The sequence below is a fragment of the Saimiri boliviensis genome, chromosome 6 (assembly GCF_048565385.1).
Source record: "Saimiri boliviensis isolate mSaiBol1 chromosome 6, mSaiBol1.pri, whole genome shotgun sequence".
In the NCBI taxonomy this organism is placed as follows: domain Eukaryota; kingdom Metazoa; phylum Chordata; class Mammalia; order Primates; family Cebidae; genus Saimiri; species Saimiri boliviensis.
In genome coordinates this window covers 70,948,128-71,092,306 of record NC_133454.1, presented here as the reverse complement: position 1 = coordinate 71,092,306, position 144,179 = coordinate 70,948,128, and the positions used below count along the sequence as shown (strand labels likewise).

Genomic DNA, 144,179 nt, shown 5'->3' with positions numbered 1-144,179 from the left:
GAAGTCATGGCACCTGCTGTCATATACTCCCAGGAACCCAGGGCCAGCGCTCTTGATCTCCATCTGAACTTTGTAAAGCATTTCACCAGGAACTTTAAAGTAGCCAGATGGCTATCAGGAAAGAAAGGTTCCTTAGCCTGTGGGATTTTTTTTTTTTAAATTGAATAATCCATTAACATTGATGAAGTCATAGATGGCTCCATGGTGCCTCCCGTCTGGCTCCCACAGGAGGTTACAATAGAAGTTGGCAAACTTTCCAAAGTACTGCATCAGTGCGTGTGTAACTATTCTCCCATTCAAATTTTCTTCTCCTTGCAGTGGTGGGTTCAGACTATCTTCACTATCAACAATTGTTTATCATGTAGCCACTGGGCTAAGCTAACATGACTAAGAAGACATACTTGTCCTTGAAGGAAGCCAGGACCCATTCATAAATAAAAATAAAAACAATAATAAATAAGAATAGCACTTAGAGAATCATAAAAGTGGGAAGAACTATTTAATGCCTCCATTCTATGTGTTGTATCTTCACTTTCTTGATGGTGTACTCCGAAGCACATAAGTTTTTAATTTTGATAATGTCCAGTTTATTTTTTCTTTCATGTTAACTTTTCTTGTCATATCTATGAAACATATATGTATATATATACACACATGTATATATAGTTTTATACATTGCTTTTTCAATCATTTTATAAAATAAAGGAGAAAAATAAGCTCTTTTATAATTACATAATTACCTTTACTGGTACTCTTTGCTTTTTCATTTGAACTTGAATTATCATATAGGGTCAGTTGCTTTTAGTTTGAAGAATTTTCTTTTTTTTTTTTTTAGTTGCATTTTAGGTTTTGGGGTACATGTGAAGAACATGCAAGATTGTGGCATAGGTACACGAAGAATTTTCTTTAGCATTTTGTATAAGGCAGGGCTGCTAGCCAAAAAATTATCTCATTTTTTGTTCGTCTATGAATGTCTTTACTCCACCTTCATTTCTGAAAGATAGTTTTGCTGCAATATAACCTCCTAGTTTACAGATTTTTTTATTTTAGCTCTTTGCATATATCACCCACTTTTTTCTAATATCTATTATTTCCTTTCTTTTTTTGTCTTTCCTTTTTTGAGACAGGGTCTCACTCTGTCACCCAGACTGGAGTGCACTGGTGCGATCACAGCTCACAGTAGCCTCAACATCCCAAGCTTAAGTGATCATCTCACCTCAGGCTCTGGAGTAGTTTGGACTGCAGGTTGTACCACACACCTAGCTAATTTTTTTATTTTTCATAGAGACTAGGTCTCACTATGTTTCCCAGGGTGGTCTCGAACTCCTGGGTTCAGGTGACCCTACTGCCAAACCTTCCCCAAAGTGCTGGGATTACAAGTGTGAGCCACCATGCCTGGCCTATTATTTCTCATAAGGAGTCATCTGTTGCTCTTACGGAAGTTCTCTTGTATGTGATAAGTTATTTGCTCTTGCCACTTTCAAAATTAATCTTTGTCTTTCAGCATTTTTGCTATGATGTATGAGTGTGCACCTCTTTGTTTTTATCCTACTTGGAATTCATTGAGCTATGTGGATATGAATATAAATATTTTTCATTTAATTAGGGAAGTTTTCAGCTATTATTTCTTAAAAACATTTTTCTGCTCCTTTCTCTCTTTCTTCTCCTTTTTTTATTTTTAGTTTTGAGATGGAGTCTTGCTCTGTCACCCAGGTGGGAGTGCAGTAGCATGATCTCCAGTCACTGCAACCTCTGCCTCCCGGGTTTACTTAATTCTCCTGCCTCAGCCTCCTGAGTAGCTAGAACTACAGGCATGCACCACCATGCCTGGCTAATTTTTGTATTTTTAGTAGAGACAGGGTTTCACCATGTTGGCTAAGCTGGCCTCGAACTCTGGACCTCAAGTGATCTGCCTGCCTTGGCCTCCCAAAGTGCTGTGATTACAGGTGTGAGCCACCACACCTGGCCATCTCTTCTCCTTTTAAAACTACTATCACTTAATGCACTTAATGGTGATCCACATTCCCTGAGGCTGTTCATCTTATTTATTCTTCTTTCTCTCTGTTCTTCAGATTGCATATTGTTCTATCTTCAAGTTTGCTGATTCTTTCTTCTGCCAGTTTAGACCTACTATTGAGTGCTGGGATTACAGGTGTGAGCCACTATGCGTGGTCTGTTATTTCTTATTAGGAGTCATCTGTTGATCTTACTGAGGTTCTCTTATATGTGATAAGTCGTTTGCTCTTGCCACTTTCAAAATTAATCTTTACTGCTTTAGTCAGGAATAGACCACGGTGACCTTCTGACGCAGCATGACTCAAGCAGGTTTGGAGTGCAGGTGCACAACACAACATGTAATGTAGCCATGCCACGTGAGGTGCTTTAGGTAATCACTCACATGTGCTCATGCTTGACCCAGAGCCACTATTGTCTGTAAAAGGTATAACTACCCCACTAATGCTGTACATATGGCTTATGCCCATGGCTCACACCAAGGCTGGTGCCCAAGTGAATTTTTTATTTTAGTTATTGTATTTTTCAACTCTATAACTTCCATTTTGTTATTTTTTCTATCTCTTTATTGACATTTTTCATTCAATGAAACATTATCATTATATCTTTATTTACTTAACCATGTTTATTTTTCTTTGAGATCTTTGAACACTGAATGTATGAATATAATGGTTGCTTTGAAGTCTTTAATAAATCTTTTTTTTTTTTTTTTTTTTTTTTTGGAGATGGAGTTTCGCTCTTGTTACCCAGGCTGGAGTGCAATGGCGCGATCTCGGCTCACTGCAACCTCCGCCTCCTGGGTTCAGGCAATTCTCCTGCCTCAGCCTCCTGAGTAGCTGGGATTACAGGCACGCGCCACCATGTCCAGCTAATTTTTTTTGTATTTTTAGTAGAGACGGGGTTTCACCATGTTGACCAGGTTGGTCTCAATCTCTTGACCTTGTGATCCACCCGCCTCGGCCTCCCAAAGTGCTGGGATTACAGGCTTGAGCAATAAATCTAACATCACAGCCCTCTCACAGGTAGTTCTTGTTGCCTACTTTTATTCCCTGCACGCTGATCACACTTTTCGGTTTCTCTGCATGTCTCGTAATTTTTTGTTGAAAACTAGATGCTTTCAGTCACATACTACTGTAGGCACCGATTCCCTTCTCCCTCTGTGGGGACCCGTTTTGTTGTTGTTATCTGCTTAGTGATTTGGCCAGGCTATTTTAGTGAAGGCTAATTTCCCCACAGTGTAAAACCTCTAGTGCCTTCCTCAAAGGATACAGCCTTGGGTATGTACCCAGTTACCCTTGAGTAACAGGGATTTTAGCAAGACTCTGTCTCTTTTCCTGACCTGTTAAACTGTCTGCCTTATTTGGTATTGCACCCACCTTTTAGGCTCTATCTGTTGCTGGCTGATTGCTCATTTATGCCCTGAAGCATAAATGGTGCAACAGCCTGATTTAATTAAATATAAGTCTCTGCAGTAGTAGATTTTGAAGCTAGTCTTTGAAGATTGTTCAGACCCCAGGAAGGCTCTTTTTGCTCTATCCCTGGCTCTCTCAGATAAAACAGCAGGCCTTTGGCTTAGTTTGTTGTTATCAAGAATTACCAGCCTCCTCTTAATTGCTTATCCCCCAAATTTTTGTTTTTAAGAGCACCCTAGACTTGAACTTCCCACATTTTGTTTCAAGTAAAGCCAGTCCCTTTGGGAAGAGCTTCAGAGATTTCTGTTCTTATAGACTGCCTCTCCTCTGGGGCAAACTGTCTGAGCCATGGCTTGAGATGCTGGGTGGAGGTGGTAGCCTCTGGTCTTCTAGGCTTGCTGCTTCCTGAATGGAATCTCTCCAGGGTGGAATGAGGGTAATCAGAGTCTCAATATTCTCAGCCTGCTGCATCTAGGGAGGGGCCTCTTTTTATGAGTGAGGACTGAGTGGAAGAAGAAAGCCCCTGACCTCTTGGCTACACTTGCCAGGTATTTAGATTCTGCAACTCAGAGCTGGAAATGATGAAAAATGCTGGTGGCCTGTTCCTAATGTTAATATACTAGATCCCTTTACTTGGAGCTGAGGGAAGAGGGAGCCTTATTTTCCTGGCCACACCTTCTGGATGGAGCTTCCATGACTCTGAGTTGAAGACAGGGCAGGGAGCAAAAAGAAATAGAGGGGGTTATGGTTCAAGTGCCACAAATTCTTGTTATTATTACTGAGATTTAGTAGATTTTCTTGAGTAAGAATTTCTTCATTTGTTGTATGTCTTAGGACAACTCACAGAGACTTTATTTTCTTTTCCTTTTTTTCACTGTTTTAAATCTAAAATTATAGTGAAAATAGAGATGGGGTCTCACTATGTTGCCCAGGCTGGTCTCAAACTCCTGGGCTCAAGTGAACCTCCAACTTCAGCCTCCCAAAGTTCTGGGATTACAGGCATGAGCCACCACACCTGGCTGATTCATGGAGACTTAAATGATTGCTTAATAATTTTTACCAGTTAAGGTTGTTTCACTGAGGAATGGGTCTGTGAGGGCTTCTTACTCCACTATTCCAGAAGTGGAACCTCTCATTGAACATACAAAATATACTTTCCACCCTTTTATACTCTCTTCTTTTTTCTTTTTTTTTTTTTGAGACGGAGTTTCGCTCTTGTTACCCAGGCTGGAGTGCAATGGCGCGATCTCGGCTCACCGCAACCTCCGCCTCCTGGGTTCAGGCAATTCTCCTGCCTCAGCCTCCTGAGTAGCTGGGATTACAGGCACGCGCCACCATGCCCAGCTAATTTTTTGTATTTTTTTTTAGTAGAGACGGGGTTTCACCATGTTGACCAGGATGGTCTCGATCTCTTGACCTCGTGATCCACCCGCCTCGGCCTCCCAAAGTGCTGGGATTACAGGCTTGAGCCACCGCGCCCAGCCTACTCTCTTCTTTTTTCTAGGAAGCTGAGATATATGGGCTACATCAATAAGGCTCCATGCCTTCAGGCTTCCAGTTGCCAGTAAATGCCCCAGTAGGAGACTGGAGGAAGGAAGGAGGATGAGATCAGTGTTTATTTCCTTGGCTCCCTTCAATTGTGCAGCCTTCTGTGAATGACTCTCTCCTTCTCATTTCCAATTGCCATTCCCTTCCCTGTCTCTCTGGCTAGAAGTAGTTACTTCACTATCCCTTGTGACTCCACTACTGATTGCTTATACCTTTATGTAAGGGAAATGGCTGCGCTTTAGTCAGGAACAGGTCAAGGTGGCCTTTGGGACAGTGTGACTTAAGCAGGTTTGGAGTTCAGGTGGACAACTCTGCACATTATGTAGCCACACCATGTGAGGTGCTTTAGGTAACCACTCACGTGTGCTCATGCTTGACTCAGAGCCACCATTGTCTGTAAAAGGTATAACTACCCAGCTGATGCTGTACATATGCCTTGTGTCCATGGCTTGTGCCCACAGCTCCCACCAAGGCTGGTGCCCAAGCTCACTAGTGCCCAGAGAGAGAGAAAAAGCCATGTCAAAACTCCCTACAATTCCTCGAGTGTTCTTTCAGCTGCCTGCCACTCATCCACTGACTCCCCTCAAACCTCAGTTAGAACGACAATTGGCGTCATGAACATGATCCCAGAGTGAGTGAGCCTTTGGTCCCTGCTGATTCCAGGTTGGCCATGTGTTTGCAACATGGATTGTGGTACCCTGTGGCAGCTGTGCTGCTCAGATGGGCTCCAGTGGAAACCTGGGCAGCAGAAGATGGGTCCCCCTCCACCCATAAGCAGGGAGAAGGCACTCAAGCAGCTAGAAGCACAGAGCACTGAGAAAGAGTGAGTCTTTGCTGGCAGACTTGGATGGGTGTTTTTGACTGCACTATGAGAGGTACACACCCAGTCCCTGAGGTATGCGGCAGAGGTAAGGGCCCTCCAGGTGCGGGTAGGCTTGGTTACACAGCTCAGAAGAAGAGTTAGAAGCTGCTGTGAATGGGAACCTTCAGGCACAGGTGGAGTGCCCAGAGGCCCAGCTACAGAGCTTGGAAAATGAATTAGAGGCTGCTGTGAATGCAGGCCTGGGTCCATCATCTTGGCCAGAGACCTCCACTTGGTGTGGGTTTGCACCGTGAAGAAGGGGAAGATGCCCTACGCGCAGGGCCCGGCGCCTTCAATGGGAGAAAAGGGGGGCCCAATGAGTGACATGCTCACAGATGGGGATAGATTTGATTTTGGCTGGAGTTGACTGAGAGAAAATTGATAAGCAGCACAATAAAGTGCTATTAACTTTGTGGAGACAGTTGTCTCAGAGCAGCAATTCCAGAAAATGTCCAAGGGGGAGAAGGACATTGCTGCGTAACCTGGTCCTGCCTGGACACTTCAGCTCAAAGACCACATGCTGCAGCCGGATAGGGTGTAAAGCCTTTTCTGTTTGATGAAGGACCTGGCAAAGTGCCTGGCTTGGGGGAACAGTGAACCACCAGAGGCCACATATGAAATTATCAATTCACTGGTCCCCCACCAATGTACAGCAAGTGCTGGTGCTGACAAACACCAGCGTAGATATATTCTGGGAGTGGATGTTTTATACAGCTTGGCAGCTGTGCCATCAATCATGGATTAGATGGACTGCTTGATGATGGAACTGGGACAGTACCACTATGTGGTGGGCTTGGCTAATGCATTATTTTCCAGAAAGCCAGGAACAGTTTACCTTCATGGGAAGGTGACAGCAGACTTTCACAGTGCTGCCACAGGGCTATTTGCAGAGCTTCACCATATATCATGGTCTTGTTAATGATATTATGCTAACCTCTGATTCTCTTGCCAATTTAGAAATGGTAATCCTCCCCTTGCCGAAAATTAAGATGATGAGGCTGAGACAGCCTTTCTGTCAGCCAAGCAGGCTATTCAGCAGGGACAGGCCCTACGGGTAATTAACCAGGGGCACCCATTTAAACTTGATGTGCGTGTGACCACAGATAATTTTGGCTGGAACTTATAGCAGCACATGGAGAGCTTGAGAATGCCAGCAGGCTTTTCATCCCAACTATGGAAAGGAGCTGAGATCCAGTATTCATTGACAGAGAAGTATTCAGTAATGCATATACTGCCCTTCAGCCTCATGAAAGCATGGCAGGGCAGGCTACAGTTGTACATTCCTGATAATGGGACTTTCTCCCTGGACAGGGAAAGCAGTTAGTAACTGCATATGCTGCCCTTCAGACTCATGAGAGCATGGCAGGGTGGGCTACAGTCGTCGTGAGAACAACTTACCCAAGAATGGAATGGGTGCATTCATGGATAACGATCCCCTGGACTGGGATGGTGCAGACCTCCACTTTGGCAAAGTTGGGCACCTAGTTAGAGCGGTGGAGTGCCCTGAGTACAAGTCCCTTAGCAGCAGAGTTGCAAGACGTCTTGGGAGCTGTAGTCCTAATGCGAGATAAGACCATGGGGCCTAAGACACCCTTAGACTGTGGACTTTCACCATGTAAGGAAGGGCATCCCCCGTTCCCAGTGAGGCATGGTACACAGATCGGTCTAGCCGAGGTGCTACGGCTGCCCAGACTGCTGTTGCGGTCCAACCTAGTACTGAAACCATGTGGTTTGAAACTGGGTGTGGACAGAGTAGTCAATGAACTGAACTTAGAGCAGTATGGATGGTGATCACCAAGGAGGTGACAACTATGGTAATTTGTACTGATAGCTGGGTGGTCTATTGAGGCTTAACCTTGCGGTTAACTACCTGGAAAATACAGAAGGGGCAGTCAGCCACTGACCCATGTGAAGCTAAGCCATGTGGAAAGACCTCTGGGACATGAGTTATCAGAAAGAGGTAGCTACTCAGGAGGCTGAGGCAGGAGAATTGCCTGAACCAAGGAGGCGGAGGTTGCGGTGAGCCGAGATTGTGCCATTGCACTCCAGCCTGGGTAACAAGAGCAAAACTCCGTCTCAAAAAAAAAAAAAAAAAAAAAAAAGGAAGAGGTAAGTATTTATCATGTGTCAAGTCATACACCTTTGGCCACCCTGGCAATGATGAGACAGATGTCTTGGCCAAAGTCTAATGGTTAGAGTTAGCACTGGCATGAGATGTGGCTTGTGGCTACACTGGAAACTGGTGTTAAACTAATGCAACAGGTCAGTAAGCATTGGGATCTGTTCCTGCCCAGGTAAGATATTTGGGAGGCTTGTCAGAAATGCCCAGCATGTACTCAGGCACACCCTAAACAGAGATGGCTACTCAGTGTTACACAACAAGTAATGATACGGAGACTGCCCTTAACCAGGTAGCAAGTAGACAAGGTCAGGCCCCAGTGGATTTTGTGCCCCCTGGGAGTTTATGGGTCTGTGGAGAACAGAGTAGCCTTACCTACCTGTGGACTGGACTGAATATTGTACCTAGGGGTGGTCTTATGTACCTGCCACTGTTTTCCCCAGATGCCCACTCTGCATAACTGAGACGCACTACACCCTCAGTTTTTGCCAGTGCAATGAGCCCCCGATGGTTCTACCCCTTGGCAATGACTATTTCTGGAGCAGGTGCCATAAATATAGAAGAACAAGTTACTGCTCTTGCAGAGCACAGCGCTCGGGCTTTGAATTACACTCGAGTGGCCCTCTCCTGTTAACAGATGAGGTTGATAGATCAGAAAGTTGGTGTTGCAAACTGAATGGCCTTAGACATAATAACTGCTGCCCAAGGAGACACCTGTGCTCTTTTAGGAACACAATGTGGTACCTTTATCCCTGACAATTGGCAGAACATAGCAGCAGCCCTGCAAGGGGTCTCACAGGAGATTTAAGGTGATCAAGAGCCTTACTGATGACCCCCTGCAGTGGGGGCATCCCTGGGCTCAGGCATATGCTGGGCCCTAGTATTCATAAGTAGCATAAGCTGGCATCCTAGTAGTGAGCTATTGCTCTCTGTATTGTTGTTGTGGGTTATGGATTCAGGACTCTACTCTGTGGGCACATCTTCCTGCCTGGAGGATGCTCTTGGCCTAGGGGGTAGACTGAAAGGGAAATGGCTGTGCTTCAGTTAGGAATAGGCTGAGGTGGCCTTCTGGCACAGTATGACTCAGCAGGTTTGGAGCACAGGGGTAACCATGCTATGTGAGGTACATTAGGTAACCAGGTGCACTCGTATTGTCTGTAAAAGGTATAATTACCCAGCTGACACTGTACATATGTCTTGTGCTCACAGCTTGTGCCCAGGCTCACTCATGCCCAGAGAGAAAAAGCCATGTTGAAATGCCCTATGATTCCTCAAGTGTTCTTTCGGCTGCCCACCACCTGTCCACCAACTCCCCTCAGACCTCGGTTAGAACATGACACTTTAAAATCATCCCTTTGTGAAAAACAAAGCAAAACAAACAAACCAACCAATAAAAAACCTCCTTGAATTATCCTAATTGTGCTATTTTCTGATGTGAGCCTGATTGGTACACTACCCATTTCTTTTCCAAGCACTCTAATTATTAGATATTCTTCAGAAATCTATATTCATGTATGAAATAAGATGGACATAGGTTCTAATGCCAGTTCTGCAAGCTAATTACTGGGGAAAGTTGTTTAGCCTCTTTGAGCTTCAATTTCCTTACCTGTACTACGGATGTCTGATGGGTATTGTGAGGATGAAGCGAGATGATGTATATAAAATGACTGGCATGTTATCTGTGGTAGACACGAACATGCTGCACTGTATCCCTCTTCAAGGAGGACTAGCTGCCCCAATTGATGGGGGTGTTGCCAGACAAATTCTAGCTGTCATCTCCTTTAAGATTTGCCCCAGCTATGTAGAGAGCTGCCTTACCCTAGTCCTTGCCCCTCTTGGAGAAGCCCATGTGAGGTGACTGAGCATGGGTATAAAGGTTTGGCCATTTTGACCCACCATGGGAAACACTGATGGGTTATGTATGCTCCAGAGGTCCCCATGGATTGGTTGAAGCTTTGTCAGACATATATAGCTCTCGCTCTGTTCAGTGTTTCTTCATTCTAAGGAATTGGTGCTAGGAATGGCCCATAAATACAGGTGGTAAGGTAGGATTTTAAACCTGGATCACTCACCACCTTGTTGGTCATAAGGACCACATCACTGGTGATAGAAGGAGCGATAACACCTGGCACAAGGTGGAGGTCTGATTGTTAAAATTTTTACCAGTGGCTAGATGCAATGGCTCTTGTCTGTAATACCAGCACTTTGGGAGGCCTAGGTAGATAGTTCACCTGAGGTCATGAATTCGAGACCAGCCTGGCCAACATGGTGAAATCCCTTCTCTACTAAAAATGCAAAAATTAACTGGGCATGGTGGTGGTGCATGCCTGTAATTCCAACTATTCAGGGGGCTGAGGCAGGAGAATCTCTTAAACCAGGGAGGTGGAAGTTGCCGTGAGCTGATATCACACCACTGCACTCCAGCCTGGGCGGCAGGGCGAGACTCCGTCTCAAAAGAAAAAAAAAAAACCAAAAACCTCTTACCAGAGATGAATTAGGGTTGTACAGACATGGAGGGGAATTCACTAGCTGGTGTGATGTATTCAGCATTTGGGTGGTATAGGAGAAACAGTAACTATTTCTATTATGGAAATTGAGTGACTATTGCTAAATTCATGGATATCTTAGAAAAAGACAATGAAAAGCTGCAGGCATTTAACAGGCAATGAAAGCCAAATGTGAAAGCTTACAAAGAGGCTTTCATTTCTTAGAGCAAGAAGGCAGAAAAAGCTGAAGACCCTAGCTAGGAATTAATACAACAGTCAAGCTCTAGAGAAAACTAAATCCCATGGTAGGTCCAATACGCTAAGGTTAGTAGAACTCTGACACTTAGGATGGGGACATGTGGATATATTTTGAACTCTCAGACTCCTCTAAATCCTCTGAGTATTCAGAAGTAGTGCCCTTCTCCTGTTGAGAGCTAGCACCCCCACCTCCCTTGCTAGCTCGAAGGCAATGCAGATAACTCAGACCCTCAAGATAAAATGTGCCTCCCTGATGTTGTGACAAACCCCTATCAATTCCAGTGGGGATGGCACCAGGTTCAAGAGGCTGAAAAAGAGACCTAGAGCCAGCAAATTAGACATGGGGTTTTATTGGGGGCTTACATGCAGGGGAGAGTCCAGTGGTGGCCGGCTGGACAAGAGAACCTCTGGGACAGTGGTGGTGGGCTGGGCAGAAGAATTGCAACTGCTTGCAAAAGGCCTGAAGTTTCTATGCATGTTCACTTAGTACCCTCCCACTAACAACCTCCACCTGGAAACCTTCATTTAACCCAAAACCCAAGGCTTTGATCCCCTGTACGACCAATGTTCCCCAGGTTGTGCCAGAGGCTCAAATGTTCCTCACTGACAAGAAAGGAGTCTGGTTTGGCCACTTCCCAATTCCCTAGCTCAGAACACACATTCAGGTGTGTTTGCCATACAGGGTCATTCTCAGTGTATGCTTAAGTTATTGCTATCAGGTGTGTTTGCCATACACCTCAGGATCTGCCCCATCTCTGTTCCTAACCACAAGGACTATAACTGGAGTTAAGTCATGGGCTGGGCCACAGTGACTTACGCTTGTAATCCCAGAGCTTTGGGAGGCAGAGGCAGGCAGATTGCTTGAGACCAGGGGTTTGAGACCAGCCTGGGCAACATAATGAGATCTTCAGCTCTGAAAAAAAAAAAATTTTTTTAATTAAAAAAAAAAGAAAAACAGTCTCTGCAAAAAAGAAAAAAAAATTTTTTTTTTTTTTTTAATTACCTGAGCATGGTGATGTGCCCCTGTAACCCTAACTACTTGAGAGGCTGAGGAAGGATCTCTTGAGCCCAGGAGTTTGAGGCTGGAGTGAGCTATTATCGTATCACTGCACTCCAGCATGGGTGACAGAAAAAGATCTGATCTCTTTAAAAACAAACAAAAAATCCAGAAATTTATTCTCACACAGTTCCCTTGGTCAGAAATCTGAAATAATTTTTACTCAGCCAGAATTGAGGTGTCAGGGCAAGGTCACAGGTAATGCATGTGATTACATTTAGAGCCCACCTAGGATAATCTCCCCACTGCAAGATCCTTAACTTAATTATACCTGCAAAGACACAGTTTCCATGTAAAATAACATTTACAGGTTTTAGAGGTTAGGATCTAACATCTTTAGGGGCTACTTGTCAACCTACTACAGGGGCAAATCTGGGTTTTCCTTCTCTCTTGTCCCAACAAGGAAGAGTGGTCTTTGGAAAGTATAAGGAGACAGAGACTTTGTTTGCATAGCAGTGACACAATGAAGAAGTTGTGTTTTGGGTAGTAGTTTATTTATTTATTTATTTATTTATTTATTTATTTATTTTTGAGACAGAGTTTTGTTCTTTCACCCAGGCTGGAGTGAAGTGGCATGATCTCAGCTCACTGCAACCTCTGCCTCCCGTGTTCAAGTGATTCTAGTGCCTCAGCCTCCCGAGTAGCTGTAATTACAGGGGTGCACCACCATGCCTGGCTAATTTTTGTATTTTTAGTAGAGACGAGTTTCTCCATGTTGGCCAGGCTGGTCTTGACCAACATGTAGTTAGAGCCCCCAGCTACACTTCTCTTGAGAAGCAAAGCTTCTCCTCTGCCTTCCCTGTTGGGGTCCCAGTGCTCTCAGTGCAATTCTTTTGAGGACGGATCTCTTTTAGGAAGATCCTAGGTTAGCTCCCTTCTTCCAGGTAAACCTCAGTTCTTAGGAAAAACCTGATTTTGCCCCATGGCCAGTGGGAGAAGAGTTTGCTCTCAGCCCGACTACTCTCTCCTTGTCCTACAAATTCCATTCAGTCTCTCATCTTTAAATTCCTCAAGGATATGTCAAACTCCATATCTTATGATCCCCAAACTGCAGGGTAACATTTGAGGCTCTCTGAGTGGTTTTCTTGAATCCCCCAGTTTCCTTTGGCTTAAGGAAGGAGGAGAATATGGCTCCCCTTCCCTGTGCACCAACTGTCACCCAGATATTAACAGAAAGAACAGGGATTCAGGAACCCTGAGCTCTAGTCTGGGTTCTGATACCAACTTGCTGTGTGTCCTTGGGAAACTTCCTTTTCCATTTCAGGCCTTGCTTTCCTGGATCACTTAAATGAAGATGCAAGACAGGATCCACTCATTTATTAAGTAAATGTTTATCGAGTCCCTATTATGTGTCAGGAACTGTCTGGGTGTGAGGAATCATCAGGAAACAAACTAGCTGACTTCCCAGGCCCTACCAGCCTTTATAACCTCTGATGCTTCTCCCCTACCTAGTTCCCACTCACCCCACAACAATGAGTGGTCAAGTTCTGGCTGCTAACATGATTAGTTTTCCACCTCAGCAGTGTATAGCCTCCTCTTGCAGGGATATTTATTTATTTATTTCTGACAGGGTTTTGCTCTGTCAGGTACAGCAATCAGGGCTCACTGCAACCTGGACCTTCTGGGCTCAACTGATCCTCCTGCCTCAGCCTCCCAAAGTGCTGGGATTATAGGTGTGAGCCACCATTCCCAGCCCACAGGCACCTTTGATGGGACTGGGAATAAGCTTCCTTTGAAGGCAGCATTGCTGTTTTGGTTACTGCCCATCAACCTGGTCTGTCTGGCCTGGAAGTACTGCCTGGCCAACGACAACGGAAAGGTTTATTTGCAGAGACCAGGAAGTCCCCATGACCCCTCGCCATCTACCTCTGGGACAGGAAGCCCCAGGAGGAAAAAACAAAAGATGAAATACTGGCTGACTTCCCAGCTTCCAAGTGCTCAGCCACACTCTGGACTGAAGGATCCCTTCTGCCCAGTAGACAGGGACCTCTCTTAGCAGCTCCTTCCTTGTCATTGAGCCCCAGGGCCTCAGTTCCTGTCCTAAAGATCCAGAAGGACATAGGTGACGTAAAAGAGGTGAAAGAAAAGAAGATTGAGTCTCTGGGAAAGGATGCATGATGTCTATCCTAAGCTAAGCCTCCATGTCTGGGAAGTGGGGGGAGGCTGAATGCACAGAGTGGGAAAAATATTCTCAGTGGTTAAGGGAGCAAGTGACTCACCTGCTCTGACCTTCATCCATCCATTCCTATGGCTAGAATGACTTCAGAGAGGAGGTGGGCTGGAAAAGATTTTCAAGTCTCGATTTTTGTTTTTGAGTTATTTGGGACCCCTTACTTATGATGCCCCTTCTATCTATTATGCTTCTCCCAACAGCTTAGTTAATCTGCCTGGAAGAAACAGCCATCAAAAAGCACACAGCATGCGGAGTAGAAAATGAAAAAGCAGGAGGTGCCTCTACTCTTCCAGCAGCTTTTCCACTGGGTTCTGTGACTGAGGAGTTGCTTCCTCCAGTCCACAGAGTAGCTTGAATGCATTTTCAAAATTCAACTTAAAAAAAACTGAAGTATGGCTAAAGAGAGATAGAAGATTAAAAAAAAAAAAAAACAACTGAAGTGGCCAGGCATGGTGGCTCATGCCTGTAATCCCAACACTTTCAGAGGCCGAGGCAAGTAGATCACCTGAGGTCAGGAATTTGAGACCAGCCTGGCCAACATGGTGAAGCCCTGTCTCTACCAAAAATACAAAAATTAGCCGGGTGTGGTGATGGGCGCCTGTAATCCCAGCTACTCAGGAGGCTGAGGCAGGAGAATAACTTGAATCCCAGGAGGTAAACCCTCTGGGATATTGGTTGTAATATTCTCTCCATCCCTGGATATTACAAAAAATGTCACAGAGCTGTGTACACCTGCTGCAATATTGGGAGTAATGTCATCTTTCTCCACCCTTTGATATTACTAACAATATCACAGGGGGTGTACACCCTTTGTGATATTCAGGGTAATATTATTTCATCCCCCCTAAATATTATGAACAATATCACAGAGGGGTGTACACTCCCTGCGATATTGGATGTAGTATCCTCATCTCTTCTCCTGGATGTTACGCACAATATCACAGGAGGGCATACCCACATGGTGCTTCCACCCACCTTTGTTCACAAAATTGTGGTTTACCAAATCAGTGTAAATTATAGATGACTTCTAAGAAATACGTTTCTTAAATCTAGAAAACAAAACAAGTAAAGGGCCGGGCACCGGGTGCAGGGCTCACACTTGTAGTCCCAGTACTCTGGGAGTCCCAGGCATGGGGATGGAGGCGGATCGGGGAGGGGAAGAAGAGGCTGGGATCACCTGAAATCAGAAGTTTGTGACCAACCTGACCAACGTGGTGAAAGCCCATCTCTACTAAAAATACAAAAATTAGCTGGGTGTAGTGGCGTGTGCCTGCAGTCCCAGCTACTCAGGAGGTTGAGGCAGGAGAATGCAGGGAGCCGAGACTGCACCACCGCACCCAATCCTGGGCAACAGAGTGAGACTGTCTCAAAATAATAATAATAATAAATCAAAAATGTTTTAAATGCAAGTCATAAAAACATTATCTTAATAGATTTTTTGTTTTGCTTGTTCTTGCTTATCAGTTTTTTGAACCCTTAGGCTTCCTTATTAGAGTTCTAGAAATTGGTTTTTAGTTCATTGATTTTTATTTTTATTTTTGAGACTGCATCTCACTCTGTCACCCAGGCTGGAGAGTGGTGGCACGATTTTGGCTCACTGCAATATCCACCTCCCAGATTCAAGTTATTGTCATGACTCAGCTTCCTAAGTAGCTGGGATTACAGACATGAACCACCACACATGGCTAATTTTTCTATGTTTAGTAGACACGGGTTTTACTGTGTCAGCCAGGCTGGTCTCGAACTCTTGACCACAAGTGATTCGCTTGCCTTGGCCTCCCAAAGTGCTGGGATTACAGGCGTCAGACACTGCACCCAGCCCATTGATTTTTGAAAAAAATATTTATTTGTAATGTATTGAGGGGGTATAAGTGCAAGTTTCTCACATGCCTGTGTCACATAGTGGTGAAGCCTGGGTAGTTCATTGATGTGAGTTATCAGAAACCTGTGTTCAAGAGGGCTGCTTAGAGTTTTTTCCATAAAAGGCAAATTTGGGAGCAGGGCTCGGTGGCTCATGGCTGTAATCCCAGCACTTTGGGAGGCTGAGGCTGGTGGATCATGAGGTCAGGAGCTCAAGACCAGCCTGGCCAGCATGGTGAAACCCCGTCTACACTGCCACCAATTAGCTGGGCGTGGTGGCAGGCCCCTGTAGTCCCAGCTACTTTGGAGGCTGAGGCAGAAGAATCGCTTGAACCCAGGAGGCAGAGGTTGCAGTAGAGTAGCTGTCCAGCCTAGGTGACAGAGTCTCGCTCTGTCTCAAAAAAAAAAAGAGAAAGAAAATTTGGACTATTGCTGATTACAAATATTTTTAGAGTAGAATTCAAAATGGTAACGGTGGATGATGGAAACAGAAGTTATAATGAAAATTGATGAAAGTTCCCAATTCACAAGAAAATTTAATTTCTTATTTTTATGTGCAGCATTTTAAGACAGTAACTGGAATCATGACTGACAGCATCACATCAGGACCACCAGCCCATTTTTTGTTTTTGATATGGAGACTCACTCTATTGCCCAGGCTGGAGTGCAGTGGAGTGATCTTGGCTCACCAGAACCTCCTCTTCCTGGGTTCAAACAATTCTCCTGCTTCAGCCTCCTGAGTAGCTGAGATTACGGCATGCACCACCTTCCCTGGCTAATTTTTGTATTTTTAGTAGAGACAGGGTTTCAGCATGTTGGCCAGGCTTGTCTCGAACTCCTGACCTCGTGATCCGCCCACCTCAACTTCCCAAAGTGCTGAGATTACAGGCATGAACCACTTCACCTGGCCTGAACATCAGACTTATAAATTTTATAAAATCTTCAGAATGCATTAATAACTTTTTTTTTTTTTTGAGATGGAGTCTCACTCTGTCACCAGGCTGGAGTACAGTGGCACCATCTCCACTCACTGCAACCTCCGCCTCCCTGATTCAAGCAATTCTCCTGCCTCAGCCTTCCAAGTAGCTGGGACTACAGGCATGTGTCAGCACATCTGGCTAATTTTTGTATTTTTAGTAGAGACGTGGTTTCACCATATTGGTCAGGTGGGTCTTGAGCTTCTTGGCCTCAGTTAATCCACTGCCTCAGTCTCCCAAAGTGCTGGGATTATAGGCATGAGTGACCATGCCAAGCCATTAATAACATGTTTATACACATATAACTTTAGCAAATATTTAGCATAACAATCAAAATTACAAATCATAACATTAAAATTGTATAAATGTATATAATTTTTGAAACATGTATATCAACAATATACCCATAAATATAACTGAGATGAGATCTACTGTCACCTCGTCTGACAATGCCCTCCCACACAGTATCACCACATTTGACAATGTCCGCCCATACAACCTGCCAAATAAATCTAATCATTTAATATCTCTACAAGATCAGAGGCACATTTTTTAGACTCCCTGAGGGACCCAGCTGAAAAATCCCAAAGTTAATTTTAAACCAAAAATACTTGATTTAGGATTTTGATGCTGGTGAAACCCATCAAAGATATCAAGTTTGAAAACACTTTATCAGAAGAGACTCACAGGTCACTTTTAAAAGAATATTCAGATAAAACATTGAATGATTGTGGTCACAAGTTCGATTTACTTTCTTCCTGTCTTTGAATATTTTTTCCAGTGGCAAATATTTGCTTCTGTTGTATTGTAGTTAAAAGGAATGCTGGGAAACAAAGACAAGCATTCATTAGAATAAGTGATCCAGTCACAATCGATTTGCTGTTTGAACTTTGTTTTTTTTTTTTTTTTTTTTTTTTACAAAGTCATACTTTTGAAAAACATCCAGCTGTAAATTGAAATAGTCTCCAAAATCTGATTTTTTTCCTCCTAGTTCTAAGGTGACCAGCTTTCCTAGAGAGTGAACCACACCACAAGACTAAAGATGATAAATACATTTGCATGTATGTGTTATTTTAACATAAAACATGTAAAAGAGTCATTTCCTTGAAATTCTATATTAGTTTGCATAATTTACTTTGCAGCATCATGAATACTCTTATTTTAAAAAGTAGGAATAGTTAGTGTCAATTACTACTTATTAGTACAAATAATTAAGCACATACTTGAAGGAAATAACAATTTTTAAAATAAGGTTTTATTTTAAATTAGTTTTAGATTCATACAGAAATGGGGAAGAAAATGCAGATTTCCCATGTAGACCCAACCGAGTTTCCCCTCTTATTAACATATCAACATATAACAGATTTATTATTAACATCTTTTTTTTTTTTTTTTTTTTTTTGAGATGGTGTCTTGCTTGCCCAGGCTGGAATGCAATGGTGTGATCTTAGCTCGCTGCAACCTCTGCCTCCCAGGTTCAAGTGACTCTCCTGCCTCAGCCTCCTGAGCAGCTGGGATTACAGGCATCTGCCATCATGCCCAGCTTATTTTTGTATTTTTAGTAGAGAGGGGGTTTCACCATTTTGGCTACACTGGTCTCAAACTCCTGACGTCAGGTGATCCACCCGCCTGTCTCCCAAAGTGCTGGGATTACAGGCATGTGCCACCATGCCCGGCATACCCAGTTTTAATTGGGTTTTCAGTTTTAGTGGGGTTTTTTTTGGAGATGGAGTCTCGCTCTGTTGCCCAGGCTGGAGTGCAGTGGCACAATTTTGGCTCACTACAATCTCTGCCTCTTTGGTTCAAGCAATTCTCCCACCTCAGCCTCCCGAGTAGCTAGGATTATAGTTGTGTGCCACCACACCTGGCTAATTTTTTGTATTTTAGTAGAGACGGGATTTCGCCATGTTGCCCAGGCTGGTTTTGAACTCCTGACCTCGTGATCTGCCTGCCTTGGCCTCCCAAAGTGCTGGGACTACAGATGTGAGCCACTGTGCCCCACCAGTTTAAAATTTTTAGTGTTCCTCTGAAGAGTTATTTGTGTATTTTCAATATAAAATCACATATGTATTTTGTAAATATCTTCTCACAGTTTGTCTTGTCTTTTTGTTCTTTAGGATTTTTCACAGTAGAAAATTGAGTTTTATAAAGTCTGTGTTATGAATATTTTCATGAATTGGCGTTTGATGTTGTGTGTTAAAACTCAACACCAAACCCAATGTCACATAGATTTTCTTTTTGATTTTTTATAGTTTTGCGTTTTCATTTGTAGTCTCTGGACTATTTTGAGTAGGTTTCTGTGTTTTAATTTGTGTGTACATTCATTTCATTCTACATGGCTTCCAAATAATTCTTCCTTTACCATTATTGGGAAGGACATGGTTATAATGGGCTTCGTTTCCGTTTGAATTTCCAAAATTATGACATTGAATAAACTGAATATTGAATTTTGTAAGTATTTCAGGACAACTAGGAGGAGGCGCGTGTCCGCCGAGAAACTGTGAGCAACAGCGTCTGTGCTGAGCCCTGGCGCCACCAGAGGGCGCACGTACCCACTCCTGACCGACTTCCCTCTGAGGTGCCAGAACCAGCAAGGAGCTTTATCTTCCTCAGGGCATCATGAAGGTCGTGTCAACTTGGTGTCGTTTATCGGTGAGTAAAAATCTTCCTGTCCATCACCCTGAGTGCAGAGGAGAGAGTCTTTAAAGAGTACTCAGCAGAGGAAGAAATTTTTCTAGAAAAATGAAACCCTCAAATCTCACTGTTTTGACTACACACTACACCCTGATACTGTCAATGTCCAAGACACAGTGGCTGTTACTGTATATTCTCACAGTGGCCTCTAATATAGTAATCACACCGTGTCCTAACACCAATATAGTATCCATACCAAGCCCTTACACTAATATATCCACACGGTAGCCTCTAATACTAATAAATATAATAATATCTGCTAAGTGGACTCTGTTGACATTGAGACAAAGGGTTTCACAACTTTGGCTGAACTATAGCCTCTGTAATAGATTTTGATGAGGTATCTGCTTTCCTGGCATGGTATTGATATGGTTGTTTTAAAAAGTAATTTACTTTCCAATAATGTCATACTTCTAGGAAACTTCCAATAGCAGTACAAAGTATAACCTGTTTCTTCTCTTAGATTCCGCAGCAGTTATTGCTGTACCGGATTTACAATGTCCCAAAAAATACTTCAGTATATTTTACCCAAAGTACAGACACTCTCCCAGGTAACAACTGCATAACCCCTAGATAAGGAAATCAGCATGGTTTCTACATGATAATTCAGTCTACAAACTCATTTCACTTTTTCCTCCTGCCCCACCTGGGAGTATAATGTGTTTTTTCATTCTGATCCAGTTTTCTTTCCCTGGAACTGTTCCCCAGACTTTCCTGCATATTTGTCAGCTTGACACATTTAAAGATCGGACAACCTTTTGTTTGAATACCTGTCTTCAGTTCGAGACCAGGCTGGCTAACATGGTGGAACCCCATCTCTACTAAAAATACAAAAATTAGCCAGACGTGGTGGCACGTGCCTGTAATCCTAGCTACTTGGGAGGCTGAGGCATGAAAATCACTCTAACCAGGGAGACAGAGGTTGCAGTAAGCCAAGATTACGCCACTGCACTCCAGCCTGGGTGACAGAGTAAGAACTCACACACACACAAAAAGTGGATCTGGGATCTCTGGGCCTCCAGAATTATGAAAAATAAATATTTATTGTTTAAGCCACCCAGTCTATGGTATTTTCTTACAGCAGCCCAAGCAGACTAAGACATAGGTGAAGAACTAAGACATAAATGTAAGTCCCTTGGCTCCACAGCTGAAGGCATATTGCATGGGATAACACACTGTGTCATCATGAGATAACACATCTGTTGTCATGTTTTCTCTTGCTGCTTTTACAATCCTATTGACTGTGCATGGCCGGGCCCACGCCTGTAATCCCAGCACTTTGGGAGGCCGAGGTGAATGGATCACCTGAGGTCAGGAGTTCAAGATCAGCCTGGCCAACATGATGAAACCCTGTCTATACTCAAATTCAAAAATCAGCCAGGTGTGGTGGTGCACACCTGTAATCCCAGCTACTCGGGAGCTGAGGCACAACAATTGCTTGAATCTGAGAGGTAGATGTTGCAGTGAGCCAAGATCACACCACTGCACTCCATTTTGGGCAAAAAGAGCGAGACTCCATCTCAAAAAAAAAAAAAAAATCCTTTATTAATCTTTGACTTTCAGGCGTTTAGTTATTAAATGCCCTGATGTAGTCTCCATCCTAGGCCACCTAGGCTATTGATAGCTCGTGCTCCTTTTCCTCATTATCAAGCAGGATGCCTTCCTGCAAGCAACAGAAACAGATTCCGGCCAACTGAAGCAGAAAATGAGTTATTGAAAGGTTATTAGGTAGCTCACAGAATCTCCTGGAGGGCCAGAGAACAAGGCTGGGATCTTTCACTGCAATAGCAGCTCTGAAATTCGCTATATAGAACTGGTTCTATGAATACATGCCAGCTGCTGCTCTGGGGAAGTGTTACCACCACAGGCACAATCCAGATGGCAAAGGCCAGGCCCTGGGCTCTGTGCTGGTCATGGCTCACACTGATTCTGCATGGCTTGCTCCTTTGCCTCACTAGCTTCCAGTTCAAACTCTATCTAAGGCAGGTGGTCTGATTTGCAGCACTTAGGCCGTATGCCATGCCTTGATTGCAGGGGGCTCTGGAGAATTGAGTCTGGCATTTTCAGTTTCTATGATAGGAAACTGGCTTGGTTTTTAATCCACTAGCTTGGTTATTAATCAACTAGCACTAATGCATTAGTGCTAGTTGATTGTGCTGGTCGATTAATACTGGCACACTAGTTAAAGTATGTGCTAAGAAGAATTCAGGTAGTCGTTTACTTAGAATTTCAGCTTTGGGTGTTGACGGTGAAGCAGGAATGCTTTTTCCCTGAGTTGTACTGGGGAGGGATTCTCCATTTCTAGTTTACAAGACCAGGGTATTAAATTATACTACAACCATCTCATCCTGTGATGAGAAATTCTGGATGGCTCACGCCTGTAGTCAGCTACTCAGGAAGCTGAGGCAAGGGAATCATTTGAGCCTGGGAGGTTGAGGCTGCCATGAGCTATAATCGTGCCACTGCACTCCAGTCTGAGAGACAGAGTAAAACTCCATCTCTAAAAATAAAGTAAAAAAAAATAAAACTATTTTAAAAGATGAGGAATTCACCAAACTTGAAGAAGAGGTCAGCCCAAAATGATAACACTAATGGTTATCCCATCTTTTCTTCACTGTCTCTGTACCTCCAGGCCATCCACCTCTGAATTCCAATTTTTGTTTGTTTGTTTAAAACTAGGACAATACTGCTTTCATTTTATTTCTTTTAAAAAGCTACAACCTAGTGACTGTATTGGTCATCGCATGATTGTTGTTGCAGTGTGCTACTTACAATGAATGACAGCAAGCAAGCTAGGGATTCTGTCTGCCACTTCCAGCCTTTCCTCTTTTTACTTCAATAGAGGTCAGTGATAAATCAACCTTATGTACAATTTCTTACAACTCTTTGTATATTTTGTAGAGGTGGGATTTTGCTATGTTGCCCAGGCTAGTCTTAAACTCCTGAGCTCAAATGATTCACCCACCTTGGCCTCCCAGAGTGCTGGGATTGCAGGCATGAACCACTGCTTCCAGCCTTTGCATTTTATCTGGGTTATGTATGTAAGTATAGATGTCGGATTTTTACATTTTTGTCTGTTGCTTGGTTGATTGGTTTTCTTGTTTTGGTTGCCCAACATCTGAATCCAACTCCTTCCTTATATTAGGAGAACTCTCGACCATCTGAGCCGTGGAGAGAAGCAGATCTTGTCTCCTATTATGGAAGTGAAACAGTCCAGATATTTGCTTTCCAGCACGCCCTCAGCAGCTAGGGCATGCACATATGATATAGGCTCAATCAATTAGGTATATCCTCTTAGAACTTTGATTAAGAAACAAGTGCCACAAAGAAGCAGCAACAGTGTTCATTTTGGCAGAGGTGGAGGCGGTGGCAGTAACATCTAGGTGTAGGGCAGCAGTGCCAGCAGAGCAATGAGTGGCCTCTGGGTCCAGGGTTCAGGGCAGGAATAGAGGTGGCAGTGGTGTCTTTACTGAATTGGTTCCATAGCAAATTTGGGCTAAGGTAGTAGCTGTCTTGGCCCCTTTAGTTTCTGTCATTTTTTAAACAGCTTTATTGAAATATTAAGTTGGTTTGCCGGGCGCGGTAGCTCAAGCCTGTAATCCCAGCACTTTGAGAGGCCGAGGCGAGTGGATCACGAGGTCAAGAGCTCGAAACCATCCTGGTCAACATGGTGAAACCCCGTCTCTACTAAAAATACAAAACATTAGCTGGGTATGGTGGCGCGTGCCTGTAATCCCAGCTACTCAGGAGGCTGAGGCAGGAGAATTGCCTGAACCCAGGAGGCGGAGGTTGCAGTGAGCTGAGATCGCGCCATTGCACTCCAGCCTTGATAATAAGAGCGAAACTCCGTCTCAAAAAAAAAAAAAAAAAAAAAAAAAAAAGAAAGAAATATTAAGTTGGTGCAAAAATAATTGCAGTTTTTACGATTAAATGCCTTACAATTTGCCCTTTTAAAGTGTATAATTCCATAATTTTTAGTATATTTACAAATATTTAAGACTATAACCATACCCAGTTTTAGAAATTTTTATCATCTCAAAAAAAAAAAAAAAATCCATACCCTTTAACTATCGCATCCTACCCAGACCCCACACCCACCCCTCCCCCAGCCCTGAACAACCACTGATCTCCTTTCTGTCTATAAATTTCCCTATTCTGGACTTTCACATGAATGGAATAATATAGCCTGTAGTCATTTGTGACTGTCTTATTCTACTTAACGTAATGTTTTCAAGGTCCATCTATGTTGTAGCTTGTATCAGTACTTCATTCCTTTTTATGGCTGAATCATATTCCACTGTGTACTATAGTTTGTTTATTCATTCATCTGTTGACAGACATTTGGGTTGTTTCTATGTCTTGACTATTACAAACAATGCGGCTATAAACATTCATATACAAGGTTCTGTGTGGGCATATTTAACCCTCCTTATACATCGATGTAGACAATGAAATCCAGAGAAGGAAAGTGACTTGTGTAAGGTCACATAGCTAATTTTTGTAATTTTTTGTGGCAACAACTGTTTCATTTTCTGCCCATTTGTTGACCCTAATTCTTCAGGCTTTCTGGTGACTCCATGAGTTATAGAAAATTATCTTAACAAATTTGTTTCTTATTCAAATAAGACAATATTGACTTCTGTTCTTTTTTTTTTTTTTTTTTTGAGACGGAGTTTCGCTCTTGTTACCCAGGCTGGAGTGCAATGGCGCGATCTCGGCTCACCGCAACCTCCGCCTCCTGGGTTCAGGCAATTCTCCTGCCTCAGCCTCCTGAGTAGCTGGGATTACAGGCACGTGCCACCATGCCCAGCTAATTTTTTGTATTTTTAGTAGAGACGGGGTTTCACCATGTTGACCAGGATGGTCTTGATCTCTTGACCTCGTGATCCACCTGCCTCGGCCTCCCAAAGTGCTGAGATTACAAGCTTGAGCCACCGCGCCCGGCCGACTTCTGTTCTTTATAACCATGAGGCCTTTACTGCTTTCTTTGGGGCCAAGTTCTTAGTACCAGGACAAAAGCATTAGCTATAATTGGCTAATGTGACACACTTCCCAGTTAACCTTCAGTGTTGAATTTAACCTTCCTTATACATTGATGCAGAGAATGAGATCGAGAGAAGAAAAGTGACTTGCTTAAGGTCACACAGCCAGTCAGTGATACAGCTAAGACTAGAATCTAGAACTCCTTATGCCAACTTAATGTTCTTCCCTCTACACTAGGCTTCCCATCATCAATTCAACAACTGTTTGTTAAGCTCTGTGGCCATAGGATATATGGAAGAAGCAGGGGAGACAGAGTCCAAAGACATGATTTATGCTCCTGGCTTTGCCACTTCCTACCTTTGTGGCCTTGGACAATTTATTCTGTGTCTCTAGGTCTGACCTATCTCATTAAAAAACCAGGAGTTGGAGATGGGAGGCTAGAGGGGAGAGGGGTTGGATTTGAGGGGACAATCTCAAATGCCTACAACCTCTGGAGGGTGTTACTTTTTCACTTATTCAATTATATTTTATTCACTTATAATTTATTCCCTTCTTTTTTTTTTTAAGATGGGGTTTCACCATGTTGGTCAGGCTGGTCTTGAATTCCCGACCTCAGGTAATCTGCCCGCCTTGGCCTCCAAAGTGCTTGGATTACAGGCGTGAGCCACCACGCCCAGCCCCCTTCTTTTTTTGAGATGGGGTCTCACTTTATTGCCCATGCTGCAATTCTCGTGCCTCAGCCTCCCAAGTAACTGTGCATGTGCTACCACGCCGAGTTAATTTTTGTATTTTTAGTAGAGGCAGGGTTTCGCTATGTTGACCAAGCTGGTCTCAAACTCCTGGCCTCAAGTGATTCACTCACCTCAGCCTCCCAAAGTGCTGGGATTACAGGCATGAGCCACCACACCCAGCCTTATTTTCTTACTTTTCTTAAAGACATGATCAATAAATATTTCACACATTTAAAAAAAGGTTTAGGCCGGGTATAGTGGTTCACACCAGTAATCTCAGCACTTTGGGAAGCCGAGGTGGGTGGATCACTTGAGCCCAGGAGTTCAAGACCAGCCTGGGCAACATAGGGAGACCCCTGTCTCTACAAAAAATATGAACCTTAGCTGGTATGGTGGCACATGCCTGTAGTCCCAGCTACTCAGGAGGCTCAGGTGGGAAGATAGCTTGAACCCGGAAGGTAGAGGTTGCAGTGAGCTGTGATGGTGCCACTGCATTCCAGCCTGGGTGGCAGAGTGAGACTTTGTCTCAAAAAAAAAAAAAAAAAGTGTTTTAAGAAAAATAATAGTACAACCACCTTGATCAATGGCAGAAGAACTTGGCCTAAGTGTTGGGAGAACACAGGAATGATATGGACCATGATAGAGCACAAGACATTTGGATTTTTTTAAAGCCTGAAATATGATTTTGCTAGGAAATCTCTTATTCTTTAAATGCAGGCAATTAATTCAATTAAAGTTTGTCACACAGAGCATTTTCTAATTGTTTATTGAAGTCCTATCTTTGTTTTTGTTCTTCACGGAGGAAGAAACTCCAGTAGCTCCTGACGGCGTTGGGAAAAGAAGAGGTTACTCTGCCATCTGCTGCTTACTGACGGTATGTACCCGCCAGTCCTTCAGTAGGATTCAGGTGCCATCTTTACAAAGGCTCTGCTCTGAAAGGCCTTGTTGGGAACATCTCCAATAGCTCATTTGATGGTTGGGGTGTCAGGGACATGGAGGCCTCACATCCCAGCAACTGGAAACCATGAAGCTGGCTCCAAGGTAAAGCCCACAGGCAGAATCTGTCCTCTGGTAGGCATCAGGCATGTGCTGCCGCAGAGCTGAAAGTGTGGCTGGAGAAGGATGAGAGAAGAGGAAAGAGGACCGCAGTGGGAGTTGAGTCACCAAGAAAGTTGGAAGCCATTGCAGAGCTCCAGGAACAGGGGCAAGGGCTGAGATTTTTTGTTGTTGTTGTTATTAAAAAAGGAGAGGCCAGGAGTGGTGGCTCACGCCTATAATCCCAGCACTTTGGGAGGCCAAGTCAGGCAAATCACCTGAGGTCAAAAGTTCAAGACCAGCTTGGCTAACATGGTAAAACACCATCTCTACTAAAAATACAAAAAATTAGCCAGGTGTGGTGACACATGCCTCTAGTCCCAGCTTCTTGGGAGGTTGAGGCAGGAGACTTGCTTGAACCCGGATGGAAGAGGTTGCAGTTAGCTGAAATCACACCATTGTATTCCAGCCTGGGCAACAAAAGCAAAACTCCGTATCAAAAAAGAAGAAAAGAAAAAGGAGAGAAACTGGCGGATTTGAGAAAGGGTAAAAGAAAATCTGACTTGATAAGACATTGGATTCAGAGAATGAAGGGCTGGAACTGCAGGTGCCTGCCAGTGAATTGTGCTTTGTGTACCGACTGATCTTCGTAGAACTTCAGTTTGATTATTCATTAATTTCCCGCCTATTTTGGCTTCCTACTGAAATCAGGACATAAGAAATTTGTCACCAGGTGGACAACAAATGTTCCTCCCCAACCCCTGCCAGTCACCCCACTAGTCTATTAGGAATCCTATACTTGGTAGGAATTAAGACGTCTGAGTGTGAGTCCCAAGTTCAGTCATTTTCTGGCTGTGCGACCTTGGAGAAAGTGACCAAACACTGACGAGTTTAGTTTTCTCATGTGAACAATGGGGCAGTGGTAACAACGGCTCCCTTTAGGCTGAGCCAAGCTTCATACAAGCTAATGTCAGACATGTATCGTCTTATTAAATTTTTGCAGCCCCAGGAAATAGGCACTATCATTACGCCCATTGTTCAAATGAGGACACTGAAACTCGGAGAAATGGAGTGGCTTGCCAAAGGTCATATAGCTAGAAAGTGGCAGAGCTGTCATTCCAACTCAGCCTTCTTAGCGCCAAAGCTTTATTGCTCTGGATCTCTGTCTCAGTGAGCTTTTGCTATAAAATGACCCACCCTGAAACACAGTGGCTTAAAACAACGATCATTTTGTTTAGTTCACAAATCTACAGTACAATTCTGGTCTTGGCTGAATTCAGCTGATCTATGCTGGGTTCCCACATGTTTGTGGACAGCTGGTGAGTTGGCTCAATCACATATTTGGTGATTGGCAGTTGGTTGGAGCACCTTGACGTTCTTCCATATAGCCTCTTATCCTCCAGCAGGCTAGTTTAGGCTGATTGACTTGGGGGGCTCAAGATTCTCAGTTTAATAAGAGAAGACAAGCCTCCATGCTCAAGCATGTTTCAAGTCACAGCAAATCACAAAGCCAAACCAGAGTCATTGGCAAGGGCACTTTCAAAAGGTGTGGGTAGAAGGAAGGGGATCATTTGTGATCATTTTTACAGTCTGCCATAACTGCTAAGCTATAAGCCCTATTTCACAGGGTTGATCACATGAGATAAAAAATGTGAATCAGCTTTGTGAACTTCTATAAAACACTGCCCAGAGAAGCGGCATTGTTTAATTATTAGCACTGTATTCCAGTAGTATGTCAAACGCAACACGTCTGGTAATTATCTCCATTTTCCAGATGAGGAAACTGAAGCCAGAGCTTAGGGAGCTTGCAGATGATCACACAGCCAGAATCTGAACAGAGATCTGTGTGTGTATTGCTCTTCAGCAACTTGCTTCTTTATTGCATTGCTCTATAATCCGTTTTCCTGAGTAGGTCTTGTTTCTCCAACTATAATTCCTTAAGGACTTATAATAGGACTTTTAATTCTTTTGTGGCACATGGTAGGCACTCATTAAAGACTTTTCAAATGACTGAATCACTCATTCATTTATGTATTCCCTTTTTAAGCAAACATTTATTGAACACCAATTACTACATAGGTCCTGGACACTGAGAATACAGAAATAAATAACACAATATTCCTTTTCTTAAGAAACTCACCTAGTTAAAAAAAAATCAACTTGACACTGTAATCTAGCATGATAGAACCTGACGGTTATGAGAACAAAGAGAAGGAGCTCTAAACTAGCCTGGAAGAGAAGACACCTGCCTTCTTTATGGCTGAGGACACTGAGGAGGGTACATCTGAAGAGAGCACAGCATATGCAAAGACTTGTGGGAAATAACATGGTGTGTGCCTGGACTTACCAGCAGTCTGTGTTGCTGGAGCATAGGTAAGAAGCAGCAAGGGGTGAGAAGTGAGACTGAAGGGATAAGAAGCTCAAACTTGATCTCTTTCTTTGGAACAGGGTCTTGCTCTGTCACTCAGGCTGGAGTTCAGTGGTGTGGTCACGGCTCACAGAAGCCTCAAATTCCTGGGCTTAAGCCAACCTCCCACCTCAGCCTCCCCTGTAGCTGGGACCACAGGTGCATGCTACCATGCCTGACTCATTTCTTTATTTTTTTTTTGTAGAGTTGGGGCATGACTATGTTGCCCAGGCTAGTTTCAAACTCCTGGGCTCCAATGATCCTGCCACCTCAGTCTTTCAAACTGTTAGGATTACAGGTATCAGCCACAGCACCCAGCCTCAAACTTGATCTCAAACTGAGATGTGCCACTAGGTAATAAAAACACATTCACACCAAGACTCATATGCAAATGTTTTAGTACCAAAACTCGAACTTACCCAACATCTATTGTCTGATGAATAAATGAACAAAATATGGTACACTGATACAATAAAATACTACTCAGCAATAAAAGGTAATCAGAGCCAGGCACAGTGGCTCACACCTGTAATCCTAATACTTTGGGAGGCCAAAGCAGGTGGATCACCTGAGGTCAGGAGTTCCAGACCAGCTTGACCAACATGGCAATACCCTGTCTCTGTTAAAAATACAAAAACTTCGCCAGGCATGGTGGCAGGCCCCTGTAATCCCAACTACTCAGGAGGCTGAAGCAGGAGAATTGCCTGAATCTAGAGGGCGGAGGTTGCAGTGAACTGAGATTGTGCCACTTCACTCCACCCTGGGCTAAAATTAGCTGGGTGTGGTGGCACATGCCTATAATCCCAGTTACTTGAAAGGCTGCAGCAGGAGAATCACTTGAGCCCAGGAGGCAGAAGTTGATAGTAAGCCTAGATCATACCACTGTACTCCAGCCTGGGTGACAGAGTGAGACACCGTTTAAAACAAACAAAACAAAACAAAACAAATTCAAATTTATTTTCTCACAGTTCTGAAGGCTAGAAATCAAGGTGTTGTCAGAGTTGATGTCTTCCGAAGCCTTTCTTTTTGGCTTGCAGCTGGCCATCTTCTCTCCATGTCTTCACATGGTCTTGCCTCTGCACATTTACGAGTCCTCATCTCTTCTTATAAGGACACCTGTTGTTAGATTAAGACCCACTCGAATGCCCTATTTTTAACTTAAGTACCATTTTAAAGACTGTCTCCAAATACAGTCATATTCTGGGGTACTGAAGGTTAGGACTTTGACATATGAATTTGAGAGGGACAAAATTCAGCTCAAAACAAGTCATACACAAAAACTACATGTTATATGGTTCTATCTGCATGAAGTTTCTGTTTTTATTTTTTAATTTTGTTGTTGTTATTGTTGCAGGGTCTTGCTTGGTTGCCCTGGCTAGAATGCAGTGGCACAATCACAGCTCACTGCAGCCTCGACCTCCCAGGTTCAAGTGATCCTCCCACCTCAGCCTCCTGAGTATAACAGACCACAGGTATGTACTACCATGCCCAGCTAATTTATTTTTTTCTGTAGAGATGGGGTCTTGCCATGCTGTCCAGGCTGGTCACAAACTCCTGAGTTCAGGCTACCCTCCTGCCTCAGCCTCCCAGAAGTGCTGGGATTACAGGCATGAGCCTGGCTTAATTTTTAAAAAATTTTTGTAGAGAGAGGGTCTGTGTTACCCAGACTGATCTTGAACTCCTGGAGTCTAAGACCAGTCTGGGAAACATAGCTATCCTTCCACTTTGACCTCCCAAAGCACTGGGATTACAGGTATGAGCCACCATGCCCAGCGAGTTGCATGAAATTTTTAGAGCAGACGAAAATATAGAGACAGCAGGTCAGTGGTTGCTTGGGGCTAAGGGGTGAGAGTAAGGATTGACTACATAAGTGGGGAATGAGGCACAAGGAAACTTTGGGGATGATGGAAGTGTTCTAAGATTGGATTTGGGTGATGGGTACACAAGTATAAATTTACTAAAATGCACCTGACTATATATTTAAAATGGGTAAATTTTATGTTGTATAAATTGTTTATCAATAAAGTTATTAAAATAAAGCAGTAGGGGGGCCATGGAAGGAGTTTCACCTGGGGTGGGGCGTGATAAAGGTCAGTTTAGCATTTAGAACCATCTTTTTTTTTTTTCTTTTTTTTTGAGATGGAGTCTTGCTTTGTCGCCCAGCCTGGAGTGTAGTGGCGCAATCTTGGCTCACTGCAATGTCTGACTCCCAGGTTCAAGCAGTTCTCCTGCCTCCGCCTCCCAAGTAGCTGGGATTACAGGCATGCACCACCATGCCAGGCTAATTTTTATATTTTTAGTAGAGATGGAGTTCCGCCATGGTGGTCAGGCTAGTCTTGAACTCTGACCTCAAGTGATCCCCCCACCTTGGCCTCCCAAAGTGCTAGAATTACAGGCATGAGCCACCATGCCCAGCCCAGAACCATCTACCTAGTGATGAGTGCAGAAGACAGATTGAAAGAAGTGGAACTGGGACCAGCGGGGAGGCTGAGAGAGGGCCAGTCCTGTCCTCAGCGAGAGGCAGTAAGGATGGGGGCAGACTTGGCACCTGCACTTAGACAGGTGATCTGTGGGAAATGTGGTTTCTAGGGACCTCTACAGACCAGCTTCCTGGAGGAGGAAATGCCTCGTGAAAGTGACCAGCGGGCAGGGTGTGGTGGCTTATGTTTGTAATCCTAACACTTTGGGAGGCGGAGGCGGTTGGATCACCTGAGGTCAGGAGTTTGAGACCAGCCTGGCCAACATGGCAAAACCCTGTCTCTACTAAAAATACAAAAAATTAGCCAGGCGTGGTGGCGCCTGTAATCTCAGATATTCAAGAGGCTGAAGCAGGAGAATTGTTTGAACCTAGGGGGCAGAGGTTGCAGTGGGCCGAGATCACGCCACTTCACTCCAGCCTGGGCTAAAGAGCAAGATTCCATCTTAAAAAAAAAAAAAAAAAAAAGAAAGAAAGAAAGAAAAAGAAAGTGCCCAGCAGATGGATGGTCACTTTGTCTTCCTTAATGTGCTTCTCAAAGGCCGAGATGTATTGACAGAGGCAGAGGATATTTCTGGGTATGAATTAGCTCTGAGAACAATGAGGGGTGGGGGCAGTTCATCAGAAACCCAACCTTCCAGGATGAAAAAATGAAGGCATCCCTCACTGCCCTGGTATCCTACACTTCCAGCCCCTTCTGGCCGTGTCTGTGCCAGGCTTCAGCTGGAGCAGGGACCAGTGATGAATTAGACATAAGCCTGGTCTTCAGGAGCTCACAGCAAACTCAGTGAGAGAGATATGTAAGGTATGGATGCCTCTTTAATTCTTTTAGCAACTGGTGCCAAAGTATCCTGAGAAGAAATTAGGATAATCTATGATAAACTGCCCTATGGCCACCTGGTACTTGGGTAGAGAAAGGGTGGGATTGGGTTGTATGAGACACACATATACACACATACGCACACATGCACACACACGTGCACCTGCACACACATGGACGTGCACACACATGGACATGCACACACACACTCACACGTGCACACACATGTACAAACACATGTGCACGCACACATACTTGTATGCACATGTTCCTAACAAGGGGAAGGGGGAAGACTAAAATACCTTGGGCTGAGAAGCTGGCTGAAACAAGGGAATTTTGGAGAGGAGAGACCTCAAGTGGGAAATCTTAGGTGTAAATTATGTGACCTGGGTGGTGTACCCCTTCCCCCTACACTCCTCACATCTTTAGTATACTACCCAGATCCCCAAATGCCTGATGGGAGTGGATATTTTGTGAAAGTGAGAAGCTGAAACAGAATCTCGCCCAGCCAGATGAGAAGCAGCAGCACTGTCTGGACTGTGTATAATCAGCAGAAGGCTGTGAGACAAATGCCAGGAAGGTTGCTCTAAAGCTTCCAGATACAAAGGAATGGAGTGGAGTCAAGGACAATATTTCAGGCTGCAGCAGAAGCAGCAAGCGAAGGCATGTGGCTGTGAGAGCATGTGCTGTAGGATGATGCTGGTGCTACTGCAGTTTGACATTGCTGAAGAGGGAGACGGAAGAAGGCCCAGATCCTGAAGAACCTTGAACACTCCTGTCTTCTCTACTAAGAAATTGAGACTTGCCAGGCACGGTGACTCACACCTGTAATTCCAGCACTTTGGGAGGCTGAAGTAAGTAGATCATTTGAGGTCAGGAGTTTGAGACCAGTCTGACCGACATGATGAAACCCTGTCTCTACTAAAAATACAAAAAAATTAGCTGGGTGTGGTGGTGCATGCCTATAGTTCCAGCTACTTGGGAGGCCGAGGGAGGAGAATTGCTTGAGCCTGGGAGGTAGAGGTTGCAGTGAGCTGAGATAGTGCCACTTTAGTCCAGCCTGGGTGACAGAGATTCTGACTCAAAAAAAAAAAAAAAAAAAAAAAAAAAAAGAAATTGAGAAGATCCTAAAATCAACAGGGAACCACCAAAGGGTTTTAAGCAGGGAGTAATCATCAGTTCTGTGTTTCAGAAACATCATCCTGGCTGGGAGTTGTGGCTCATGCCTGTAATCCCAGCATTTTGGGAGGCCAAGGCAAGGGAACACAAGGTCAAGAGATTGGGACCATCCTGGCCAATATGGTGAAACCCCATCTCTACTAAAAATGCAAAAATTAGCTGGGCGTGGTGGTGTACACCAGCAGGCAAGGTGCAGTGGCTCATGCCTGTAATCCTAACACTTTGGGAGGCCGAGGCGGGTGGATCACCTGAGGCCAGGAGTTTGAGACCAGCCTGGCCAACATGGCAAAACCCTGTCTCTACTAAAAATACAAAAAATTAGACCCATTTACTCGGAAGACTGAGGCAGGAGAATCAGTTGAACCCAGGAGGCGAAGGTTGCAGTGAGCCAAGATCGTGCCACTGCACTCCAGCCTGGTGACAGAGCAAGACTCTGTGTCAAAAAATAATATAAAATAAAATAAAAAGAAAAAAAGAAACATCATCCTAGAACTGGTGTAAAAAGATGAACCGGGGCCGTAGAGGGCAGATGGGAGGAGAGATGAGGCTAGAAAAGATGAGGACGAGCAGGCATTTCCTTTATTAGCAGAAAAAAAAACTTAAAAGAAAAGACTAATGTAGGAGGGCCTGAAATAGAGCAGGTACGAGGAGAGCAGAGGAGTGGTGGAGGCATCATACAGCAAGGGGAAATGAGGGGAGTTAGCTGGGGAAGCCCACTATCTGATTCTGTCTTTGGAAGAAAATACTGAAAGGTAAGATACTTCAAATTAGTCAACCCCCAACATATGAAGTGTTTACCAAAGTACTGTGTGTCAAGGTTGTATGTACAGGAATGTGTGAAGCCTCCCTCTGGGATCTCCAGCAACAGTGCTCTTTGCAGCTCTCAAGCCTGTTTAGGACCTGGGCTCATCACTTCTCTGCCCTCATTTCTGATCACTGGACCTTTGAAGGGAGCTGGATTTCCCCGTTAGCTTATCTACAATGATCATTTGATAACAGACAATAGGCATTGCAGTGGTGCAAGGAAAAGTAGACGCCTTCCACAAACAATATTCTGTAGCTCAATGAAAGGGACTATAGAGCAGAACAATATTTAATTCAATTTCGGCCAGGCGTAGTGGCTCATGCCTGTAATCCAAGCATTTTGGAGGCCAAGGCGGGCAGATCACCTGAGGTTGAGAGTTCAAGACCAGCCTGACCAACATGGTGAAACCCCGTCTTAAAAAAAAAGAAAAAGAAAAAAATTAAATTCCATCCACCCATCCATCTTTTCATTCAGGCATTCAGTTTCCAGTCAATAAATATTTGCTAAGGACCTGTCCATTCTAGTTTTAGCCAAGCAGGGTGCTGGGAACCAGGGATGAAAAGGCCTTTGAAGAATTCCCATTCCATATCCCCTCCTGCAGATTTCAGCCTTCAATTCCTCCGGTCAGGCATTCCTGCCTGACAACACTCTAGATGGAGCAGACCCTACATGACCATCCTCAACCCCTTCCACCTCTCCATTTCCACGTAGTTAATTGGCCAGTTGTCTTCGCCTTATATCTTCAGTTCTCACTCTTTACTCCTTAAATTACTGAACTCTGGGTTCCTGTCACTGCTCTAGCTGATGAAGACCAAATTCAATGCATTCCGTGTGTGTGTGTGTGTTTGTGTGTGTGTGTGTGTGTGTGTGTGTGTGTGTGAGAGAGAGAGAGAGAGAGAGAGAGAGAGAGAGAAAGAGAGAGATGGGAGTCTTACTTTGTTGCCCAGGCCGGAGTGCAGTGGTATGCTCTTGGCTCACTGCAACCTCTGCCTCCTGGATTCAAGCAATTCTCCTTCCTCAATCTCCTGAGCAGCTGAAATTATAGGTGCCCACCACCACACCCAGCTAATATTTGTATTTTTTAGGAGAGATGGGATTTCACCATGTTGGCTAGGCTGATCTTGAACTCCTGACCTCAGGTGATCTACCTGCCTTGCCTTCCCAAAGTGCTGGGATTACAGGCATGAGCCACCACGCCCAGCTCAATGCAATCCTTTTAATCCCTACCATTTTGGTAAGCATTTGACACGGTTAATAACTCCCTCCTTCAGACTCATGTCTTGTTTCCACACTGAGCTCTCCCAGTGCCCTTTCTCCCTCTCAGTTCCCCTTTTAGGCTTCTTCTCCCGTGCATGTCCTTTAACTGCTAGTGTTCCCTAGTGTTCTGCCTTCAGCTCTGTCCCTGGGTGATCTAGTCTCCACCCTAACGTAGCCTCAGTTGTTACCTATAAGTTGTGGATCCCAAATCTAAGCCTGAATCTAAGCACAGACATATCCCATAGCCTATTGGACATCTCCAATTGGGTGTACCTTGCTCATTTCCTCACTTATAACTTGGTCTTTTAACTGTCTGTTAACTTATCTATCTCCAACCCGGGCCATATGTCTCTTGTATACTATTGTATTTCATATAGTGAACTTTAAGCAGAAACTCAATGAACAATTGAACTCAGTGAAAAATTGAGGAATGAATGAATGAGAACTTATCCAAGAGGAACCTGTCCACGGGCTGCTTAGTATCCTGAGAAGAAATTGTGATAGATTATCTCAGATTTTAAAAAACAAGAGAACTGAAATAAGTTGAGCAAATCAGACTGAGCCATTTAGGAATTACAAAATGGGGAACTGTTGAGAAAATCTGTAGTTAGTGATGGGCCAAAAGCTGGACATGGTGGTTAAGATGCGCCATGGCAACTATGGCTGTGTTTACATGAAAATGATGAGGAAACAGAAACTGTGGCTAAGCAGAGAAGATCACAGAGCAGTTATACAGAAAGAAGCAATGCTGTCAAGAGACAATGAGGCAAAGAGAGCAGCTCACTCCATCAAGACTGTGTCTGGAACAGCCCTTGCCCTACTTTACCTGACATGAAAGCTGAGCCCACACAGCAGCTCCTCAGGAAGTCTCCCTGGCCAGCAGTGTTTGGGGCAGAAAGCAATGTTCTCTGAAAAAAGGATCATAAGCTTCTTTCTAGCCCTGAATACCAATCCCACCTGACACACATTGTAAGAATTCAGAGGCCAGGCACAGTGGCCCACTCCTGTAATCCTAGCACTTTGGGAGGCCAAGGTGGGTGGATCATAAAGTCAGGAGTTCAAGACCAGCCTGGACAGCATGGAGTAACCCCGTCTCTACTAAAAATACAAAAATTACTGGGCATGGTGGCGTGTGCTTGTATTCCTAGCTACTTGGGAGGCCGAGGCAGGAGAATCACTTGAATCTAGGAGATGGAGTTTGCAGTGAGCCGAGATCATGCCACAGCACTCCAGCCTGGGTGACAGAGCGAGACTCTGTCTCAAAAAAAAAGAAAAAAAAGAAAAAAGAAAAGAAATGATGTGCTTACAACAAAACTTTCCATAGCCAGTTTCCCATTATGTTCAATTTTAACATCTCTACTCCAAGCACCCTCCCAGCCCCCAAGGGAAGGGAGAAAGGAAAAAATATATACAAAGCATATGCAAGGTGGGGATGTGAGGTCCTCCTGCTTTTTTTCTGAATGTCTGAGGCAGCAAAGGTAGAAGGGTGAACCTCTGGTGAGCGAGCTGAGGAATAAACAGGCTGGGATGTGAGTGTGGCTGGGGGTATGATGTGATATAGGTGTGAAACAGGAAAACCAGTATCACAGTGTCCTCTTGGCTCACCCACTTCATTTTGGTAACTGAGGGATTTTACATTGATTTTTTTGTATGTGTGTATCTTGCAGTCTATGCAAGATAGTTCTCATAAAACTTTATGAGGACTTTAAAAAATGCTTTTATTTTTGAGATAGGGTCTTGCTTTGTCACCCAAGCTGGAGTGCAGTGACAAGATCATCTCTCACTGCAGCCTTGACTTCCTGGACTCCAGTGATCCTACTGCCTCAGCCTCCCAAGTAGCTAGGACTACAGGCACAAACTGCCACACCTAGCTATTTTTTCTTTTTCTTTTTTTGTAGAGATGGGGTTGCCCTGTATGCCTAGACTGGTCTCAAACTCCTGGACCCAAGCAATCCTCCCACCTCAGCCTCCCAAAGTGTTGGGATTATAGGCATGAGCCACTGTGCCTGGCCTAAACTCTTTTGGAAAAAGAAGAAATACAGGGTTGTGATGGATTGTTAAAAGCTGTACTAAAGACAGCACTCTGACCAGGTGTAGTGGTTTACGCCTATAATCCCAGAACTTTAGGAAGCTGAGGTGGGCAGATCACTTGAGGTCAGAAGTTTGAGATAAGCCTGGCCAACATGGTGAAACCCTGTCTCTACCAAAAACACAAAAATCATCCAGGTGTGGTGGCATACAACTATAGTTCCAGCTACTCAGGAGGTTAAGTCATGAGGATCGCTTGAACCTGGGAGGTGGAGGTTGCAGTGACCCGAGATTGTACCACTGTCTTTTTTTTTTTTTTTTTTTTTTTTTTTTGAGACGGAGTTTCGCTCTTGTTACCCAGGCTGGAGTGCAATGGCGCGATCTCGGCTCACCGCAACCTCCGCCTCCTGGGTTCAGGCAGGTCTCCTGCCTCAGCCTCCTAAGTAGCTGGGATTACAGGCACGCGCCACCACGCCCAGCTAGTTTTTTGTATTTTTAGTAGAGACGGGGTTTCACCATGTTGACCAGGATGGTCTCGATCTCTCGACCTCGTGATCCACCCGCCTCGGCCTCCCAAAGTGCTGGGATTACAGGCTTGAGCCACGGCGCCCGGCCGAGACTCTGTCTTAAAAACAAAACAAAACAAACAAAACAACAACAACAACAAAAAACAGTGCTCTGATTTCGTTTCTTATATATTTTGTCTAATGCGAAAGGAAGGATTACATGGTGTACATTCCTGGATACCCAAGTCCCAAGTTTTTCCCTGATTTCCTCTGATCTTTGGGCTAGGTGAACTGCCTCCTCTGGTCTCTCATGGCACCCTGTGATTCCCTCACACTGTATTGCTGTTTACCCTATACAGACTGTAAACCCCCAGAGATGAAGACCATGCTGTGTCCCCATTAATCATGTAGAGCCTGGAATACAAGAGGCCTTTAGCAATGTTTGTTGAATGAATGAGTGATGTAATTATTAAATACATTTGTGTCAACAAGAAATATGTTCATGCCAATTACTTCTTCTTACGTTTTGTTTTGTTTTGTGTTTGATACAGGGACTCACTCTGTTGCCCAGGCTGGAGTACAGTGGCAGGATCTGGGCTCACTGCAATCTCCACCTCCCAGGTTCAAGTGATCCTCCCACCTCAGCCTCCCAAGTAGTTGGGATTACAGGCATGAGCCACCACACCTGGCTAATGTTTGTATTTTTTAGTAGAGACAGGGTTTTGCCATGTTGGCCAGGCTGGTCTCAAACTCCTGGCCTCAAGTGATCAACCTGCCTTGGCTTCCCAAAGTGCTGGGATTACAGGCATGAGCCACCAAGCCTGGCCTTAAGATTACTTCTTAATTTTACATTCTTTAGTTGACCTTTCACCCTGCTTGGAATGTTACCTCAGATAAATCTGTGGTTACCCTGAAGGCTTGGGCAATAAGAGCAAAACTCTGCCTAAAAAAAAAAAAAAAAAAAAAAATATATATATATATATATATATATATATACACACACACACACGCTTTTTTTTAATATTTTGGTTTTTATATATTTTTAATATATATTTTATATATATTTAGTTTGTTTGAGACAGATCTCAAGTCAATAAACATTTCTTAAGAAGCTATTAGATGCTGGTGGTGGAGGTGCTGTCATTATTATTATTATATTAGGATGGGGCTAGTTCTTTTTTTTTTTTTTTGGTATGTTGTGGGGGACAGAGTTTGCTCTTGTTGCCCAGACTGGAGTGCAATGGCATGATCTTGGCTCACTGCAACTTCTGCCTCCCAGGTTCAAGTGATTCTCCTGACTCAGCCTTCCAAGTAGCTGGGATTACAGGTACCCACCACCATGCCCAGCCAATTTTTGTATTTTTAGTAAAGATGGGGTTTCACCATGTTGGTCAGGCTGGTCTCGAACTCCTGACCTCAGGTGATCCAGCCATCTTGGCACCCCAAAGTGCTGGGATTATAGGTGTGAGCCACAGCCCTGGCCATGGATGAGGCTAGTTCTAAAGTCTTGAAGTCCTACTTAGAGGCCTACTTAAAGTCCTGCTTATTTGTTTAAGTAAATCTTGTCTTAGAACTTATATAGAATTGTTTTCTATTCACTCTTTCCACTAACAACATAAAATTGTTCTCAAATTTGGGCCCTTTTTGGGTGAAGGGATAATTGAAGCTGACAAGATTGGTTGAGGATTAAAGGAGCCACTCTAGGTGAGGTGCTCAAAACACAGTATGTGCTCAATAAATGATAGTTATTATCGTCCAAGCAATATACACAATCTGAAAGACTTTCTTCATCTAGAATTTATGGAAGTAAAAGTACAGAGGAATCCTCTTTTCTGGTTTACTTTTGACCCTAAAGTGAAACCTTCAGGCAATATCTAAATAAAATACTAATCTCTGGGACACACTACTAGGCATCTTCATGGCATTTGCTACCTGTAGTTCCCTTCTTAATCTAATCAAAGGTTTATACTCCCCACTACCTTCCCTTACCTCCAACACCTGACCCCAAAACTTTCAAGATTAACTTTTGTTTGCCTGGATTCTGTGTTGTCGTATCATGTGATACTTAACATATCCCATTTGTTACTTGGTTTCTACTGAAAGCAATTCTCACTTGACTGATGTGTCCAGGAATCCCAAAATTCTGCAATAAGATATGTTAGAGTTCACTGTACTTATTATTGGTTTCATACGTACAGTTGTAAACTAATAAGATGGCAAAACACAGTGTTTAAGTCATGGATGGTGCAGCCATCCATGATTATAACCCATTATGCCTGGATTATAATTCTAGCTCTGTTGCTTTGTGTGACCTTAAGCGAGTTATTTAATGTCTCTGTGACAGAGTTTACTTTTCTGAATAAAGGGAATAATAACAGGCTTTACTTTCTAGGGTTGTTATGCAGTTAGATGGGTTAATATTTGTAAAGCACTTGGAATGGAGCCTGTAAAATATGGAGTGCTTAGTTACCTCCAAGGCACATAACATGTTACTTTAAACCTTCTCAATCATTCGAGGTAGATAAATTATTTACAGTGATGGGCAAGAGCTGGTACTTGCTTATGAGAGCTGAGTGTTAAATTATCAGAAGGTTTGCAAGTCAGTTGAACAGCCATTACTAAAAGTTAAATTATATAAATGTACAATCAAATTATATTAAAAACAAAGGCAACAAATTTTCAAATTTCGTCACTTCCTAAGTATTTTACTACTATTTATGCTCTTTTTTTGTTTGTTTGTTTGCTTTTTTAGAGAGACAGATCTCACTATGTTTTCCAAGCTGGTCTTGAACACCTGGGATCAATGAATGTTCCTGTCTTTGCTTCCCAAAGTATTGGGATTACAGATGTGAGCCACTGTGCCTGGCCTATCTATTCTCTTGAGGTTATTTATGTTTATTATGCCTGTATGGTGGAAATAATGGGGTGATACTGTGCATCTCTTCCTAACTCTGCATTCTATGGCATCAATATAAGTAGCTTGAATTCTGCTATGTGGAGTATTTATACCACGGAAATGCAACCACTACAAATCAGGGCTTTTTTATTTAGCAAGTTTGTTATTTCACATTTATCTGTGCATCACTGTATATTATTATCTCTTCTTTTAAGATGATCAAAGAGATTAAATGATTTGCCTAAAACCACACAGCTAGTAACTGGGAAAGCTGGGATTCAGGCCCAGATTTTTGTTTGCTTGCTTGCTTTCTACTATAAGGACACATGCACACGAATGTTCATTGCAACAGTTTACAATAGCAAAGACCTGGAACCAACCCAAATACCCATTGATGATAGACTGGACAGGGAAAATGTGGCACATATACACCATGGAATATTACACAGCCATCAAAAACGATGAGTTCGTGTCCTTTGTAGGAACATGGATGAACCTGGAAATCATCGTTCTCAGCAAACTGACACAAGAGCAGAAAATTAAACACCACATGGTCTCACTCATAGGCGGGTGTTGAACAATGAGAACACAAGGACACAGGGAGGGGAGCACTACACACTGGGGTCCGTTGGGGGGAAATGGGGGAGGGACGGGAGGGGTGGGGAGGTGGGGAGAGATAGCATGGGGAGAAAATGCCAGATATAGGTGAAGGGGAGGAAGCCAGCAAACCACATTGCCATGTGTGTACCTATGCAACAGTCTTGCATGTTCTTCACATGTACCCCAAAACCTAAAATGCAATAAAAAAATAAAAAAGAAAAAGAAAAAAAAAAAAAAGAAAAATTGTTGGCTGGGCATGGTGGCTCACGCCTGTAATCCAAGTACTTTGGAGGCCAAGGCAGGCGAATCACCTGAGGTTGGGAGTTCAAGACCAGCCTGACCATCATGCAACATGGTGAAACCCCGTCTTTTTTTAAAAAAAAAAGAAAGAAAGAAAAAAGAAAAATTGTTGCCAAAGTCCACATGCTTTCCATTCAATTACCCTCCAAATTGGAATAGGAATAATCAAACTGAGTAGGCCTTAGACACAGAAATGGAAAAGCTATCTCTTCTCTTCCCCATCCAGCTCTCTCACCTTAATGTACACACCCAACCCCCAGCCTACCCAATCCTGTGCAGACCTGTAGTCATTCCTTTCTAGTCCCATTATCCTAACTCAGATTTGGAGATACCTTTCATTAATCTATCTTGATGTGATAATCCAATTACTGCCTTGCTTTGCCCCACTTTTGCCCATTATCCCTTCTTCCCAGAATCTCCTTTCTTTTGTCCAAGGTTAAGATTAAACCCTTTCTTTCTAATACCTCTACCAATTTTCCATTTTCCTAGTTTGAGAAGGCTTAACACCATAGTTAAGATTCCTCAAATGATCAATGTCCTTAAACTTCTGATTAATGCAAACATCTGTATAGAAAACTATATGTACATATCAAAAATATATACCTCAAATCATTTCCACAAACTCAACACACCCATGTGTTAAAACATGTGCTCTGAATGAAGAGACCCCTTAAACAGGCTTTGTGTGAGCAACATGGCTGTTTATTCACGCAGGTACGGGCAGGCTGAGTCTGAAAGGAGATCAGCAGAGAGCAGAGTGATAGGAATTGGTTTTATAGGTTTGTGGTAGGCAGTGGAAAGTTACAGAAGTTACAGTTCAGGGCGGTTTTTGCAAGCTGGATCGGGGTCACAGGGTCTGGAGTCATGAGGTTGACCAAGGTCAGTTACAAAGTCCGGTTGCCTTACCAGTTGAGGTGGGAATAAGGAACAATAGAAGAATGTCTTAAAGTTAATTAGATGCCACAAGAGTTGATCATTTCTCCTCCTTTTGTAGTTTTCCAGTTATTTCAGACTCTCTAATTCTAGGAGCTCATCTGGAGTATACGTGCAGGTCACAGAAGTTATCATGCCATCCATGGCACAGTCAGTCGGCCTAGAAGACCTTACAACTCCCTTCCAGTTTCTACTCTCCCAAGGTAACCACTACTCCAGCTAGGTCATGCAACCCTAATATTGGCATGTCCATTGGATTGGTCTGGGTACTCTCAACAGTATGATTGAGATAGGAGTTAAGAAGAAATCACTTAGGCAACAGTAAGGGTATGAGAGTCCTCAGTAAGACTTTTCTTTTTTTTTTTTTTTTTTGAGACGGAGTTTCGCCCTTGTTACCCAGGCTGGAGTGCAATGGCGCGATCTCGGCTCACCGCAACCTCCGCCTCCTGGGCTCAGGCAATTCTCCTGCCTCAGCCTCCTGAGTAGCTGGGACTACAGGCACGTGCCACCATGCCCAGCTGATTTTTTGCACTTTTAGTAGAGACAGGGTTTCACCATGTTGACCAGGATGGTCTCGATCTCTCGACCTCGTGATCCACCCGCCTCGGCCTCCCAAAGTGCTGGGATTACAGGCTTGAGCCACCGCGCCCGGCAAGACTTTTCTTTTTAATGAAAAGCAGACCCAAATCATTTCTAACAAAGAACAACCTGTAAAATTGAGCTGCACACATAGACAAGCAAGTTGGGAGCTTGCATGGGTGAATGGCGACAGGAACTAGGTACCAGACATATTCAAGATGGCGACATCATCTTCCCTTCTGTGCCAGTAAGGAGCAGACCAGATGGCCCTGGCAAATGAGAGTTCATTTGCATCATAAGATTAGGGTGGGGCTACCAGCCTTCCCCCGGGCTATGTAAATGTCATACGTGATCAAAGCAATCTGTGAGCCCTACATAATTTAGACACTACCTTCTCAAACTGGACTATAAAGTCTAGTGCATCTGCCAGGCATGCTGGGAGACCCCTCTCTCTCTACAAAGAGAGCCGTTTCTCTTTCTCTATTAAACCTTCGCTATGAACCCTTCCCTCCTAATCTCTTTGTGTGTGTCAGTGTCCTCAATTTTCCTGGTGCCAGATGAGGAACCTCGGTATATACCCCAGACAACGTAGCCACTTCATTGTCATCTGCTCCCTTTGGCATAGGGATAATATCAAGACTTTTCCCTGGCCAATTATCTTGACTTACTTCCCACTCCTGTGGAACACTGACAAGAAGTCTGAGTTCTGATCCCATGGCAACCACCTAATAATCCTGGAAAATCTACTCTCTCTGAGCTTTAGCAATCTAGTCTCTAAAATATGGACAATGACCAGGCCCAGTGGCTCACACCTGTAATCCCAGCACTTTCGGAGGCAAAGCTGGGCAGATCACTTGAGGTCAGAAATTCAATACTAGCCTGGCCAACAAGGCAAAACCCCCTCTCTAACTAAACATACAAAAATTAGCTGGGTGTGGTGGCGGGTGCCGGTAATCCCAGCTACTCTGGAGGCAGAGGCACGAGAATCACATGTACCTGGGGGGCGGAGGTTGCAGTGAGCAGAGATCATACCACTGCACTCCAGCCTGGGCGACAGAGTGAGACTCCATCTCAAAAACTAAAATAAATAATAAAATGAAATAAAATATGGACAGTATAATACATTTGCAGTATTGCTATGAGGACTAAATGAAATATTGCTCTCAAAGTACCTGGTACAGTGTGTTGGGTACATAATAATGCAATAGCCAATGGTTATAGATGTTATTGTGTGCAGGTGCTGCATGAGGGTTTTATGTGTATTATCTCATTTGTAACTGGCCAAATAGAATTATTTGATTTTCTCATCTGCTTCCAATCTTTCACATCTCACTCAAGGGAATCACCATTTACCTAAAGATTTATATTCCAAATCTAGGTATTTTCCTTGATTTCTGTTTCTTCCACATTCCGTTCATATAATTAATCAGCAAGTTTTGCTGATTCTGAAAGAAAACTCAAGTCACTCAGTTCTCTCAGTTTCCACTACCACTACTCTATTTTTAAAATTTTATTATTATTTTTTGAGACAGGGTCTTACCCTGTCACCCTGGCTGTATGCAGTGGTGCAGCCTCAACCTCCCAGGCTCAATCTATCCTCCCACTTTAGAGTTGGGACCGTAGACCACAGGCTTGAGCCACCACCACAGCTTTTTTTTTTTTTTTTCTTTTTTTCGGTAGAGAAGGAGTTTCACTATGCTGCTCAGGCTGACCTCAAACTCCTGGGGCTCAAGTGATCTACTAGCCTTGGCCTCCCAAAATGCTGGGATTACAGGTGTGAGTACCATGCCTGGCACTACTACCCTATTTTTATTTATTTATTTATTTTGTGCAGGAGTGTCACTCTGTTGCCCAGGCTGGAGTGCAGTGGTGCTATCTCAGCTCATCACAACCTCCATTTCCCAGGCTCAAGCGATTCTCCTGCTCTCAACCTCCCAAGTAGGTGGGATTACAGGCTTCTGCCACCACACCTGGCTAATTTTTGTATTTTTAGTAGAGACAGAGTTTTGCCATGTTGGCCAGGCTGGTCTCGCACTCCTAACCTCAGGTGATCTGCCTGCCTCGGCCTCCCAAAGTGCTGGGATTACAGGCGTGAGCCACCCTGCCTGGCCGTTTTATTTTTAGACTGAGTCTCACTGAAGTGCAATGGCATGATCTCGGCTCACTGCAACATACACCTCCTGGATTGAAGCAATTCTCCTGCCTCAGCCTCCAGAGTAGCTGGGACTACAGGCACGTGCAACCACGCCCGGCTCATTTTTATATTTTTAGTGGAGGCAGTGTTTCACTTTGTTGGCTAGGTTGGTCTCGACCTCCTGACCTCAGGGGATCCACCTGCCTCAGCTTCCTAAAGTACTCCCAAACAGCTGGCATGAGTTACTGTGCCCAGCCTGCTACCCTATTTTAAACCACCACTATCCTTCACTTAAATATCTCAGAATGTAAGTAAGCTACATGTGAATAGGCTTGGTTTATTATTGCTAACAGCCGCAGCTCCAGCACCTCAGCAGTCAGAAAAGTGCCTGGCCTTTTTCAGGATTTTGCTGTGCCTTGAATGAATGCATGTTGCAACAAGCCTTCGAAGTAGGTACTGTTATTATTCCCATTTTATAGATAAGGAAAGTTTACACAACAAATAGCAAAATCAGGATTCAAACCCAGTAAGTCTGACTCTAGAGCCCGCTCACTTAGGCACTACTGCTAAGGTACTGAACTGCACCGGCTTATACTGAAGTTAATTATTAAAGATTTTTTGGGGGGTGATACTAGGAAAAATTTGAGTTGAAATTCCCCAACTTGACAACTTTTCTCCAAGTTTTCCTGAGAACACGGCTGATGCACCTCTTCACAGTCTCGTAGGCACAACGATTTGGTTTCTCCCAAATCTCTCTCATGCGCCTCTTCCAACATTCCAGCGATATAATGAACTCTTTTCCAGCAGCAAATGCTCCTGCCTCCTATCCGAAACACTCCCCCTCTCTCATCCCCTCTGGAAGAACCCTCCTTAATTTCTCAACTCTGAGGGCTTATAACAGGCAGTACTTTTCCCCAGTTGGCAGCACTACTAAAATTACTTGTTTTCAGTACTCTCCCCTGTGTTTAGGGCTTTCCCGGTTTCAGTCATCCGCGGACAATCTCGGTAGGGAAATACAACCAATAACATATGTTGAGAGGGATCATGTTCACTAATGTTTATTACAGTCTTTCATAATAATTGTTCTATTTTATCGTTAATTATTTTTGTTAATCTCTCACTTTGCCTAATTTATAAATTAAACTTTATCATAGGTACGTAGGTATAGGAAAAAACCAGCCAGGAGGCCCGTCACTTGCGTGTTTCCTACTTGCTCAGCCTACTTCAGCCTGCGCAGTCTCCGTGACTAGTTTGACCCTCCGAGGGCCGCCGTAGTGCGTCGCCTCCGTTGCCGGGGAAACGACCCCGGACCTGGGAGGGAGCAAAGACGTTTCCCGCCGGCGGGAGCCGTGGCTGTGGTTGAGAGAGGGGCTAGAGGCGGGTCCCAGCGCTGCAGCACCATGGCGGACCAGCTTTATCTGGAAAATATAGACGAGTTCGTCACGGACCAAAACAAGATCGTGAGCAGCTACGACTGGGGAACGCGGGCGTGCGACCGGGGTCCTGGGCCCGGCCAGGGCGGCGGGACCTTGATTCCGTCCCTGCTTGTGACTTCGTGGGGACCAGGGGGAGACGGGTTCCCCCTGAGGGGACCTGGGCGAGCTCTGTGCCCCAGGGCGAGCGAGGACTAGCCGGGGAGGTCCTTCGGCACACACGGAAGTCGGCGTCCCTTCGGTGGGGGAGTGCTGGGAACAGAGCCTGGGGCTGGAGCCGCCGAGACCCGGCGGGGAGGGAGGGCCGTTGACTGAGAGTATTTCTAAGGCGACCCTGCACCTGTCTTTTAAGGTGGTTGGCGTTTAAAGTTTCAGGTTTACAGTTGAGGAAATCGTGTCTTAACTGTGTTAAGTTACAAGCTGCGTAACCTCCAGATACTGTTTCCTCTTCCTGGAAATTTAAGCATTAATAGAGGCTTAACCCGCCTCACAGGGGTGAGGTAAAGATCGAGCGAGATGATGGATGTGAGTGCGCTTTGCAAACCGTGATGATTGAGGGCCTGCTGTGTGCCAAGGCACCTTAATCTTTGCAGTGACCTCCCCGCACCCCATCCCAGGTCTGTGGTGGTATCCCGAGAGGAGGAAATGGAAGCTGAGGGGCCAAGTAACTTGTTTATTTGCTGTTGGTAGGGATAGGCAGTTTTTCAGCCTAGGTCTGTTCTCTTACTACTGCTTTCTTCTACATTACACTGTCTTTGCCTAACCTGTGCAAGTCTTACAACTATTGGAAGCTTGGCATTTAGAATTGGAAGAGACTTTGAGAGAAGAGAGTGCAGGCATCCTGGGTCTAGGAAGGATGAAGGCTTGATGCTGCTAGTTCCTAGTTCAATCTCTTATAAAAATATTCACCCACTTTGTTCATTCATTTCCTGACACCTGCACCACCTGCGCCTTTAATGTTTAGGTGGCTGCAACTTTCTTTAGAAGTTTCTGAGACTTCACACTTCAAAGTCATCTAGCTTCTGGATGAGTTTTAGGATAGCTTTGGCTGGTGGCCTAAGTAAAACGAGGAATATGAGGAAAATGAGAGCTTTTTCTGTTATGTATGTTTAGTCTGTCTTTTTAGATTATTTTTCACTAGTTCATGAAACAAACTGCTTAGCATTTTTAAGATAAATAACTTGGTCCTGCCTACCTACATAGATGGTTCTTGGCAAAACTGCAGTGGCCTTTATTGTAATTTATGAGACATAATTATCTAAGAATAGGAATCTTTAGGAACAGGCCCTCGGGACTGATCTGCACTCTGGAGTCATCTAATAAAACATTTAAAAAATTTCTTCTTTTTACAGGTGACGTACAAATGGCTGAGCTATACACTTGGGGTTCATGTAAACCAGGCCAAACAGTAAGTCCAATTTACTACCAATTTTAATCACATTTGAGGGTTTTTTTTGTTTGTTTTTTGTTACGCTTTGCTTTTAACTCTACAGATAGCCTCTAGGAAGAACTGATTTTCTGGGTAAATGAAAATAATACTGATTTTACTACTTTTTGTATCGTTTGAAAGATAGGTGGACTTGAATTAGGTTGGTGCAAAAGTAATCGTCATTTTTGCCATTACTTTTGAACCAACCTAAGTATATAAATGTGTGATGGTAAATTTACTGGATTTATTTGCAGCCTTGGGCTCTGGTTACCATCTCTTTGTTAATTCATATTCATTAAATGGACTGCCGAGTTCTGTTTACATCTCAGATTTGTATGTTTGTTTCTTACATTGTCACTATGTTTTCACATGTTCTCCTTAGGCCCAGTTTTGGATGTTACTGAAATACTTCCATAATGCGGTCAACAGGTGTTTGACACAAGCTGTATGACAATATAAGACACTGGAGAACTATTTAAGTAAAACTAAAAAGGGTATGTTTAGGATGGTGCAGAACATTGTTGTTCTTGAATTTTGCCTTACCACTTTTTCTCTTTTTTTTTTTTTTTTTTTTTGAGACAGAGTTTCGCTCTTGTTACCCAGGCTGGAGTGCAATGGCGCGATCTCGGCTCACTGCAACCTCCGCCTCCTGGGCTCAGGCAATTCTCCTGCCTTAGCCTCCTAAGTAGCTGGGATTACAGGCATGCGCCACCATGCCCAGCTAGTTTTTTTGTATTTTTAGTAGAGACGGGGTTTCACCATGTTGACCAGGATGGTCTCGATCTTTCGACCTCGTGATCCACCCGCCTTGGCCTCCCAAAGTGCTGGGATTACAGGCTTGAGCCACCGCGCCCGGCCTCACTTTTTCTTATTGAAACCTGTGATCCAGCTTGAGATCAGAGGGGAAAAAGCAAGCATTTGAATTAACTTTACATTTTTTTGACCTGCATAAGTACAGTATCATGTGTATTCCAAGAGGGGAATTGGTGAACAGGTTGAGGACACAATATTGGGTTAAATGCTCATGTAGTTTGTTTCATTCCTAAGGTTGGTCTGAGTTTTCTCTGTTTTTTGAGCCATAGGAACTTTTTCTTTTGAGACAGAGCCTGGCTCTGTCACACAGGCTGGAGTGCAGAGGCGTGATCTTGGCTCACTGTAATCTCTGCCTCCCAGGTTCAAGAGATTCTCCTGCCTCAGACTCCCGAGCATCTGGGAATACAGGTGCCCACCACCACACCCAGCTAATTTTGTTAATTTTAGCAGAGATGGGATTTCACTATGTTGGCTACGCTGGTCTCAAACTCCTGACCTCAAGTGATCTGTCTGCCAAAGCCTCCCAAACTGCTGGGATTACAGGCACGAGCCACCGTGCCTGCAGGAGTCATAGAAAACTTTCTTTGAGCCATAAGAACATTCCACAAGTCTTAGAAAGTTCCTGGTCTCTAGAATGGGTTGATTTGACTTTATCTAGTTAGTGTTAGACAGGGTTAGGAGTCTGATTTTGGCGGTGATGTTTAGGCTTTCAAACCTGAAAGTCTTAGCTTAGGGATAGTTTGGGACTGGTTTTTAGTAAGATTGCCCAAGACCAGTCCTGGCCCAAACCCAATAAATTCAGGAAACTTTGGAAATGGACATCTGTGAGTTATTGTTCATTGTGGTTATAGATGTTTAAATGTCAAATTAGGCAACTATTTATTACTAAGCCTATTGGGATTTAAAAATGCATACTGTGGACTAGAGTCCCTAAATGTGAAATGAAGATGCCTGCAATTATACTGTAGGTACCCTGATTGCCTATCATTTTTATAGCATTAATGCACTGTCTAGCTCCTGCCTGTCTACCCAACTTCATCCCATACCACTTTCTACCTCACTTATTATATTCTTGCCATATTTGCCTTTCTGTTTTCCAAATAATATCAAGCGTATTTTCTCACTCTAGTATCCTTCTGCCTGGAATGCTCTTTCAGCTGTCCTCATTCTTCAGATTTCAGCTTAGATTTTATATGATACCACTTGTAAACAGTCTTACTGATCCTCTGTTTTAAGTATCTCCACCCCTCCCTAACTCTGTCATATCATTCTGTTAATTTCTTTAGTAATTCTCCCTTAAAAAAGATGTATTGAGATATAATTTGCCCATTAAGGTGTATAATTTAGTGGCTTTTAGCATATTCACAGAGTTGTACCTACTATCAGGCACTTATCATTTCTCCCCAACCCCTGCAGCCCTAGACAACTGCTAATCTATCTATAGATTTGCCTATTCTGGACATTTCGTATACATGGAATCATATATAGTCTTGTAATGTCTTATTTTTTTTTTCAGTGCTTAATTTGTTCTTATGGCTAAATAATATCCCATTATACAGTTTATTAGTTTCTAAGGGCTGCCATAACACTGTATTTCAAATGAGTGACTAAAAACAACAGATATTTAATATCTTACAGTACTGGAGACTAGAAGTCAAAATCAAGGTGTTGGCAGGGCTGTGCTCCCTCTAAAATCTACAGGAAAGAATCTTATTCCTTGTTTTTTCCCACCTTTGGTGGTTTGCTGGCAATCATTGGCATTTCTTGGCTTGTAGCTGTATGGTGCCAATCTCTGCCTTCATTGTCATGGCATTCTCCCTGTGTATCTGTATCTTTCCATGGCCATCTTATATGAACACCAGTCATATTGAACTACGAGTCCACTCTACTCTAATATGACCTTGTCTTAACTAATTACATGTGCAATAAGTCTTTCTTTCTTTCTTTCTTTCTTTTTTTTTTTTTTGAGATGAAGTCTTACTCTGTCGCCCAGAGTACAGTGGCATGATCTTGGCTCACTGCAACCTCTGCCTCCCAGGTTCAGAGAATTCTCCTGCCTCAGCCTCCTGAGTAGCTGGGATTACAGGCATGTGCCACCACGCCCAGCTAATTTTTGTATTTTTAGTAGAGACGAGGTTTCACCATGTTGATCAGGCTGGTCTCGAATTCCTGACCTCATGATCAGTATCTATACCTAGAATTGGAATTGTTAGGTCATGGGATAATTCTGTATTTAACATTTTGAGGAACTGACAAACTATTTTTCAAAATGGCGACAATGTCTTACGGTCTTAACAGTGTAGGAGGATTTCAGTTTCTCCACATTCTGGTCAACAGTACTTTTTTTTTTCCCCTCAGATTTCTCATGGATGAACTCTTTTTTATTTTTATTTTTTATTTTTTATTTTTTTAAGATGGGGTTTTGCTATGTTGCCCAGGCTGGATTTGAACTCAAGGATCTTTCCACCTCAGCCTCCCAAGTAGCTGGGACTACAGGTGTATATCACCACACCTGGCTAAAATTTTTTATTATGTCTTATTTTACACATCCTAGTGGATATGAGGTGGTATCTCATAAATGATGTTGACTTGCATTTGCCTAATTACTAACAATGCTGGGCCGGGCGCAGTGGCTCAAGCCTGTAATCCCAGCACTTTGGGAGGCCGAGGCGGGTGGATTGCGAGGTCAAGAGATCGAGACCATCCTGGTCAACTTGGTGAAACCCCGTCTCTACTAAAAATACAAAAAATTAGCTGGGCATGGTAGCACGTGCCTGTAATCCCAGCTACTCAGGAGGCTGAGGCAGGAGAATTGCCTGAACCCAGGAGGCGGAGGTTGCAGTGAGCCGAGATCGCGCCATTGCACTCCAGCCTGGGTAACAAGAGCGAAACTCCGTCTCAAAAAAAAAAAAAAAAAAAAAAAACAATGCTGAATATCTTTTCATATGCTTATTGGCCATGTGTATATCTTTGGAGAAACAGATATTCAAAACTTTTGCCCATTTTGTCATTGGGTATTTTGGTTGTTGTTTTAAGCATTTTTTATATATTCTGAATATAAGAATCTGATCGATATATGATTTGCAAAAATTTTCTCTTATTCTGCGGATTGTCTTTGTACTTTCTTGATGGTGTGCTTTGACCCACAGACTGTTGTTGTTGTTGTTTGAGACGGGATCTCACTCTGTTCTCCAAGCCAGAGTGCAGTGGTGTGATCTCAGCCCACTGCAGCCTTGACTTCCTTGAACTCAGGTGATTTTCCCCACCTCAGCCTCCTGAGTAGCTGGGATGCTGGGACTATAGGCATGTGCTACCACACTCGGCTAATTTTTTTTAAGTTTTTTGTAGAGATGGGGTGTCGCCATGTTTCCCAGGCTGGTCTTGAACTCTTAGGTTCAAGTGACTCGCCCGCCTTGGCCACCCAAAGTGCTAGGGTACAGACATGACCTACCATGTCTGGCCCATGGAAGTTTTTATGGCTGCGGAAGTCCAATTTATTTATTTTTTATTTATTTATTTATTTTTTTTTGAGACGGAGTTTCACCCTTGTTACCCAGGCTGGAGTGCAATGGCGCGATCTCGGCTCACCGCAACCTCCGCCTCCTGGGCTCAGGCAATTCTCCTGCCTCAGCCTCCTGAGTAGCTGGGATTACAGGCACGCGCCACCACGCCCAGCTATTTTTTTTGTATTTTTAGTAGAGACGGGGTTTCACCATGTTGACCAGGATGGTCTCGATCTCTTGACCTCGTGATCCACCCACCTCGGCCTCCCAAAGTGCTGGGATTACAGGCTTGAGCCACCGCGCCCGGCCTGCTTGTGCTTTTCTAAGTTTAAATTTTAAAAGGATTAAAAATTTTTTAACCTTATTATTGTTTTCTTTAGTAGAGACAAGGTCTCACTATGTTGCCCAGGCTGGTCTCAAACTCCTGACTTCAAGTGATCCCCCGCCTCAGCCTCCCAAAGTGCTAGGATTACAGATGTGAACCACTGTTCCCAGCCTAAAATTTTTTTTTTTTTTGAGATGGAGTCTTGTTCTGTTGCCTAGGCTGGGGTGCAGTGGGGATCTGCCTGCCCCGGCCTCCCAAAGTGCTGAGATTACAGATGTGAGCCACCATGCCCAGCCAAGATTTTTTACATTGACAAATACAAATTGTATATATTTATTGTGTACAGCATTATGTTTTGAAGTATGTATACATTGCGGAATAGTTAAATCTAGCTAATAAATGTATTACACACTTATTTTGGTGGTGAGAACATTTAATGTCTACCATCTTTGCATTTTTCAAAAATATATCATCATTAACAATAGTCATCATGCTGTACAGTAGAGCTCTTGAACTTATTCCTGTCTAACTGTAATTATATATCCTTTGACCAACATCTCCCTATTTCCCCTCTCCCAGCCACCTCAGTCTATGGAAAGAAAATTCTGCTTTTCACTTCTATAAGATCAACTTTTACAGATTCCACAAATGAGTGAGATCATGTGGTATTTGTCTGTGTCTGGCTTATTTCACTTAACATAATATCTTCCAGGTTCATCCATTTTGTTGCAAATGATAGGATTTTATTCATTTTTATGCCTGAATGGTAGTCCATTGTGCATATACATGGTATTTCCTTTATCCATGTATCCATTAAGGGACACAAGTTTATTCTATATCTTAGCTATTGTAAATAGTGTTGCAATAAACATGTGAATGCAAGTATCTGACATACTGATTTCATTTCCTTTGGATATATATCCAGTAGTGGAGCTGCTGGATCATATGGTAGTTCTGTTTTTGATATTTTGAGGAACCTCCATACTATTTTACATAATGGCTGTATTAATTTACATTCCCACCAACAGTATATAAACATTCTCTTTTTTCCGTATTCTTGCTGTATTTTCTTTTTTATGTGTTGCTTGTGCTTCTGACATAGTATCTAAGAAGGCTTTGCATAACCCAGGGTTGTAAAGATTTACTCCTGTGCTTTTTTTTCTAAGATTTTTTTTTTTTGTTTTTGCACTTACATTTAACTCTATAATTCATTTGGAGTTTTAAAAAATCATTATCACTGTATTTAAGTTTTTTGCAGATCATGTGCTTGTTAACATCATTATTACTACTATTATTTTGAGACAGGGTTTCACTCTGCTGCCCAGGCAGAAGTGCAGTGGTGCAGTTTTGGTTCACTGCAACTTCAGCCTCCCAGGCTCAAATGGTTCTCCCTCCTCAGCCTCCCTACTAGCTGGAACTACAGGTGCTCGCCACCACACCTAGCTACCTTTTGTATTTTCTTTAGAGACAGGATTTTGCTGTGTTGCTCAGGCTGGTCTTGAACTCCTGGGCTGAAGCCATCCTCCTACCTTGGCCCGCCAAAGTGCTGGAATTGCAGGCATGAGCTACTGCATCTGGACATGTACTTGTTAGCATTAGAAATGTCGGCTGGGTGTGGTAGCTCAGTTGTGTAGTCCCAGCACTTGAGGAGGCTGAGGTGGGAGGATTGCTCAAGCCCAGGAGTTCAAGATGAGCCTGGGCAAAATAGCAAGACCCCCATCCTTAGAAAAAGTTTTTTTCAAACATGATCCACAGGTGGTGGCGTGTACCTATAGTCCTAGCTACTTGGAAGGCTGAGGCAGGAGGATTGCCTGAGCCCAGGTGTTCAAGGCTGCGGTGAGCTATGATCACATCTAGGTAATAGAGCAAGACCCTGTCTCTAAAAGAGAGAGAGAGAAGGAAGGAAAGAAAGAAAAAAAGAAAGAAATGCTTTAGTCCCTACAGTAAGACTATACTAAAGCTTTCAGATTAGGTGTTAATTCAAGCTAATTTTTAAACGAATCACTGAAATGTATAAATATTGTCTATATCTTCTAGGAAGCACTTGGATTTAATTTTTTATGGTATAAGGAAAGGGTCTAGTGTCATTTTTTTGCACATGGGTATACAGGTATCCCAGCATTTTACATTCATGTTATTGTTTTGGCATTTTCTTTGCTTATTGTATCTTTCCCCTGGAATATAAACTCTATGAAGCTGGGAAATTTGTCAGGTTCATCACTGTTCTGATTACTATTGCTATGTCAGAAATCACCCCAAAATGTAGTGCCTGGAAACATCATTTTATTATGCACATAGATTCTTTTGGTTTGGAATTTAGATAGGGCACAGTGGGAATGGCTTATGTCTGTTCATGATGTCTGGCAACCCTGCTGGGAAGTCTTAATAATTGGAACCTGGTCATGTCTGGGCATCTTTATGCACATGTCTGGCAGTTGATTCTGGCCGTCTGCTGGGACTTTAGCTGGGGCAATGGACTAGAGTGCTTGCATGTGGTCTGTTTATGTGGCCTGGGCTTCCTCACAGCCTAGGGTCTCCGAGTATTTGGACTTCTTACATAGCAGCTCAGGGCTCCAAAAGCTTGTGTTCTAGCACAATGTAGAGCCAATTGCCTTTTCTGACTAGCCTCAGAAGTCAAGCATTGAATTGCTGGCTCTACCAGATTCAAGGGGTGGACTCTACTTCTCAATGAGAGAATGTAGAGAGCATATGGAGTGGAAGATGCTGTCTCAGCCATCTTTGGAAAATTCAATAATGCCACAATTAGTGTGTCTTCAGTGTCAGGCACACAATGAATGCCAATGCATATTTATTGAATGAATGCTAAGCACTATGGTTTATGTTTGTTTGTTTGTTTGTTTTGAGATAGAGTCTCATTCTATCACCTAGGCTGGAGTGCAGTGGTTCAAACATGGCTTCCTGTAGCCTTGACTTCCAGGGCTCAGCCTCCTGAGTGGCTAGGACCACAGGTATGCACCACCATGCTAGTTGATTTTTTTTATTTCATAGAGATGGGATCTTGCCGTGTTGATGCGGCTGGTCTTGAACCTCTGGGCTCAACCAGTTCTCTTGCCTCAGCCTCCCAAAATGCTGGGATTATAGGCATGAGCCACAATGCTTGGCCTCACTATGGTATCTTCACAAACATTTCTCTCACATAATTTTTATAACAATCCATTATGATGGGTGTTATCAACTTTCTACTAAGATGAGAAAACAGACTTAGAGATTCTCTTGTACCCTTTTTTGTTTTGTTTTTACATATAGTGGAAGCTTTCATCACTCTTGGCACTAAGGTTAGTGACTGGGCATGGTTGTTAATGATTTGCTTGGATTCATTCAAGAAGTGTTTTTTCAATTCATACTGGGTTTGTTTTGTTTTTGAGACATGATCTTGCTCTATCGCCCAGGCTGGGGTGCAATGGCGTGGTCTTGGCTCACTGCAACCTCTAATTCCCAGGTTGAAGCAATTCTTGTGCCTTAGCCTCCAGAGTAGCTGGGAACACAGGCACATGCCACCATGCCATGCTAATTTTTGCATTTTTAGTAGAGACGGGGTTTCACCAAATTGACCAGGCTGTTCTTGAACTCCTGACCTCGTGATTCTCCTGCCTCGGCCTCCTAAAGTGCTGGGATTATAGGTGCGATCCCCCGCGCCGCACCTCATACTGTTTTTTAGCATGATTTCAGGCTATGTCATACAATGGTAAACCTCACAGACGGAGTCCCTCCCTTGATTGATTTAAACAAGATAATTTGAAATTGTGAAAATGCTGTGAAGGAATTAAATTGGGTTAGAGAAACCAGCATAAACAACACACTATACTCATCCTGGGGAAAATTATGGGTGGAACTGATCAGGAGAAAAGATTAATGGATTAAAATGAGAAGCTATAATTAATCATATGTGTAGAAAGTACATATTGTAAGAAGTCATGTATGTTATCATTCTTTTTTTTTTTTTTTTCTTCTGAGATGGTGTCTCACTCTCACCCAGGCTGAAGTGCAATGGTGTGACCTCAGCTCAGTGCAGCCTCCACTTCCTGGGTTAAAGCAGTTCTCCTACCCCAGCCTCCCAAGTAGCTCTGACTACAGGCATGCACCACCATGCCTGGCTAATTTTTTGTATTTTTAGTAGAGGCGGAGGTTTCACCATGTTGGCCAGGCTGGTCTCAAACTCCTGACCTCAGCTGCCTGCCTGGGCCTCCCGGAGTGCTGGGATTACAGGCGTGAGCCATCGCGCCTGGCCTGTTGTCATTCTTATTTAAGAATATTTTACATTTTGTTTATTAAAAAATGTTTGGTTCAGGCTAGGCGTGGTGGCTCACACCTGTAATTCTAGCATTTTGGGTGGCCAAGGCAGGTGGATTGCTTGAGCTCAGGAGTTCAAGACCAGCCTAGGCAACATGGTGAAACCCTGTCTCTACTAAAATACAAAAAAATTAGATGGGTATGAGACTCCATCTCCATACACACAAAAAAAGTTTGGCTTAAATTAAATAAAACATGTTTTAAAGACTCAAAAAGTAGGTAGGAATTCTTTCTTTTTTTTTTTTTTGAGACAGAGTTTCGCTCTTGTTGCCCAGGCTGAGGTGCAGTGGTGTGATCTCAGCACCCTGAAACCTCTGCCTCCCGGGTTCAAGTGATTCTCTTGCCTCAGGCTCCTGAGTAGCTGGGAATACAGGTGTGTGCCACTATGCCCAGTTAATTTTGCATTTTTAGTAGAGAACGGATTTCTCCATGTTGGTCAGGCTGGTCTTGAACTCCTGACCTCAGGTGATCCACTCACCTTGGCTTCCCAAAGTGCTGGGATTACAGGTGTGAGCCACTGTGCCTGGCTGCAGGAATTCTTTTCTAAAATAAGAGTTTGCTTTGAACTTTATGTTAATAATACAAGAGAGAAGAATTGGGGTTGACCTGGGGAGACACGTGAATAGAGGATAATGACTGATGTTATGGGCAGGCCTAATAGTTGTGGATAAAAGATAGTACATTTGGCCAGCAAGCTTGAGAGCATCTCGGGCATGGTACCTGCCTATCATGTCTTCTTCTTTTAACATGGTCCAAACTAGCATCAGTAAACCAAAATGTTCGTCATCTGTTAGCTCATCTGTCCTTCTAACACAGTGATTACAGTGGAAAGAAACAGAGGGCAAGGAGGAGGAATCAACAAAAATCCTGAATAGGACACCTTTTGTACTCAAGGAATTAACAGTCTGGAGGGGGTGGCTCATATGTAAAATAAGTAGTTAGAATACAGGGTGACAGATGCTGTAATAATAGATATGGGACAAGTTTTGTTAGCGCTTAGAAGGCAGAGGCTCATTGTCTAGGCATGATGGCTCACTCCTGTAATCCTAGCATTTTGGGAGGCCAAGGCGGGAGGATCGCTTGAGCCCAGGGATTTGAGGCCAGGCTGGGAGGTATAACAAGAGCCTGTCTCTATCAGGGAAAAAAAAAAAAAAAAAAATGCCAGGCATGGTAGTGTGCACCTGTGGTCCTATCTACTTAGGAGGCTGAGGAAGGAGGATGGCTTGAGCCCAGGAATTCAAGGTTACAGTGAGCTCTGCCACTGCACTCCAGCCTGGGCAACAGAGTGAGACCATATCTCTTAAAAAAAATAAAAATAAAAAAAAAAATTAGAGTTTCCTGGGACCTGATGGTGTTGGGGAAAGGTTCATACTTCATAGAGTAGGTTATAACCGGGCTGCTGTCTTGATGAGAAATTAGGTAGATGAGGTCTGAGAAGAGCCTTCTAAGCAGAAGAAGGGACATATACAAAGGAATAAATGGAATTGTAGAATGTTTCATAAGGATAAAAGTAGTGTAGGTATGATGGGGAATGGTCAGAGATACAGGGCCCAGAACAAGAAGGGTCTTACCTGTCATTGCTAGAGATTTGAAGTTGATCCTTAGGGGATGAGAAGCTACTGAAAGCTTTGTAACAAGGAATTATACTTCAGATAAGACTCGCCAGCGACCTTTTCAACATCAACAATGACTAATACGCATTGCACATTTAACATGCCCCGAAACCTAACTCCTGACTTCTCCCCTCAACATCTGATTTTCCTGCTTTTCCCCCATCTCAGTGAATTACAGCTTCATTCTTTAACTTGCTTAGTCCAGTCATTTTTGACTTTTCTTTCTCTTAACCTCACTACAGTATATCAGCAAATCCTGTTGTTCCTCCCTTTAAAATATGCCCAGAATTCATCCACTAATTACTACCTGCACTGCTACCACCCCAGACTGAACCACCAGTCATCTCTAGGCTGGTTTATTGCAATAGCCCCCTAACTGGTCTCCTAGCTTCCTCCCTTGTCCCTCTACAGTATATTGTCCACACAGCAGTCAGGGATCCTTCTGGAAGGTGAGATCACATTACCTTTGCTCACAACTTTCTAATGGCTTCTTAAAGTCTTGTGGTAGCCACAAAGCCCTGTGTACCTGGCATTACCCTCTCTTTCCTACTACTGTCCTTATTCCACTGCAGCACAGTGGCCTCCTTTCTGTTCCTTGGATCTCGCTGACATTCCTGCCTCAGAACCTTGGCATTTGCTGGACCGTCTGCCTAGAACATTCTGTCCCAAGATACCCACTGTGCTGGCTCTCTCCCTTCCTGCAGGGTTCTGCTAATGAGGCCTTCCCTAATCACCTTAAATAAAGCAGCAAAACTTCTCTCTCAGGTACCCTGTGTCCTCCTTACCTTACTTAATTTTGTTTCCATAGACTTACTGTCATCTGAGATTATACATTATATGTTTATTGTGTGCCTCATTTCTAGAATGTAAGCTCTAAGAGGGTAGGAACTTTGCTTTATTCACTGTTCTTTCCCAAGGCATAGAACATAAAGTAGCCACTCTGTAAAGCTTTGTTGACTGAATGAATTGATTTGCATTTTTTAAACTTCACTCTGGCAGCATCATGGATAATGAAGATCAAGTGGGGAGGAGAAGAGGAATTGATACTTGGAATTGAAATAGTCTAGTCAAGAGATTCATTTGGAAGGCATGGAGTCAAGAATTACTTGGGAAGGAGAGCTGATGCAACTTGGCAACTCACTGGATAGGAAGAAGTGAAGGATAATGACTCCCAGATTTCTGGCTTGGGTGGTTTGAGCAAATGATGTTGTCAGGGATGGATGAAATAAACCAAGGAGAATATGTAGTAGGGTGATCAGCCACCCTGGGTTTGACCAGGACTGTCAGTTTTGTCACTGCAAGTTCCACATCCCAAGAAACCCCTCAGACCCAGGCAGACTGGGATAATCAGTCACTCTAATACATAGAGTAAAGGTAGCTGAAACAGGAGCACCAACCGTTAAGGAGAGGGAGGAGGTAGAGAAGTCTCTTCAGAAAGTGAAGCAGAAGCAGTGAGAGAATAGCAGGAGACTCAGGGGAGCATGGTTTTATGGAAGCTGAGAGGGGAAGCTCCTCAAGAAGAGAGTGAACAGCAATGTAGGTTGAGCTGCTCTGGGGATTTTTAGTTTCTAACTGTGCTTGGCAGAAGTATGATATTATAGAGAGACTGCAAATGTTTCTCGAAATAAAAGACACAAATGTTATGTCTCTTTTTGGTGTTTTTAAACTAGATTATTGAAGGGAGCCAACGTCTGATACTTGCTGGGTCATAGGGTAAACATGAATTTAGAGATTATACTAAAAGCAACATTATTTCTGCATTTAGTATTTGACTATCTCAGGTTAATGAATTATTCAGAATACTGGGCAATGTGAGTAAGCCGTTAGATTCTGCAGTTCCGAACTAGCATTAAATCTAAGTAATCATAAAATTAGAATTTCAGAGCTGGACATTTGTGATCATATGTTTAGTAGTACTTAATGTTTTGAAGTAATTCACTCTTCAGAATCAATGAAAACCCTCACCCATCTCCTCCCAAAAAAGCACATAAACATTTGCTGAAACTTTATGGTTGGAGGGTTATAGATGGCCACCTAAATTCCAGGTTAAAAGAATCACTAATCTGGTATAACCCTCGTATTTATACCTTGGGAATTAAGAGGCCTAGAAGGCCAGGCAGGGTGGCTCATGCCTGTAATCCCAGCACTTTGGGAGGGCGAACTGGGCGGATCACAGGTCAGGAGTTTTAAGACCAGCATGGCCAATATGGTGAAACCCCATCTCTACTAAAAAGACAAAAAAATTAGCCAGGTGTGGTGCATGCCTGTAATCCCAGCTACTCGGGAGGCTGAGGCAGGAGAATTACTTGAACCCGGGAGGTGGAGGTGGTTGTTGCAGTGAGTCAAGATCGCATCACTTCACTCCAGCTTGGGCGAAACAGAGTAAGACTCCGTCTCAAAAAAAAAAAAAGGAGGCCTAGAAATTAACTTATCCAGAGCTCAGACAGTTACCAAACTACTTCTTAATTCAGTGTTCTGTTCATTATATATTATTACCATTGTTTTATGCAAGTTCAGTCCCTCTTGGTTTATTATTAATCTCACTTCAGTTAATGTGCTGGTCATTGTGTCAGCTTCATACAAGTTAACTCTATCCCCATGTCCTGTCTAAAGTCCATCTTTTTTTTTTTTTTTTTAACTCTGTCCATAGGCCAAACAAAAATGCTACTGTTCAGAAAATTTGATGGACTATCAGATTTCATATATCTTTTAAGTCATTAATTAAGAGTTGATCATGTAAAAACTCTTACTGATGACTTACTTGTACTTTCTTTTTTTTGGAATAGGATGCTGTACGATTATGTTGAAAGGAAACGAAAAGAAAATTCAGGAGCCCAACTGCATGTCACCTATTTGGTGTCTGGCAGTCTCATTCAGAATGGACATTCCGTAAGTTCTCAGAATCTTGTAATGAGCTTAAATGTGTTTGTGTTATGAAGAGTATTATAACATAGTTCAGGGGAGAGAAAAAAAAACAAGATTCTGTGTTATAGTAGTTTTAAAGGGCTATTTGATGGTGATGATTATTTTGGATTTTTAGACTAAATCTAAAACTGAGAAGTTTGGGTAATATCTTGGCTGTGATGCAGAGACTATATTATTACGCAATCAGATGTTAGGAGACTGCTTCTGTTATTTCCTATACCTCTTTTTTCTTCTTGAAGGTATATTGAGAACAATGGTGCTTAATTTTCCACCTCTTCAAATTTCACACTGCAAATACAACTGTTCAAAAATTATAATTTTTTTAACTGAACTTTATTTTAATTTTGAATATTCATTTGGTAGTCTTATGTCTAAGTGCTTGAAGGGTAGGGGTTGTTGGCAGGAGCATAGCTGATGCAGTGCGTAGGCTGGGAACATTTTATTCTCCTTCCTCTTCTTTTTGTAGTCCCACCTGGTATCTGGTCATCTGGCAACACAGGTGACTGCTGGATTTCATCATCCTAACTGTAAAGCTTTCTCAGGTCAGCTTAACTTTTCTCTTAGCTGTTTTCATGTTCCTGTCGGGCACAGGGATCATTCTGTTATTCTCATGCCTTGTTGGGGACCAGAAGCTCTGCTGAGATATCTTGTCCTTCTCCTGCACCAAACTGGGCCTTGGGAACTTGAATAATCCTCCCTCTCCGGCTTCCCCCCAAAAGTAAGACGTAGCTCTTCTGTTCTCACTTCCTCAGACTTCCTATCTGAAGGTTCTTTTGGTCATAAAAAGCCCCAAGGGAATTGGCCCAAAGGTCAGGTGGCCCCTTCTCAGAGATTGACTGTTTTCCTCTTTCCTTTGATTTTTCCCTCAGAATCATAAGTTCAGTGCCCTGATTCGCCAAAATATTGACTAGATTTTTTTTTTTTTAGCAATTGAGTCCCCAAGCATGTGAGATTTAAAACTGAAATGTCAGGCTGGGTACAGTGGCTTGCTCTTGTAATCCCAGCCCTTTGGGAAGCTGGGTTGGGAGAATCACTTGAGCCCAGGAGTTTGAGAACAGCCTAAGCAACTTAGCGAAACCCTATCTCTACAAAAAATACAAAAATTAACTGGGTATGGTGGCACGCGCCTGTAGTCCCGGCTACTCAGGAGGCTGAGATGGGAGGATCACTTGAGCCTGTAACGTTAAGGCTGCAGCGAGCCATGATTGTGCCACTGCACTCCAGCTTAGGTGATACAAAATAAAACTGGAATGTCAATTTAGTAATTTACAAGGAGCAACAAAACCACTAGTGGGATCAGATTCTTATATTCTCTAGCTAACATATTCTTTTCTTGTTTGCAAGCTATTTGGCAAGCCAAATGATAACCAAGATGTTTGCAAGTGTAAAATAAGGTGTCATTTATGTCTCTGAAGCCAAATTATACAGATGTGACTCGTTTACTTACAGAGATAAACCTGCCTCCAGAGTTCTGCCACTGTAGAGCCCTTGAAAGGATACTGTGAAAGTTTATAGCTGATTGTCATATTTTCTTCTGTTACCAGGGTTAACTAACCTTCTATTTCTTTCTTTAGTTAGGTCAGTACCTTCAATGTAGTCATATTGAAGCCTTTACTTGGGAATCATAAAAGCAGTGATTTTTATTTTTTTTTTGGTCATTGATCCCTTTGAGAATCAAAGAAAAATGCATATGTTGACATTCATAAATTTGAGTTCACGGATCTTCTGGAATAGGATCTGAAACAGGCGTCCCCAAACTACGGCCCGTGGGCCACATGCGGCCCCCTGAGGCCATTTGTCTGGCCCCCCGCCGCACTTCAGGAAGGGGCACCTCTTTCATTGGTGGTCAGTGAGAGGAGCACAGTATATGGCGGCCCTCCAATGGTCTGAGGGACAGTGAACTGGCCCCCTGTGTAAAAGTTTGGGGACGCCTGATCTGAAAGAATTTATGTTTTAAAATAATGTCTCGATTTTTACTCAAACTGACCCATTATAACAGGGGCTCATAACTTAGGATTCTTAGATGGTCTTCATGGTTGGTCTTCAGAGTCCAGGGTTTTCTTGGATGACATTGAAAGTTCAAATTGTGTTCCTCAGTGCATATTTCTGATAACATTTTTCAAAATGATGTGTAACTTGTAATCAGTTAAAAACTTCTAAGCCATGGCTTCCTTATAAAAAGGCCTTCTGTTTGTAAGTGTAAGATGGGATTTAAATTCTGCCCATCTTTTTTTTAGCAGGAGAATGCTTTTTCAAACAAAATCTTTACCAGAGTCCTGTATATAAAATTTATTAAGAGTGGGGTTGCTAGGCCGGGTGCGGTGGCTCAAGCCTGTACTCCTAGCACTTTGGGAGGCCTAGGCGGGTGGATCATGAGGTCAAGAGATCGAGACCATCCTGGTCAACATGGTGAAACCCCGTCTCTACTAAAAATACAAAAAAATAGCTGGGCATGGTGGCGCATGCCTGTAATCCCAGCTACTCAGGAGGCTGAGGCAGGAGAATTGCCTGAACCCAGGAGGCGGAGGTTGCAGTGAGCCGAGATCGCGCCATTGCACTCCAGCCTGGGTAACGAGTGAAACTCCGTCTCAAAAAAAAAAAAAAAGAGTGGGGTTGCTGTGGTTGAAGTGGTTGTGAGGATTTTCAAGTCCTGGACTTGCCCTCCTAATAGCCTTGGCTGGGAAGCTCTGTGGAACCATGTAGAATTGACTGACCAAATGTGGTTGCTTACTCATGCTTTTTTTCTTTAAAGGGAATCCTCCTAAGGAAAGACAAATTATTAAGCATTACGATCAGGTTTTGTTCTTTTAATTCTTCTGTTAATAATTTCTTTTTAAAGTTTTTAGTGTGTCTAGAAAGAAAAAAGGCAAGGCTTCATATGGAATTTTTAATTTTTTAAATTTTTATTTATTTATTTTTGAGACAGGGTCTCACTTTGTCACCCAAGCTGGAATGCAGTGACACAATCTCGGCTGACTGTAGCCTCAACCTCCTGGGTTTAAGCCATCCTGCTGCCTCAGTCCCCCAGGTAGCTGGGATTACAGGTGCTTGCCCCCATGCCCAGCTAATTTTTGTATTTTTTGTAGGGACAGGGTTTCGTCATGTTGCCCAGGCTGGTCTCAAACTTTTAAGTTACCTCCTCGGCCTTTAAGTGCTGGGATTACAGAAGTGAGTCACTGTGCCTGGTCTGAATTTTTTTTTAATGTAAATAATTTTTATTTTTTGAATGATTATTATAAAAAATGTTTAACAATATATAGAAAGTGAAAGCTTCCTTCAAATCTTTCTTTTTCTGTGAACTGTTCATACCTCTTGCCCATTTTGTTTCTTTCTTTTTTTTTTGTTTTGTTGAGATAGAGTTTCGCTCTGTCACCAGGCTGGAGTGCAGTGATGCTTACTGCAACTTCTGCCTCCTGGGTTTAAGAGATTCTTAGCCTCCCAAGTAGCGGGTACTACAGGTGCGCACCACCATGGACAGCTAAATTTTATATTTTTAGTGGAGATAGAGTTTCACCATGTTGACCAAGATGGTCTCAATCTCTTGACCTCGCGATCTGCCCACCTTGACCTCCCAAAGTGCTGGGATTACAGGCTTGAGCCACTGTGCCCAGCCTGTCTTGCCCACTTTCTAAAGAGTTGTTAGTCTTTGTTTTCTTTATATTTAGAAGTTGTGTATTAACCCTTTGTGATATAAGTTGCAGATTTTTTTCCACTTTATCATTTGTTTTTGTACTTAAAGTTTTTTTTTTTCATCTAAAAGTTGGTTTTCTTAATACATTATTTCAGTTATTTCTGGATTTTGAATTATACTCAGGAAATGTTTTCTCTTTCTTGAATTAAAGCAGGTTATAGAATTCACATTTTTTTTTTGAGACGGAGTTTCACTCTTGTTACCCAGGCTGGAGTGCAATGGTGCGATCTCGGCTCACTGCAACCTCTGCCTCCTGGGTTCAGTCAGTTCTCCTGCCTCAGCCTCTCGAGTAGCTGGGACTACAGGCACGCACCACTATGCCCACCTAATTTTTTTTTGTATTTTTAGTTAAGACAGGGTTTCACAGTTTTGACCAGGATGGTCTCGATCTCTTGACCTTGTGATCCACCTGCCTCGGCCTCCCAAAGTCCTGGGATTATAGGCGTGAGCCACTGTGCCTGGCCTCACATATGTTTTAATGTGCATGTATGTTTTCTCTTTTTTTTTCTTTTTGAGACTGAGTCTCACTCTGTCACCCAGGCTGGAGTGTAGTGGCGTGATCTCAGCTCACTGAAACCTCTGCCTCCTGGGTTCAAGCGATTTTCCTGCCTCAGCCTCCTGAGTAGTTGGGATTACAGGCAGTGCCACCACACCCAGCTAATTTTTATATTTTTAATAGAGACGGGGTTTCATCATGTTGCCAGGCTGGTCTTGAACTCTTGACCTCAGGTGATCCACCCACCTCAGCTTCCCAAAGTGTTGGGATTACAGGTGTGAGCCACCATATCCGGCCTCATTTTTTACATTTAAATCTCTGATCCATTTAGAATTTACTTTGGTACATGGTGTGAGGAACAGATCCAATTTTTATCTGGTTTCATGTGATTATACAGTAATTCTTATTAAATCAGTCACTAAAAAGCCTTTGCTCACATTTATTTGAGATGCTGTATTTTTTTAGTTGTGGTACTGAAATCTGTACTAACCTTATTGAGAGGTTTTAAAATAAGCAAATTATTGTTTTTTCTTTTTTCTTGAAGGTAAGCAAATTAAAAGTGAATCTGTCTTTATTAAATTATAACATATTTTAAGGAGTGCTTGGTATTTTTCTAATTTCACATCTTAGCACAATTGAATTATTGGGGCAAGAAAACTAAAACTGCAAATTCTTACATTAAACACTAATAAAGTGTTATTTTTTTACAGTGCCACAAGGTTGCAGTAGTGAGAGAGGATAAATTGGAAGGTAAGTGTTTTAGTGACTGAGCAAGTTTTTCCTCTTATGGCATCAGTTTAGGTTCAATAAAAAATCTGCCTCTAACATCTGCACATAATATGCTTAGCTATTTAACTGAATAGTCCAATATTAATTTTATTAGTAGTTTTTGAAGCATGTTAAAATATGATACTACATCTGCCTAACTTCCCATTTTTAGGGCCAATAGCTGCTGACATTTATAAAGCACTTTTATCATGGAATTTCAAAACTCGTGACACATGCAAAAACTGTTATGAATACTCTGTGAGCTACCTCATCAACTGTAAAAAGACAGTGGCAGTTTTTTTAGGAAGCAAGTTAAAGAATGCTTTTCTGGAAGTCAGAAAGACTTCTAAATTAAATAACTTCTAAATTAAATCTGTCAAACTGTTTCAAGACTTATCAGTGCTACTGTTCTGTTGTTTAAAAACCCAATTCAAAGGAATTTAATAATAGAGTCCTCATGATCTTGGTTCTGTATCTCAAGACAAAACCTGTACTGTTGTCCTTCATATATAAAGGCTTCTTGGCCTGAAGGCCCCATTGCACAGATTAGGGCTGAGGAGGGTGGAGGGTATCCACATCAGGGACACAAAACAAATGTATCTATTTTAAAAAGAAAGAGCTCCTGCCAATGGGGTGGGGGTATTTTCTTACCAAATGTAACTCTGAAGTTTACAGCGTGGTGTGTTTGTCCACTTTGTACTTTCTGAATTCCCACAGTGTTAAGCAAAGCAAAATTTCTTTATTCTATAGATGTGTAATGATTATCTACTATGTGCCAAGCTCTATACCAGGCATGGAATAATGATTATCTACTATGTGCCAAGCTCTATACCAGGCATGGGGACATGGAATAAGTTAGCCACAATCCCTTCCTTCTCAGAATCTAACATTTGTTTTCTTGTGTTTTTCCTCCATAGACTTACCTAGTTAGTAGTGTTTTCATTATAGAGTTGCTTTCTTTAAACTAAAATTGAAATATATAAATGAGTCTTCTCAGATAGAAATTACTTACTCCTCTTTAATTATATGCTATAGTTTAAGGCTCTTTTCTGACTGAAAGAAAAAGAGAAAGATCGTTATAGTCATCATCAATCATTAACTAGTATTTACCGAGTGTCCACTGGATGAGTGATACCCTCACAGGTGCTGTACTTAGAAATGACTCACCACCACCTACCTTGTCATAATATCCCCATGCAGACAGAAGGGTTGATGTTTTACTGTATATGTGGCTATTTGGCCTTTTCGAGTTTTTTGGACCACCACAAATTACAAATGCTTTAATGCAGAAGGGTTTCTTGTTAAAGTCCCCACATGTTATGAAGTTTATGTATTAACAGACTGCTTTTCCTGTTGACTTGTAGCAGTGAAGTCCAAGCTAGCTGTGACTGCCAGCATCCATGTGTACAGCATCCAGAAAGCCATGCTAAAGGACAGTGGGCCTCTGTTCAATACTGACTATGACATCCTTAAAAGCAACTTGCAGAACTGCAGCAAGTAAGCTTCTTAATGTTCCTTGTGGGCTTCTTTACGAATTGATTTTGTAAGATGTTTACACAGTGGCTGCCTCTTAAGAGTGAATGCCAAGTCTAGTAAAACCCCATTTATCTTGCAGTAAGACACATGCCTGGTTTTATTAGTACATCATAAGGTGAAAAATAGCAGCCACAACCCATATTGAAAACCCTAGTGGACTCCCCATAAATCTATTTCTCATATATTTATCCTGTCACTGCCACCAGAAATGTTTGCTGTGCCCGTTCTAACTCCCTTACCCAGTCTCTGCTTGTCTAAATCCTACCCATCCTTCAAGAACCAGTTCAAACATTGTCCTTCGAAAAACAATTCCTAATTTGATATCCCTCTTCTTTTCATCCAAAAGCAACTTTTTCTTGAGCTTCCATAGCTAAGATTAGGTTTTTTTCATCTTTTGTATCCTTAACAGCACAAAGAGGTAATGGATTATAATGCATGTACATTTGGAAATTGGTGGTCACAGGCTTGAGTTGTGGCTTTGCTGCTTAATAGCCCAGTGGCATTAGACAGATTAAACTCTTTGAGCTTTGGTTTCTTTGCCTTTAAATTAGATGTAATAATGCCTACTTCGTGGGGTTGTGTTGAGAGTTCAGGTCAGTTCCCTAGACATATATTGAGCACCTAATATATTGATAGGTACTGAGCAAATTATTTAAATTAATTCATTAAATACTCATGAGTACCTATGAATATCATACAGTATAGAGTGAATGTGCCCACGTACCTTTTCATAGAACAGGCAGTTATGGTATAGTGTGAGAGTGCTGTAATAGGAGGAATAGTGTGGGAAGATGTTCATGGGGGCACTTATCATGGATAGAGTGAGGGGTCAAGACAGTTATGACTTATGACAGTGAAGGTTATGACATCTCAGTTGAGGCCTGAAGTCCCAGTAGAAATAGCCAGGCAAAGGAGAAATGAGAGACCAAGGACAGAGCTAGGAGAGAAAACATGCTTGTGCAGAACCATGGTAATTTTCCATGGCTGCAACTTAGAGTGAAAGATAGGAAAAATTAGATAGAAGACTAAAAAGGCCAAGTAGGAGTTATGTTATTCTTTGACTACTAGGTTAAAAATTCAGACTGTATTCTGAGAGTACTGGGGAGCCACTCAAAATATTTAAGCAGATGGAGTGAAATGATCAAAATTGCATTTTAGAAAGATTGCTCTGACTGCAGTATTGAAGATAGATCAGAAGAGAATACTCTGGAGGCACAGCCATCAGGGAGGAGAAATATGGCAGTCATTTAGGGTGGAGATGACAGTTTTCTGATGTAAAGTAGTGCTCTTGAGGATGGAGAGGTATGAAGGTTAATGAGGCATAACCATCAAAAAACCTCGATGTATGGTAATGGTTGGGGACAAGGTGTGTGGGGGTAGAGGATGAGGGAGACAGCCTTTCTTGGTATTAAAAGGATGATACCCATGCTTCTGGCTTGGGCAGCTGGGTACTAAGAAGGGGAATATAATAGGAGGAGCAGGCTGTAGGAGAGATAGAAAAATGACAAATTGGGTTTTAGACATGTTGTGTTTGTGAAGCCTGTGAGAAATCCAAGTGAGGATGTCCATCACCAAAGATAGGTGAATCTAGCTAGAGCTAAGGAGAGAAATCCAAAGTAAAGGTAGAGATTTTGGAATAAAAAAGAATAGGTTAGTACCTGGGCCATAGAGTTAAGCACAGAGCATGTATAGAATGAAAGAAGGGCAGAAAGTAAAACTCTAGGCCAAATTACGAGCTTTGTGACCTTGGGCAAATTATTTAACCTCTCAGTGCCTCAATTTTCTTATCACTAAAGCTGACAATAGTACCAGCCAAATAGAGTTGTAGAGGATTAAATGGACTAATATATGTTAAGCACTTGGAATAGCACTTGGCACATAGTAAGTACTATTTAATGATAGCTTCTTTTGATGGGAAGAGCAGAGAAAGAGGGGCCCAAGAGGGAGCCTCCAGAGATAAGAGGATCATCACGAGAATATATGGGGTTTCAGCTGCTAAGGAAAGAGATTCAAGTAGGAGGAACTGGTCAACAATGTCAAACATTGGTGAGAAGCCAAATAAGTTAGGAAGTGAAAATTGTCCGTTGGATTTAGTGATGGCCTTGGTAAGAGCATTTTCGGTGGAGTGACCAGATTCTGGTCAGCTAAGTAAATGGGGACACAGAAAGTGGGACAGCAGAAATGGACAGCTCTTTACAGGAGATTTGACTGTAAAGCAGAAAAGAGGGTGGTATGGGCCAGGTGCGGTGGCTCACGCCTGTAATCCCAGCACTTTGGGAGGCCAAGCAGGGCGGATCACAAGGTCAGAATTTCAAGACCAGCCTGGCCAACATGGTGAAACCCCGTCTCTACAAAAATACAAAAATTAGGTGACATGGTGGCACAAGCCTGTAATCTCAGCTACTCAGGTGGCTGAGGGATGAAAATCACTGGAACTGGGAGACGGGGAGGTTGCAGTGAGCGGAGATTGCACTACTGCACTCCAGCCTTGAGAGAGCGAGACTTCCTCTAAACAACAACAACAACTCACTAACACTGATAGCTGTGAACTTTAAAAAAAAAAAATGTGCAAAAATATGTTCGTTGTGGACTACAAATTTTTTGAGAAGAATTAAGAAAAATAAATAAAAAAAAAAAAAAAAAGAAAAGAGGGTGGTAGCTAAGGAGGGATTGAGACGGGGAAAGGATATATGTATTTTTAAAGTTGAGAATGACTTGAACTTAGGTTGTTAGGAAGGTACCATAGAGAAGAAAAGGTTGAAGATCCTGGGGAGGTGAGATGACTGATAAAGATGGGTCCTCAAGGAGAGAGAGATACAGCATTGCCATAGTTTCTGTAAGTCCCATAAGAATAGGGATTTGGTCTATTTTGTTAGCCATATACCCAAAATAGTGCTTGGCATGTAGTAAGGATTCATTCAGTAGTTATCGAGTGAATTAACGATAGACATTAGTTCTTTTTTTTTCTTTAGCTCAAAATCTTGAATATAATAAGCATATAAATATTTGTTAAATAAATATATAGCCAAAGAGTAATAATTTACAAGTCTCTTTTCTTTTAAGGAAGGATTTCAAGAAAATATTAACACCCTGATAAGTTTATTTAAAATATATTACTAGATTTCAAAACTAATGTGTCTTAGCATCTGGTTGCGTGTTTCAGGCTCTAAAAATCAGTTCCTTTGTTGTATCTAGCAAGTAAGCAAACGAATAAAAGTGACGCAAAAGTTCAAAATGAAATTTGCCAGGCCCACTAAAATAAACATGGCAAGTAGAAATGTGGTAATAGGAAGCACTTCAGTGAAACTACCTAAATACTTTAAGTATTCTCGGTAGAAAAGTGATTTTATCTCCAACAAATGAGTTTGTATTTGGTTCTGAGAATTATGGGCCAATTGAGATCTGACTCATGATTTCGTGTGTTTTAAGAAGTGCTGTGCATGAAGAAAAGTTAAAATTTTAGGATTGAGCAGAGATCTGTCATTAGACATGCTCCCAGCCTAACTCAGTCTCTTCCTCATTGCCAATTCCTGGTCCTGAACCTAAGGTGTGGAATGCAGACCAGAAGGAGCAAGAGTTGTTTTAAGGCCAACTTTAAGACGTTGACAATGAAATAAAACATTACCCTTTTTCTTGTATGTGGAAGCACTGCAAGGCCAGAGAGGAAGAGCAGTGGGTGAAAGAAAATGATTTCCGTCTGTTCTTAACTCTAATGCCCAAAAGATGTGTGTAAATAGAGAGTTTTCTGATGAAGACCATAGTAAATCAGTGGAAGATTTTGGGAGCTTTTGACTCTAGCTTTGGGGCTGCCCAGTCTAAAGTTACTTCTGGGATGATGTATCAGGGATTTTTTTTTTTTTTTTTTTTCATTAAGCCAGGTATTCTAGCAGTTAATCTTGAAGTTGTGCCTGGTTGATCTCTAAGATAATTACTATCATCATATAGTTTAGAAATCTCCCACCCCAAGTTGAAGGTGATACACTCAAGAAGGGAGAGAAGCCAGAAGCCTCACTTTCATTTACTTAGTCATTCTTTCAACATGTTGTTGCTAACACTTTTCTATGTGCCAGGTCTTGAGCTGGGCACCTGAAATACAAAAGATAAATAAGACTTCAAGGAGGTCTTATCTATGCTCAATAAGCAAGACTGGGAAAAATAAAATATTTTTCTTTGTTAGAAAAAGCTGGGGAACTTTGCTTTAAGTATAATCCTTTGGGAAGGCTAAATCAATTACCCATTCACAATGTGGAATGTTACATTATGGATTTGTGTGAAAGGGCTCTTCTGTAGTGATTAGATGAGATGTATGTTTCCTTTAATATGCCGTGCAAGCTGTTCCACCAACTTTCTTCTCTTGGCCTTGGGCATACTTACTTGTCTGGTGCCATTAGTATTATTAGAAGTTATTAACAAATGGCTGTAAAGGACTATAGGTTATAGGAGCCAGTGGCTCTGCTCCCAGCTTCTCCCATGTTTTAAAGCATTATTTATTTATTTATTTTGAGACAGAGTTTACCCTGTCCCCTAGGCTGGAGTTGAGTGGTGAGCCCATCGCTCATTGCAGCCTTGACCTCCTGGATTTAGGTGATCCTCCTACCTCAGCCTCCTCGAGGCTATAGGCATACGCCACCACACCCAGCTAATTTTTGTGTTTTTTGTGGAGACAAAGTTTCACCATGTTACCCAGGCCGGTCTTAAATTCCTGTGCTTAAGTGATCTGCCCACCTCAGGTTCCCATACTGCTGGGATTACAAGCGTGACCCAACGCACCTAATTCTACAGCATGATTTACTCTGGCCAAGAGAGTTGCCAGGAAATTGGTTAATATTTAAAGCTTAGTTTTGATTCAGTCAATATTTATTGCAAATCTAGCCCTATTAGAGGAAGGTCTTTAAAAACAAAGGCTATTTCAAGCCGGGCGTGGTGGCTCAAGCCTGTAATCCCAGCACTTTGGGAGGCTGAGGCAGGTGGATCACAAGGTCAAGAGATCAAGACCATCCTGGTCAACATGGTGAAACCCCGTCTCTACTAAAAATACAAAAAAATTAGCTGGGCATGGTGGTGTGTGCCTGTAATCCCAGCTACTCAGGAGGCTGAGGCAGGAGAATTGCTTGAACCCAGGAGGTGGAGGTTGCGGTGAGCCGAGATCGCGCCATTGCACTCCAGCCTGGGTAACAAGAGCGAAACTCCGTCTCAAAAAAAAAAAAAAACAAAGGCTATTTCATTTCCCAAGGATAATAAAATTACTAAATCTTTTATAATTTTTGGTTGCATTCTTATTCTTTTGATTAGGATACTTTTTTCAAAAAAGCAAGAATATTCAATTTGTTTTTGTAGAAGATGCCTAATTCCAACCCTATCTATTACTAACTAGACATACAACCTCGTACAGGTGACTCACTTCTCTCCAATATTTGTTTCTTTATGTAATACAGAGTTTTGTACAACATTTTTCTATATCCATATTATAGATATATCTATATCTATATTTCTATATCCAAATATAGATATATCTATATCTATATTTTTCTGACCTACTGATATTAACTTAATGCAACATTCTTGTCCCCAGATTCAGTGCAATACAATGTGCAGCTGCAGTCCCTAGATCTCCTGCTGAATCCTCTTCATCTTCCAAAAAGTTTGAGCAGTCACATCTTAACATATCAAGTGAGACACAAGCCAACAATGAGCCGACCACCAATGGTCATGGCCCCCCTCTGTCCAAGCAGGTTTCCCAGCAGCCCAGAGGAATTATGGGACTGTTTGCCTCCAAAGCAACTGCTAAAACCCAAGAAATCAACAAGGAAGCAAAAACAGAGGCAAAAGAAGTAACAAATGTAAGTCTTCTTTGAAGATACCCCTTCATTGCAGCTCAGAGTGGGTAACTAGAAAAGCATTAATAGTTCCAGTGTTAGTAGTTTATTTATATAAGGTTCTGATATTCAGTTCTGATTTTTCTACTTTAGTTGGAACCCTTTAATACTTGATACTGTTATCTGAAAGAGTTCTTTTGCTTTTGATATTATTCTCACCAAGCCTTAGATTTCCTTTGTAAAGTGGTAATGTCTACCTTGTGCACATCACAAGATTGTTGTGAGACCCAGGTGAAAAAATGCATGTGAAAATACCTTGAGAATTGTTATGTTCAAAAAAATGTTTGTTTGCAATATATCATTCTGAGGAACATCTTATATTCTGAGCTTTGCAATATATACCTTCCTTCCTAGAATATTTCCCATTCTTATTCTACTTTATGCGGTTTTTTGTTTTGTTTTGGTTTGGTTTTTTGCTTCATTTGCTTCCCTTAGTTTTTTTATTGTTCAGTCATCTGAACTAACTTAAGGGCATTGACTTAAGAAAAGTATCATTAAGATATTATTTTTAAAATCCAGAAGAGTATAATTATTGTTACTATTATCACTGTCATTTTCAGGCTTCTGTCTTGGGAAGGGAAAGGGATGGAGGAAAACACTAATGTTTATTGAATTTCAACTATGTGCCAATAGTTTGGTCTTTGTTTAAATCCTCTTATCAGTTCTGTGAGGGAGATATTAACTATTTCCCTTTGCATATGGCAAAACTGAAACCTAGATTTATGTAATTTGCCTGGAGCCCATATTGCTACTAAATGGTGGAACCAGGAATTCAGATCTACTTCTGATGACTAAAAATGTAATGTTTTAGGTTTTTCCCCCTTTGTGTACATACTGCCTCTGATCTGTTTTAATTTTGTCAAAATAAATAGTTTTAAAATGTGCTCAAGAAAAGTTTAGATAAGATCTGTAAGAAACTAAGCTTTAGAGATTAAGACCAGTTACTATCTGGTCTGGATTATTGTTCTAAATTTGTTCTTATATCTAATGCCTACATATTTTGGCATGATTATATAGAGACTATACCTTCACAACAGTATGCTATGCTATTGAAGAGATTGTTTGAGACTGCTACTTCATGAATAGCCTAAATGCTAGCAAAAAATGGTGCGTGTTTTCTATGCTTGTAGGCATCTTCGGCAGGCAACAAGGCACCAGGGAAAGGGAATGTGATGAGCAACTTTTTTGGAAAAGCTGCTATGAGTAAGCATGTTTTTACCTTACTTTGACTAATGAGTGAATGTTAATATAATAACATATTATATCTGAAGTGAAAGCCACTTTGTGTAGTTTTTGCCAATCCAGGAGACTACTTACATCTAATATAAATTTGCAGTGTACTGCCCAATATAATATATTGATGAAAGTAACTGAGCTGGAACTTTATGGATGAGTTAGGCTCAGTTAAGATCACTTTGAGAGCAGCTTATTATTCCTGGTTTAATTTCCTGCCTTGAAAAGAGAATGAAATGTTTGCTTCATAGGGCCCTTGAAAATGGGTGATTAAAATAAAAGGAAGGCTGCCTGACTAAGCAGTAAAGTGTTGAGGTTAATAACATGGATGCTAGAGTCAGTTTGCCTGGTGTGACCTTTATTTCTTCTGTCTCTTAAGGGGCCACAAAATAAATCTTTTGCCTTTCTTCAGTTATTTTTTGCAGATTATTTCCAGTGTGAATTAGAAGGGCTCAAGTAATAATGGATATTTAAAAATCTTTTTGAGAAAGCAAAAATCTTGATTTTTAAAAAGATGTTTAAATAAGAATTCTTTCATATGGAAAGAACCAGTAGTCACATATTTTCATACTTCTCATATCAAGTGTGCATCCCCAGAGAGTATGTGGTAGAATACCAGGAAGAATGCAGGAGCCGCAGGATAATTATGGCACACTCTCTTGGAGCATCCGTTTTACAAAGATTTTTAAAGGAGGCATTTTGTTACATGCCTATGCAAGCAAAATTAGCCAGAATTCTGCCTTTCCATGACGGCTAAATTGGTAGTCATGGGAGGGACTGGAGTGGCTTTTTTTTTTCTTTCACATTCTGCTTATGTAAGGGTGACAGTTTTGTGTTTACCATAAAATCTATCAGAGCACATTTTTGTGTTCTTCCAGCTCAGAATGTGTAACTAGAAAAGCACAGGTAACTAGAAAAGTATACGGAAAATGTGCTACTTAAAGGTTATTGGGAAGCATTGTATTATTGCAGGCGCAATCGGTGCACAGGGAATGACTCCTACTTCTGTTAAAACGGATTCCCAACCCACAGGCCACTGAGGGCTAGCAGTCTGTGGCCCATTGGGAAAGGCCGCACAGCAGGAGGTGAGCGGTGAGTGAGCAAGCGTTATTATGCATGAACTCCGCCTCCTGTCAGATCAGTGGTGCCAGTAGATTCTTTTTTTTTTTTTTTTTTTTTTTTTTTTTTTGAGATGGAGTTTCACTCTTGTTACCCAGGCTGGAGTGCAATGGCGTGATCTTGGCTCACCGCAACCTCCACCTCCTGGGTTCAGGCAATTCTCCTGCCTCAGCCTCCTGAGTAGCTGGGATTACAGGCACGCGCCACCATGCCCGGCTAATTGCCATTAGATTCTTAAAGGATTGTAAACCCTATTGTGAACTGTGCATGTGAGGGATCTAGGTTGTGGGCTTCTTATGAGAATCTAATGCCTGATGATCTGAGGTGGAACAGTTTCATCCTGAAACCACCTCCTCCACCCCACCGACCACCACCCCTGTCTATGAAAAAATCATCTTCCATAAAACTGGTCTCCTGGTGCCAAAAAGTTTGGGGTGTGATGTGTTAAAGCATCATGCTGTGACCGGCCTGCCTGGTATGGGCCACTGTACTCAATCAGATTATGGTTTCTTGGCAACTTTGATGAGACCTGCCTGTTTTTTGATACACATTTTTTAATGCGTTTGTAACCTTAAAAACCCAGTGAATTAAGTCGGGCGCGGTGGCTCAAGCCTGTAATCCCAGCACTTTGGGAGGCTGAGGCGGGTGGATCACGAGGTCGAGAGATCGAGACCAGCCTGGACAACATGGTGAAACCCCGTCTCTACTAAAAATACTAAAAATTAGCTGGGCATGGTGGTGCGTGCCTGTAATCCCAGCTACTCAGGAGGCTGAGGCAGGAGAATTGCCTGAACCCAGGAGGCGGAGGTTGCGGTGAGCCGAGATCGCGCCATTGCACTCCAGCCTGGGTAACAAGAGCGAAACTCCATCTCAAAAAAAAAAAAAAAAAAAACAGTGAATTTTAAAATTCTTATTTTTAAAATACATCAAACAGTGATTATTTGTGAATTGTTAAAAAAAATCAAACTATACAGAAGTATGCTTATTTAAGTCATGTGGTTAGTTAGCACATAGATTGAGCACCTGCCATGTGCTTGGCATTGTTATGCATTGGTGATACAATAGAGAAAAAGACAGAGTCCCTGCCTTCAAGTCCTTATATACTACTTAGACAGACAAATAAAATGGAAAAAAAAGCCAGGCATGGTGGCACATGCCTGTAATCCCAGCTACTTGGAAGACCAAGGCGGGAGATTTGCTTGAGCCCATGAATTCAGATCCAGCAATAATAAAGCAAGACCCCCATTTCTCAAAAAAAAAAAAAAAAAAAAAGGAAAGAAAGAAAACATTGACATAGTGGATGATTGTTAATTGCTAGGTAGGAGTAATAGGGTGTTACGATAGCATGTAATACAGTGAGGTTGAAAACCTGGATAAAAGAAAATACTACTAAATATTCATCTAAAAAAAGAATTGCTTACAAAGTTAATTTATTTAACAGACATTTCTTGAAGGCTGAATGTTCAGAGTAAAATTACGACTTTTTATTGTATTTGACATAAGACAAGATCATTAATTACAATGAAAATCAAGCTTGAGAGTTGGATGAAGAGAGTTTATTGTGGGGACTTGAACCATTTAAAACTTAATACTGGACAGTAACAGGTGTTGGCAAGGATATGGAGAAATTGAACCCTCATACTCTGCCAGGCGTTAAAAGATAGAATATAATAGAAAGTAAAGGTCTTGCTACAATTCTGTTGTTACCATTTGTAAACTCTGTATTGTTGGGAAACATCTTTTAATACTTCTGATTCTTGATTTTCCTCATCTGAAAAAGGAGAAGGATAATACCTCATAACATTGTATTTGTTTCTTCTAAGCCTTCCTTTTACTATCATTTAGCTTCGGGCTGTGATATAATGAGGGATTAGCAGGAGGCAGAAATGAAAAGTTACAGTTAGAGTGGTGGTTGGAAAGGAGAAATGTTTTCTGAATAGTCCATGAGCTCCTTTTTGCCCCTGGTCCTAACATATTACCTGGCAAATGGTAAACTGTCAATAGAATGATCTATTAATATTGCATGATGGGGTCATATGTCGTCTGCTATATTTTATTTATAGATAAACTTAAAGTCAGTTTGGACTCAGAACAAGCAGTGAAAGAAGAAAAAATAGTGGAGCAACCTACAGTGTCTGTCACTGAACCAAAGCTGGCAGCTCCTGCAGGCCTGAAAAAATCCAGCAAAAAAGCAGAGCCTGTTAAGATGCTGCAGAAGGAAAAAAAAAGGTAGGAAAATTTTGTTGCTTGTTGGGGAAGAGTCTCTACTAGGGGTGAGAAGTTCTGTTTGGGCTTATTTACAGCAGGCAGTTTTCACTTTAGTACTAAACCCCGCTTAAAGCCTTAGGGACACAACTATACAAGCAAAATGGAGAGAGAAGCCCAGTAGCTTATCTAGTGAAGTAGGACTGTGGAATCAGCCAGTTTGGATGATTTAAGGACCAAAGTCATTTTTTTGGTCTTATTGCTCTAAATTAATTGTTATTTTTTGTTTTATTGTTATTATTATTGGTTATTTTGTTATGTAGCACTTTCAATACTTTTTGTTTTAAATTTGTGGATGTGGCATAAGTATGCCTAAGTGTGTGTGTATGTGTGCGTGTGTGTGTGTGTGTGTTTCACTTCAAATTGCCAAATGAGGGGGTTACTGTTCCCAGTCAAATTTAAGAGAAAAAGTTCTTTGTGTTTTTTTTTTTTTATATCAATGAGTTTATTTTTCAAGTGGTAAAATGTAATTAGAAAAAGAAAATAAAAAGCACATAAGCTATTAAAACTAGATCCAGGAATTGGAGACACTACCTCATAGTTGGTAGAATTAGTCTGTTGAAAGAAATTCTGAAGGACAGTGTCAACACTGATAGGCCCAGAAAGATGACTTTTGTGGGAAGGTTGGGACTACTCTCGTTGAAAACATCAACAAAATGGTGAAATTGCAGAGGGTTAAAGCTCTGTCCAGTGGACCTCACTTCCTAGGCACATATGACTTGGGTGAATTAAAATGTCCCCAACCATGAGTACAACACTCACTGTTGATGCTTATTGCCAGGAATGCATTCAGTTTTTCATTACTAAATGTGATGTTAAATGTAGATTTTTAGTAGATGCCCTTAACCAGATTGAGGAAGTTGTTTTCTGTTCCAAGTTTACTAAGAGGTTTTATCATGAGTGGGTGTTGAATTTTGACAGCTGCTTTTTCTGCATTTATTGGATGCTCAAATGGTGTTTTTATTAATGTGGCGAATTACACTGATTTAAAAATGTTAGGCCAACCTTGTGTTCTTGGGATAAACTCCGCTTGGTTATGATGTATTATCCTTTTTTACATATTGCTGGATTAGATTTGTTAATATTACACTAAGCATTTGTTGCTTGTTAATGAGGAGTGTAGGTCAGTTAACTTTCTTTTCTGGTAATGTCTTTATCAAGTTGCTGTGACAAAATTGTGCTAACTTCGTAAGATTAGTCACGCACTGCATAATGAAGTTTGGGTGAACAATGGACCACATATACAACAGTGGTCCCCTAAGATTATAATGGAGCTGAAAAATTCCTGTTGTCTAGTGTCAGCATTGCTGTCATGACATGGTAGTGTAACACATTTTTCATGTGTTTGTGATGATTCTGGTATAAACATACCTATTGTGCTGCCAGTCATATGAAAGTATAGCATATATATTAATAGTTATGTGTACATGATACTTGATAATAAAAATGACTATGCTTTTGTATTTACTGCACTATACTTTTTTTTATCATTTTCGAGGGTTGTCTTTCTACTTATAAAAAAAGTTAACTGTAAAACAGCGTTGGGCAGTTCTTAGGAGATATTCCAAAAGAAGGCATTTTTATCGTAGGAGATGGCAGCTTCATGTGTGTTATTGCCCCTGAATAAGACCTCCCAATAGGACCAGATGTGGAGGTGGAAGACAATGATAATTGATCCTCACCTTATGTAGGCCAATGCTAATGTGTGTTTGGGTCTTAGTTTTCAATAAAAAAAGATTAAAAAGTAAATGAAAAATTAAAAAATTTGAAAATAGAAAATAGCCTATAGAATAGGGATATAAAGAAAATATTTTTGTACAGGTGTACAATTTTTTGTGTTAAGCTGTGTTATTACAAGAGTCAAAAAGTTATAATTGAAAATAAAGTTATAGTAAGCTGTTTATTATTGAAGAAAAACATTTTTAAATAAATTTGGTGTTGCCTAAGTGTACAGTGTTTATAAAGTCTGCAGTAGTGTATAGTAACATCCTATGGCCTTCACATTCACTCACCACTCACTCACTGACTCATCCAGAGCAACTTTCAGTGCTGAAAGCCCCATTCATGGTAAGTGCCCTGTATGTGTGTACCATTTTTAATCTTTTTTATACAGTGTTTTTACTGTGTCCTTTCTATGTTTAGATATTTAAATACACAAATTCCATTGTATTACAATGGCCTACAGTATTGAGTACAGTAACAATGATGTACAGGTTTGTAGCCTAGGAGCAGAAGGCCATACCATCTGGGTTTGTGTGCATATACTCTATGACGTTCACAAAGTGAAATCACGTAACAATACATTTCTCAAAATGTGTCCTTGTCATTGGATGACATGGTCACTTGATCCGTGACCACAGTTGGAAGAAGTTTCCTCTGTTTTCTGAAGGAGTTTGTATATATGTATATATATTTTAAATGTTTAATAAAATTTGCCAGTGACTCCAGGGCTGGATTTTGTTTGTGGGAATGGTTTTTATTGTGACTTGGATTTAACTAGAGCTGTTCAAATTCTCTAGTACTTCCTGGATCAGTTTTGACTGAGTTGTGTTTTTAAAAGAATATGTCTATTTGATCTGAATTGTTGAGTTTATTGGCATAAAGCTGTTTATTATATAACCTTATTCTTTGAGTTTATAGAATCTGTACTCAATGCAGATTTCTTCATTGTTTCATTCCTGATTGGTAATTTATATTTTTCCCTTTTCAAAATGGGTTTTATAAAAGGTTATTAATTTATTAATCTCTTTTCCAAAAATAAAAACTTTGGCTATGTTAATTTTCTTTTTTATCTCATTGATTTCTGTTCTTATCTTTATTATTTCCTTTTACTTTGGGTTTAGTTGTTCTCTTTCTAGTTCAAGGTAGAAAGAAGAGTTGATATTTAAAGTTATATAAGACATAAGGTACTTGATGGTAAAGGTTATGTCTTGTATATATTTGTGTCTCTAACATACAGTAGGCCTTTGATAAATTACTTGTTGGTTGCATGAGGAGTGTGATGGAGTGTCCGTCCATCCAGAGGAGATAATAATGTGAAGATGGAGTCTAGGTTTTGTTTTTGTATTTTTTTTTTTTGATGTCTTTAGAATCACCTTAAAAGGATATCTGTGCCTTTGCTTTTGTTCTTTCTCTTTAAAATATTTGTTTCCCCGTTCTACATGATGAACTTCTACTTAGCTTTTAAGTTTTTCAAATATGAATTATATTCCATAACATTTTATTTGTCCAGTTAAATCTACCACATTGTATTATAGCCAGTGGTGCTTGCCAGAGCTTCTTGGAAACAGTATTTTTTTCTGTATCGTTGCATTCTCAGTGGCTAGCAAAGAGCCTTGTATGATATGTAGTAGCTGCTTATTTAATGATTATTGAATAATTTAAAGGCCAATCAGGGAAGTAAGAAGGAATTTGGAAAGATTCTCGATAACTTGGTTGTAGCTTCCAGTAGTCTCTAGATAACTACAGACATTTTTTATTCAAGTCACCTCATGACGTGACCTAGTTGTGGTCAGGTAGCAGAGTATCCTTAACGAGAGTCCTTAGTGGACTATTTGGCTATTCTTTTCTAGCCTCTGGAATTAAGACCACGAGCTATAAAGCAAAACCCGTCATGTGAATACTTACATTTTTGTTCTGTATAACATACTTAATTTATTTCTGGATGGCAACAGGGGGAAGCGAGTAGCGTTATCTGATGATGAGACTAAGGAAACTGAAAACATGAAGAAAAAGAGGAGAAGAATCAAACTTCCTGAGTCTGATAGCAGTGAAGATGAAGGTGAGCATTACCATTCATTTTTGGGTAGGGGGATCAATTTTACTTTAAATGCTCAAGGAGCTAAAAAAGTAGTAGATTAGGATCACAATGAGAGTAGTAATTCTAGCATCGAGTGACACCGTAGCACCTCTTTCTGTTTGAAATCTGCTTTTGCCTTTTGGCCAGAACCATGATCTTTCAGCAACTTGTCAAAATAACACAGCGGGAAAGAAGATAAGAATTAATATTATATATGCTATGGAAGACATTTTCTTTTCTTTTTTTTCTTTTAAGGGAAGGGGATATTCCTTTGGCTACCTTCATGTGAATCTTTTAAGAATTGTGACATTCTAGGCAGCCAGGGTATTATTGGTGGCATTCTACACAGGTAAAATTCTACATAGGGTTAACTGGAACAATCTGCAGTGTCACTGTTGGAAGGGAATGACACTGTGGACCCTTCTAGTTTTAGGCTGTGGGCAATGTTGTAAGATAAGCAAACCTAATAAGGGCAAGAGTCTTACCAGAAACATTAATATGCTTTTTAAAAAATATCCAGATAATGAAGAGCCAAGATATTGTCCCAAATTATATAAAGTATATAGAAAAAGAAGGAGGCTAAAGAGAAAGTTAAATGGGTTGAACTGATGTGCTGGATGACTCTGCCCTGAAAAGCCTACTTTGAGAAACAGTGGTGAAAAGTTTGAATTGCTTTAATCAATTCTCCATGAATTCATGGCATAATGGGTATAAAACATTTTAGGAAATGAGGGGAAATCTATCCAAAGGATTTCAGCATCACATGAAGATACAGAGACAAACACAAACAGATACTAAAAGGGAGGTTAAAGAAGAATACTGTATGCAAAAAATGAACCTACTGTGCTATCAAAGGACAAAATTAAGATTCTACTCTTTCCAGAAACTTCTCTAAGAGGAATTTAAAATGGTAAGAGAGGCTTTCGAAAGAAGGATATTAGCTCAACTATACAAGTGAGTGAAAGAAAAAAAAATTATATATACATATGACAGTAATGCAAAAGAAATGAATAAACACAAGAAATAGTAGCAGGAAGTTGAATCTGTGATAGAGGTATAAAATCTTTGACACTTCTGTGAATTTGGAGTCTACCATTCATGCTATGTGTTTAGGATTACAGCCTCTGATATCCTGTGAGAGGTACAATGTTTTTCATGGTTTTTAGAGGCTCTTTAGAGTGGGTAGGTGTAAGACCCTATGAGCATCCCAGAGAGGCAAATGCTGTGTTTTCATTCCCTTGTCATTTATCAGCATGCTTTGGCCAAGGCTACTGAAAGGAACAACTCCATGTGGACACATGGAGAAATAATTAGAAAGTTAATTTAGGAATAGGTGCTAATTGGAACAGTTTTCCCTATATCCAATCAGTAAAAGACCTTGGGAAGATTTTGGAAAGGTCTTTGAAGCCATCAACCTAATACACATTAAAAAGGTAAACTAGATACTCTAGTATTAGTTAAGGCAGGCGTCCCCAAACTACGCCCCCCGGGCTGCATGCGGCCCCCTGAGGCCACTTATCCGGCCCCCCGCCGCACTTCAGAAAGGGGCATCTCTTTCATTGGTGGTCAGTGAGAGGAGCACAGTATGTGGCGGCCCTCCAACGGTCTGAGGGATAGTGAACTGGCCCCCTGTGTAAAAAGTCTGGGGACGCCTGAGTTAAGGAGTCAGTTCTAAGTTAAGGAATTACTGTGGTTGGTTGAGCACTCATTATATCCTTCTGAAATAGTCTCTGTAGTTCTGATATGTAGCCTACAAAAATAATACTGTTGGGTGATTAGAAATATGAGTGGGGTTATTTCGTTTTGAAAGGAATGTGAAGAAATGTGATAGAGGTGCACAGCCTATAACAGATGATATAGAGCAGAAGCTCTTAGATTTTTTTTCCTCCGGCAAAGATAATTTTTGGCATTTAACTTAATTTATAAACTTCAGCTATTTTATTCTTAAATTTCATCTTTGTCTCAAAGCCAGTGGGATTTTATTTTAAACCTTTACACAGTCTCTAACTTATTATTGCTTTATTTCTGTTACAGTGAATATGTCATATTAGTTCAATATGCTGTCTTCAGCTAGAAGTTAGAAGAGGAACAGCAGGAGTAGAGAAAATACAAGAACTTTGGAGTCAGGCAGACCTGGGTTTAAATTTTACCTTGACCACTTACTGTGTGGTTTTAAGCAGATGAGTTAACTTGTTTAATTCCTTGTTTTTGCATCTCTAAAATGGGGATTTTTATCACAAATGGTGTAGGCTTTTTATGAACATGAAATAAGATGATGTGCCAAGACAGTGCTTGGTACATGGTTTTCTTGTTTTGTTTTGTTTTTTCTTTTTACCTGTGTCTGGAAACAAGTTCAGTTAGTTTTCATATTACTCACTCTACTCTTCTAGCTGAGGTACCCATACTTGCAAGTGCCTTCAGTTTTCTCAGACAATTCCCTTCAACTTCTGTTTGTAACTCTCTACCCAAAGGACTGCTCTTTTCTCCTTTACCCCTGCAGGGTGATACGCACCATTAGTAGTTCTACATATTCTCTTTGCAAAGCAAAAAAAAGGCCAGACCCAGAAACAAATAACATTAAGAATAATATATATATTGCTAGGAAGAAATGTAGTTTCAACTGATATATTTAAGTCTTTGCTAATATTTTCAGTCCTTGCAAGTTGCTTATGGAGAATGTTAAGCAAATGATCCCCATTTTTAGGTAGAGATAGGTATTTTTAAAAAATACTGAGTCCTAGGAAGCTGTGAATGGTTTCCAGGAATTCTAATTACCTGTCTCTGCCAGAGAACTCTTTGACACACTGGATCCCTGAAATTAGTTTTATTGCAGCTTTTATTCTGTCCCAACAAAGGTTGCTTTCCTGGAATAAGTGATATTTCCTTACTTCACTTTTGCTTGAAGAGCTGCAGATTTCCTATAAATATGTTTAAAATATACCAGTGTATCAAACATTCTTTGTCAGTAAAAATGTATTGAGTCAGGATGTTTGGCTTGGTAAAGGCTAAGGCAGACAGGCATGTATTCTAGTATATGAATGGGGGCAAGTTTAAACAAAGTAATAGATATTTACAATCTTAAAAGTCAGATAAAAATAGCAGTTTTATAATAGATAGTAATCTCTACTATCTGACTCATCTAATTTAACTGATGCTTCTTTTGTCAGCTTTCTCCCATCTGCCTTCTATCTTCCAGGGATTTGTTGAAATTCCTTCATCATTAAGGGCTTTTGACTCCTCTACTGTTCCCTTCCCTGTTTGGGAGGTTAACAACATTTTACTCCTTTATTATCACAGTGTTTCTCTCAGGGAGTGTGTGGAAGGAAGAGAGAGATACATGTTGTCTTCCTTGACCTGGACATTCTTCATGCCAAATTTAGTTCAGAAAGTGGTGGTTTTCTGTTATTTATATATGTATATATTTACTCTGTGTTCATGATGCCAGGGAAATCGTGGTGTCTCTGCCTTTTTGGAGCTTAGAGTCCCGAGTGGGGCTCTAGATAAGCATTTGCATAGTGCTGTGAGAGGGATCTTAGAGGGTGTCACTAGGATTGTTTTCTTTGGTTAGGTCAGCTGGTTTCAGAACTGGAAATAGAATAAGAACACCTCAGTTTATTACTGTGAATCTCAAAATTCCTCTGTCTTCCTCACTGCCTAAACTTTCCTCCTCCCAGTATAACACATCTACCATTGTGGCCCAGGTTTCTTCATAGCTGTTCCTTCAGAACAATGGTGGCTTGCTTCTGAGGTTTGACTTTTCTCTTGCCTGAGCTCCCTTCATGTTCTAGCCTCCCAGAGCTGCACTAATAGCTGTACTGCCTTCCTTTTATGTTTCTCTCTCTTGTTTCTCAGAGCTTATAAAGTTTTGGGGGCCCATTTCATACTTAAAGTGTATAATTTATTGTTCTTTTTGGTTCTTGTTCTACTTCACCTCTTTAGGTCATTTGGCCTTGAACTCTTCACTGTCATAATTTTTAACAGTGATCTAATCAGTTGGGAGAATTTCAGATCCAAGACTTGTGTTAAGAATTTGAATACAGCCAGGAGATTCAGGGAGCAGGTGAGGCTAAGCTGCTACCCAGTCCCCTGACCAGCACTTTCTTTGTGGTGGTTGAATAATAGGTCAGTTGAGGATTTTCACTTCCCCTCTCATGGGCCCTTTATACTAAGATCACCAATTCTGCAATTGTTGAGAAATGATGGGATCCCTCTGGTGGTGCTCATTTCTTGGGTGATGCTACTTCCACAGCAGTATTTTTTTCCTAAAAGTGTTTTTTCCTATTAACCTCAGTGTAGCAGAACAAGCCTTATCAGTGGAGCAGTCACTAGAAATGGTTTCCATGCAAAATATTAAGCAGGTCCTAGTTGTTAGAGCTTTAATTATGATAATCATTTAAAAGATGATTTCCCCCACTTCCAAGTTTATACTCTTAATTTTTAGTCTAACAAGCATCTCAGGTGTTTAAAAGTAATCCTTAGGTCACAGTGAAAGACTCTGGCATGGAACATTTGTTATAACCCGAGGATTATCTCCACTTAGATCTTGAGAGAAAATGTCTTGTTCTGAATGATAAGGTGGCATAGTGTAGTTGGAATAGCAAGGCTGTAGAATTGGATTGACGTAGGCTTAAAACCTCCTGTCTCAGTTATAAGCTGTGTGACCTTGGCAAGTTTAGGAACCTCTCTGAACCTCTATTTACTCTAATGTGCAAGTAATAAAACCTGTCTCTTAGAGTTATAAGAATAAAGTGAAATACATGGCATATGGAAGATGATGATTGGATATTCATAAACCAACTACGTAACTTGACTTAGCTATGAAAGAAAATATTTAGCTAAGATACTTCTGGCTGTGATAATTCTTGATTCTCTGATTTTATTTGTATAAAATTAATAAAATGTATATTTTAAAGAAAACTATATAACTGCAAAGTTATTTGTTATCAGGAATTACTGCTTGCTGGACATGTAAATTTAGAAAACCAGTGGAGAAAGCATTATGCTAGGTAGTGCTTGTAGTTTTCTGATCTAAGTCTGTTTCATTATTTCAGTCTTCCCTGACTCTCCTGGGGTTTATGAAGCTGAGTCACCATCCCCTCCTCCTCCTGCGTCTCCATCTCTTGAACCAGTGCCAAAGACTGAGCCTGAACCTCCTTCTGTCAAGGTAAATTTGTACTGGGATGCTTCCATATCCGTGTGTCCTTTATATCTGAAGGACCTGCAACCACTGTGCTAAATCAGTTCCCTTGCTGTATACTTCACAAATGCCAGTAGATGGCTCTTGTCTCATTCTGCTCTCCTACAGGTTGTACGGAATGACATTCCCTCCATTCTCACCTGAAGGGAGATTTTGCTATAGTCTCAGGAACGTTGCAGAGGTGGAACCTGGGAGTTGTTCTGTTTTCATGACCTTTAGCATCTCTGTTGTGCTGTACACCTCCTGTTAGAATGGTGCAAAAAGAGATCCCCTCTCCGTCAGAGCAATACGTAAAAGACAGAGGGGAACAAACAACTTACACACATTTGTTGCTCTTCAGGAGCAATTCTGGTTAAGGGCTCATGGGAAAACTGGCAATCAATGGGGAAATACAGCTTTGTATGCTCTTCAGCAGCATCTTATCTACATCCATTAGTGTAGATAATGAAGAGTTGAAAAAAATAAGTGCTGACAATTTTTTTTCCTTTGTGGTTATTACTTTTTCTTAATTCATTGTGTTAAGACTGTTGTTTAAATCTTACACTGATTTACTCATTAGCTGAAGAGAAAATGGGATGAAAGAGACCAGTGGAGCTGAAAGAAAGTTCGTATTAGTAATAGCTTTTGAGACTAAATTAGATAGGTGTAATGTTGAAGTGTCAAGGCTGGCCAAGCGTGTTGGCTTACACCCGTAATCCAAACACTTTAGAAGGTTGAGGTGTTAGGAATGCTTGAGTCCAGGAGTTTGAGACTGGCCTGGACAACACAGGAAGACCTTGTCTCTTCTTAAAAAATATCTGGGCATGTGGGCTTACCCCTGTAATCCCAGCACTTTGGGATGCCAAGGCAGGTGGATCACTTGAGGTCAGGAGTTCAAGACCAGCCTGGCCAACATGGTGAAACCCCATCTCTATTAAAAATACAAAAATTAGCCAGGCATGGTGGCTGGCGTCTGTAATCCAAGCTACTTGGGAGGCTGAGTCAGGAAAATTACTTAAACCCAGGTGGCAGAAGCTGGAGTGAGCTGAGATTGTGCCACTACACTCCAGCCTGGGCGACAGAGTAAGACTCTGTCTCAAAAAGAAAAAAAAAATCTGGGCACGGTGGGCGCATGCCTTTTAGTTTCAGCTACTTGGGAGGCTGAGGCAGGATGATAATTTGAACCCATGAGTTGGACTGCTGCAGTGAGTTATGATTGCACTTCTGCACTCCAGCCTGGGAAACAGAGCGAGATCCTGTCTCTAAAAAATGAGAAAGAAAAAAGAAATGTGAAGACTGATATAGCAGATGTCTACAGCAAGGGCATATACCACAGAAACTCCTTGTCTGGTTTAGGGGCCATCCCTGTGTACTCTCATAATATCTGCCTCAGCCCTCCATTGAAGCCCTTACCACATTGTATTTCAGTGGCCTGCTTTCCTTCTCTCTCTCCTCCACTAAGGTCCTTATCCTATCCAACTTTTTAACCATTTTGCCTTCTCTACTCAACAAAAGTTTGTTGACCGAATGTACAGAACATAGTTCTTTCTTCAGCATGTTACTTTCCTTCTTAAGATGAATGAAATATCATAAGAATTGAATGATATATCATAAGCCTGTGTATATATAACTTGTCTGTGTAATGGGTTGGTTCTCTAAAACTAATATAGTGTTTCTCTTTCAACTTTTTATCATAATAGAATATTGGAGGGTGATTAGTATAGATTTAAAAGCTTTTGTTATTTTTCTGTATAACATAATTCATCAGCTTAACATTGTATCCTCTGATCTTTTAGAGCTCAAGTGGAGAAAACAAAAGAAAACGAAAACGTGTACTAAAATCTAAAACTTACGTGGATGAGGAAGCTTGCATAGGTAAGACAAATATTTGGCTCCAAATCCAGAGATAGAATCTCTTATTACCATAGAGGTACCATAATCCCTTATAGAACAGGTACATTGCAAACTTTAATGTACATGTGAATCATCCCCAAGTGATGCTAATGTTATTTGTCTATGGCATACACTTTGAGTAGCATAGTATAAGTCAGAACACCTTGATTCTTGTTTAGGTCATATACTATAAAAATAAGCACTGAGATCTTGGCTAAAAGTTATGTTGTCTCTGTTGAGAAGTTTCTTATCTGTGCAATATCCATTTGGCCTATATGTGGGTTGTTATGAAGAGTCAGGTGGCATAAATACATCTAAAAACACTTTCAAGATGGAAACCACAGTATGGACTCAAGATATCATAGAGGTTGAGAAGCTTTTTTTTAGAATGTTTTTATAAATTTGAACAGTGGAAAAGAAGCTACAGATGATTAGACTGTATCAAGAGTCATCTTTGGTATTTGGTTCCATTTGTTCTTCAGAAGGGTATGACTCATCCAGACTGCTTCCTTTATGCTTCCTATTTGTAAGCCATGTTAGGTAAAAGCATGTGCTTGTTATGAAGGCTTAGGGAGGAATTAGAGTTCAGACTTTGAGTCATTGGCTGTTTTTTCAGCCATGTTTTAGCTTTTTCTACCCTTTCCATAATCAAATCAGACTTCTGTGGAGCTTTTAAGATTTAGCACTTGAGGTTCCTTGGGATGCTCACATCCTGGTATTGTGATTTTGTGTTTGAAAAGAGTTGTGCGTTTAGGCTCTTACCTTTGTTAGTTGGATAGCCCATGGTTGTCAATTTGCCTTTTGTGGCACCTGCCACAGGTTGGCTACTTCAAAGAAGGTTATTTTCCCCATTCTCAATTTTGTTTTCTAGTTCAGATTTCTGTTTTTAAAAGATTGGCTCTGAAGAATTAACTTTTCCTGATTCTTAAAACTAGTGTTTTAAGGCTGTTTTCCCTGTCCCACTATTCCCCACCTCCCAGTCCTCTGAAAAGGCCTTTGCCATTTTAATTGTAGCATGTGATTAGGGAGTAGAATTCTTTACATGTGGGAATTCTGTCTTTTCAGTGCCAGATTTCTTGTGAACCTGTGAATTCTGGACTTTGAACGGGTTTTTTTTGTTTTGTTTTGTTTTGTTTTGGCTTTCAGTCTTTTAATAGTTGCCATTTTTCAAAAAATGGCAAGCCTCTTGGTTTGGCTATGGGTGGTAATATATGTATTTACTGTTGAATTTCTTAATTCAACGGTACATTTTTTAAATTTAAGAGGACAAAAGCACTGGTGCCAGTTTTTTTTCTCTTCTTTCTGCCCTAAAAGAAAAAAGTCAGATGTCTTTGTGAGAGTTCATTGGGAATTTGTGGGTAATTATTTACTGCTTTGTTTAAAACATAGTACTCGAGTTTTGGCCAGGTGTGGGATGTGGACTTTTTTGCACTCCTGTCTCCAGACAGGCCTGTTAAGAGCCTTGGATGCAGCAGTGAAAACTCTGCTCACATTGCACTTTTTTTTTTTTTTTTTTTTTTTTAAGGTTTTTAGTCCAAGCTGAACCTAATGAATCTTGGCTTTGGTTACCAACAAAGGAGTTCTGCTTTCCTCTCTATGCAGACTGTTCTAAATGTACCAGCATAGGGGGCTTGCCCTGTCCTGTGCTGGATCAGATTTGTTCTGTGAGTTTAGAAAGCTCATCTTTCCCTCTTTGTGAGTTTGCAGCAGAGACTGGGGAGTTGAGCCCCTGAGATAAGTTTGGAGTGGACTCCTGGACAAGAGGGTAGGTTTCTAAGAGCAAAGCAGTTGAATAGAAAAGAAATCTGATGTTACTCTGAAAACCAGGTTTTGGGGTTTTTTTTTTAATGGCAACCCAGAAAAGTGGCATGTTTTTCAACTAAAATAAAGGACCTATATTTTTAATGGAAACCTACTTTGTCCTGGAGTTTGAGGTAGCTATAGCTTTGAATATAGAAATATTTCTTTTAGCTCTTACAGTGTACTGAATATGCTGCTAAAGAAATTTTGTCGGTGCCGCCTTGTTTTTTTAACTCCCCCAAGCAATGTATTACACAAAATTGGCAATGAGACAGCCAGTGATTTCATTAATAAGTAATAAAATAATGAGTTAATTGATGCTGAAGTGTAATGTTGTAGACATGCTGCTATTTGAATACAGAATATAGCTTATGAAGGAGCAAAGTCTTACACCACCAACTAGTAGAAAGTCATTTCCTTTCTTTATCTGTAGATGGCTCTTCAGACTTTTCTAATTGAAGATAATTTATTGAAGATATTCAATAAATAACAGTTTGTAATTTTGTCCCATTAATTCAGTTACATGCTTTTGAAGATGCATGTGAGGTGGATGTGGTGTTTTGAGATCTAATTGTTGAACGAATAGGTATGCCATGGGCCATGGGAATTCTCTAAGTATCTTAGAGCGACATTTTTCAAACTTTGCCGACTATGAGGATTACTTGAAGATCTTGCTAAAATTGAAATTCTGCATCAGTAGGCCAGGAGTGGGAACTGAGAGAGCATTCCTAATAAGCTCATGGGCGATTCTGATGCCTCTGGTGGAGTGGAGTACAGTTTGTGTAGTAAGGCCTTTCAGAATACTTACTATATATCTAAAGTTCATCAGTGTTTTTTAGCCTTTAAGTGAGCATCAAAGTGAATTCTGGGCTCTTACAAAATTAAGGACAAATTCCTGGGACTCTCTGGGAAGAGACTGTTGATTAGCAGTCTTAATGGGATTAGCTGGATAACAGTGAAGGAATACTCCAGTGGCAGTTGCTCTTTAACATTTAAAACAGAGAAGGAAAGAACATTAATTCCTAGAGGGTGGTCCCAGACCAGCAGCATCAGCATTATCTAGGAGCATGTTAGAGAAGCAGATTCTCAGGTCCCACCCCAGACCTGCTGAATCTGAAACTTGGGAAACAGAATCTGGCAGTTTGTGTTTTAACAAGCCCTCCAGGTGGTTCTGATGCACACTAAAGTTTGAGATGATATCTAAGTAGCAGAGTAGGTTATTAGGACAGAGATAAAATTGATTTCCAAAGCTTATGCCTCTACAGCAATGTGACTGATATATTTTATTAGGAAGAATTATCAATAAGAGCTTGAGACTATCATTGTTCTTTAATGGAAAAAAAACCTTTTACTTTAATCATTTGAGTATTTATTATGCATATTAGGTTACTCTTTTCAGCTGAGAATGAGATCTTTTCCTTCAGTATTTCCCTATCACTTGCTGCAACCAGGAAGGCTGAGAAAGAATTTAGATGGTATTAGTTATACAGCTTCCACAGCTCTCTAAAATTACAGAAAGGTGGCATGCTGTTTCTTATGGTTGGTGTATTTGTTGCAGTAGTGTGAAGTAGACCCTCCTTGGTTTTGTGACATCATGGCTGGAAGCCACTATCTGTACCTGTGCCCTTCAGGGCTTCCTCATAATGACTGCTTACTGGTATAGTTATTTTTCAAGTTTTCCTTGAGAAGGGTTCAGTGAGTTTTAATAGAAAGGGAAAGGCAAATTATGCCTTTGGCTGATAGGGATTAAGAAAACTGGTAACTTTATTTCTCATTTTATCACTGTCATTCCTTAAAACTAACAAGTGTGTCATCTGATAGTTTGCTTGAGATAGTTAACCTTCATGATATAGACTACTACTAAATCTTGGGTTAATTTGCAGCCATTAAGAACTAGGAACTGAGGCCGGGCGCGGTGGCTCACGCTTGTAATCCCAGCACTTTGGGAGGCCGAGGCGGGTGGATCACGAGGTCGAGAGATCGAGACCATCCTGGTCAACGTCTCTACTAAAGAGACGTGAAACCCCGTCTCTACTAAAATACAAAAATTAGCTGGGTATGGTGGCGCGTGCCTGTAGTCCCAGCTACTCAGGAGGCAGGAGAATTGCTTGAACCCGGGAGCCGGAAGTTGCAGTGAGCCGAGATCGTGCCATTGCACTCCAGCCTGGGTAACAAGAGCGAAACTCCATCTCAAAAAAAAAAAAAAAAAACCACAAAACTAGGAACTGAACAGCTGAGTAACTGATCTTTAATTCTCTGTACTTAGGATGTGCAGAGAGTAGGTGGCATCAGGATAGAGCTAGACAGGAGGGTCTATGGTGAGCCTGACTAGACAGAAGGGAGTCAGGCAGATAGACCAGAGGTTTAAGACCAGCAGTGGGAATAGACAGGCATTGTAGGTCAGAGAGATGAGACTTAATGAAGCTAGTCAAAGCATGGAGTTAGAAGTAAGTGTTTGAGATACATCTCAAACACTTCTGATAATAGACAATTCTGGTAATAGAGTTCAGGAAGTTAACTAGCATAGGGCAGGACCCAAATAAAGGATTTAGGCAATTAACTGATAAAGGGCCATTAAAGGCTTAGATATAGCAGTGAGGGAGAAAAGTGAATGTTAATTCTAAATATTAAACAGAGGCTGCATGAACTCAGGATTCCACATACTTACCTCAGTCTAGATCTGACCTCCCAGTAGGAGAAAGATTCAGTCCTAAGTAATCATATTTGCCTTGATCGGAGTCTGAAATGATTGGGGTTAGCAAGACATTCCATTTTCTTGTTACAGTAAATGATTCAACCCCACCCATGTTCCATTTTTTTCTTATCCCACCAGTGACTGAAAAAGTCTACGAGAGTGAATCCTGCACAGATAGTGAAGAGGAGCTTAAGATGAAGACATCTTCATTACACAGACCCCCTGCCATGACTGTGAAAAAAGAACCCAAAGAGGAACGAAAGGGCCCCAAAAAAGGGACTGCTGCTCTGGGCAAAGCCAACAGACAGGTGTCCATTACTGGCTTCTTCCAGAGGAAATAAACTGGCATCTCTGGTAGATCAGAGACTTGGAGTGGTCAAGGGAGAAGACCAAGAAGTGTGCTCCTCACTTACTATGTAAGTTCATCTAGATCTCCACCTCACCTGTATCAAAAGACTGTTCTTTCATCCTGTGAGGTTTATACTATTTCTGGTTTTTAACCAAAGGGAAATCATCTGGAAGCAGGAGGCAAAAAGCTGTTACCTTCTAATGACATTTAAAAAGCACAATCTTTGACCTGTCCAGGAGAAGGATTTACTCCAAAATTATACTGGAACAGGTTTCAGAATCCTCACTGAAGCCATTTAGTGGCTAATCCACTGTGCCCCACTCACCCTATGCCCTGGTCCGCATATGGCACAGGAACGATCCCTTCTTGTTCCTCCGTATTCTGAGAATTGGTGTGGGTGTTTCTTATCCTTAAATTTTACTGGATGTGTTTACGCCTCCTGTCTTCCTCCAGTACCACACTCTGTCCCTTAATCTCCTGAAACTGTTCTCTGTAAGTCTTTTTTAAGTCTTGGTTGAACTAAAGGCTGAAGCAAAAATCTTGCTGTAATCCTCTTCCTCCGTTATGCAGTACACGGACACCTGGCTACAGACCAGGACATGGCTTGTGTTCTGTCCCTTTTGCAAAAGCTCTCTGGGACCTTCACTCGAAATTAGTGGTTAGGGAAAAGCCTCAGGCAGAACACAAATAGAAATGTAATGATATGTTCAACTCCACCAGAAATTACCTTGAGTCAGCATTGATGATGTTGGAGGAGCTGCTGTGCTGCTCACACGGGGTGTGCTTTATGCTGCTCTTTGTGGTTTGTTGGTCCCCGCCCCCCCCACTTAACAATACCTAGAGAGTGAAACCCGTACAATGAGATAAAGACTAAATAGAGAAATCCCTTCCTATATACAGTGTACTACGTTTACATAAAATTTCTCCTCCTGAAGAAAACAGGATACTCAGAACCAGCACTTTGCTAGGAAGTCACCGAGGAAGATAAGGCAATCGTTTATACATGGATGTTGCTCCTTTGTATTTTTAGCTCCACTGTTTGCTTTAAATTACAGGTTCCCCAAGAGGAGACAGACTGAATTGTTAGTAGGTCTAAACAGCAAAGAAAACATTTTTATTAGTTACTTATGGGAAATCATCTATTCCAATGATAATCTTCAAGTGACTTCCATTATGGCTGTACAGGTAGTTAGCTCAGTGGATTGCGGTGGTGTGCTGGTGCTCTTGCACAGTGAGCTCTATGGACGGGGTCAGGCTACACTGCTGATGTGTCTCACGTAGCAGACAAGGGGTGTCTGACCAGCTCCTTCCTCCTCAGGCTGGTGTATGTCGTAAGTCATGCAATCAGTTGTCTCTACTTTAAGGTTGGGATTGTGCTGACCTTGGGATTAACATGAGCTTCTTTAGCAACCAAACATGAACTTGATTAAGACCGGAAGTTTGGGAGATGAGTCCTGGCATTATGTCTAGAACTAAAGCAGTGGCTTTATACAGCAAGCTGAGTAAAGGTTGACATACTCCAAAAACCTTTCTTTTTAAAATGAAAGAGGATGGAGAGGATGGAAAGCCTGGACTTAAACCTTTACAAAAAACTTCTGGAGAGAAATCCCCTTTAAACAGTTATTTTTGTCATTGTCTCTGGTTGTTTGTCTAAATAGGAATGGAAAATTAAAAGAAAAGCAACGATCAAATTTTTTTTTTTTAATTATGATGCTGGGGTCTTGACTAAAACTGAATTTGAATTGGAAAATTCTGGTGCTGGTTGGAGTTCCATGTATTGAGTGGTGGGTTTTTTTTTTTTTTCGTTTTATACAATACCATGTTATCCACAGGAGTTAAATAAATTTGAGAAGTTGTTTTAAAACAGTGCTTCAAACTGAGTATCTGATGAGTCTATTATTTGACAGTTGGTAACAGTGTTGTAGTTATTTGAACTCTGAATGGGAAGAAGGCTGTTTTTCAGTTTATATTGTTAAAACTGCATACTCATAGTCTGAGATGAACAAGTTATTTGCTGCCTTCATCATTTTTCAGCCCTGGGGAAATCTTAGTTTCAGCTAACCTCATTTTTTAGTTCATTTAGAAGAAAATCTAACACATTGTATTAGTTTGGCTTCATCACTTGCTAGCTATATGTCCTTGAGCTAATTTCAGAGCCTCAGGTTCTGTGTCAAAACTAAAATGAGTTAACAAGGGTTGTCAAGACTAAAGTCAAGTATATGTAGCATGAATTCAGTACCTGATGGCAGTCACATAGGTGCTCTACAAATGGGGGCTTCCTTTCTGAAGTGATGTAAGCTAGCAACTTCCTGAAACTGTCAGTTATATGACCCAGGTGATAATGCTCTTCAAAGTCATTCTGGCTCTACATGTGGTAAAAAGGGGAAGATACTTGTCCTATTTCATGAAAGATTTAAAGAGAGTATTTTCCTGTTGAAAGAGTTATGGATGGCTATATTTACTATTCATTTATCTGCCATGTGTCAAGCCCCTGACCTGGGCACTAGAGGATATAATAGAAACCAAAGAATTTGGCACTTGATCCTCACAGTTTAGTAGAAGGGAAAGCCAGTAAAGTGAAATGACAGTGCTGTATGTGAATGCAGTGACAGATAGGTACAGGGTCCTCCAAGAGTTCATAGGAGGATAAGTACGTATCAAGGCAGTCCTCCTGGAAGAGAGGAAAGCAAGCAGTTCTTTGAATGATGAGCGGGATTTCGCCCAGCAAAGAGGGATGGAAACGGTTTTCCAGGCAGAGGAGCATGGTTTTTGGGAGAGGTGGACTGTAGAATTTGAGAATAGGGAGGGAAATGTATTGAGAATGAAATTGGGGTCTTGCTAAGCAGTTTGGATTTGATTTGTAGATAATGGGGGCCAACTGAAGAAATTTGAGAAGAGGAGTACCATTAGGAATTGGTTCTCAGTTAAGAGTGACAGCTGGGATTCACTTTGATTTTGTATCCATGATAGTATTTCTACCCTTGCATATGCACATTGTATCTTAAAATTCTAGCAGGATTAAAGAAAACCATCGTGGTTACAACAAGGCTGCTTAATTCTGGCAGTCAGCATAGACAATGGCAGCATCTCCCTTGTCTTCTCCCATCAACATAGATTTCTGTAGCAGAATCAATTTTTTAAAGTGATTTCAAAAGCTGATATTTCTTCTTTGACACTGTCAGTGATGAGCCTTCACTCACCTCCCTGGAAAAAAACCGAGGGAGTTTGGGGGCAGAGGGGGCCGGTAAACGAGTGAAACAGTTCTCTATTCCTTTTCTATCTTTGTTTCTTTAAGAAGACATTAGTTATTATACAGGAGAGAGCTGAAGAGAAGGGCCATATAAGGAAACTAAATAGTTTCTCCAGGACATGAGTAGAATGAGTGCCTAATAATGTATTTGCCAGAAACGTACTCTGTGTCAAGACTCGTTTTGGTAAACTTGTCTCCTTTCATTGGTTCCAGGATCTCAATATGCTGTAATACAGCTTTTACCACCATGAAACATTCTGGGGCTGCCTCGTTCTGTTGTGAGAAGGGCAGTATTGCTTTCTGAGTTATTGCCCTGGCAGCTCTGTAAATTAGCCCATGCTGTCACCATGCCCTCTCTGAAGGGCACATTGTACCCAAATGACTGCATTTAGGATTGACTCTTACCACTCCCTGCTGCATGACACCTCTCTCCACTTGTATCTGTGTCCAGTTTTTTGTGTTCTTAAGTGCGGACCACCCACAGATTGCCACCCAGGCTCTTTAGCCAGAGAAACTTGGTAAGGCTTCTGATCCAATATTTTTCCACTGGATCAGAATCCACCTTAACTCTACAATTCCCCTTCTCCTTCAAACCCTGTTTTCTGAACACCCACTCCCCTTAACTTTTCTCATTTTCTCTTTCCAGACTCCATGTTTCTTGAGGTTTCACCTTGGCTGCCCCCACCTTCTTTTTTAATACTCAGAGTTCTTCATGGCTAGTTCTTCAGCTTCTTTCTTTTGGTGTTTTAGGCTTTCTCAAGGCTCTTCATGGCATGTCTTTTACTGAACTGCTCTTGAAGAATGGAAAAACTACTTTGTTTAGTGTCTGTTTGGAATCAGTCAGATCCAAAGCATAAAGCAGTTATTGGAAGCTAGTTATGTTTAGTCCTGGATAAGATACTTTGGGGATTGTAAGAGCCCAGAAGTTACCATTTTGGAGTGACAAGACAAACATACTAAATAGCATTTAGCATTTGAGACAATGCTTAGATGAGTGATAAACAAGGGAGGCAATAATTCAGGAAAGAATTAGAATAATCATAATGGGCAAAATGTTATAATCCTATGCAAAAAAAAAAAGTTGAGGAAAGAAACAGGCTAAGGTAGGCTCACTATTTTACTGGGTGTTATTTAGCTATTTGAACTTCACTTGTCACTTATACATTCATGGTATAAGTGAACCATGATTTAGTGAATCTTTAGTTAATGGAATTATTTCTGTTGTGCTCTAAGCATGAGAGTATTGATGAGAAAGCAAGCAGTTAACCAGGGATTGCTTCAAAAGGCAGTTTATACAATAAAAAGTCAGCATAGGCTTCACTCAGTTTGATACACATTCAACAATTTTGACCTATTAGGGAGGCAGGATGCTGTGATGGAAACAACACAGGCTTGGGAGGCAGAGGGCACTGGATGCAAACCCTGTCTGAGGCACTGACTAAGCAAGATACGCTTCCTCTCTGAACTTCAGTTTCCTCAGCTTTAAAAATGAGCTACCCACCTACCTTGAAGGATTGTTTTAGGGTTTAATGAAGTAATGCATGGAAAGTCACCAATATTTTGACACATATTAAACTTATGCAAAGCAGAGTAACTCACATTCACCTCTTTTAATCCTTATAGCAACCCTGTGAGATAGGTACTTTTATTCCCATTTTGCACATTTGGCTTCACAATTTGGCTTCATTACCTACAGTTTTAAGCACTGTGCTATATTGCTTGTTGGCTATATATTAGTTCACATTTCCGTACTGTCCAGTGATGATTGATTTTTTTTTTTTTTTTTTTTTTTTTTTTTTTTTTGAGACAGTCTCACTCTGTCACCCAGGCTGGAGTGCAGTTGTGCGATCTTGGCTCACTGCAACCTCTGATTTCCAGGTTCATGTGATTCTCCTGCCTCAGCCTCCCGAGTTGCTAGGATTACAGGCACACGTCACCATACCTGGCTAATTTTTGTATTTTTAGTAGAGATGGGGTTTCACCATGTTGGCCAGACTGGTCTCCTAACTCGACCTCAGATGCTCTGCCTGCCTTAGCCTCCCAAAGTGCTAGGATTACAGGTGTAAGCCACCATGCCCGGCCTGATATTCATTTTCATAAGTGAAAGCATAGCTAGTTGTTCTGATCCCAGATTGTCAGATTTGAAGGCAATCTTAATGTTTATCTGAATCAACCACTCATCTGATGTCTGCATCTTGTCTAGAGCATCCCTGCCAAGTGGTCTTGAATCTATAAACAAAGATTCAATTATGTTCAGTATACTATACTTACTAAATCACAAAGTTAGATTAGTAGGCTAATAAATGTTAAGAAGAATTTAAGGAGAGGTTGGAATAAAATTAAGTTTTCTGATTAATTTTAGATCACTTGGAAACTTGTAAATAGAGCATACTGACCTAACCAATCTATTTAATTGGTTCAGTTTGAGTCAAAAACATTGTTTTCCTTGAAAAAGTTTGTCCAGTTCTTGGCTTTGCCTCTGACTTAACCTTTATAAGTAAATCAGGAAGATTTTTGGCATTTATGCCCTATTTAAGCCATGCTGCAGGTTCATAGGTTGAAAAGTGGTCCTGGGGCGCTTGCAAGTAGGTTAGGCCAGGGTGGTGTTCTCCATTTTGAATATCGAGACTTTGTTTTCCCATGATACTTCGTGTCAAGCTTATAAGGTATGTGATGGTTACATAAACATAGCATAATGAATGATGCTATAGTTCAGTGGTCCCCAACCATTTTTGGCACCAGGGACTGGTTTCATGGAAGACAATTTTTCCGTGGCTGGATAGGGGAGATGGTTTCGGGATGAAAGTGTTTCATCTCAGATCATCAGACATTATTTAGATTCTCATAAGGAGTGCGCAACCTAGATCCTTGCAGTTCACAGTAGGGTTTGTGTTCCCATAGAATCTAATGCTGCAGTTGATCTGACAGGAGGTGGAACTCGGACAATAATGCTCTTTGCTTGCCTGCTGCACACCTCCTGCTGTGCACCTAGGTTTCTAACAGGCCACAGACCAGTACCAGTCTGCAGCCTGGGGACTGGGGTCCTGGTATAGTACTTTTTAAAATTCTATCCTGAAATGGGATGTGCAGAAGGAAGAACCATTTTCCTGCAAACCATAAGACCTGATAGGAGTGTTTCCTTGTCCCTCTTAATTGTATTCTACATGTATTTATATGGTGCTTTACTTTCTCTTACTTCATCCTTATGATAACCTGCAAGGTCTTTCTCTCCCTCATTTTGCAGAAAACAAGCCCAGGGAGTCAAGCTAGTATGGCCAGCATCTCACAGTGAGGAAATGAACCAGGGCTAGAACCTAGGTCTTGAGACTTTGCATCTTTAGACTCTGTATCACGTGACTTTCCCACAGTATAGCAACCCCTAAGAAGAATATATTGGTCCATTTACAAGTGTGGCTTGCATCCTTAAATGCTAACTTATTTGCCCAACAACTTTGGTGGCTACTGTGGATTCAAGAAAAGTACATGACAAGTTATCTGCCTTTCTGGGACTGACCATCTGTTGGGAAGGCAAAAAAAAAAAATTGTACATATTTGTACATTTCACAGATTTTGACTAAAAGTTTATGATATGCCCAGCACTGATGCATTAAATACTGGGGATACAAAGATGAATTTCTTTCTTTTTTTTTTTTTTTTTTTAAAACCACTGGACAAAGATGAATTTCTTGCCCTTGATAAATCTGCTATCTAGTGAGGAGAGAGACAGACAAATATGCTATAATTTTATTATAATAATATTTGTAAGAGTGCTTACCATGGGCCAAAATTTTTGCTAGATATTTAAATACACTTTCTCTAATACTCACAACACTTTATTTACACATGAAATCAGGAGGCTCAGGGAGTTTAAATGATTTACCCAGTAAGTGGCAAAGGTGAGACATGTCTCTGTTTAATAATTTACAATGAAAAGTTAGAGAAACTAGTATATTTGAATGCTTGTGATTAGCAAACCTGCATGGATGTCAACTTCCCTTCAAGTAGGCCAAAAGGAGCAAATGAATTATACCTTTAAAATTATCTTTCTCTCTCATCTGAGTCTAGATGACAAAAAAAAGAAAAAAAATTATAAAATAAACTTGTCTTTCTCAGGTAGGCATGATCTTGCCAATGAGTCTGTGTGTTTTGGCTACAGTCCTCAGCTTCTATCTCCACATAAGGATACCCACACCAGTGGACTCCACATTAGGCTAGAGATGAAGGCTTTCTTCCCTCTGCTTGGTGCTCCAGCTGGCCTGGAGAGAGGGCCACAAGTTGAACTCTAGTCTTTCTGACTTGAAGCCTATATTCTGACTACGATACCATGTCCCTCCTCCTGTGTAAAGGAGGTATGTGACCATAAGTCAGTGTGGACCCAGGAAAGGGTTGCCTGTGGCTGCCTGAGGGATTAAGGGAAGATTCACAGAGGAGGAAGTGCTTAAATAGGTTTTGAGAAAAATAGAAGTTTGCCAGGTGGAAAGTGAGAAGGGCATTCCAGGCAGAAGGAACAGAACATACAAAGGCATGGACATGAGAAAGCACAGACTGTTTAGAGAGTTATAAGTGGTTTAGTGAAAGACGGAATGGTTGGTTATGAGGCCATATAAGTAGGCAGAGGCCAGCTCACAGAGGTCTGTGCTAAGTAGTTTAGACCTTGCACTATAAGCAATAGGAAGCCACTGAATTTTAACATGTCAGATTTGTACATTAGAAAAATCAGTTTTAGTACCCTAAAGAATTACTGGTATAAAGTAGATCATAAGTAAGAACCAAATTGAACCTGCATCTTGAGTTAGAGCAAGCAAAGGAAAATAATTTGAAGTTAGATCTAGTTCCATTTGAGGCAGATAACTCCTTTGATCCCCTTGGAAACTCAGGAGAGGAGACTGTTAGGAGTGACTTCAAATGTGGAATGATTAGTCTTTTGCTAGGTTGCCTCATGCTTGGAAATTCTCTGGCTCTTGCCTGAGCCATGGTCCTAGTTAAACCATGGAGATGGGATTGGTTCCACGGTTCCACTAAAGATTCATGTAGGCCATTCTCTGACGCACATACACACACTGATTCAGACCTGGAACTGACTGCATCTCCCTGGAATTCTTTGGGCCAAAATGACCCATAGCCCTAGACTGATAAACTAAATTCATCCTAAATCTTATTATACCCCTGATCTATGCCAGATTCTTTCATATACTTTATATCATTTGATCCTTAACAACTTTGTGAGGTATAGGTATCAGCCCAATTTGATGCATTAGAAATTCACTGCTAGAGAGACTGTCCAGCTAGTACGTGGTAGAGCTGGGATTTGAGAGGCAGACAGAGTATCTTATTGTCATCCATTCTTAGTGTAAGAGTTTTTTCCAGTGGTGTGAAGTGTAGTAAACATTCTTGCATATCATGATGGACATTCATATTAGACATTGAATGACCACTATACTTGAGAATGTACCAATGATTTGATTCTTCTCTAGCAGTGTTACTGTGAATTCCAAAGCCCACCCCTAAAATACACCTAGCCTGAAGCTCCTGCACGAAACCCCCACTTTTATCTTAGAATTGTGCATAGCTCATGAAACGTGTTATGTGTCTTCCTGGCCTCTACACTTTAGAAGCAGCAGAGCAGCAAGAGACAAGTTGCTTTTTGGCCATGTGTGGTGGCTTATGCCTGTAATCTCAGCACTTTGGGAGACCAAGACAGGCAGATCACTTGAGGGAGGCCAGGAGTTCAAGACTAGCCTGGCTAACATGGTGAAACCCCATCTCTTTATTTTAAAGAGGGAGAGGAGATTTATGTTTTGGGAAGTGTACTCTGGCTGCAGTTGGAGAGCAGACTGGGTCACTTTTTGGTGCTGTATAAAGTCCTTGGACTTTAGAGCCAGACAAACTGGAGCTCATGCCCTTTTACTATCAGTGTGACTCCCAGAAAGTCACCAAATTTCTCTGAGCCTCAGTCTGCTCATCTGTAAGATGAAGCTTGTATCTACCTCAAGGTTATCATGACAATTAGAGATAATAAATGTAAAGTGCCCAGTTTATAATTGTTGGTCAGCAAATGCTATTATTATTTCAGCTTTGGGCTTTAACCGTGCCTGTGTGAGAAAAATGAGTTGTCATACTTTGTTAATTTTTTTGCCAACTAACCTTTATTGGAGTGTCCACTTTGTAAAAAATACAACAGACTGTCAAAACCGAGGTTCTCACAAAGTGAGGAGGGAGGGCTAATGGACCCAGTGTTTTAGTGTGTGTCCTTGGGGGGTCACACAAAGAGAAGTCAAATTCCTGACTCCCCTTTGCCCCACTAGCACCCCTTCCATTCAGGTGGGCTGTGTCATTCTATGTGCTACACACACCCTTGTTTCAACCATATTTCTGCTTGAAGTAGTTTAGAGGAAAGCCAGTGGTCTGAGTGGGCATTCTATTTCCCCAAATACATCAGAGAATGCTGTTATTAATGAAAAAATAAACAGATCTTTAGCAGCAAAGAAGCCTCTCTCAGTGATGTATGGGGTGCTTGGGCTATAGTCACGCCTGCAGTTTGAGCCCATCTGTTTTCTCTGTTCACCTTCTGAGCACTGTCCCCTTGTGGTTTGCATCATTCCCCAAGACCAGCCAACTCCAGCCCTCCTCAGTCCACTCATTCAATAGCTGTCTTCTTTAAACACACATTCTCTCTTTGGGTGCCAGATGTGAAGTTTCAAGGCAGCGGAGGCCTGGCTGGCTAGTGCCATGACACCTGCTTTAGCAGGCAAGCCAGTCAGCTGCTGCTTCTGATGATGTTGGCTCTTCTTCATGGACAGCATGAGGGTTTTACCCCACCAAGTGCACACACAGGCAGCTGAGGGAGCCTCATAAATTATGGTTTTGTTTGTTTACTTCGGGCAGACAGCATGGTGTAGTGGAAAGAGCCCTGCACTTGGAAGCAGAAAGCAGGGGTTTGAGTGCTTGCTGGTTATGTGCTTTCTGTCTACAGAGCACCTCTTCATAGCACTTATCACTTTCTCCGCGAATTGTATATCTGTTTGTTTATCTTCTTATTGGCTATCTCCTCCACCACAATATAAGTTCTAGGAAGTCAGGGACTGTCTAGTCCATCATTCTATCTCCAATATCTAAGACAGTGCCTAGGACAGAGTAGGCTCTTAGAAAATATTTATTGAACGAACGAATAAATGATTAAACTCCCTCTTCTACAGAACCTCCCCTCATGGAGTTTTGAAGAGACAACAAAATAAGTAATCACATGAACAGTTATGTAATGACCATTGTGATAAGCCTTAGAAAAGGATCTGTACAGGGCACTAGGAGAAAAACCTCATAGGAGAGCCATGTTGGGGGTTGTCAGGGATTTCTTGGTGAAAGTGACGTTTAAGCTCAGACTTTTACGGATCAGTAGGAGTTGACTAGGCAAAGGTGCTATAGTATTTCAGGGAGAGGAAAGAGCGTTTGTGAAGGTCCAAGGTGGGCATGTGGTTGGAGCATGGTGACTATCAGGGAGGTCATGGTCAAGATGAGGCTAGAGAGGGAGGCTGGGCCAGATAGTTCAGAATCTTGTGGGCTATGGTAAGGATTTTGTCATAGCTAAAGACAATGGGAAGTCATTGAAAACATTTCCTATTATTACAAAGGCTTTACTAGCACATGCAAAGGGGAAGGCTGGACCCCACCTTACACGGCTGTCAGAGGTAGATAAAGCAGATAGTACCTCCATTTTATAGTTGAGGAAATAGGCCCCAGGAATGATAGGTAACTTACCAAGACCACAGGCAAGTCAGTGGTAGAACTTGATCTCTAAAATTTTAGCCTACTCCTCTCAATACTATATCACAATACAAAGTTGAGAGGGTTTTTCCCCCTTCATATACTCTAGATGGCTAAATTTTAGACCTAAACACCTTGTAATAACAGTTCTCATCTGCAAATTGAATGTTTCATAAGCAACTTTTAAGCAGGTGTGTTAGAAACAAATTCCTCCAGAGCATTATGCTTGCATTTTGGATAACTGCAACCATATCTTTGATGCCCATTTTAGATTATTGTTAGGATAGATTGTTAGGAATAGAACTACTATGTCAAAGGATATAAATTTTAAGAAACTTTTCATACATATTGCCAATTTGCCTTCTCTAAGGTTGCTTATCATCGCTATATGACATTGACTTTCTCAGTGCTTCAAGTAATTGAGACCAACTCTAAGCAAAACTGAATAGAGCTTACTTTCTAATCTACTTAATTTTGTTCATTTAGAGAAAGGAAACACAACCAGGCTTTGGGAATTGAATTGAGGAAGAAGATGACGCTATAGAGATAGTGCCCAAGGGAGGCAGAAAATGCCCAGAGGCACACAATATAGATATTAAGGACAGGAGAGTGAAGGCTAACTATTGTATTCTACTAAAGGAAGAATCTTCAGCATTGTGACATTTCTGCTGACAGCAACTCCAACTTTGAAAAGCCCTTCTTCTGGCTTGCTAGAAAACTAATTGGAGAGTCTAACTTGGAGTTTGTTGCCATGCTTGCTGTTGCCCCACCAGAGGTCATGGACCAAGCTTTGGCAGCACAATATAGCATGATTTACAGGTTGTTCAGATAGCTGCTCTCCCAGATGAGAATGAAGATCTGTGAGAAAATGAAGCTGGAGCCCAGTATCAGAAGTCCAGTTTTATAGGGACCTATGCTGTGCTGTCAGTGGCATGGTGTGTTTGCCATGTTATTATGTAGCTAAGCAAAATACTTGCTTTGTCTTTGGTATGCTGAATGAGATGAATGGACTTCAAACATACCTTTGGCCGGGCGCGGTGGCTTATGCCTGTAATCCCAGCACTTTGGGAGGCTGAGGCGGGCAGATCACGAGGTCAGGAGATTGAGACCATCCTGGCCAACATGGTGAAACCCCATCCCTGCTAAAATGCAAAAAAATTAGCCAGCCATGGTGGCGTGCGCCTGTAGTCCCAGCTACTCAGGAGGCTGAGGCAGAGGAATCGCTTAAACCTGGGTGGCAGAGGATGCCATGAGCTGAGATTGTGCCACTGTACTACAGCCTGGACGACAGAGCAAGACTCCATCTAAAAAAAAAAAAAAAAAACTTCAATTTTTGGACCTGAATATGTAGTTGTTTTGGTTGTTTCCTTCTGGAGTTGCATATATATTAGGTTGGTACAAAAGTTATTGCAGTTTTTGCAATACTTTGGCAAAAACTGCACTTACTTTTGCACCAACCTTATATTTCACATCATAATATTCAGTAGTGAAATCTTGTTTGTTACTGCCATTCCCATTCTTTTAGAAACAGAATAAATTTGTATTTCAAATACCTGAGATACACACACACACATACACACACCCACACCCACACCCACACACACACAGTGGTCTATAACATAAGTAGAAATAAGATATTTGACAAAACTAGCACAAAGGATGGGAGGAGGGAGTATGGAAGTACAGTATACTCTTGTGTTATACTTGAGGTGGTATATTATTTTTAAATTAATAACTTTTAAAATAATTTTACTGTTATAAGTTAAATATGCATATTATAAATCTGAGAGCAACCACTGAAAACAACAGTGTAACTCAGAAGTATAGTTAATAAGCCAATAACGGAGATGAAATGGAATACTAAAATTACAAACCAATGAATGTTAGAAAAAAAGGAAAAAAATGACAAATAATAGATGGGACAAATAGAAAGCAATAAAAGGACGTCAGACTTGACCACATCAACATTAAATACAAATGGAATGAACAATTAAGGCAGAAATTATCAGGCTAGATTTTTTTTTTTTTTTTTTTTTTGAGATGGAGTTTCGCTCTTGTTACCCAGGCTGGAGTGCAATGGCGCGATCTCGGCTCACCTCTACCTCCGCCTCCTGGGTTCAGGCAATTCTCCTGTCTCAGCCTCCTGAGTAGCTGGGATTACAGGCATGCGCCACCATGCCCAGCTAATTTTTTGTATTTTTAGTAGAGACGGGGTTTCACCTTGTTGACGAGGATGGTCTCGATCTCTTCACCTCGTGATCCACCCGCCTCGGCCTCCCAAAGTGCTGGGATTATAGGCTTGAGCCACCGAGCCCGGTGATTTTTTTTTTTTTTTTTTTTTTTTTTTACAAATAGTTACAAATATGCTGTGTGCTAGTCTGTTCTTGCCTTGCTGTAAAGAAATACCTAAGACTGAGTAATTTACAAGGAAAGCGGTTTAATTGGCTCACAGTTCTACAGGCTATAAAAGCACAGCGACAGCATCACCTTAGCTTCTGGGAGGCCTTAGGAAGCTTTTACTCATGGCAGAAGGTAAAGCAGGAACAGGCATATCACATGGCCAGAGGAGGAACAAGAGAGAGAAAGGGAGGGGAAGTGCCACACACTTTTACTCAACCAAATCTCATTAGGACTCACTATTGGGAGGACAGCACCAAACCACAAATGATTCCCCCACCATGACTCAAACACCTCCCACCAGCCCCCACCTCCAAGATGAGGGATCACATTTCAATATGAGGTTTTGAGGGGATAACATCCAAACTATATCATACTGTTTACAAGAAAGCACGTTAAACATAAAGATGCAGATAGGTTAAAAGTACATGTTAAACATAAAGATGCAGATAGGTTAAAAGTACATACACAAATCATAAGATACTTGGAGTTGCTGTATTAATATCACATGAAGTGGACTTCAGAACAAGGAGTATTACCAGATGTAAAGAGACTTAATAAGAGAATTAATCAAGAAGATATAATACTCATAAATGTGCACACAACATGAAATAAAACTGATGGAATTAAAACAAGTAGATAAATCTAGGGGAATATAGGATGATGAGGCAGGACTTCTGGAATGATAGAGTAAGAAGCTCAGAAAATCCTCTTTAAAAAGAAAAATTTAACAAGTGGACAAAATTGTTAAAAACAAATTGATTAAAGGCTTACAACAAATTGAGAAGCATTTATTCCTGAAAAACTACTGCCTCTCAGATAGAAATAATGGGAGTCTGTGGTGCTTTAGCCTGGGGCTGCTTCCAACCCACCTCCTCTTCTCCGCTCCCCTCCCGCTTGGTCACCACAGTAATTGCTCTACAATGAAAGACAAATCACGTAAACCTGCAGTTTTGCTGTGGGAAGGGACTCACTTGATTTGGAATAGAATTTGAAAAAGTGCATGCCCAGGGGTATTGAAAGAAAGAATAGCAGTCTCAGTGACAAACTACAAAAAAACAAGACCAACAATTCAGCTAGCCTGAAGTTGAGGTCCTGGTTGGAGCAAGCAAGGGACCAGGGAAATATTGGGAATGAGAGCCATAATGAGCCTTGATAAGCTGCCACATATTCCTGGTAGAACTTGAGGCCATGCACACAGGTAGAGGAAATGTGAGAGTGCCCAACAGAAAGGAAATGCCGGGGCAAACTTGTGAACCGTCTGAATTTTTATTCATTTCCCAAACCACATGTAGATGTGTGACATTGTGAAAGTGAGAAGTCTTACTGGCTCAAAGTATTTCAACACAACCTCTGATCAGTCATTGGCTGACCGCTAAGCAATGCTGACATGAGTGTAAGCCCTTGCAGCAAGGGTTAAAAATAAAGGCAAGAATTTAAGAACAAAAATAAAACAAACGAGACATCAATGGTCCCGCATCACAGACTCCACAGGTTTAGTCTAGGCAAGTTACTAACAAACAAGCAAAAGCAATCCCTAGATGATAGGAAATATCAGATTTCATAATTGCTAGAATATATTATTTAAAATATTCAGTTTTCAATAAATACTATGAAATATGCAGAGAAACAGGAATGTGTAACACATACTAGGGGAAAATAAAATTATATGCAAGACTTGAAAAACTTATCAATCAACTTGACCTAATTGATATTTACAGAACACAACAATATCTGCAGAATACCTGTTCTTTTCAAGCATGCATAGAATTTGACCAAAAAAAAAAACAAAAAAAAACCTTAAAAAAAAAAAACTAGGAATAGAAGAAAACATTCTCAACCTGCTAAATGGAATCTGCAAAACACTAAATACCATATATCATAATTTTTGATGAAATATTGAAATTTTCTAAGTTTGGGAGCCAGGCAATGATGTCTGGTATCATCAGTTAAGGCGATATGTGACTGGAGATTTCAGCAAATGCAATAAGATGAGAAAAGTAAAAGTCATACAGATTGTAAAGGAAGGCATAAAACTGTCTTTTATTTTCAAAGAACACCATCATGTACATTAAAAAAACTTAATCTACAAAACACCACCACAAATCTACTAGGGTTAATATGTGAACTTAGTAAAGTGACAGGAAATGAGGTCAATATGTAAGATCCAATTCTTTCATATACCAGCAATAAGTAATTATAAAATTAACATTTTAAATGCCATTTATAATAGTGTCAAGAACATTAAATAGGGATAAATTTAATGAAATATGTTCAAGACCTCTGCACTAAAAACTAAAACATGACAAAAACTAGGTTATTTGCAGTTTTTATTCTTTTTTGATGTTGGTGCTCACTACGGACTTCCCTCTTAGTACTGCTTTTGCTGTATCCCACAGGTTTTGTACGTTGTGTTTCTACTGTCATTTGTTTTAAGAAATTTTTCAATTCATCATTTCTTCATTTACTCACTGGTCATTCAGGAGCATGTAATTTAATTTCCCTGTGTTTTTTAATACTTTCCAAAAGTCCTTTTGTTATTGATTTCTAGTTTTATTACATTGTGGTCAGAGAAGATGCTTGATATTATTTGTTTGTTTGTTTGTTTGAATGTTATAAGACTTGTTTTTTGACCCAACATATGGTCTATCCTTGAGAATGATCCATGTGCTGAAAAGAAGAAAGTGTGTTCCTGGAACCATTGGATGAAATGTTCTCTAAATAACTATTAGGTCAATTCTGTAGTTCAGGTTAAGTCTGATGTTTCTTTGTTGATTTTTCTGTCTAGGAAATCTGTCCAGTGCTGAAAGTAGGGTGTTGAAGTCTCTATAGCTATTATTGCATTGGGGTCTGTCTGTCTCTCTGTAGCTCTAATAATATTTTCTTTATATATCTCTGTGCTCCAGTGTTGGGGACATATATATTTATAATTGTTATACCCTCTTGATGAATTGATGCCTTTATGATTATATAATGACCTTCCCTTCTCTTCTTACAATTTTTGTCTTGAAGTCTATTTTTTCTGACATAAGCATAGCTACTCCTACTCTTTTTTAAATTTCCATTGGCATGGAGTATCTTTTTCTATCCCTTTATTTTCAGTCTTTGTGTATCTTTATAGATGAAGTGTGTTTCTTATAGGGAATAGATTATTTTGTCTTTTTTTTTTTTAATTCATTCAACCACTCTGTGCCTTTTGATTGGAGAACTTAGTCCATTTACATTCAATGTTATTATTGATAAGTAAGGATTTACTTCTGCCATTTTGCTGTTTTCTGGTTTTCTTTTCCTTCTTTCCTTCCTGTCTTTCTTTTAGTGAAGGTGATTTTCTCTGGTGATATGACTTAATTTCTTGCTTTTTATTTTTTGTGTATCTGTTGTATACTTTTTCATTTGAGGTTATTATGAGGCTTGCAAATATTATGATTCATTATTTTAAACTGATGACAACATTGTCATCAATTTGCATAAACAAACAAGCAAAAAGAAAACTATACTTTTTGTCTTCCCACTTGTTAACTTTTTGTTGTTTTCATTTGTACCTTATTGTACTGTTTATGTCTTGAAAAGTTGTAGTTACTATTTTTGATTGGTTCATCTTTTAGTCTTTCTGCTTAAGAGTAGGTTACACACAATTACAGTGTTACAATTGTCTGTTTTTCTGTGTGCTTACTATTACCAGCGAGTTTTTTATCTTCAGGTGATTTCTTATTGCTCATTAACATTCTTTTCTTTCAGATTGAAGAACTTCCTTTAGCATCTCTTGTAGGGCAGATCTGGTATTGATGAAATCCTTCAGCTTTGAAAGTTTTTATTTCTCCTTCATATTTGAAGGATATTTTCACAAGATATACTATTCTAGGGTAAAGGGTTTTTTTCCCCCTTGGGACTTTAAATATGTCATGCCACCCTCTCCTGACCTGTATGGTTTCCACTGTAAAGTCTGCTGCCATATATACTGGAGCTCCATTTTATGTTATTTGTTTCTTTTCTCTCAGCTTTTAGGATTCTTTCTTTATTTCTGACATTTTGGAGTTTGGTTATTAAATACCTCAAGGTAGTCTTCAAGTTAAATGGACTTGATATTCTATAACCTTGTACTTGGATATTTATATTAGTTCATTTTCACGCTGCTGGTAAAGACATATCTGAAACTGGGAACAAAAAGAGACTTAATTGGACTTAGAGTTCCACATGGCTGGTGAGGCCTCAGAAGCATGGCAGGAGGTGAAAGGCACTTCTAACGTGGCAGCAAGAGAAAAATAAGGAAGCAGAAGCAGAAACCCCTGATAAACTGATCAGATCTCATGAGACTTACTGTCATGAAAATAGCACAGGAAAGACCAGCCCCATGATTCATCTCCCACTACATTCCTCCCACGACATGTGGGAACTCTGGGAGATAAAATTGAAGTTGAAATTTGGGTGGGGACACAGCCAAACCATATCATTCTGCTCCTGTCCTCCAAATCTCATGCCCTCACATTTCAAAACCAATCGTGCCTTCCCAACTGTCCCCCAAAGTCTTAACTCATTTCAGCATTAACCCAAATGTCACATTCCAAAGTCTCATCTGAGACAACGCACGTCCCTTTCACCTGTGAGCCTATAAAATCAAAAGCAAGCTAGTTACTTTCTAAATACAATAAGGGCACAGATACTGGGTAAATACAGCTGTTCCAAGTGGGAGAAATTGGCCAAAACAAAGGGATTACAGAGCCCATGCAAGTATGAAATCCAGTGGGGCAATCACAATTTAAAGTTCTAAAATGATCTCCTTTGACTCCAGGTCTCACAGATGCAAAAGGCGGGTTCTCATGGTCTTGGGCAGCTCCGCCTCTGTGGCTTTGCAGGGTATAGCCTCCCTCCTGGATGCTTTCATGGGCTGGCACTGAGTGTCCATGGCTTTTCCAGATGCACAGTGCAAGCTGCCAGTGTATCTACCATTTGGGGTCTGGAGGACAGTGGCCCTTTTTTCACAGCTCCACTAGGAAGTGCCCCAGTAGGGACTCTATGTGGGGGCTCTAACCTCACATTTCTCTTCTGCACTGCACTAGCAGAGGTTCTCCATGAGGGCCCTGCCCCTGCAGCAAACTTTTGCCTGGGCATCCAGCATTTCCACACATCTTCTGAACTCTAGGCAGAGGTTCCCAAACCTCAGTTCTTTAATCCTCCAGTTCTTTAATCCTGCACCCGCAGGCTTGACACTACATGGAAGCTGCCAAAGCTTAGGGCTTTTATCCTCTGAAGCCACAGCCTGAGCTGTACATTAGCTCCTTTCAGCCACAGCTGGAGCAGTTAGGACACAGGTACCAAATCCCTAAGCTGCACAAAGCACAGGAACGCTGGGCCCGACCCATGAAACCACTTTTTCCTCCTAGGCCTCCAGGCCTGTGATGAGAGGGGCTGCTGTGAAGGTCTCTGACATGGCCTGGAGACACTTTCCCCATGGTTTGGGGACTAACATTAGGCTTCTTGTTACTTTTGCAAATTTCTGCAGAATTCTCCCCAGAAAATGGGTTTTTCTTTTCTGTCACATTGTCAGGCTGCAAATTTTCCCAACTTTTATGCTCCATTTCCTTTTTAAAGCTGCATTCTTTTAACAGCACCCACGTCACCTCTTGAATGTTTTGCTGCTTAGAAATTTCTTTCACTAGTTACCCTAAAGAATCTGTCTCAAGTTCAAAGTTCCACAAGTCTCTAGGCCAGGGGCAAAATGCCACCAGTCTCTACTAAAACATGCCAAGAGTCACCTTTGCTCCAGTTTTCAACAAGTTTCTCATCTCCATCTGAGACTACCTCAGCCTGAACCATATTGTTCGTATCACTATCAGCATTTTCATCAAAGCAAGTCTCTAGAAAGTTCCAAACTTTCCCATATTTTCTTGTCTTCTTCTGAGCCCTCCAAAGTATTGTAACCTCCACCTATTACTGAGTTCCAAAGTTGCTTCCACGGTTTTGGGTATCTTGTCAGCAACATGCCACTCTACTCGTACCAATTTACTGTATTAGTCCATTTTCACACTGCTGACAAAGACACACCCAAAACTGGGAAGAAAAAGAGGTTTAATTGGACTTACAGTTCCACGTGGCAAAAGGCACCTCTTACATGGCAGCAGCAAGAGAAAAATGAGGAGGAAGCAAAAGTGGAAACACCTGGTAAACCCATCAGATCTTGTGAGACTTACTCACTTTCACAAGAACAGCACAGGAAAGACTGGCCCCCATGATTCAATTGCCTCCCTCTGGGTCCCTTCCACAACAGGTGGGAATTCTGGGAGATAGAATTCAAGTTGAGATCTGGATAGGGATATAGCCAAACCGTATCAGTATTGATATCTTTCTCTAGGTTTTGGAAGTTTTCTTTTATTATCCCTTTGAATAAACTTTCTACTATTATACTGTCTCTTTCCCTACTTCCTCTTTAAGGTCAGTAACTCTTAGATTTGCCCTTTTGAGGCTGTCTAGATCTTGTCGGCATGCTTCATTCTTTTTTATTCTTTTTTCTTTTGTCTCCTGATACAGTTTGGATTTGTATCCCCACCCAAATCTCTTGTCAAATTGTACTCCCCATTGTTGGAGGAGGGGCCTGGTGCAAGATGATTGTATCATGGTGGCAGATTTCCCCCTTGCTGTTCTCATGATAGTGAGTGAGTTCTCATGAGATCTGTTGTTTAAAAGTGTGTAGCACCTCCCCCATGCACTCTTCCTTCTCTGGCCATGTAAGGTATGCCTGCTTCCTCTTCATCTTCTGCCACGATTATATGTTTCCTGAGACCTCCCCTGCCATGCTTTCTGTACAGCCTGCAGAACTGAGTCAATTAAACCTTTTTCTTAATAAGTTATTTAGTCTCAGGTAGGTCTTTATACCAGTGCAAAAACAGACCAATACGTCTCCTCTGACTGTGTTTTTTTAAGTACCCTGTCTTCAAGCTCACTGATTCTTTCTTCTGCTTGATCAGTTCTGCTATTAAGGGACTCGGATGCATTCTTCAGTATATCAATTGCATTTTTCAGTTCCAGAATTTCTGCTTGATTCTTTTCAATATTTCAATCTCTTTGTTAAATTTATCTGATAGAATTATGTATTTCTTCTCTGTGTTATCTTGAATTTCTTTGGGTTTCCTCAAAACAGCCTTGAATTTCCTGACTGAAAGGTTATATATCTCTGTTTCTCCAGGATTGGTCCTTGGCATTTTATTTAAGTTCATTTGGTAATGTCATGTTGTCATCAAGACCTGGATGGTCTTGATGCTTGTGGATGTTTGTCAGTGTCTAGGCATTGAAGAGTTAAGTATTTATTGTAGTCTTCACAGTCTGGCCTTGTTTGTACCTGTCTTTGGGAAGACTTTCTAGGTATTTGAAGGGACTTGAATGTTATGATCTGAGCTGTACTGCATTAGGGGATACCTCAAGCCCAGTAACACTGTGATTTAGACTCATAAAAGTACCTCTTTGGTGGTCTTAGATAAGATCTGGAAGAACTCTCTGGATTACCAGATGGAGACTCTTGTTCTCTTTCCTTACTTTCTTCCAAACAGAGTCTTCGCTCTCTGTGCTGAGCCACCTGGAGCTGGAGGTGGAATGACACAAGCACCCCTGTACCCACCCCCTGGGACTGGGCTGGGTTAGGCTTGAAGCCAGCACAGCGCTGGTTCTTGCCCAAGGCCCCCTGTTACCTCTACCTGGATTTCACCTATGTTTACTCAAGGCCTTAGGATTCTACAGTCATCAGGTAGTGAAGCCAGCCAAGCTTGTGTCTTTCTCTTCAGGGCAGCAAGTTCTCCTAGGCCCCAGGTGGGTCCAGAGATGCTGTCTGGGAGCCAGGGACTGGAGTTAAAAAAACTTTATAAATCTACCTTGTGCTCTATTCTACTATGGCTAAGCTGGATGCGTACTATGAGACAAAGTCCCTTCTGCTCTTCACTTCCCTTTCCACAGGCAGAGAAGCCTCTCCCCATGGTCACCACCACCACAGGCCCATGGGGAGTGCTGCCAGTCTACTACTGATGTTCACTTACAGCCCAAGGGCTCTGTTGTCACCTTATGGTGAATGTTGCCAGACCAGGGACTTGCCCTTCAAAGCAGTGGGCTCCCCTCTGGCCCAGGGCAGATCCAGAAATACCATCCAAGAGCCAAGTCCTGGATTTAGGGATCCCAAGAGCCTGCTTGGTACAGTACCCCACTGTGGGGAAACTGATTACCTAAGGTGCAAGACAAAGTCCCCTTTACTTTTCCTTCTTTTCTCAAGTAGGAGTCTCTTACAATAGCCACCACAGCTGGGAGTATGCTGGGTCTCACCTAAAGCCAGCATATCTCAGTCTCACCAAGGCCCATGATGTTATAATAACTACCTGGTTATTGCTGCTCATTATTCAGGGCCCAAGGGCTCTTTAGTCAGCAGGTGGTGAATCCTGCCTGACCTGGGTCCGTCTCTTCAAGGGAGTAGGTTATCTTCTGGCCCAGGGTGTGTCTAGAAATATCATCTGGGAGCTAGGGCCTGGAATGGGGGCCTCAAAACTGTTCCCACTGCCCTATCCTGTCATGGCTGAGCTGGTATCCAAGATGCAAATCAAGTTTTATTTTACCCTTCCCTCTCCTCAAGCAGAAGGAAGGAATCACTTTCACTGCAGAGAACGGTGGTGCTTGGAGTTGGAGGAGTGGTACGAGCACTCCATTAGCTACCCCAGGTGGTGTCTCACTAGGTCACATTCCCCCAGGTCCACAGGCTCCAAGCCCAGCACAACACTAAGACTTCCCTAGGAGTTGCAGTCCTTGTGGCACAGCCTGCCTTTCAAGTTTACTTAGGACCCCAGAGCACTTTAGCCCATGGTGCTGAGGCTTGCCTAAACTCAAGTTCTGACTGCTGGGATAGGTGATTCCTCTCTGGCAATGGCTGGTCTAAGTGTTCCTTCCATGGACAGACATCTTCTGAGTCCAGCCCAGTTTTGCTGAGTTCAATACAAAGTCCTACAATTGCTGTACTCTCCCTTCCCCAAACATACAGATTCTCTCTGCACCACAGGGCACTGCAGAGGGGTGGGGGAGGGGTGGCACTGGTGATTCAAGGCTATCATTTTTACCCTCTTCAGTGCCTCTTTCAGTGATACGAAGTTAAAACCAGGCATTAGTTTTAACCAATACCAACTTTAAATTCCTTAAATTTTGCATTTCCATATAAATTTTAGAACGTCAACTTAACCAGTTGTTGGTTTTAACTTCGTATCAGAGTTACGAAGTTTGAGGTTACTCACCTGATTTTTGGTTCTTATGAAGGTGCTTTTCTTATGTAAATAGTTGTTAAAATTTGGGGAGGATAATCACTGGAAGCATCTATTCAGCTGTCTTGCTCTGTCTCTCTGATGAGGGAAATTAAAGAAACTAAATTAATGGAGTGATATACCACATTCATAGATTGGAAGAATGCAATGTTTTTAGTTTGTCACTTCTCTCCAAATGGATCAATAGGTTCAGAGCAAGGCCAATTAAATTTCCAGTAGTTTTTTTGTAGAAATTGATAAGTTGAAGTTCTAAAATTTATATGGAAATGCAAAAGATGTAGTATAAAACAGTCTTGTAATAAGACAGAGGTGAAGAACTTACATTTTATTTCTAGACTTCAGTAGTGCTACAGTAATCAAGACAGCGTGATGCTGACATAAAGACAGAAAAAAAAATGGGACAGAATAGTTAGTCCATAAATAGTAGTTGATTTTTAACCAAGGAGGAAAAGCAATTCCATGTGGAAGAAAAAGTCTGTTTAGCAAACAGTGCTGGAAAAACTGGCTATGAAAATGTTTTTTAGAAGAAAATATATAGAATATCATCTTTGAATACTCAGAGTTCTTTTAGAACTCAGAAAGCGGCAACCATAAAAGAAACATCAATAAAATACAATTCATCAAAATCTAAAGCTTCTGTTAAGCAAAAGATACCATTAAGAAATGAGTAGGAAAACCACAGAATGTAAGTTATCACCATGCATATATCTCAGTCTCTCTATGTCTATATATTTGACAAAAGCTTTTATTCAGCATATATTAAAAACCCCTGCAGCTCAATATTAAGAAGACCCAATTAAAATCTAATTTTTAGGGGCCAGGCACAATGGCTCATGCCTGTAATCCCAGCACTTTGGGAGGCCAAGGTGGGTGGATCACCTGAGGTCAGGAGTTCAAGACCAGCCTGACCAGCATGGAGAAACCCCACCTCTACTAAAAATACAAAAATTAGCTGAGTGTGGTGGCGCATGCCTGTAATCCCAGCTACTCGGGAGGCTGAGCTAGGAGAATCACTTGAACCTGGGAGACAGAGGTTGCAGTGAGCCAAGATCATACCATTGCACTCCAGCCTGGGTAACAAAAGTGAAACTCCATCTCAAAAAAAAAAAAAAATCTAATTTTTAAAAAATGGGCAAAAAATAAGAACAGCCTTCAAATAAAGGAAGATATGCCAAGGGCCAATAAGCACATGAAAGTGTTTTAGTATTATTCAACAAAATGTAAATGAAAATGACATTGCAATATCACTACATGCCCATTAGAATGGCTAAAATCAAAGGGTGGCAACAGCTTAAGTGGTAAGGCTGTGGAGAGTTATCAAAAGTCTCATACATTGCTGGTGGAAGTGATGCAACCACTTTGAAAATTGGTCTGGAACTTTCTCATAAAGTTACCATGCATTTACCAAATGATCCAGCAATTCCACTGTAAATATTTACTCAAGAAAATGAAAACATACATCCATACAAAGATGTACACTAATGCTTATAGCAGGTTTATTCTAAAACTGGAAAGAACCCAAATATCTATCAACAGGTGAATGGATAAATAAATTGTGGTATATTCATATCATCGAGTACAGCTCAGCAATAAAAAATATAAATTCTACCAAACATGTAAAGATTTAATACCAGTTCCTCACAAACTCTTCCAAAAATTAGAAGAGAACATTTCCCAACTTATTCTATGAGGTCAGTATTACTCTGACATCAAAACCAGACAAAGACATCATAAGAAAACTACAGACCAATATTACTATTGAATATAGATGCAGAAATTCTAAAAAAAAAAAAAAAATCACGAAGCTGAATCCAGTGACATAAAAAGGATTTTGTACTATAAGAGGAATTTATCCTAGGAATTTAAGGTTGGTTTAATATCTGGAAAATCAATTAATGTAATAGACCTTATCAATAGAATAAAGGACAAAAAACACATAACCATCTCAATAGAGTCAGAAGGAGCTGGGTGTGGTGGCTCACACCTGTAATCCCAACACTTTGAGAGGCCCAGACAGGCAGATCACTTGAGGCTGGGAGTTCAAGACTAGCCTGGCCAACATGGTGGAACCCTGTCTCTACTAAAAATACAAAAATTTGGCCAGGTACAGTGACTCATACCTGTAATCCCAGCACTTTGGGAGGCTGAGATTGGTGGATCACCTGAAATCAGGAGTTTAAGGCCAGCCTGGCTAACATGGTGAAACCCCATCTCTACTAAATATACAAAAATTAGCCAGGCATGGTGGTACATCCCTGTAATCCCAGCTACTTGGGAGGCTGAGGCAGGGGAATCGCTTCATCCCAGGAGGTAGAGGTTGCAGTGAGCTGAGATTACACCACTGTACTCCAGCCTGGGCAACAGAGTGAGACTCCATCTCAAAGAAACAACAACAAAAAATTAGCTGGGCATGGGGCTGCACACCTGTAGTCTCAGCTGCCTGGGAGGATGAGGCATGAAAACCACTTGAACCCAGGAAGCAGAGGTTGCAGTAAGCTGAGATCATGCCACTGCACTCCAACCTGTGCAATAGAGTGAGACTCTCAAAAAAAAAAAAAATTGAGATAGAGTCAGAAAGAGCATTTGACAAAATCTAGCACCCTTTTATAATTTTATTTTATTTTATTTTATTTTTTGAGACAGAGTCTTGCTCTGTCACCCAGGCTGGAGTGCAGTGGCAAGATCTTGACTCAATGCAAACTCTTCATCCTGGGTTCAAGCAAGTCTCCTGCCTCAGCCTCCTGAGTAGTTGCATTTACAGACATGCACCACTACACCCAGCTAATTTTTGTATTTTTAGTAGAGATGGGGTTTTGCCAGGTTGGTCAGGCTGGTCTCAAACTCTTGATCTCAGGTGATCTGCTTACCTTGGCCTCCCAAAGTAGTGAGATTACAGGTGTGAGCCACTGTGCTTGGCCCCTTTCATAATTTTTTAAAACACTAGAAATAGAAGGAAACTTCCTCACCTGATAAAGGGTATCTACAAAAACTCACAGCTAATGTTGTACTTAATGGTGAAAGACTGAAAACTTTCCCATAGGATCAAAAACAAGACAAGAAAGTCTGCTGTCACCACTTATATTCAATATTGTACTGGAGGCTCTAGCTAGGGCAATTAAGCAGGAAAAGGAACAAAAGGGATTCATTTTAGAAAGGAAGAAATATAACTATTTCTATATTCAGATGACATGATCTTCTATATAGAAAATCCTAAAGAATCCACTAAAAAACCTATTAAACCCAATATGTAAGTTCAGCAAGGCTTTAGGATACAAGCCCACTGTACAAACATCAATTATATTTTTACAAACTAGAAATGAACATCTGAAAATGAAACTATAAAACAATTGCATTTACAATGGTATCAAAAAGTTTAAAAGTACTCAGGAATATATATAATGAAGCCCAAAGCTTATATTCTGAAATCCACAAAGCATTATTTAAAGGACACATTGGCTTATGCCTGTAATCGCAGCTTCATGGGATGCCTTTTCCACCTTGTTTGTCTAGGAAATATCTTCTCATCTTTTAAAAAGCCATTCGAAGGCCAGATGCAGTGGCTCACGCCTGTAATCCCAACACTGGGAGGCCAAGGCAGGTGTATCACCTGAGGTCAGGAATTTGAGACCAGCCTGGCCAACACGGTGAAACCTCATCTCTAGAAAGAATATAAAAATTAGCTGAGTGTGGTGGTGGCCACCTAATCCCAGCTATTAGGAAGGATGAGGCAGGAGAATCACTTGAACCCAGGAGGGCAGAAGTTGCAGTGAACTGAGATTGCACTGAAGCCTGAGCAACAAACTGAAACTCCGTCTCAAAAAGAAAAGAAATTAAGACTGAGCTGAGATTGCACTCCAGCCTGAGCGAAAAGAGTGAAACTCTGTCTCAAAAAAAAAAAAAAAAAGAAATTAAGACATAAATAAGTGGAAACACATCATACACTCGTGAATCAAAAGACTTAGTAGTATTCTTAAGATGGCAATACTCCCTTAAATTGATCTACAGATTTAATGAGATCTCTATCAAAATCCCAGCTGGAATTTTTTTTTTTTTTTTTTTTTTGAAATTGACAAGCTGATCCTAAAATTCACATGCAAATGCAAGGGACCAGGAATAGTCGAGACGATCTTGAAAAAGAACAAAGTGGAGAAATACTTCTTGATTTCAAAACTTACTGCAAAACCACAGTAATCAAGACAGGCTGATATAGCATAATAGTAGATGTCTAGATCAGTGAAACAGTTGATAGTCCAGAATTAAAACTTACATTTATGGTCAATTAATGTATAAAAGTGCTAAAAAATAAAATCGGAGGGGGACCCTGGGCATCAATGGGGAAAAGAACAGTCTTTTCAACAAATGATACTGGGACAACTGGATCTCCATATGCAAAGGAATAACGTTAGGCCCCTTTCTTCCTTCCTTCCCTCCTTCCTTCCTTCCTTCCTTCCTTCCCTCCCTCCCTCCCTCCCTCCCTCCTTTCTTCTTTTTTGATGGAGTCTTGCTCTTTCACCCAGGCTGGAGTGCAATGGCGCAATCTCTGCTCACTGCAACCTCTGCCTCCTGGATTCAAGCGATTTTCCTGCCTCAGCCTCCCTGTAATCCTGTAGCTGGGATTACAGGCACGCATCACCACGCCCAGCTAATTTTTTGTATTTTTAGTAGGGACAGGGTTTCACCATGTTTGCCAGGCTGATCTTGAACTCCTGACCTTGTGATCAGTCTGCCTTGGCCTCTCAAAGTGCTGGCATTACAGGCGTGAGCCATCACAGCCAGTTAGGCCCCTTTCTTTTTTCTTTTTCTTTTTTTTTTTGAGGCGGAGTTTTGCTCTTGTTACCCAGGCTGGAGTGCAATGGCGCAGTCTCGGCTCACCGCAACCTCCGCCTCCTGGGTTCAGGCAATTCTCCTGCCTCAGCCTCCTGAGTAGCTGGGATTACAGGCACGTGCCACCATGCCCAGCTAATTTTTTGTATTTTTAATAGAGACAGGGTTTCACCATATTGACCAGGATGGTCTCGATCTCTTGACCTCGTGATCCACCCGCCTCGGCCTCCCAAAGTGCTGGGATTACAGGCGTGAGCCACTGCGCCCGGCCTAGGCTCCTTTCTTACACCATATCTAGAAATTAATTGGGTAAGTGAGGGAAGAGTGAAGAGTCGTTCAATATGCACAGAGTTTCAGTTTTGCAAGATTAAAAGTTTTAGAGATTGGTTGCACAACAATGTAAATATTCTTAACACTGCTGAACTGCATACTTAACAATTAAGATGATAAATTTTATGTTATGAATATTTTACTAAAATTTAAAATTTTTAAATAAAATTTAAAATTTTAGCTAAAAATGGACCATAGTCCTGCATGTAAAAGCTAAAGCTGTAAAACTCTTAGAAGAAAAAAGGGGTAAATCTTTGTGACCTTGGGTTAGGAAAACCTTTCTTAGACAAAACAGCAAAGCATAAGCAACAAAAGATAAATTGGACTTCAAAGGACACTCAAAAAATGAAAAGACAACTCACAGAAAGGGCAAAAATATTTGCAAATCATCTGTCTGACAAGAGAATTATATCCAGAATCTATAAAGAACATTTAAAACTCACATCAAAAAGACAAGCCAACTGAAAAATTGGCAAAGGGTTTGAAAAGACATGTCTTCAGAGAATATAAACAAATGACCACAAACATCAAACATCAGCATCGTTAGTCATTAGGGAAATAAAATCACAACTAGAATCACAATAGAATGGCTGTAAACAGAAAGAGACAATAATAAGTGTTGATGCGGATGTAGATAAATTGGAACCTTCATCCCCTGCTTGTGGGAATATAAAATGGTGCAGGCACTTTGGGACACTTTGGCAGTTCCTCAAAATGTTAAATAGAGTTACCCTATCACCCAGAAATTTCATTGCTATATATGGACCCCAAAACACTAAAACATACATTCGTACAAAATTTTGTACATAAATGTTCATAGCAGCATCATTCATAATAGTCAAAAAATAGAAATAAGCCATATATCCATAAGGTGATAAGTGGATAAATATGATATATCATTAGAATGGGATACTGTCCAGCCCTAAAAAGAATGAACTATTGATATATACATTACATGGATGAACCTTGAAACATCATGCTAAGTGAAAGAAGCCAGACAGACACAAAAGACTACCTATCACATAGCAAGGGGACCCAGAATAGACTGGAAAGGTGTAGCACACCATCAGTATTTGCTGGATGAATGAATGTATTAAGTAAAATACCCAGGACAGGGCCAACTGGATTTAGAAGGTGAAGGAAAAATAAGACTAAGATACTACTGAGCTTTCTAAGCTGGGTGAGTAAGAGATGATGGGGAACATTAAAGGGACCAGGGGATATCATGGGAGAACATGGAAGATACATAGAGTCTTTCTTTCTGTCCTGTGTTGTTTTTGTTACTGGTGCTGAGCATGCAGCACTCACCAGACATTTTGAAGCCCTACATGGAAATGGCCAGCCAGCGGTTAGAGAGGTAGGATAGGGTCTGAAGATCTCAGGCCTTAGAGGGAAGCACACATTTAGGAGTCACTGGCTTAGAGGTGATAGTTTCAAGCGACGTGACGGTTAAGTTCATCAAGAGAAAAAGTTTAGAAATAGAAAGAGCTGAGCCTTCTGCCCTTTCTAAGAAGAGGGTTTCTGAGACCCTGGGCATTCAAATGGTAAGAGGGGTGTGTGGTGCAGGGGCAAGACTTGAGTCAGAGGACCCAGGGTCTCTGCTTTAGCTCCATTTTGCTGTGTGACCTTGGGCAGCTGACCTTACTGTCAGTGCCTCAGTTTCCTCACCTGTAATCAGGGATGCCAGCCCTCTCTCCCTTTCAAAATTATTCCATGGACTAAAAGGGAGAATGCATAAGAAAGAATGCATAAACCACTCAAAAGACTCATCAAATGTAAGGAATTATTATTATTGCAGTGGGAGATGCAGGAGGCCAATAAAATGGATTTGGTTGCAGTAAGCACAGGGGTTACTTGCTGCTTTAAAAAAAGAGAAAAACCAGCAGCCACAAGTACTGCCAGGTGCAGGGCCTAGTTTTTCCAACTCTGAGAAGCAAATAACAGAGAGGGGCCAACTGGCTCATCCCAGGAGGCCTGTCCTCACCAATTGAATCTGAAATCACCACCCAGGGAATGGCTGCAGGCACAGGCCCAGGACAGCAGGCCCTGTCCTGGCGGGATGGGACCCAGGGAGTACAGGGCCAACTGAGGCTGTCCACATGGCCAGAGACCTGGGCCCTTCGCCCCTGTGGCTTGGAACTTCCATCAGGCTCTGCCCAACCAGATGTTCTCCTCAGAGCCCCAGGTGGCCCATGAACGGTGCTGCCCGGCCCCCAAGCCATGTTCAGGAGCACCACCTCAGGGTCAGGCAGAGAAGGGACCGTGGCTTTATGGCAGAATTGGCCAGGCCAGGTTTCTATGGCTCCCCAGGCGGCCAGCCTCATAAGTGCTGAGGGCCACATTGGGCCTGCCAGAATCGCAGGACAAAGTCCAGTGCAGGAGGCTTGGGGAAACTGCTTCCAGTTCTTTCCAGGCCTAGAGACACGTCCCCCAAATACCTGGCTGGATATGAGCCCCTGCAATCTGTTTGCCAGCCCCAGGGCGGTCCTCTCAATTGCACCTTTAAGGTGGCTGCACTTTCCCTGAATCATCCTGGCCAGGGCTACAGAGGACCTTAGGGGCCTTCTAGTCCAGCTGCTTCATTTTCAGTTGAGGAACCTGAGGCCCAGATGGGGCAGAAACTTGGCTAAAGGTTAGAGTCGGGGAGCTTCTCAAAGGCAACACAGTGGAGCTGGGAACAGAAATCAGGTCTCTGGCCTCCCAGCTGTTCAACCCTCCCTTCCCTGCCCTCTTTCCTCCTGGCTGATATTTTCCAGTCTCTTCCCCTTGGGGCTGCTGCCCTCTCCCTTACCCTTCCTGGCTGGCCCTACTGCTCTGAGGTCCCCACCTGAAGCTATGATTCTGATCCCCGACTCTGCTTGGTGCCCACTGGCCAGCTCCAGGAGCACCCCCTGCCCTGAGCTGCCTCAGAGAAGCTCCCAGGCAGCAAGCAGAGAGCAGAGCCCAGGAGCTGAGGCTGGGCTGGGAGCCACAACTCCAGGCCCAGCACTGCCACTGTGGGTCTGAGAGGGACAGAGAGAATGCTACCTTTTGAAAAATGACTTTTCTACCCAGACCCTGTATTGGAGCTTCTCCTGTCCCTCCTGACACTTCCTACTGGAGCATTTGTCCCTTCAATGCTCATCCTCCATTCGACACACTCTTGCTGAGGATTTAGACTCTGTGCCATGCCCTGTCCAGGTGCTGCAGCACAGACACCCCTTACCAACACAGCCTTGCCCTTGGGAGCTGCTAGGCTGGAGGAGGAGCTGTCAGAATGGGCATCTGCCACCAGCATAATGGGCACATGACAGAGGGAAAAACAAGGGGACTTCAGAGGCGCAGAAGATGCCCCCTCTCCTTACAGCTGGGGCAGGTTAAGGGAAGGCTTCAGCAAGCTCAAATGGCTGTTTGTTTGTTTGTTTGTTTGTTTTGAGATGGAGTTTCGCTCTTGTCGCTTAGGCTGGAGTGCAATGGCGCGATCTTGGCTCACCGCAACCTCCACCTCCCAGGCTCAAATTCTCCTGCCTCAGCCTCCTGAGTAGCTGGGATGACTGGTGCCCATCACCACACCTGGCTAATTTTGTATTTTTAGTAGAGATGGAGTTTCACCATGTTGGTCAGGCTGGTCTCAAATTCCTGACCTGAGGCAATCTGCCCACCTTGGCCTCCCAAAGTTCTGGGGTTACAAGCATGAGCCACAGAGCCTGGCCACGCAATGGCATTTTAAAAGATGATAAGACATTTCCTAGACAGACAAGGTGGGAAAGGCATCCCAGGAAGCTCAAGCTAAGATGAGCGGTAACAGGGATGACGGGCTCAGGGAACAGTGCTGAACTTGGAGTGTCAAAGGTGAGGGAGTGGAGTCGGCAGAGGCCATACCTGAAGGGTGCTGAAGGCAGGTTAATGTTTGGACTTGATCCTGTCCGTGATGGGGAAGCCATTGAAGAGTTCTGAGCAGGGGAGACATGATCACATGTGCCTTTTAGAAACACCCTCCTAGCTTATAAACGCCAGAGGACAGGGGACAGAGGAGTGTCCCTTTTCTCCCATGTCCTGGGCTCCTGGAGAGGTGACAGGGCAGGCCCCATGTGCTCATGTTCTTTGTGGAGTGCCAGGCCTGGGTACTTCTTTTCCTTCCTGGGGGTGAGGTGTCCCATCCAGCGACAGGAAGGATGAAATCCAGTCCTATCTCAGGGTTTTTCACCCAAGGATGAATCAGACTCAACCATGGAGTTTTCTAAATGACAAACACTTGGGTCCCATCCCAAGTTTACTAAATCATGCATTCATCCCAGAAATGTTTGTCAAGCACATAGCACATGTGGACATTGTCCTAGGTAGTGGGGACACAGCAATGGGCAAAGCTCCTGCCTTCAGGGAGTTTACATTTGGAATCTCTGGGGAGCGCCCTCATGTCTGTGTTTAGAGAAACTCCAGTGGTGACCCCAAAGCCCAGGATTATGGACTGAATTGTGTTCCCCCAAATTCACACATTTCATTCCTAACTCTCTCAGTTCCTGAGGATGTGACTATATTTGGAGACAGGTCTTTAAAGAGGTAATACAGTAAAATGAGGTATTGGGGTGGGTCCTAATCCACTATGACTGGTGTCTTTTTAAGAAGAGATAAGGGCCGGGCGCGGTGGCTCAAGCCTGTAATCCCAGCACTTTGGGAGGCCGAGGCGGGTGGATCACGAGGTCGAGAGATCAAGACCATCCTGGTCAACATAGTGAAACCCCGTCTCTACTAAAAATACAAAAAACTAGCTGGACGTGGTGGCGCGTGCCTGTAATCACAGCTACTTAGGAGGCTGAGGCAGGAGAATTGCCTGAGCCCAGGAGGCGGAAGTTGCGGTGAGCCGAGATCGCGCCATTGCACTCCAGCCTGGGTAACAAGAGCGAAACTCCGTCTCAAAAAAAAAAAAAAAAAAAGAAGAAATAAAGACACGAATGGGCACAGAGTGAAGACCACGTAAGGACACAGAGAAGATGGCCAATTACAAGCCAAGGAGGGAGGCCTCAGAAGAAACCAGCGCTACCAACACCTTGACCTCAGACTTCCAGCCTCCAGAACTGTGAGACGACACATGCCTCTTGTTTAAGTCACCAGTCTTTATTATGGCAACCTTAGCAAATGAATACGCCCAGCCTCACCTAGGAACCACTGCTTTAAAAACCTGAGAGGATACAGAACACAAATAGGAAGCACCTCTGGACAGTGTCGGCTACATAACCCAGAGCTTAGAGATCTCTCTATATGTTTGTCCCTGACAGAAGCCAGTTCAATTCACAGAGGCACCACTCTCCTGGAAGTGTGGGTGTTTCAGAGCAGCCTCCTGCTGGGGCCCTGCCTCAACCCCTGGCTGGCCTGCCAGGGGATCCTCCTTATCCACAAAGGGCCACATCCACAGAAATGATAAGAAAGGGCCCCGAGATTCTTGGCTTCCATGAGGAGGCTCCAGTGGGAACAGGCCTTGGGAACCAATGACCTGTGCTGCCCAAAGAGATCCGGGATGGGCAAGGAGCCGGCCAAAGGTCACACAGCCTGAAGGACAGCATCTGAGCTGGATTCTCACCCCCTGCTCTAGTCCCAGCTGCTTCCGTCTCTAGCCCTGGCACCTCGCCCAAATCTGCTGCCACCCGCTTTGCTTTCCCAGCCTCTTTCCTCCACCTCTCTGGCTCTGACTAAGGCCAGGAGCATGATTTCAGAATGATGAAACCCAGCTCCTGAGGTCATGCCGGCCTCGTCATAGTGGCTGTAATTTTGCACAGCCTCATGCCCCCCGGTAGGCTGGGGACTCTGCCAGCCTTTGGCACATGTCTGGGAGGAATGTGAGGATGACACAGTTAGAAGAGATCACTTCAAGTCAGGTCAAGAGGAATTCTTGTTACATACTATCTCCCGCCCCAGCCCTGGTCTGGAAGACACAGACTGATAATGCAACCTTATGCTCACATCATGCCTTTGGCCATCATCCCACTTAACCCCCTTTATCTGCACGGTTTCCAAGCCACCACCACCAAACTGCCTGCACCTCTGTCCCCACACTGTGCTGATTCACATCTCTGAGGTTTTGCTTCCGCTGTTACCTCTGCTTGGACTACTCTTCCCGCCTCCTCCCCAACCTTCCTTACCTGCTTTGCTAACTCCTGCTCATCCTTTAGGGCCTGGCTGTGTGTCACCTTTCCCAGGAAATCTTCCCTGACCATGCCCCCAGCAGGTAGGCCTGTATATTTCTCTCTATACTTGTAATCATCTATCTTTATGTCCTTGTATTGTTTGTGAATTATCTTCTCACATATCTATTTCCCCATCCAGAACAGGAGCTTTTTCTTCCGTGGGATGGGGTTGGGATTAGATCTGGTTTATCTTGGTGTCCCAGCCCCCAGTTCAGAACTGAACATAGAATAAGTCACTGAGTGTTGACTGAATGTCAGCCCTCCCCGCTCCCCCCCACCACGCACCCAACACACACAAAGGTCAATAAGGCAGGGAGTGTTTGCCTCCATTTACAGAGAGAAAACTAAAGCCCAAGAGTAGTTTTTTGACCTGTTGAATGACCCAGGGCGAGTTAGTATCAGGACAGGGATTAGCATCCAGCTCTTTGGGAGCTTAGACTAGTTCTCTTATTCATGAAGGAAAGCTTTCATAGAGCAGTCAGCCAAAGGGACCCACTCAACACCTGTGAAAAGAAGCGGGGTGGGGAAGAAGAAAAACAAAGGGATCTCTGAGCCTGAGCCAAACTGGGCATATTCATTTTCAATTGCTGTTGGAACAAATCACCACCTACCAGCTTAAAACAACACATATCTATTATCATACAGCTCTGAGGGCAGAAGTTCAAAGTGGGCCTCACTGGGCTAAAACCAAGGCATCAGTAGGTCTGCCTTCCTTTCTGGCGGCTGGAGGGGAGGCTCCATATCCTTGCCTTTTCTAGCTTCTAGAGGCTGCCCGCATTCCTTGGCTCATGGCCCCCTTCCCTCCTCAAAGCCAGTGGCGGGTAGGGTAGTTCTCACACTGCATCCGTCTGCCACTTCCTTTTCTGTCTCCTGTCTTATTTTATAAGGATCTTTATGATTATATTTGGCTCACCCAGATAATCCAGGATAATCTCCTCATCTCAAGGTTCAGCTGATCTACAGCCATAATTCCCTTTACCACATGACCTGATATCCTCAGGTTCCAGGGACTAGGAAATTGCCATCTCTTTTTTTTCTTTTTTTGAGATGGAGTATCGCTCTGTCGCCCAGGGTGAAGTGCAATGGCATGATCTCAGCTCACTGCAACCTCTGCCTCCCGGGTTTAGGCAATTCTCATGCCTCAGACTCCCAAGTAGCAGGGATTACAGGTGCCTACCACCACACCTGCCTAATTTTTGTATTTTTAGTAGATACGGGGTTTTGCCATGTTGGCCAGCCTGGTATGGAACTCCTGATCTCAGGTGAGCTACCTGCGTTGGCCTCCCAAAGTGCTGGGATTACAGGTGTGCACCACGGCACCCAGCCATTTGAGGGTCATTATTTTGTCTACCACACTGGTGGGCAAGGAGGTAATGGAATGGATCTGTTGAGGGTCAGGGGACGAGACTTCCAGTGTGCTTAGAACTATCTTGGCTTCAAGCTGTCATCCTGAGAGTGATTGTACATCCTTTTGCTCTCAAAAACATTCTGGCTTGAAGAATAAACTAGATGATTACCCTAGTCACAGATTATTAGAGCAGGCAGGCCAAGCCTTCCATTTTGCAGATGAGGAAACTGAGGCAGAAAGAGGAAAGAACATGCCTAGTATCATATAGCAGAGTTGAGACTAGAACCCAGATCTTTTGCCAGGAGGAGGACAAGTTGGTGCCCAGTTCAGATTGAAATATTCTTGCATCAAGTCAAGAAGAATTCCTAGAGGAAGGGATGGGCACAGTCATCAGTGATGCTAATAATGAAGATGATAATGATGGCAGTTTATTAAACACTTACTGTGGACCGGGCATTGTTAATTAATGCTGAATGCTTTCAACGTATTATTTCATTTGGTCTTCACATAGGGAAACCAATTTATAGTGGTTAAGTGCCCAACCAGTAGGCACTGAGACCAAGTTTCAAAGTCAAATCTTTCTTATTATAAAGTGAATCCTTTGCTCTGTACTTAGAGGGTTGTTGGGCTTGGGGCCTAAGATGATTAGAAGCTTGACTTTGGAGAAGCCCAGCTTTCGGGTGGAGATGGAGAAGGATGGCGGGGTCAGGGACTTACTGAGCCTGTCAGTGTGAGAGAATGAACGGGTATGAGGACGCAGTGACTCAGCAGCTTGTGTTTAATTTCCACTGAAGACTGAAATTACAGTCATAGCAGGAGTAGATTATTTTTAAAGATTTTTTTTCCCCGTATCTGCTCAACGTAGAACATTTGGCAAATAACAGAAGGAAAGAGAAAATAATAACAATCATGATAATTCCATACTCCCAAAGAACCACTGATAACATTTTGGCAAATTTCCTTTCAGGGATTTTTTTTTTTTTTCTCTTTTTGTTTTTATCCTCTTCTTTTTTTTTTTTACTTCTCACTCACGCAGTGTCACAGGGATTTTTAAAAATAAAATATTTTAACATATGAAAAAGTATAAGAATAGGCCGGGTGCGGTGGCTCACGCCTGTAATCCTAGCACTTTGGGAGGCTGAGGTGGGTGGATCACCTGAGGTCAGGAGTTCAAGACCAGCCTGGCCAACATGGTGAAACCCCATCTTATAAAAAATAAAAAAATAAAAATAATTTTTTAAAAAAGTAAAGAAAAAGTATAAGAATAATATGATCAGCACCCATATACCTACCCTCCAGCTTAAGAAATAAGATATTCCATATATTATTGAAGTCTGCATACCTGTTACCTAGTGTATTCCCTTCCTCCCTGCCAAGAGGTCTTTCTAGGCTTTTCTCTATGCATGTTGCTTTTGCCTGGTTGACATCACTGTGATTTTCCAGTTCGATACTAGAAGAGCTCAGGAGAGACATCAGCAGGTCCCCAACCCTGCCATAGTCAGTAGATCCAAAATATTGTCTTGTGAAAAAAGCAGCTTTGGACTGGTTCTCCCTTCCCATGTTTGGTGGAAAGGAGGCATGGCCCAGTGATGTCACTCTACCCTTGGGAGTTCCTGCCCCAGGTGTGCAGCTGTGGGCCTGGCTTGGCGTGGCTCCTTGCTCTTCCTCTTCCCACCTGTCTGACCTCTGTGCTCCCCCTCTTTCTTGGCCTCTCCCTTCCTTGTAGCTCAGCTTCTCTGCCTTGTCACATCAATCCCCATCGCCTCTTTGCTCCAGCTCCTCTTCCATGGGCAAGCAGTGGCCCAGGTGGAGAGAGCAACTCTACTTTCTGCCACAGGCCCTGCTTCCTGAGGATTTTAAAGCTCCCCCATCTTTCCCACTAATGCCTGGCATTCCTTCATCTCCATTTGATTCATAAAGTCATGGATTACAGGACTGGAATCACACTTAGAGACTATCCAGCCGTCCCCCACCCCCATTTTCCAGCTGAAGAAGTCAGCTGGGAGAGGACAACTAATCTGCCCCATGTCATCTGTCATCTAGCAGACTGGACAACAGAGCAAAACCAGAAGCCAAGTTTCCTCCCTCTTATTCCAGTGCTCCTGAGACCTCCCATGGAGAAGCACCCACCAGGGCTGGATCCCACAACTCCCCGCCCCCGCCTCTGGAAGCTTGCTTCGAGAGGACTGGGCTGTTGTGTAAGAGCACGTGGTGTTGGTCACTGCTGTTGCTTCATCTGGAGCACAGGAGCTCCAGGGTATAGTGGGGTGGGAGAAGACCTTGTGGCTGCTTCATTCAGGGGAAAAGTATCAGGGCTGGCAAGGTCCTAGAGATCATCCAAAGCCCACTCCTTCCAGACAGGAGTAAACAGCTGCTTGTCCAGTGAAGAGGGACACTAGTCTGCTTGACGCTTTTGAGGTCATCCTGCAAAAAGTTCTTGAATGCCAGATGAAGAATTTGATCTTCACTCAGAAGGCTGCAGATTGAGGCCCAGCTCCATCAGGAACTAGTCGTGCGACCCTAGGCAAGTCACTAAACCTCCCTTAGCCACCAGAGCTTCATCTGTAACATTGGATCACAATAACATTTCATGTGCAGATGAAATGAGACAGTGCAGGGGGAGTACCCAGTGCAGAGAGTGGTACACACGTTTACCCATGGTAGATGGCAGCTGTGTGACTCCCATAGGTGCCCTGGGCTCACGCTGGGTTCTGTTGCTAACACCTTGAACTGCACCCAGTTCCTCAGATCTGACTAAGCCTCCTGCCTCAACCCCATGAAGGGTCAGAAGTTTGGGGATTCATTCTCTCTAACCTGTCAAATATGGAACACACAGTCTTTTCTTATTTTTTATTATTTATATATTTATTATTTTGAGACAGGATCTCACTCTGCCACTCAGGCTTGAGTGCCATGGCATGATCATGGCTCACTGCAGCCTTTAACTCCTGGGCTCAAGTGATCCTCCCACCTTGGCCTCCCAAGCAGCTGCAACTACAGGAACGTGCCACCATGCCTGGCTAATTTTTAAACAATTTTGTTTAGAGACAGGGTCTCACTGTGTTGCCCAGACTGGTCTTGAACTTTTGTCCTTAAGCCATCCTCCTGCCTCGGCCTCCCTAAGTACTGGTATTATAGGCATGAGCCACTGCACCTGGCCGAGCTCATAGTCTTTTTGAAGACATAGCTGCATACACATTGGAAATACAGTTCTTGCTGGTAAGGGGTCAGCTGTGCCACGATAGGGGTTTGGGGCACTGGGAGCTCTGAGATGTGCAGCTGAGCCAGCTCTGGTTGCACCACGGGTTCCTTAGGGGTTAAAGCTCAAGATTCTGTTCTGGATGCCCATGCCCAGCACAGGGCCAGTGAGGGACGGACTGAGGCAGCGCCCCCCACCCAACGCTCTTTCAGCAGCCTCACAGGGAGCCAGTGGAGCTGGGAAGACCACAGGCCTCAGACTCAGCTCGTCCTGGGTTCCAGCCCAACTATGACGTTGGCCAAGCCTCTCAGCCACCTTCCTGAGCTCTGTTTCCTCATCCTAGACTGAGGGCAGAGGACAGCACCACCGAGCGATGGGGTTGGTCTACTGATGTTAGCATTATGTATAAAGTGCTTTGCTTGGGGCTGGCATTGAGTCGGTGCACCAAAATACGGCAGCGATTATGTGTGTGTGAATCTTGTCATCTCAGACAGACTGTGAGCCCTGGGAGGGTTGCGCTGGGGTCTTGTTCTCTTAAAGTCCCCTCCCACCCCAAATGGAGTCAGGCGCCCAAGGGAGACTCTCCTGTATGGATTGACCGAATGGCCTGAGGGAGGGCAGAGTCGAGGATTTGCCATTTGGTGTTTTCGCGCACATAGGTCATAAATGACGAATCACTTGTAACTGGATGCTGAGTCTCCATGTGTTTTCCAATTTGTGATCTCATTCTATTCTCACAGCCCCCGCCTCCTGCCGCCATCATGTCTTGTGGGAGGATATGGAGAAACTGGGATTGGTCTCCCCAGTTTCCAGATGGGAAAATTGAGCTTGGGAGAGACTGAGTGACTTATTCAGATCACCCTGCAGTTAATGCCATAGCTGGGGCTTCTCCCTTCTGGACGGAGGGTTTTTGCAGAAGTCCAGGGGCAAGTTTGGGTTGTTCAGGCTGCAAGGAACAGAGAGCCACTGAGGTACTGCAGGGACGGTGAGGGAGCACAGGACTGCTCAGGTGGCACGGCCTTTTGATGTCAGTGTCTAAACTGCAGCCCTACTGGCCCAATGGCTCCTCAGTGCCCTCCAGAGCAGCAGCAGCCCGAGCTCCTTCTTCAGTCTCGCTCCGGGTCTGCTTCTCTTTCCTTCATGCTTACTGGGTCTCCCACTGGGATCCGATTTCTCTTTGGATCCCACAGGATCTGTTTGTTAGACCAGCATTTTGGATGCAAGGGGCACAGGCTCTCTCAGGGCACCTTGGGAGTAGTTCTGGGGGACCTGTGTGGCCTGGAACTGGGGAAGGCTCAGACACCAAGGCAGCCCTCCACTCCCATTGGCCCAGTGCTCTGAGCTGGCCCCAAGCCAGATCCCTGGAGGAGCACAGCGAGCTCATCACCTCACTGGCAGATCCTTCCCAGGGGCCTCTTTGGGCTCTAGGAGCCTGTGAGCTGGGACTCTCCCCATCTCTAGCTGATCAGTGGCCTGCCCGGGGAAAAGACCTGCCCAGCACTGCTTCTGTGAAGGGAGTGGGGAGCTGTTTCATGAGAACGAAATATTAGGGAAGGCATGGCTACCAACATGCTTCATGCCCTCAGGTTAGGTTTTGCCTCTACTTACCCTTAGTGTTCCAGAGCTGGGCCGCCTCACAGAGCACACGCCTCTCTTAGGTCCAGCCTAGAGATGTTGCCTTTGCTCAGGTGTGGCTAGGGTGGAAGGGGCATCTAACTCAAAATGACAATCATATGTTCAGAGTGGCCACTTCCATCACATGGAGCTGTGCAGGGAGCAGGTCTTCTGAGGTAGGGAGAGTGCTCGGTGGCAGACGGATCTCCAGAGTCTGTGAGCAGAACAGAACAGCTAGCTACTCGCTGCGCCTGTGGTCAGGGCCCTGTCAGCCCACAGGGTGTATGATGGATGTGAAGACTCAGGCAAGCATTGCATCATGGTGTGATGGAAAGTTCTGGGCAGCAAGCAGGGAGGTGTAGGTGCAGGGATGTACCCTGCGGGTATGGGGGCATGTTGGAGTGGATGTGCAGGCTCCACCTTGAATGAACCACCGCAGAGAATTCACCATGATGCCAGAAAGAGGAGAAAGGAACACAGGTCCTCACTGAGGGTGAGCCTGGGGTGTCTACAGAGAGAACACAGATGGGCACTTCCCAGGGGTGGTTGTGAGGGCCCAGCACAGACAGGTGCCCTTAAGGGAGGTCAGTGGCTTCACATCTACTGACCGCCATGCCCCTCCCCTCCACAGACCCCGATGGAGCCTGTGTGAGGGCCAGGAGGAAGACGACAGCTCTTGCCCTATTTTTCCACTCCAGGAGTGGGCATTTGTCTGTGGCCCCTGGAGGGACAGGGAGGACTACTAGAAGCTACCCAATAGGGAGCAGCAGGGCTTCCCCATGAGCTCTGCAAGGGCAGGGGTCTACCTATGTAATGTGTCCAGGGCTGTCACCGAGCCCAACCAAAAGCAAGGCACTGCAGCAGAATTGCGTGTTTCTGGTCCCGGGGCCTCCAGTGCCCTCTCAGCTCTCCTCTGTGGTGGCATCCGGGACAGGAGGCTTCCAGGAGCGTATGACTGGCCTCCTACAGGCCTGTCCCTACTGACCCAAAGGCAACCCAAAGCCTCCTGAGGCAGTATGGGGAGACTTCGGCCCCAACTTTGCTGATGACAAAGTTAGTAACTTCCCTGATCTTCAGGTTCCTCAGCTATAAGCTGGGAAACTGTTCCATTCTGTGAATCTATGTGAATGCACAGCAGAGCTCTGTGCACACAAGCAGGTGTTGCCATTAGCCTGGAAAGCAGCGGCTTGCCTGTCCAGTTCAGCTCTGTGGGCCCAGTGTGTGGCACGTAATAGTTGCTCAGTAAAGCTTTTCTCAATAAACTGCCAATGGAAAAGGAGCATTCTGAGAATCATTAATAATGGTCATTCCATCAGCCAGCGGAGAAGGAGGCCCAGGGGCCTGGTAGAAATGTCATGAGGCCAGCAGACCCTTGAGAAGGCACCTGGGGAAAGGCTCGATAATCTGGGCCTTAGTTTTCTCATGTGTCCAATAAAAGGGTTGGACAAGGTGAGCTTTCGGGTTCCTTCCTGGCTCTGAGGATTTGCTGGGGGTGACCATATGCCCACTCCTCCTGGATCCATAAGATCATGGACCAACTCCCCTGGCTCTGCCCTCCTCCCCACAGGCTTTCCTTCTTCATTTTGGGCTATTTTCATTTGCAGGAATTTAAATGCTGCTTTGGTCTCTTTTGTACATTTGTGTCCTGCCCTCCACCCATTTTGAGAGCTCCCTGTGGGCAGTGGCACCTCCTCCATCCACCTTATCTCCAAGACTGTCTTCCTCCTGGCATCGCACATCCTCCCTCTCCCCCTCATCAGTTTGGGACAAGCCCCGTCTTCATGAGGGTCTCTCCCCTGGATCCCACCCAAGGCTGTGGCTGCCCTGTCCCCTGGGGGAAGAGGGCAGAGTGACATGTCTGCTGACAGACTGATGGCCCACACTCCAAAGGGAGCAGGCCAGCAGCCGCAAAGGTGCAGTCTGTGCCAGGTGGGCCTTGCCAGCCAGAGCTATTTTTAGAAGCCATGTTTGCAAATTTTGTGTTAATAGTGTCTCTGTCCAAGCTCTGGCTCCCAGGGCTTAGGGAGGGGGAGAGCCTTGGAGAAACCCTCCCTCTTGCCTTGTTCTCCTCCTCACAGGTGGCTGGGATCAGTGGGGGCCTCCTATCCAGGTCAAAGCCCTCGTAGCCAGCCATCTGCAGACAGGGCAAATGGGGGTTGGGGGGCTAGGTCAAGGGAGGAAGAGAGACACAGAGCTGAGACTACCAGAGGACCAGTCTTGGAAGGGAGGCAGGACCCCTAGCCATAGGACACTGTCGGTGCCATGTTACTGGATGGGCACTGTCAGCTGCTTTGTCAGTTACTTCCTTAGGCAGTGAGCCGGGGCCCGCCTCAGGCTTCTGTATTTCTCTGACCATGCCCGCTCTCATCCCAAGACCTCCAGCCAGGCCTTGATTGAGCTCTGATCTGGAGGCACCAGAGGAAACACTCCCCCACTGCATCTTCCTGGGCCCGTTTATGAAGGGAGGGACCTGGTGGCAGAGAGGGGAGCAAACTAATACAGTCCCATCCTCAGGGCTCTGGGTCTGGCAGAAAGGGCCAACGCCTTGAGTGCACCATTACCACCGTGATGGGTATGAAGAAGTGATGGGTGCTGGGAGGCTATAACTTGCTGAGCTGAGAACTGAAGGATGAGTAATCCAGTGAAAAGTAAGTGGAAAAAGAGAACCACAGGGCGGGTGCAAGTGCAAAGGCCACTAAGATTTGGTGATTCAATGACTGTAGAAGCCAGGAGATCCTTCTGACCGTGGGGGCTCCCAAGGAGGAATTTCCCATCTTTTCTTGGTTCCCACCCATTCACACAGACCTGCTCCTCTGCCAGCACTAGCGATACTCGGACCCCACCCTCAATGTCCATGCAGCCCAGAAAAGGCAGTGCCACTGCTGCACACTGAGGGACCCTAACTACCCGGGCTAGAAGCTCAGAGAACCCCCACTGGCTCAGTGTAAGGCTCGGCTTCAATACCCCCGCGCTGGGAGCTCACTCTCAACAGGCAGCTTGATAGGCAGTGAGCGGGCTCTGAGCAGGAGCATTCTCCCCGCGCCACCCACCTCCTGCGGCCCAGCTGCCCTGAACTCTGCTCTCCCACTGCTGCCCTCTAGGCCTTGCTCTTTCCTTTAAAACCGTGAGAACTTGGGCAAGGTGTTCAACCTCCCTGGGCTTCTTCTGTAAAATGGGAATATTAATAGAGCCGGGAGGATGACATACACCAAGTGGGAAATGTCCCAGCCCAGGCCCTGGAATACAGCAAGCGTTCATTCCTAGAGACACCGCTATCATCCTGAGAGAGAAGGGGAAGCTGAGGCCCGAGTGGGCAGGGCCTTGCCCAGGGTGGCCCCGGGGAGCGAGCGCGGCTGGGCGGGGGCCGTGGCCTCAGGGGCCCTCCCCGGGCTGGGCGCCCCCTCGCCGCCCGGGCACCGCTCTCGGCCGCGCTTTACGAGCGAAAACAAACACGGCCCACAAGCAGCCCCTGTGCAGCGCGGCCCCGCGCCCGCCAGCGCCGCCGCCTCCCGGTCAAAGCCGGCTTTGTGCCCGCCCCGCCGCCCCCGCGGCCCAGGCGATTTTAATTAGCGTCTGGGTCTGCGCCGGGAGGTGGGAATCAAAGCCCCGGTTCTTCCAGCGCCCCCACCGCGGCCCCCGCCTCCCGGATCCCCGCGGCTCCGCGCACCCCTGCTGGCAGCCGCAGGAAGTGGAGCTCTCCAGGGGCGGCTGTCTCGAGTTCGAATCTCGCCTTTCACAGCGGAGGAACCTGGGGCAAGTTACTGACGCTCTGAGCCTCCGTTTTCCGTTATTAGTAGCATTTGCCCGAGCCAGGCCTTAGAGCGCTACTGGGAGATTTACATAAGAAACCGAAGCTCGGCAGGTATGCTAGCTCTGGGGCAGGGGACAGGGGGCTGCGTCTTAGGTGAGGTTGAGGAGGGGTCCCCCGGTGCACAGGAAAAGGCAGCCCAGGCAAAGGGAACGGGGGAGCAAAACTCAGGTGCGTTGCCTTCTCTAGACCCGGGAGCTCAGGTAGGGGAGGTGAACTTCCACCTGTGTGAGGTAGAGCCACGGGAGGAGTTTCAGCTGGGCCGTGGAAGGCCAGCTTTGCTCTTTGGAAAGTTCACCTGGGCTGCTGTGTGAAGGAGGGGTTGAAGGGCTGAGGCTGGAGGCAGTGACTTGATGAGGCCTGTGTTGGGCTGAGGCAACCCCAGAGAAAGCGGCAGGACGGAGAGACCCTCAGAGGTAGGGCTACATCATGGGCAGCGTCCTCCCACTGGGGTTTGGACCTTACACCCTTGAGGGCTTCCTGAAGGATAGACTGGCCCTGGGTCACGGGCTGCTTGTTTCAAAAGGCCAATTGATGGCCCCACCTCACGTCTGCTGAATCGGAACCCTTGGGTTTAGGGCCCTGGAATCCGCAGCCCCTGCTGATTCTGTTACATGAATGAGGGTGGATGAGCCTTAATCTGTAGGAACAGTATAGTAGCTGGTCCCCATGCTCCCAGCACGAGGACTGAAGCGCGACCTTTGTTCCCACCACTGAGCCTCGTTACCCTCACAGGGCCTCTTGTCTCCCAATGAGCCTCAGTTTCCTCAGTCATAACATGGCCATGGCCTCACATCAACCCTCTCCCCTAGGGATATGGGAGACTCTCAGGTGCCCTTAAGGGGGAAATGCCATCAGAGGTAGGAAGACCCTAAACAGTCCTGTCTTCCACACATTGCATTCACCCTCAGAGAGGCATTTCTGTGCATGGCTGCTGGGCTCAGCACCCTTTGAGAGCTCCCTGTGGGCAGAGGAGGGGGGGGGTCACTGGAGTGTGGCTCCCCACTGTCTTCAGAATAAAACTCTGACCCCTCAGCCTGGTGTTCCAAACTGGGGCCTGGCTACATCTCCAGGCTCCTTTCTCAGTGCCCCCAAGACTAGCCTCCACCCCTGTTCAATCCCAAACACCCATGCTTTCCTGCTGCTTTGCCTTTGCCTAACCTGTCCCCTCCTTGGAAACATACTTTCTCCCTTCCCTCTCCCCCATTTTCAAATAGCCATATGTTGTTATTTCTTTATGACCATGTCCCGCCCTGCCCCAGTAGGGGTGCTGTTTGTCTCTTGTAAGCTCCTTCTGTACTCTCCACTCCTGTTAAAGCACTGACTGCCTTCTACACTGGTTAAGATCTTGGGTTTTGGATATGAGGGCAATCTGGCTGTGACCTCTGTCACCTAAATGATCGCAGGGTTGATTTGGCTCTTCTGGCTGGCTAGGTGGGTTTCCCCTTCCTCCCTCACCACTCCAGTGCATCCCTCCTGAAGCTGCATGCTTGGTCAAAGAGGATGACTTTCCTGATAGAGGAGGACCATTATTCTGTCGAGGGTATATGAGGAGCTATGCTCCCCTGTTAGAATCTCCAAACAAGCTCTCCAGATCTTGGGTTTGGAGATTTATAAACCTCATTTGTGGCCCTGACTTCATTACTGTGTGACCTTGGAAAAGTTCCTTAACCTCTCTGAGCTTCCATTTCCTCCTTGTGATTTTCAAGGAAATTTGGGGACATAAGGAAGGGAACGTACTTGGAGCAGTGTTTGGGCAGTGCAGAGTAACAGTTAAGAGTGCGAGCTCTTTCTTGAAAGGGGAAATGGGTGAAAAAAAAAAAAAAGTGCAGGCTCTAACCTACAGTGCGTGGGTTTGAAACCGTACTCCACCCTCACTCATTGGCAGTATGATCTTGGGTAGAATTACTAAACCCTTCTTTGCCTTTGTTTCCTCAACTGTACAATTTGGATAATAATAGTGTGGCAGACAGATCCTAGTCTGGAACCCATAACGTTCACACCCTGTATTATCCCTGTTTTTGAATGTGAGCAAGACCTGTGATTTGCTTCTGACCAATGGAATATGGCAAAGGTAAAGGGATTTTGCAGATGTGATTAAGGTTCTAAATTATTAGATTCTGAGTTACTCAAAAGGGAGATTATGCTGAGTGGGGCTGATTTAGTCAGGTGAAATTCCTTAAAAGAGGAACCAGACCCTCCCTGGAGTCAGAGACTCTCTCTGAGTTCTGATTTTGAAGAAGGAAACTGTCATGCTGCAAGAAGGCCACGTGGCAAAGCTGTGGGTCACCTCTAGGAACTGAGAGTGGGCCCTGGCTGTCAGCCAGCAAGAATATCAGGGCTTAAATCCTGCAACTGCAAGGAGGTGAATTTTTCCAACTTAAGGGAGTTTGGAAGTGTATCTTTCCCCAGTCAACCTTCTGATGAGACCACTGCCCTGACTGATGGACTGTAGGCTGGTGAGACCCCAAAGCTGAGAACTGTCTGTGCCCAGGCTTCTGACCTACAGAAGCTGTGAGACAATAAATATGCTAAATTTGTGGTAATTTGTTACTCAGCATACAAAATTAATACAAACAGTATCCACCTTATAGGGTTCTAATGAAAATTAAATGAGGTCATGGAGGTGAATACAGCCTTGGCCTGGTGCCTGGCTCCTGGGAGATGCTCAGTAATCAGTAGTAATTAGCTGCCAATGCTATTATGTTTAGGATGTAGCACTTTACAAAGATACAGTTTAAATAGCATGTTTTTAAAAATGGTAGATTTCGTAGGCAGGAAACCTGCATCTGAAGCATTGCAAAAGTGCTATGAGATCTTTACCTTGCTGGACCTGTGTCTGGTAGAATGCAGTAGGCTGCGAGTACAGAAAGCCTGACTAACAGTGGCTGTCTTAGGTTGGGATTCCTAGAAACAGACGTTGAGATGAGGAGTCAAGTGAAAGTGACGTTTTAGGAGGTGTTTCCAAGACAAACCAGTATTAGGGGAGTGGAGAAGTGGGAAGGGAAGGAGGCAAGGCAAGGGTGGGATTCAGGCCAAGTCCCACAAAGGGGAGCTTGGCTCAAACTTGCAGAGGAACTCCGGGGACCATGCAATCACTCCTCAGAGTCATCCACATCAGTGCAAGGGAGCTAGAGGATTGGCACCTCCATACTCATCTCTCTGAGCTAAGGGCCACCTGGGGTGGAGTGGGGTGGACATTCTCAGACTCTTCTGGTTTTCTATGCTTGCTGTCAAAGTGGGCTTGGACAGCCTGAGGGAAGCCCTCTGACAAAGAGAAGCAGGTGCTGGCTGTTGGGAATGAAAGCTCACTGGAGCTGGTGTGCATGGCAGTGGTAGGAGGATAACAGGCATTGTGTGTGGGTAACTGGCAGCGCTGCTACAGTGGCATAAACTGGCAAGGACATCTGTTGTTTTCTTAACAAGAAATGTGGAGGTATGTGATCCTAGACTGGTTGAGTGTAGGTCATCAAGGTCATTGAGGACTCAGCTCAGGACAGCCTTCCTCAGCATCCTGGCTTTTATCATTCTCAAGTCTCGGGGTTGCAAGATGGCTGCCACAGCACCGGGGCTCATGCCCTTAACTGATAGCACCTGAGGCAGGAAGAAAAGGGAGGGCAGCAGCAAAAAAGCTTTCTCTTCACATGACTCTGCCCTACAGAAGGAAACTCTTTCCTGCTCACTCCATCAGCCCTGGGTCATGTCATCAGCCCCAGGCTAGTCAGTGACAAAAGACAGTTGGATTCCTAAGGCTGGCTTAGGTCAGTCATGGTTCACCTCAAGTGCTGAACACCCATCCATATGGAGTTCTGTTAGCAAAGAGGAGGTGGGGGAATGGTTGCTGAGTGGGCAGCCAACAGTGTCTGCCATTGGGCATCAGTTTTCCTCATCTGAGAATTATACCCGCCTCTGAGATTTGTGGTGAGGATTTAATGAGATCGCGTGTGTGTGAAAGGCCTTTATAACCTGCGGAGCACAACAATGCTGATTTTAATGCTGTTGAAATCCATGCCTTTCCTTCCCCTTTGCACTGTCAGGGGCCGTGTGTGACTCATCGTGGCTTCGTGGCTTCGTTGATTCTGTCTTCTAAATAGCTGGCAATCCCACCCACTTCTCTCCCTCTCTGTTGCCACGCCCTAGTCTAGACTGCCACCATCTCTGTCACTGGTAGCTGCAACAGCTTATTAATACTAACCAATTGCCCTGCTTCCATTCTTGACTCCTTCCAAGTCTTTCTCCCACAGAAACCTCAGGGATCTTTGTAAAACACAAATTTGTTTTATTCACTCCCCAGCTGGAAATCACTCCAGGCTCAAAAATAGGTGAGATATTCAAAATAACTACTGGTTTGGAATAGGCCCTGGGCAATCAGCATAGGCCCTGGCATTGCCAGCCCTGCCAGCCTGTCCTTCCTGAACATCAGCCCTGTTCTGGTGGCCCTAGAGAAACTGAGCTCTGCTGCCTCTGCAGGCTTCTCTCTAGAGCCTGTGCCCCACCCCCACCTCCTGCACTACCGACCTCCACTGCCCGATACTACTCTCTTGCCAGGCCAAACTTCTTGCTGTTTTCCACATGTCTGGCATACAGTAGGTGCTCAGTTAATGGTTGTTGAGCTGTGGGATGATCACTGCTACCACTACCATTACTGCCTCTACCACCACCAGTGCCACCCCTCCCATTTGCAGGGCCCAGGCAAGAATGCAAATGGAGGCTACGTATCATAATATGTAATAGATCACATGTGGCATGACATGGAGTCTCCATTTGTATCCTTGCCTGTCACCTCTCCTGCATGTTGCCAGGCCTCTGACCTCACTGTTTTCTAGGCCTGAAACACAACTTCTCCACTTTCCCTGAATAATTCCTTAAGGTCTCTATTTGGATGTCCCCTCATCCAGGAAACTTTCTCTGACACCTCTCTCCCCGCCCCCTGGCCGTGGTTTCTCACAGCCCCCCTGCACCTTCTTCTGAGTGTTTGTCACTCTCTGTTGTCATGGTTTGCATCTCTCTTTCCCTCTCCAGACTGGAGGCTTTTGAGGACACAGTTGGACGCAGAGGACAGTTACAGCCCCTGTGCTGGTAGTAGTAGGTAGTGATGGTGGTGAAGGAGGGCAGGACCACCTTTAAGCACAGGAAAGAGGGACCTCCACCCTGGGCCATGCCCTCTGGAGGGCCCCATTCTGACCCATTTTCAGCTACATTCCTACCCACAGCCCAAGAAGTCCATGGGATTGAGGGGATGTGCACCCCACCTCCCTCTGGACCACACTGGGAACCTAGGATCCTGGAATTCTCTGCCCAAGCAGTCCTGAGTCTGCTTCTTATACTGCACAGTCCTCTTCCCTAGGTCTGTTCTCTAAGCCTGAGGGGTAGTTTGCTGGGGCTCTGGATAACATTTGAACAAGTTCCATTTGCTTTTGCTGCATTAAAAATTACCCCAAAATTTAGCAGCTTTAACAACTTATTTATTTATTTATTTTTGAGGGTCTTGCTCTGTTGTCCAGGCTGGAATGCAGTGGCACAATCATAGCTCACTGCAACCTTGACCTCCCTGGCTCAACGATTCTCCTACCTCAGTCTCTCGAATAACTGGGACTACAGATGTGCGCCACCATGCGCAGCTAATTTTTTATACAGGCAGGTTCTCGCTGTGTTGCCCAGGCTAGTTTCAAACTCCTGGGCTCAAATGATCCTCCTGCCTCAGCCTCCCAAAGTTCTGGGTTTATAGGTGTGAGCCATCATGCCCAGTAACAACTGTTTTTTAATGCCCATGAATTCTGTGAGTCAGTGACTTGGGCATGGCACAGTGGGAATGATTTGTCTCTGTTCCACAATGTCTGGGGTCTCAGCGGGGGAGACTCTAGGCTGGGGGCTGGAGTCCCCTGAAGGGGTCTTTGTTTTCATATCTGCTTGCTGTTTCCAATAGCTGGCCAGAGTTCGGCTGGGGCTGTTGAGTGGAGCACATATGTGCGTCACCAATGTCATCTTGGCTTCCTCACAGTATGGTGGCCTCGTAGCAGGTGGACTTTG

The 144,179-nt window shown here is 42.9% G+C and overlaps 1 protein-coding gene across 2 annotated transcripts; it reads left to right on the top strand.

Moving 5' to 3' along the window:
* The first annotated feature begins 46,428 nt into the window (after positions 1 to 46,428).
* POLD3 (DNA polymerase delta 3, accessory subunit) lies at positions 46,429 to 95,928 on the top strand. Of its 2 annotated transcripts, XM_003923463.4 has the most exons (12): positions 46,429 to 46,588; positions 47,914 to 47,969; positions 61,342 to 61,444; positions 66,378 to 66,417; positions 67,800 to 67,932; positions 73,544 to 73,811; positions 74,978 to 75,050; positions 78,263 to 78,428; positions 82,139 to 82,245; positions 87,315 to 87,427; positions 89,236 to 89,314; positions 93,966 to 95,928. In XM_003923463.4, the coding sequence occupies exons 1-12, from the start codon at positions 46,529 to 46,531 to the stop codon at positions 94,166 to 94,168; spliced, it is 1,401 nt and encodes a 466-aa protein (XP_003923512.1). In that variant the 5' UTR covers positions 46,429 to 46,528; the 3' UTR covers positions 94,169 to 95,928. The 2 variants fall into 2 exon arrangements, with proteins under 2 accessions (XP_003923512.1, XP_003923514.1); XM_003923465.4 differs by lacking the exon at positions 61,342 to 61,444 and having other exon boundaries at positions 46,445 to 46,588.
* The last annotated feature ends 48,251 nt before the right edge of the window (positions 95,929 to 144,179 follow it).

Bases quoted from the DNA above. Each gene is read 5' to 3' on its own strand.
- POLD3 (XM_003923463.4), top strand. From the start codon at position 46,529: ATGGCGGACCAGCTTTATCTGGAAAATATAGACGAGTTCGTCACGGAC. The intron at 46,589-47,913 runs GTGAGCAGCTAC...TTCTTTTTACAG, and splicing joins TCACGGACCAAAACAAGATC to GTGACGTACAAATGGCTGAG. The intron at 78,429-82,138 runs GTAGGAAAATTT...GGATGGCAACAG, and splicing joins CTGCAGAAGGAAAAAAAAAG to GGGGAAGCGAGTAGCGTTAT.